The sequence below is a fragment of the Pipistrellus kuhlii genome, unplaced genomic scaffold, assembly GCF_014108245.1.
Source record: "Pipistrellus kuhlii isolate mPipKuh1 unplaced genomic scaffold, mPipKuh1.p scaffold_m20_p_3, whole genome shotgun sequence".
NCBI classification, from domain to species: Eukaryota; Metazoa; Chordata; class Mammalia; order Chiroptera; family Vespertilionidae; genus Pipistrellus; species Pipistrellus kuhlii.
Window position 1 is genome coordinate 147524277 of NW_023425529.1, and position 144179 is coordinate 147668455.

General features: G+C 39.1%; 2 protein-coding genes and 1 non-coding gene across 8 annotated transcripts; 1 reads left to right on the forward strand and 2 right to left on the reverse strand.

The window, feature by feature from the left end:
- Positions 1 to 9598: 9598 nt before the first annotated feature.
- TRNAF-GAA lies at positions 9599 to 9671 on the reverse strand. The gene has a single exon. It is a non-coding gene; the product is annotated as a tRNA-Phe (tRNA).
- Positions 9672 to 23674: 14003 nt separating this feature from the next.
- Positions 23675 to 41118, reverse strand: TGDS (TDP-glucose 4,6-dehydratase). 5 transcript variants are annotated; one of them, XM_036457647.2, is made up of 12 exons: positions 40962 to 41118; positions 38662 to 38728; positions 37399 to 37467; positions 35585 to 35675; positions 33783 to 33928; positions 32584 to 32682; positions 31060 to 31119; positions 28696 to 28739; positions 27861 to 28026; positions 26318 to 26376; positions 25153 to 25250; positions 23675 to 23776 (listed from the first exon to the last, which is right to left on the reverse strand). In XM_036457647.2, exons 1-12 carry the CDS (start codon positions 41108 to 41110, stop codon positions 23691 to 23693), a joined length of 1134 nt encoding a protein of 377 aa, XP_036313540.2. In that variant the 5' UTR covers positions 41111 to 41118; the 3' UTR covers positions 23675 to 23690. The 5 variants fall into 5 exon arrangements, with proteins under 5 accessions (XP_036313540.2, XP_036313541.1, XP_036313542.2 ...); XM_036457648.2 differs by lacking the exon at positions 40962 to 41118 and adding an exon at positions 38895 to 38929; XM_036457649.2 differs by lacking the exon at positions 32584 to 32682.
- Positions 41119 to 44979: 3861 nt separating this feature from the next.
- On the forward strand, positions 44980 to 76956 carry GPR180 (G protein-coupled receptor 180). Of its 2 annotated transcripts, XM_036457342.2 has the most exons (9): positions 44981 to 45223; positions 48304 to 48462; positions 58195 to 58395; positions 65745 to 65925; positions 66064 to 66113; positions 68820 to 68977; positions 72022 to 72213; positions 74508 to 74585; positions 75634 to 76956. In XM_036457342.2, exons 1-9 carry the CDS (start codon positions 45076 to 45078, stop codon positions 75790 to 75792), a joined length of 1326 nt encoding a protein of 441 aa, XP_036313235.1. In that variant the 5' UTR covers positions 44981 to 45075; the 3' UTR covers positions 75793 to 76956. The 2 variants fall into 2 exon arrangements, with proteins under 2 accessions (XP_045444691.1, XP_036313235.1); XM_045588735.1 differs by lacking the exon at positions 58195 to 58395 and having other exon boundaries at positions 44980 to 45223.
- The last annotated feature ends 67223 nt before the right edge of the window (positions 76957 to 144179 follow it).

A 144179-nucleotide genomic window follows, 5' to 3' on the forward strand; every position in this document is an offset into this window, starting at 1 on the left:
GCTGGGCATGTTGCATAGATCCTCTCATTTAATTCTCACAATAGCCCTGTACAATAGGTGTTTCTCCTTTTCTCTCTTTTACAGTGGGGAAAGAGAAACTGGGAAGGTTTAGAGAAATTAGGAACATTACCCAGCCAATAGGTAGAATCAGAGCTCAGCCCCAGCAGACTGTCTTCAGGGCTGTGCCTTTGGCCACTCCCCATGTGACTGCACAGGGCTGTGGCACCTTGGCTTCAGCCTTCTCTGCCTCCTGGGGGACTGCGTTTCATCCTCTGCATCCACTGCAGCCCAAAAAGCACATGGATTTGGTGCACCACCCATCTCTCCTCTTCCTTCACCCTCCCCTCCCCCCAATGTGAGAGTTCAAAGCTATAAGCTATTCTTCACCTCCTATTCTTCAGTCAGGCTGGCTGAGGGGGACAGGCTCTCCACTGCTTATCATAAATTTTTAAGCCTTTATTGTTGATAGTAACATTTCTCCCCCCATGTCCCCTCTGCACCCGGTTCCCACCCTGCCCCAAACCTTCACCACCCTATTGTCTATGTCCATAGGTCATGCATATATGCAAATAAGTTCTTTGGTTAATTTCTTCCTACCTCCCCCTCTCCCCTTCCCTCAGATCTTCTGTCTGTTCCATGTTTCCATGCCTCCGGTTCTATTTTATTCATCATTTTATTTTGATCATTAGATTCCTTGTTCATTTAGATTTTTAGATTAAATTCAATTGTTGATAGATGTGTATTTACTGACATTTTATTGTTCACTTTCCCCTCCTCCTCCTCCTCCTCCTCCTCCTCCTCCTCCTCCTCCTCCTTATTCTTCACTGCTTTTCTCTTGCTGCTTTTAAGATTCTACCATGATCAAGCCACAACCGAAGCATGTGCCCTGATTGGAATCGAACCAATACCTTTTAGTGCACAGGAAGATGGCCAACCAACTGAGCCACACTGGTCAGAGCAAGGAAGAGAATTTGACTGCCCCTATGCCTGCCTGCCTGGTTTCATTTACCTTACTGTATTTGCCTTTTTCTTTTGTTCTGAGAGCCCAAGCCCTACTCCTAGGGGTATTTAGCTCACACCCCTCCAGCTACTCCAGGTCACATGACCTCTTTCAGAGCACCTCTACTGGATAACACTGGCATTTCCTTGCTAGAACATGGAAACTCTGAAGTACCTCTTCCTAACGTCAAGGCCACCTTTTTTGAGGAGGTAGCATTTTGTCACAGGAAGTGAGCACCCATTCAAAAGTGAAAATGAAAGATGCCACAGAAATATATGTCCAATGTATAGCATTGAACTCTTTGGGAAGTCAAAACGGGGAGAGAGCAATATTAGCTTGAGCTATGGGAAAGATCATGAGGAGGCAAAACTTGAGAGAACCTGAAAAAACGGTTTGAACCGAGAAGACATTCAAGAATTAAGATGGGAAATGAATTGGTAACTGATTATTTTTATCTGAGCAACTTACCAACTTGACATGAGAAAATACTTAAAAGGGAAATGTTTTTATGCTGCTGTATATCTGTATCTCATTCTTATTTAATCAATAGCTGAAACTACTTAACAAATCAGGCCTTCATTATTTCAAAAGGAATAAAACCAAGCATTTGTTAGTAATTGTTCCTAGAATAAAAGATCAGACCATTCAAATTTAGATCCAGTTTATAGACTTAATATTAAAACCATTTACAATCATATCTTTAGAATCCAATTCAATTAAGGAATGTAATCATTGATATTGGGTGAGTTTATCTCTGAATACTTTATAGGATACTAAATATGGTTTAAAAGTTCAGCTCAGGTTTACAATCAGTTAAGAAGAAAAGAAAGAAAAAATGCAAGTATGGTGCTGTGTAAAAATAATGTACAATTTTAGGAAAAAAGCTTCAGAACAGTGTGCATAAAATGACACTATTTGTATAAAATGTCATATGTGCTTGCACATACAAAAACTCTTGAAACAAGGATAGCTTAGAAGTTACTAACAATGGTCCCTGCAGAGGAGAGCTAGGCACAGAGCTAAAATGGAAATGTGCTTTTCATTGTACATACCTTTCTATCTTTAAACTTCTCACTGTGTGTTTCAATGATCAATTCTAAAAGAAGAAATTAAAAAATTTAAAACATTTTCTCAAATTCCCAACTCTTAAATGGGAGACTAGACTCTGTGAGTTGAGAGAAGGGGGTTGAAAGAGAAGAGAGGATGGGAAGAAAGAAAGGAAGTAGATGTTAATTAGATGCTGTGCTCTGGGAACTAAGGGATGCGAACAGAGAGCAAACCTCTTTTCACATTGTCCGTGTGTTTAAGAGGCATTTCCCCTGGAGCTGGTCTTCAGTTAGGAGACCACTGGAAAAATCGAATCAGTAATAATCTGAACAATAAAGATTTATTTTTTTAAAAAATCGAATCAGCAACTGCACAGACTTTGTGAAGGTGAGAAAGACCATGGGCGGACTCAGATTTCAAAGGGAACCTCACTAATGTGGAAAGAAGGAGGCTCTGCTGTGATTCCACACACAGCCCATTGCACTGGAAGGTACTCCAGAGGCTCCACTCCAGATTTTAGGAAATAACCTGCCCCCACATTTGCCTTCACACAAGTAAATATATATAACTATATAGATATTCATTCCCTAGTTAACTAACTTTAGGGAGTACTGCTTTCCTGTTAAATTTTCCTTCAGATAATCATGAAACTTATATAAAACAGACTGGCAGGATGCATGCTTCCCCTGCAACAGGACACATCAATGTCATTTAAGTGTGTGCATTACTATTGAAAGCACGTTAGGGAGCATACGTGGGGAGGGGTTTGGGGTGAAATTGGGGGGATGAGGACAATTATGTGATACTATAATCAATAAAAAATAAAGAGAAAGCACTTTAAACATTAAGTTAGGTCTTCATACTGGCCAGGAACTCTTGGGTGTTCCATCTTTTCATGCTTATTCCCTTTTCCAAGGCCCTCAAGAATGGAATGGCCATTTTCTTTGCTGAATTCTCACCAGATACTGCTCTGTGCTTCAGGTGTTTCGTTTGCCTGAAACTCTACTGAAGAACCCACATTTTTCTTTTCCCAAAACTGAGTTCATCTTTAAGCAGACATTTGTTCTGAAAAAAGCACTTTGAAAAATAAAACAAATTACTTGCAAACAAACTAGCTTTAAAAACAAACAAACAAGAAACTCTGAAATAAACACCCCCCAAAAAAATCCAAAATACCTACTTCTATACACAAGATGACCAATGTTATCAAGTTTACAGTTACTCAGCTCATTCATGGGAAATTTCAACAATTCTGCCACAAGATTCTATCTACACACACATGTCACCACGCATCTTCAGACATCAACGTTGAAATTGTCATGATAAAATTATCTTTGATGCAGAGTCAATGACTTTCAGGAAAGGCTCAGACCTCATTTATTATTAGGACTCATATTAGAGACCTGGGATCTTCTGGGGGCTGCTTGGTTTCTCTTAGGACACTGGGTGCTTTTGAAATTTTTTTCTGACTAGAGTACATGATTGTGATATGCACACTATCTCATCATAGAGGAAAGATAGAACTATGGCTCCTAGACCTATTTAATGTTGAGATAATAGGATCCATTCCAGCTACCCCTTTTTAAAATATTTTTTTTTTTATTGATTTCAGAGAGAAGGGAGAGGGAAAGGAAAAGATAGATAGAAACATCAATGATGAGAGAGAATTATTGATTGGCTGTCTCCTGCATGTCCCCTACTGAGGACCAAGCTTGTAATCTGGGCATGTGCCCCAACCGGGAATCAAACCGTGACCTTCTGGTTCATAGGTTGATCCTCAACCACTGAGACACATTGGTGGAATATCAATTACCCTTTTTATGGTCTCTGCCAGCAATGCCCACACTCCATGCTACCCCATCCCCTTCCTTCCAGACTGTCAGCAGAACAACCACAAAGAAACCACAAATCGGTAGATTTTTTGGAGGTGTCTGAGGGTGGCAGAATAAGCCAACCCAAACATATCACTTTGGCATAAGGATTATTTTGAGCTGAATGCAATTGGGAACACACAAATATAAGAAAAGCTCACATCGTTTGTAAAGATGTCCCCTCTCTACCAGGAAGGACAGAAATTAATCACCAGAGATAACTCTAGACTAGGGGTGTCAAACTCAATCAGAGAAGGGGCCAAAATCTAAAATCCAGCCTAAATTGCGGGCCGAATGGTTTACTAAACAGTCATAAACTGTCATTGTGATGGAAACGCAGCAGAGTGCAGTGATGACAGCGTGGCGGGGGCCACATTGCAAGGCCTAGCGGGACGAATTTGGCCCGCGGGCCTTGTGTTTGACACATGTGCTCTAGACCCTAATCAGCTCAGAGGTGGCATCAGAGAATCAACATAACAAACTTTATATCTAACCCTCATTTTCTATTAGCTTCCCCATATATCTGCCTTTCCATAATTGGCCACCTTGTAAACTCCAAGTCCTTTTCCTTTGTCATGTCATTTCTCCATAAATGTAGTAGAGGCCCGTGCATGAAATTCATGCACTAGGAAAGGTCCCTCAGCCTGACCTGCATCCTCTTGCAGTCCACGACCCCTCCGGCGATTGAGCCTAAGCCGGCAGTCAGACAGCCCTCTCACAGTTTGGGAGGGTGCACAAATATTTGACTATTCACTAGGTAAATATGTTCTACAGTGCACTTTGAGCAATCCTTTCTCCTCCATACCTCATTGACTCTAGTATAAAGTATCAAGACTAACCAGAGTCACCATGTATGGGGTATTGTCTGTGTGCCAGGCAGTCTGAGACCCCTCACTCCTTACCGCCCGCCTGCTTGCTGCTCCTTACTGCTCAGCTCACTGCCCCTTAGCGCTGCTGCTTAGTCAGGCGAGGTTCCTGCCACCACTGCTATGCTCGCTGGCTCACTGGTCCTGCGCCTGGCTTCAGGCTGAGCAGTGCTCTCCCTGTGGGAGTGCACTGACCACCAGGGGGCAGCTCCTGCATTGAGTGTCTGCCCCCTGGTGCTCAGTGCACATCATAGCCAGTGGTTCCACAGGTTGTTCAGTAGGACATATTTGTATATTAGGATTTTGTTATATAGGATTTTTTTCGTTGTTGTTAATATTATATGCTATAAGCCCAAGTTCTAACAACCCCTTAGAGTTACTTATCACTGAATAGTACTCCCATGTGCAAGCATGCTGCACATAGTAACCATGTTTGTTTTTCTCTTGTCAGTCTACTGTAATTTACAAGGCCCTAGCCAAGAACCTCAGAGAGTAGTGGGGGAAAGTTTTCTTCTGCCCCTACATACCAAAGTTGGCTAAACACAGACAAATCTATTCAACGGCAATTCTCTGGATTACCCAATTAGTTCAGCTGCTTTTTTAAAAACAGAAATCTAGACCAAATATTTTATCATAATTTGTCTCTTTAACTAACAGAAATCTCTCACACCTTCATATAAACCCATTTTTTCTTGTAGCATTTTCCTAAAAATTACATAATCTTGAGAAACAATAATTTGAAGACAGTAATCAAGTTACCCTTGATTTTCTTTTATCTTAGCAAGTCTATTTCATATCATTTTTGTTATTTTATAAAATAATTCTCCTCTTCCTTAATCATGTTTTTTTCTTTGTTAACCCTTTCCTCTTAAGTTGAGTTAATTAAAGCTGAACAAAGTGTTCTGACATGGATCTCACCAACAACATATAAAAGAACTGCTACTTTATTGTTATGGCTAATGCTCCATTTTAATACATCTCAGAATTATGCTGGCTTTTTACAACAGCACACCTATGTAGCATTTTAAAATTTATATTCATCTATGCCTCCTACCTCAAAGGGTTATTAACAGGTTTGATGGGGAAAGTACTCATTAGGCTGCCTGGCACATGGACAACACCCCATACATGGTGACTCTGGTTAAGCTTGATACTTTATACTAGAGTTAATGAGGTACAGAGGAGGATGGGTTGCTCAAAGTGCACTGTAGAACATTTTAGCTATTGAATAGTCAAATATTTGTGCACCCTGCTTTAAAACAACTCATATTTGAAAATTTTAATTTATGGAGCTGGCATGTGACTCAGAAGTCTGTTATGAAGAACTCCTTGCCTTTGCTCCAACTGTCCTCTTTGCTTCCCTGGGTGTCTGCTGGCCCTCTCCCAAACATTACATCCAGCAGCTGGACTACAATCAATCCTTCACAATTTTCAGTTAGATATGTGAACTAAATTTAAACTAGGTAATCCACATGTGAAGGGTGATTGAGCAGGATCCATATATTTCTGGAATTGAAGGCAAATCTAAACAGGAGTTGTACTAGTATTTCTGACCAAGGTGCAACATCAGATAAACTGAAGATATCAATAATACAAATAATATAACATGAAACTGAGCAACTACAAATCACACACATTTAAAAGAGTAGAACTATGATCCAAGACTAATAAAATGGGCATTAATGTATGTACACATGATTACACAAGAGGCCCCAATGAGTTATTAAATGCTCATCTAGTTTTATTGTATATAACAATTATAAGAGCTTCACTGTATCATAAACTTGGCCTAACATGAAAATAGTATCCAGAATAAATAAGAAGTAAGCCTTCACTTAGCAGCATGCTTCCCAATCACCTTAGAAATTTGTCAGATGAGCCAGATGTCCCAGGTTTCTTTCTAAAATCACGTGGGGTTATTTCATCGGCCCCACATGGTAGTCAGCCCTCAGATTGTCTGAAATGACTCTCATTTCCAACATCTACACCATTCCCTTCCTGTTTAAACACATGGATAACTGGTTGTTCCTGTTTAGTCTTTCCCTGCTCAAGAAATCTCCCTCTGAAGGCCCAGTCAACACCTACTTCCCCATAGAGCCTTTTCAGATTAACCAACAAAAGCTTTTACTTTCCTCCAATTACCTCCACTTCCATGCACACATCTTAACCAAATATCCAACACAAACTGTATTCATACCGTGTTTGCACGAAAATAAGACATCCTCTGAAAATAAGACCTAGCGCATGGAAAGATAAGACATCCCCTGAAAATAAGACCTAGCGCAACTTTGGGAGAAAAAAATAATATAAGACATTGTCTTATTTTCGGGGAAACAGGGTATATACTGACATTTAGGAGGTGATAGATGTTAGATGGCTGACATATTTAGTCCTTGCAATCCTACAACTGTTATATGTTATGTACTTCATAAGGTACATATGAAGATCAAATAATACCTGACACATAGTGGGAGGTCTATTGATTAATGTACAATTGATGAATGAATTAATAATGGGAGAGCACATAGTACTTCACAAATTTGAGTTGCCTTCCCCTCTCAGACCAATAGAAGCAAAAGATACACCAGACCAAATGTGTAAATCCAACAGGTGACTCTTTCACCTGAAAGCCAGCAGCTCAGCACCCCACTTAACTGTGCATCTCATTTTCTGGTGATGCCAATAGATTAAGATTCCTTCCTCCTGAATTCAGATTTACATCCCTGAACCTTCAACCCTGAAGTTTTGGCTCAGCTAAAGGTGCCATACAAGCTATATAATCTATATAATCTATATAATAAAAGCCTAAGTGACCAGAATGACCAGAATGACTGGTGCCTATGATGCGCACTGACCACCAGGGGCAGACGCTCAGTGTAGGAGCTGCCCCATAGTGGTCAGTGCGTTCTCTCAGGTGGAGTGCTGCTCAGCCAGAAGCCGGGCTCACAGCTGGCGAGCACAGCAGCAGTGGCGGGAGCCTTTCCCGCCTCCACAGCAGCACTAAGGAGCAGCGAGCGAGCAGGCAGGCAGTAAGGAGCAAGGAGTCCTGGACTACAAGAGAGTGCAGGCGAGGCTAAAAGATGTCCCCTCACCAGTGCATGAATTTCTATTATAGAACTAGAGGCCTGGTGCACAAAATTCATTGGGGGGGAGGGCTTGTCCCTCAGCCCAGCCTGCACCCTCTCCAATCCGGGACATCCCTCTCACAATCTGGGACTGCTGGCTCCTAACCGCTTGCTTGCCAGGCTGATTGCCCTCTAGCTGCTCTCCTGCTGGCCTGATTGACACCTAATTGCTCCTCTGTGGGCCTGATGGTCCCTAACTGCCCTCCCTGCCGGCCATCTTGTGGTGGCCGTCTTTTGCGGTGGCCATCTTTTGCGGTGGGCATCTTGTGACTACGTGAGGGTGGCCAGCTTGTGGGGAGGTCATCTTATGGCGGCTATCTTGTGACGATGTTGCACAAGGATGTTGCACCACCTAGGCTTTTATTATATAGGATTAGGTGCCTGGGCCCTCTTCCTAACTTAGCCTTGGGGTGGACCCCCACATAGCGAGGAAAGGGGATGCCCCTGCACATTCCACCCCCAACACACATTCTCATTGCGAAAGCAAAATTTCTTTTAAAAAAAATGATTTCGAGCAAATGTCAACATTTTATTTCAGACTTGCAGAACAACAGACAGCAAACAGGAAACGTGTTTGGTAAAGGGCTCTTTCAGAAATAGAAAGGAACAGCTAGATAAATGGATGTCAGCTTTAGTTCCTTCAGAACCTCACTGGGAGGGCTTGTTAAAACGGTGTTGGGAACAAGAGTTTCTGATTCCTAAGGTGTGAGGCGGGGCCCCACATAGGCATTTCTAACCAGTTCCCAGGTGAACCTGCGGATGCTGGACCGGCGACCACACTTCGAGAACCCCTGGTCTAGATTCCAAATAAAACTGTGTAGCTGCAGGCCTGGCTCATGTCACAGAGCTGCAAGGCTGCCCCGCCTCTACCCATTGGGCCACGCGAGCCTCCCTGCCTGCGCCTCTAACCAGAGATACCGGCCCGCCCCGGTTCCATTCACCGGCAAGGCCAGACGGGAGAGCCATTTGACTCAACGGTTGCGTTTTGCCTTTCCAATTGGGACGCTTTGAGCAATGAACTTGGGGATGAAGTTTCCTCGCCCCCCGGAGACAGAACCCCTCCTTCCTCGCTGGACTCCCTACACTGCGCCCTAAACAAGGACAGCGCCGAGGACCGGGAGGAACCCGGGCAGCCGAGACCCCAGGCCCCGGGCTCCCACCGCGCACGCGCAACAGCGCCTCCCTCCGCATCGGAGGCCTGGGTCCCAGGCTCCCACCGCGCACGCGCAACAGCGCCTCCCTCCGCATCGGAGGCCTCTGCCCCAGGCCTCCACCGCGCACGCGCAACAGCGCCTCCCTCCGCATCGGAGGCCTCTGCCCCAGGCCTCCACCGCGCACGCGCAGCCGCGCCTCCCACAGCTTCGGATGCCTCTGTCCCAGGCCCCCACCGCGCACGCGCAACAGCGCCTCCCTCTGCATCGGAGGCCTCGGTCCCAGGCTCCCACTGCGCACGCGCAGCCGCGCCTCCCACTATCCCCCGGAATGGCCTCGCCGAGTGGCTGCTCCTCTAGGAGGGACTGGGGACGGACACTTTCACTCCTCCCTTAGCCTCCAAGTCCCAGTTCCTAGCTGCGCCGGCATTCCTGCGTCAGGTTACTCCTCGGAGAGGATCCTACGGAGTTTGAGGCCCTTCACGTTAAAAAAAAAAAAAAAAAAAGAAAAGAAAGAAAAGAAAACGGAAGGCGGTCCTGCCGAAACCCGGGATCGAACCAGGGACCTTTAGATCTTCAGTCTAACGCTCTCCCAACTGAGCTATTTCGGCTCCTGTCATGTTGGCCTTGCAGCGAGATATTACTGAATTCTTCGCGTCTTCCCCGCTACGTCTTCCACAATCGCAGCGTCTCTCCTTTGTCTCGTTAAATTGTCTTTACAATGAAATTGTCGGGATCCTTTTGTCTTGCTTTTTACAAGCCACGATGAGCTGCCCTGCGCACGTAACGAACTTTCTTTAACACGACCCGAATTTCTGACTTCATTTTCCGCAGGGATCGCGACCGAGCCCGTGGGCGGCTGTGGGCTTCGGCGGTCGATGGGCCCGGCGGCCGCCCCGGGTGGAGCGGGGCCGGGGACGGCGTTGGCCGCCGCGCCCCCTGGGGCCCCTCGGAGCTGGGCTGCTCCCCAGGACTCCGCTCGGCCAGCCCCCGGCCCTTCCCTCCAACCCTCCCCTGGGATCAGGGAGTGGACAGGGTCTTGGAGGAAGGGCTGGGTCCTCGAGGTGCCCCTTCCTCTTACCGGGCTTTGTGCGGAGGGGCCCGGCACGGTGCAGGCGGTCAGACAGCCCTGCGTGCTCTTTGGGGCGATTGTCCATCAGCAATCCTGCACCCTACGCCAGCAGATTGTGTTTCTGAAACATCCTCCACGTGCCAGGCAGACTTTCTGCAATGCCTCAACATCCTATTTCCTCCCCCCACTTTTCCAATTAAATTGTAATTCGCTGAAGGCAGGGATGATTATCGTACCGCACTTTTAGCCGGCTTCTTGGAGCATTGCATTAAAGCGGGGGCTTCACAGCCAACATTTAGGGCTGGAGGGATGGATGCATGCATTCCAATGGGGAGAGTGGAAGGAGGGGAATATTTGGAGTCTCTTGTGTCAAATCCAAATAAAAGAAGAGCTTGGGATTTAAAAGAAGGCAGCGTCCCACGGATGTACCCATGAAGCAGTGCAGCACTCCATGGCACCTGGGAATTATGACACCACGCCTGGATGGGAAGGAGACCAGAGAACCTGGAAAGGATAGTGATCTGTGAAGGCTTTGATGGGCTGCGAGTGAAAGATGGAGAAATTTGAAGCAGCTACCTTGTGCGCGTCATATATAAAAAAGGTGACAAGAAAAGATGACTTTTACAGGCCTTCTTGTGCGACATGAATGTAGCTACCCTTCCCATTCTCTTCAAAACAGTGCCTGAAAGACTTAACTTGGGTGGCTAGGCAAGTGCCCTGTACGTTTTGGGGGTGTGGGTTGGAGAGGGTAAGAAAAGGTCCAGGGTCTGAGGGGAAACGAAGGAAAAAGGATCGGGGAGGTAAGGAAAGGAAGAACACAACCAATAAACTTCATATTTTACACTTTAATGTGGTAGCATCCTTTGGCCAATGACAAGATAATAGAAACTAGATTGTAATGGTGATCACTTGTAAAGGTGGATTTCAGAATGTAAGTGTTGTGATGTATGTCATGGATTAGCTGGGTGGCCACACTACTGGTTTGCCCTGAACAGTCCTTGTTTGCATCTGTTGTCTCTGAATCTCGGCATGTACTCTTGACCATATTCTAGAATGACTGGAAAATAACGATGTGATCACCCAGTTTACAAACTGTGAAAAAGAGCCACCGCTTGTTCTACATAATGAACTCTACTGTGCCACCATTAATGAAAAGATTTTTAGCATCAGCACAATATTTGTTGCTGTTTTATAAAGGAGATTTTTCCCCCCAGGCCTGGTGTCATAATTCCCAGGTGCCATGGCGTGCTGCAGTGCTGCATGGGTACATTTTTTAGGGAAACACTGTGATATTGGACATCTGTGGGACGCTGCACAACCTACTAGGCTCATAGTTTCAGCCATAGATAACGCTGCATTTCTTTCAGTGACATTATCTCTTTGGGAAGCTAGGTTTCCAGCCGATATGATAAAAAGCAATTGCCTGTGAAAATAAATGTGTAAAAGAAATAAGAGTGGCAGTATCTACTCTGCTTCCATGGCTGGAGGAGTTGTGCACCAGCTACAGGGTGCACACATCCCATTGCTAAATCATGATGTTTATAAAGAAAATTAAAAATAGAGCACAAATAGAAATTATGTGTATCATTTTTTCCAAATAGTTACAAAATTGTTGAACATAAATACTTGAGTTGTTTGAGCCTGAGCACTTAATAAAAGGAACTGTTTTTGCCCTGGCCAATGTGACTCAGTAGATTGGAGTGTCTCCCCCCTACCTGGGTTAGGGGTTCAATCCCCGGTCAAGGCATGTATTGATGGATGTGGATGTATTTCCCTTCCCCTCTTTCTAAAATCAATAAGCATAAAAAATAAAATAAAATCAATAAGCATGTCCTGGAGTGAGGATTTTTAATTTTTTAAAATAAACATGAAAGGAAGTTTGGTATTTCTTTTGGCCTGGGGCATTGGAAAAGATTATTGAGACACTGAGCATTAGGAACAAAGAAAGTTTGAAAACCTCTAGCTTAGAGCCTTAGTATTGATAGTAAGAAAATTATTATTGACCCCCTAACCGGTTTGGCTCAGTGGATAGAGCGTAGGCCTGCAGACTGTAAGGGTCCCGGGTTTCTTGTCAAGGGCAAGTACTGTGGTTGCGGGTACATCCCGGTGGAGAGTGTGTAGGAGGCAGCTGATCAATGATTCTCTCATTGATGTTTCTAGCTCTCTGTCTCTCTCCCTTCCTCTCTAAAAATCAATAAAATATATTTGGGGGGGGGGGGGAATCATTACTGAGCTTGGGAGAAAATCTGGCTTTGCTCAGCAAGACTGCAGAGGCAAGAAGAGCCTTCAGAACCTCCACAGAGACCATGTGCGAAAGGCTCCAGTAGAGTGAAAACCTGCACGTACGTCACAGAGAGAGACAGATGAGAAAGAAGTTGGCACTCAGATGAGAAGGACGCTGAAGAAGACTCCATGTTGAAAGCAGTTTTACATAGGCCGCAAATTAGCCCCTGGCTTCCAGCCAACTCCAGTCCAATTACCTGTGATGACTATGAAAACTAATTATGGGAAGACCTGAGACTAAAACCACTAAAGAGAATATGTTGTATATAGTTATAACATCTAATACATTTTTTAGTTGCTGTCAACTGATAATTTGTCCTTAACTTTGCCTCCAGGACCCCACAGCACACAAAAATAGCACTTACTTTGATTTGCCTCTGATTTTAATCAGTATTTCTCAAGTGTTTAAAAATAATAAAACATTGGAATGTATAAAAATGCATAGGAGCCAGCTTGAAGGGAATCCCAGTGGCCAAATTTAGGACAATTTAAGCAACAAAATAAATAAGGCAAGTAATAGATTATTTACCTATTGAATAAAACAAATATTTATGAGCACAATAACAGAGGGAGAAGGACACTGAGAATTCTGGCTTATAGGTGAATGACTTGCATCTACTGATAAATGTGAAGGGTGTAGTGGGATTGGAAATCACCATTTTCCAAGCATCATAGTAAAGGCTGGTTCAGTCAAAAACCATCAATGGATGCAAAGTCTGAGGGGAAAGTTATATGATGAGCAGGATCATTGCATGGTCTCAAAGCATTTCTCCACATGTTGCTTCATACTTGCACGGGGAAATAGAACCTATACTGTGAAGAAACTGGGCAGTGCCTTCATTTGGTCATCAAGATTAACATCACCAATGAAGGACATTCAGATACCATGTGCCTCCTAATGTGATTGCTTGGAGAGGACACAATTTTGTCACTTATGTAACAGTCCAGTAAGGGATGTGTAACCTGAATTTAATCTAGAGGCAACACAAACAATCCAAAATAAGGGCATTTTGGTAAATGACTGGCTTGTATTGCTAAAGCTGTTAAATTCATAAAAGCAAAGAGCTGAGGAAAGCAAAGAACGGTTTTCAGATCAAAAGAGGCTAAAATACATAATCACTAAATGTAATATGTGATCCGGGGCTGGTTCCCATTGCAAGGAGATATAAATGCCTTAAAGAATATTATTGGGGCAATTGAAGAATTTGGAATATGGGCTGTAGATTACATAAAAGTTTCATGTCTGTGTTCAATTTCCTAAAACTGGCAACCATTGTTAGGTAAGAAAATATTCTTGTTTTTAGGAAATACATACTGAAGTATCTAGGAACAGAGATATCAAATCTGCCATCTACTCTCAACTGATTCAGAAAAATAAAATAGTATGCATACAAATACACAGAGAGAAAAAGAAAAGAAGAGAATATGAGAAAGTAAATGGAGGGAAATATTACCAGTTGCTGAATCTGGATAAAAGAAAGATGGAACTTCTTTGTACCATTTTGTAATTTTTATAAAAATTAGAAAGTCAGGATTTAAAAACAAAACAAAACAAAACACTTAACTGAGGTCCTTCTGGAGCCAGACAATTTCAGTCTAAAGCAAAGTAATGTTAGAGACAGAGAAGAACTTAGGGTTTATTTAGTCTGACCCACAACTTTTTAAAAAATTTCTTTATTGATTAAGGTGTTACATATGTGTCCTTATTCCCCCATTACTCCCCATCCCCTCCACTCATGCCCTTTCCCCCGTGTTGTCTGTGTCCATTCTGAACCACAACTTTTACATACCAGAAAACTGAGGCCCGGAGATGCTATGAACAACGTGATTGCGGTTATTGTCTTGCTTAAGATTGGCCTGGGCTGCCGTAGCAAACCACCATAGACATCTGGGAGAGAGGAGGACAGTGCTTAATGAACAGAAATTTGTTTTCTCACAGTCCGAGGTCTGGGAAGTCCAAGATCGAGGTGCCTGCCGATTAGGTTCCTTGTGAGAGACCTTTTCCTGCCTTGTGGGTGGCTATCTTCTCTCTGTGTGCTCACAGGCACCTTTCCCCTGATGCATGTGCAGAGAGAAAGAGATTAGAACCCTATCCTTATGAGCTCCTTAACCTTAATCACCTGCTAAAGGCCCTATCTCCAAATACAATCACTTTAGGGGTTAGGGCTTTGGCATTTGAATTGTGGGGAGGCGGTGTCACAATTCCAACCATAGTAGTTTCACAGTTTAGTGCAGAACTGACTGCTGACCTATAGAACATTCTTTAGCTTGCACCAAATGCTCCTAAAATGTTGTTGTTGTTGTTGTTGTTTGTGTGTATGTGTGTGTGTGTGTGTGTTAAAGAAAGACCTTATTTCAATTAAAAATTGGCTTGAGAGTCTAAATCCTCAACTGAAATCAGGTATTGAGGGCTCAGCTTTTATATGGGCATGTCCACACATTTGAAATTCTCTGTGTACAAAAAATAATACCTTTGTTTGATGGATATAAAGTGATTTCTTCAAAGTTATATGTTAATGTTGTAACTTAGGGGGAGAAGTATAAAAATGTTAATAGATTGCAAAATCATCAGTGTTCTGCATTGATCCAAAGGAAGTCCATTTATTTAAAGCCATTAAACCACAAGTCAACAAAGACCTTATTGTTTTTTGTTTTTGTTGAATTGCATACATCGATATAAAGCCTCTAGATATATTTACCAGAAACAATTAAGTAAATTACACTCAAGAACAAACTGCCGAGTTTTTCATATGTCCTAATCCAATCCTCCCACATCCATCAAGCAAACTCCTAACTAGTCACTTGGACCCCGCACAATGGCCTCAAGGCCCAAAAATTTGGATTCCAGAGCTTGGGTTTCAGCAGCTTGCACACTCTTTAAATACTCGTCAACTTAATTGCTTCTCTCTCTTTTTTAATGAAGTGGGCCAGCCTCCCAGCTGCATCCTTGCCCAATTCCCTTCCCCGCCCCTCTCCAGCAATGAAAGGATAAGGCCTGACTATTCACCCAAAGAAATAAGACAAAATAAATGTTATGCAGGAGCTTCCTAAAGCCTCAATAATTTTTTAAAAAAATATATATTTTATTGATTTTTTTACAGAGAGGAAGGGAAAAAGATAGAGTTAGAAACATCGATGAGAGAGAAACATCAATTAGCTGCCTCCTGCACACCCCCCATTGGGGATGTGCCTGCAACCAAGGTACATGCCCTTGACCGGAATCTAACCTGGGACCTTTCAGTACGCAGGCTGACTCTCCATCCACTAAGCCAAACCGGTTTCCGCTCGATAATTTTTTTAAATTCCAGAAACAAGAAAGATTTAGTTTCTTTTTTTTTTTTTTTCTTTTTTTTTTCCTTAGTGAAGATGCACAAGGTAGGGTTAAATGATCAGAGGCTCAGAAAAGGAAGCCAAGACAGAGAGGTGCCTGTGCTATTTGGCCCTGAGTCCCCTCCAAGCTCCCAGGAACCTCATAGTCTTGACTGTCACTGCCTTCAACCACTTCTCTAGTCCTGTTCTTTCATCCCTTCCCACACCTTCATGTCTCACCATTGGCCAATTCCTGATCCACGTTGCACTTACCCAGGAGTCTTCACAACAGTCAGCTCTTCTCCACCATCCTTCCCTGTCTTCCTAGCACAGCCCGGCCAGTTTTTCTGGAGGACTACAGTAAATGGGTGGGATGGGTGAGAGAAAAGAGTAGATCTTTGCTGCTTCCTGTGTTCAGGAAATGACTTCCAGCTTTCTTATGTATGAAAATGACATAATAATTATATAGGAAAATGTTATGGATTTTAGGCTATCTATGCTGAAGTGTCATGGTGTCTACAGCTTACTTTAAAATGTCTCAAACATAAACACACACACACACACATGAATAAAATTAATACAGCAAAATGTTAACAATTGTTCAATCTAGGTGGAGAAATGTATCTTTTAATTTTTGTTTTAATTTTTTATAATGACATTTGAGAAAAGATAAATAGGAGCCTTATGTTACAGATCCGAGGAATTTCTGAATTGTAATGTTATGTTCACTACATAGTGAAAACATGTTTCTTATTAGAATGTGAATAGGAATATATTTTGTGAGAATAGAGAGGTCTTCACCAAATCCACAATCAGTCCAAATAGCCCATTTGTCCATCTGTTGCTAAAGTTTGTACTGTCTGTACCAGGACCATATTTTTGGAATCACCAAATCAGGACATGGGGGTCTGACAAAGGATTTTTTCCCCTTACTTCTGTTCTTACTCACATGAAAGCCTTACAGAGGTATAACATCAAAATATGCATAAGTATGTTTTTTTTGTTTAATATATTGTGAAGCACCTTTACTGAAAAATAACACAATTAAATGAAACGATACTGTTTCAAAGACTGGGACACAATTTCCCAGAAAGTATGTTCAAGGAAGAAAGGATGTTTTATGTGGTCGGCGATGTGTGAAGTGGTTGTAGTCAACCCCAACGTGATTTACAGAAAAACCTTTCTTTAACTTAACAAGGTCAACTCAATCTATCATGACATATGTTTGGGATAAAAATGTCTTCCTTTGTCTGTTATTCTTAACTTTTAATTTCCTTCTTGAATCAGGCTTTCAGTTTTGACCTTCACAATTACTAAGGAAAATCAGACTGCAGTAATTAGAATATTGCAGAAACACCCTACAAAACTATGGTCTGATTAGTCCATTAACTTAAGCAACCACACTTTCAACTCCTGAGAATTTTAAACTGATTTGATCTTAGCTGTGCGGTACACTATTTTTTTTTTTTTTATGATAGCTGAAATATTTGCAGAGTAAGTCAGAGGTAGCATATTTCTTTAGAATGTTATGAGAGCAAAAGGATGGCCTGCAGGGTAGCAGATGAATTTTAGGGAAATTAGTGTTTTCTAAATATTAACACATGGAATTTGCATTTGATATGTAACATCCCAATAAGTTATAATGTACATTTCACTGTGGAGGCTTTTCCTGAGCAAAGAAAAATTGCTTTATATTTTCACCTAAGTTGATTCGATTAAAAAATGTGAAGAGCAGAACTGCAGAACCATTCATCAAAGTTTTTAAATTTGCTAGAAATAGATGTTTCTCAAGGGCTTATTTGGCCTATTTCATGTAACATTTCTCACCTCTGTGATTTTAATGCAGCATTTTAACCTGAAAATGTGCTTTCCCTCCTCTCTTACCCGTGTCTCTTACCACTGTGTCTCACCACAATCTTCATTAAGTGTTCCAAGTCAAGTCAGTATTAAGGGATTAAGCAAAGCACAGAACTGTTATTAGAACAGACTTTTCATTGCAAGATTTTTCGAGCAGTTTAAAGCCAAGAGAGGAAAACTGTGAATTATAATTGCTTTTTTACTTCTTAAAATTGACCTAATTAAGTCAAAATGATAAAAAGGGTCTTCCTACTTTCTGGTTTTTTTTTTTTATTATTGAATTACATTGGTTAATAAAATTATATAGGTTTCAGGTGAACAATTCTATAATACATCATCTGTATATTATATTGTGTTCACCACCCCATGTATCATTCCATCACCATTAAACCCCTTCCCCCACTTTACTTTCTCCTGCCTTCCCCCCACCCCTATTTACTTTCCCAATGTAGGATAGAAAGATTACATTGGTAAAACAGAATATTTTCCACCACTGGGTAAAGCTTGTCTAAGAGTGTGTCAATTAAAGCATGGTGAGTTTAGCTATAAACATAATATTAGAAACACTGACTATTAAAGTTAAGCCAAGATCAAAGAACAACTATTCAAAAAAGTTTCCACAAAAGAAACACCAAAGTGAGGATTAAAGATCAGTCCTTCTAAACAACGAAATGTAAGTGAAATCAACAACAAGTTTAAGACTTGTGAAACTGGTTTACCTTTTTCTTCAAGTGTGAAGTTCAAGGAAGAAAGTATGTTTTATGTGGTCAGTGGTGTGTGAAGAAGCATGGGGTTCTGCCTGGGGTGGGGTGGAAAGCAGATGTGTTTGTGTGAAAAGAGGGGCAGAGAGAAACTGAGAGAGACAAAGAGACAGTGACAGATAATCTGCTCCTTTAAAACCCCATGAGCGAATAGAGATGCTGAATGTCTGGGTCCTGGGATACAGAGATGAATATACTCCCAGGAGCAAAAGTCTAGTGGGGGCACACAAACCTAAACAGATGAATTTCTGAGTAAAATCTAATGGTAATATAAAGGGCAGAATGTTAACAGCTGCAGGTGAGGCCAACTTTGGTGAGTAGGTGACATTTGGGTTGGGTTTTGAAGATTGACCAGGAGTTATTCAGACAAAGAGGAAGGTGCGTTTCTGAATGGACAGATAATTGTGCAGAGGAATAGGGCCTTCAAAGGGCTTGGGAGATCCCAGCATCCTGAGGAGGCCAGGGTGCCCATGTGTGAGGGCAGCTGTGGATGGAGCTAGAAGGAAGCAGGGAGCCCAGGTTTGGTAACCCTTTAGAGTTTGAAGCATTAGACAAAAGGGATCCAAAATGTATTTTCTATGTCAGGGAGTGGTTTGATTTATAAAAATACAAGTCTAGGTGGGCTAGAAAAGGTCAATGGCAGGGAGGGGAGAAGGAAGAGGGACATATGTAATACTTTCAACAATAGAATATTAAAAAATTTTTAAATAAAGACAAGTCTGGGGAAGTATAAAGGAAAGGTCTGAGTGGAGAGGGTCTGGAGGCAGGGAACCAGTTGGAGGGTGTCACAGTTAAGTACTAAGGCAGTGGCAGTGATTGAGAGCTGAAGAGGAGACACCAGAATTCAGAGATGGTTAAGGAGGAATTGTAGGATTTGTAATTAAACATGAGCAGGAAAAGAAGAAAGAGTCAAGGATGGTCTCAGAGCTACTGACTTTGGAAAGGGGGAAAAGTTGCTCTGAGTGGAGAACACAGGAACAAAATGTAGGTGCTAGGAAAACGAAGTGTGGGCATCACAGTCATTAGGAGAATGAGGACTGAGGATATCCAGAGAGAGCATGTGAGTGAGGAGTTCAGAAAGGAATGCTGGGGACATCATCACACCAGGGCAATGATTCTTAACAAGGGAGGCAGCACAGAGGAAAGAAAGGGAGTTCCCCTGCCTGTCTCGGGGCTGGCTCTGCTTGGCTGCTTTTGTTGAGCTGGGGACAAGGTGGTTTTTGTGAAAGGGCATACTCTTTAGAAAAGGCAGGCTTGTGGAATTTTCCTTTTCCATCTGCATTGCCCGGTAACTATGTTTGGCCTTGGCTGTGGGGACAAGATGGCAGATGGGTCATTACTGCCACCCTAGCAAGGTGTTGCTGTCAAACCTTGATCAATTGTGCATGCAGGCCAGAAGGAGATAAAACCAGCTATCTCTGTGTTTCTGAGTAACATTCTTGAGTTCAGCCTATCTTGAGTAACATTCCTGAGTTCAGCATTACTTCTGGCCATGTGGTCTTAACTTGGCTTTCTGGTCACCTGGTGTTTTCTGTTCCCTGCCCCAAATTACTATGCTGTCTCAGAATCCCTACTCAATTTTTATTATCTAGATGCTCTCCTCTCCTACACTCCAGTAAACAGACTCTGGATATTTTGCCTGTGTTGCCAAAAGGAACACATGATTTTTGTCTTTACCTTACTAAACTTCAGCTAGCTATCTACTTGTTACTGAATGTCTATCCCTTTGGTTTCTGTGGTATTATTTCCTCCTGTTCTCTGCTGCTCCTCTATTATTATTTTTTTCTTTCTGGCTTCTCTGCCTGAAACTTATACCTTGGTGTTTCTCATGGTTTGTTTGTGAATCATGACACCCATAATCATTTGTGAGACCTCCTTGGTGAAATTTTAATCCTTTCTCAGGATTTTAATAGCCATTTAATTTCTAAATACAGTTGTTTGTGTGGAAAAGCTTGCAATTTATGATGATTATAATAGCTTTAACTCAAAAGAATGTCACAACTATAAACCTACTTTGGCCCACAGGGTTTGGATCTGTAGATCTTGAGACCTGCCCACCAATTGTTTGTTAGATGTCTGATTGTTAGATGTCTCCCACAGATCTCTAAAAATCTGCTAAATGTAATAGACCATTCTCCACTCTTAACAGTGCAACACTTAAAAATCTTAAAGTACCTCACAAGTGAAATTCACCTCCCACATATAATCAGTTAAGTTTTTTAACCTCATGTGTTCTCACATCTGTCCTCCATACTACCCCTTTCTTACAGTTCTGTGCTTTAGGCCTTCTCATTGCTAGCCTGATTTACTGCAGTGGCTTCATAAGTTGAATCTCTGCAGAAGCTCAATATTGCTTTCCTTAAACTCATCTTCCATATTGCTACCAGAATAAGCTATCAAAAATGTAATTCTGCCTGACCACTGTGGCTCAGTGGTTGAGTCGACCTGTGAACCAGGAGGTCATGGTTTGATTCTTGGTCAAGGCACATGCCCAGGTTGCAGGCTTGATCCCCAGTGGGGGACATGCAGGAGGCAGCCAATCAATGATTCTCTCTTATCATTGATGTTTCTATTCCTCTTTCCCTCTCCCTTCCTCTCTCTGAAATCAATATTATTTTTTTTTTAAGAAATGTAGTTCTGCTATCAATAAAAATGGCAAAAGATCTCATAACATGTAAAAACACTCATGATACATTCTAAGCTAAAAAAAAAAAAGGCAGACTCTAAAACAGTATATTCATAATAATACCATATTTGGTTTTTAGAAATATACATATACATATTTCTATTTTAATAAATGAAATAAAGACCATCCATCTAAACTAGGGGTGTCGAACTCAGAGAAGGGGCCAAAATCTAAAATCCAGCCTAAATCGCGGGCCAAATGGTTTACTGAACAGTCATAAACTGTCATTGTGATGGAAACTCAGCGGAGTGCAGTGATGACAGCGCGGTGCGGGCCACATTGCAAGGCCTGGCGGGACGGATTTGGCCCGCGGGCCTTGTGTTTGACACATGTGATCTAAACAATAACAGGGGTTATCTTCCAGTGGTAGATCATGGGTGATTTTCTTAGTTTTCTAAGCTTTCTGCAATGAACAAATATTCTTTTTGAAATCAGGAAATCCCACAAATCTAACAATTTCAATTTCTACGGTAAATGTTGCGTTAGCTCTCTACTGGCAGAATTAAGTCCAAGAATGTTTTCACTGCAGACAAGGCCCTCCATGAGCTGGCCACCACTCCTCTCCAGCCTGATGTCCCCACAGTGCAATGGTTCTCAAACATTAGGGTGCTTCAGGACCAGTAGGCCCCACCCACAGAGTTTCTGATTCCAATGAAGTTTGAGATGAGGCCCAGGAATTTGCATTTCTAATAACTGATTCCAATACAGTTGGTCTGGGGACACATATTTTTAAAATTATTGTGATAAAATATACATAACAAAAAATATATCTTAACTATTTTTAAGTGTGTAACTCAATGGCATTAGCAATTTACAATGTTGTGCAATTATCACCATAATCACCTTTAGAACTTTTTCATCTTCCCAAATAAACTCTGCATCCATTAAACACTAACTTCTTCCCCTCTCCACCTAGACCCCATCCCCTGGTTCACCTCTACTCTACCTTCTATGTCCCTGAATTTGCCTGCTCTATATTCCTCATATAGGTGGAATCATTTGTCAGCATCTGCTGGTGTCAGTGTTCCAGATTTTGGGTTAATAGGTGTGCAGTGGTATCTCACTGATATGTTAATTTGCATTTCCCTTGTGACATATGACATGGAGCATTAATTTTTTTTTTAACACTTTGTTACATGAAAAACAAACAAACTGGTTTTTCATGCTATGTTCCTGATGTCTGTCAAGGTCGTTTTCTGAGATTAGACAAACCATAAAGTGAGTCTATTAAAATTGAAAACAAAAGTATACACAAAAATATATGTAAGAACAAATGACAGAACAAATGATACAGCAAGTGTTTTATTTTGTCATCTGCCCTCAATGAGCAACTCCACCACAGACCATTGCTCAGTTGGTCCCATTTGTGCCTGTAACTTCCTCACCTCCCTGAACTTTCACCTCAGCCTCCCTTACACCTGGCTCCTGATCTCCATGTTCTACAGGCCACCTCCAAGAGGCATTTCTTCCCTACACAACTAAGACCTGTGGAGCATCATTTCAGTTAATCTCACTCCTTAGAACTTCCGCCCGACCTGATTCATACTATTCCCAATTCTGGCTCAATCTAACTATTTTTACATATCTCAAAATTTTGAAGTTACAAGTGTTCAACTTCAGTTTGTGTTTGATTTCTGTTTGGCAAATCTTCTTATTAATTTTGGATATGCTTACTCTTTCTCCAATCTCCACTTTCTCAAGGTCCTTACTCCATTTCTCTCCCCATCCCTCACCACCTCTGGGTTAATGAAACTTCATGGAGAAAACAACCATCAATCATGCACCAAAGCCAGAAAGCTGGGCACACTCTTGGACTCTTTTCTCTTTCTCAACACAATGTCCAATCAGTTACATTTTCAAATAATCTTAAAGTCTTTAGGGGAGAAAGGAATTAAAAATACATTATTAAGTATTTAAAAATTCTTCTATAGGAAAATAAAAACAATCATTACTAAAAAAAATGTTCTATATTAAATACATTAAAATATAGGTCATTTTATAAATAAAATCATTTTAAACATGATAAAATTTCTGATACAAGGTTACTTATACATAGTTCAATGACTTGACTTTGAAAATATAAAAACTATCAATATGTCATTTTAAAAAAAGGTTTAACTTCTTGTTACAAAATTATCAAAAGTTAAAAAGTGCTTCCATTTTGTTCCATTTTTAAAGCAATTGTAGCACAATATCATACTTTAAAAAAAAAAAAGAAAAAAAGAAAAAAGATGAGCTGGGGCAAAAGTCTCATCCTGCTTGCCTAAAAATGAGAACTTCAGAGACTTTCGAGGCAGGAAAAGCCTGGGAGGCTGGCTGAGTTCAGTGCCAGCAGGGCGTCATCGGCCGAGCCAATACTGTCCTTTTTCCCAGAACCGGGCAATGCCTCCTTGTGCCCCTTCCTATGAAGGACTCTTTCTGTGCCTAATGGTTCCTAATTCAGAAAAGTTCCCTGAAAGAATCTTGATATTTAAATCCTATGCCAATACTGAAACTCTTCTAAAGACTGAGGAATTTTGCATTTGGATTTTATACAAAAAGTCATGAATCTAATTCCAAATAAAAAATTTAAAAAAAATAAAAAAGACACTTCATTTGGTCGCTTGATTTCGTATCTTGTCGAGGTAGGATAACTTTCTTCTTCTCCCAAAAATTGTCCTGACTACACAAATGGTGGCTGTACTGGGAAGGGTTCTAATGCCTTCTCCGCATTCTTCCAGTTGTGAAAATTTTCTTTGTACCACTCAACTGATAGGAAAAAAAGAGAAAAAATAAAAATTAAAAAACTAAACATCAGTTAACCAAAATATACTGAGTTCTGCTAAGTAAGAAAAGTCTTGCACAACAGCTATGAGCAGGCAAGGACTGCCTAATGACAATTTGATTTTAAACTGACATTTATCAGAAGACATTTCATCAACAAAAATTCAGATTTAAAAAATCAACTATTTTTTTTTTCTTTTTAGCTTCAAAAGTGCTTCAATGTTTAATTTGCTGGTGAAAGTGTTTAAGACATTCTGATTTTAAGAAATTCAGGGGGAAATTAGATAAATCATTTGCATTAGTTTTAAAGTTACAGAAAAGAGGTATAGTATTTTATTCATGTAAATGTAGAATACTACATTACAGGCATAGAGAAATGATGTGAGTTTCCTTCTGTTACTATGTAAAATTATTTTATGTTGCTATACTATCAGTAAAGTTTTCTAATTAAAAAAAGATACATTATCTTTGAATATGCTTCTTAAAACTTAACACAAGTGTTTTGTATTTTAAGCTCTGAATCAAGAATTTATGTTTGGATATATTTTTTCTCATTAGTACATTTCTAAATAGAACTTTAACATATATACACAAACTTTATACAATATATACCTATTTTAATAGATATTTCTATACATATTCAATTTGCTTCCTATTTGTTTGTTTCAATACAAAAAGACACAAGACACTTGCCCTAACTGGTTTGACTCAGTGGATAGAGCAACAGCCTGAGGACCTAAGGGTCCCAGGTTCGATTCCAGTCAAGGGCACATGCTCAGGTTGTGGGTTCATTCCCCAATAGGGGGTATGCAAGAGACAGCCGATCAATGATTCTATCTCATCACTGATGTTTCTATCTCTCTTTCTCCCTCTCCCTTCCTCTCTGAAATCAATAAAAACATATTTATAAAAATAGAAAATAAAAACTTAAGACACTTGAAGACTGTAAGTATCTATATTTCATCAAATCTAAGATGATACTTAAGATGTACTGTTATTTTACATGCCACTGAGAAAGAAAAATGTTGCAATGATAATTTTAAGATGCTAGTGATTGTAAAAACACATACCTTTCAAGGTTATGAAAAAAAAGTAAAAAATTGTGTACCTGAGAAACAATGAAATAAGTAGCTGACAAATGCTAAAAAGATATAGGAAGATTGATCAGAAGCCAGTCTATGAAATTCAAGATGCTTAGGAAATACAGTACTATTGCTAGAAATATATTAACTGTAACAATTTGAAAAGTAAGAATGATTCATTGCAATATTCTACTCAATTTGTAGTGTTCTAAAAATAAACCATTTTTTCTTTAAATTTTTCTTAATCCTCATCCCTCAAATGACCAATTGATAACATACTTGTTTTCTTTATTCCTTCTTTCCAAGGCACTTTAGGTCTCCATCCTAAGCCATGTATTTTTTCTGATTTCATTGGATATCTCATGTCATTGATCGGTCTTGGAAAACAAAACAGATTTAAAATGACACTATGGAAATATATTTACAAATCTAAATACCAAGAGAAATAATGGGTGTCCATGCATCTTCATCATATTTCAAATTTTTTTCTTAAAAAAATTCTCCCTAGTGACATGACCATAGAAAATTTATAAAATAAAGAGTATTATTTTTAAACTCATCTATAATCCCAGATACCTAACACTCACTGTGGCTTATCTTCTCATTTCAACACAATCTAAGTATGCATGCAGTGGATCATACTTAAATGTTTGATGAATAAATAAATGCATATAAACTTATTAGGACTTTTGTGTTCCATATCCTGAGTTGGGTACTTTATATTATAATTGAAGCTAAAAATACTTTTAAAAAGGCAAGAAAAGCCCCAACTGGTTTGGCTCAGAGGATAGAGGATTATTCTGTGGACTGACGGGTTCTAGGTTCGATTCTGATCAAGGGTACATGCCTGGGTTGCAGGTTCAATCCCCAGCAGGGGGCATGCAGGAGACAGCCAATCAATGATTCTCTCTCATCACTGATGTTTCTATCTCCCTCTCCCTTCCTTTCTGAAATGAATAAAAACATTTTTTTAGCCGAAACCGGTTTGGCTCAGTGGATAGAGCGTTGCCCTGCGGACTAAAAGGTCCCAGGTTCGATTCCGGTCAAGGGCATTTACCTTGGTTGCAGGCACATCCCCAGTAGAGGGTGTTCAAGAGGCAGCTGATCGATGATTCTCTCTCATCGATGTTTCTAACTCTCTATCCCTCTCTCTTCCTCTCTGTAAAAAAAACAATAAAATATATAAAAAACAAACAAACATTTTTTCTCTTTTACACTCAAGGAAACCTCAGTCTTAGAAAAAGTCAGTAACTTTCTTTAAATCACACAGTTAGTCAATAATAATGCTACACTTTATTCTTATGACATTTACAATTAGAAAAAAAATATTTTGGTAGAAAACTCAAAATGGACAAACTAGTTTCTTGTTAATTCCATATATTTCATAATTTTATGAGTACCTAAGATGCCAAATCTTACCCCAACATTTTAACTTGTTACTCACCTATCATTAACATAATCAACCCAGTTTTCCATTTCGGACTCTGAATTGGTCTCTTTGATCTGTCAAAATGGAAAGGGCTTTTAGGTCAAATTATAAAATGAGACCAGAGAATAACAATGGTTTTCAACAGAGGATTAAAAAAATAAGGAAAACAACTTCCTCAAAGCAGGAGAGACAACTAAGATGCACAGCATTTTAGTAACTTTCTAACCCATACTCTACCTGAAGCTCAGGAAGGATACATATTGTATACTATGGCAAAAAATAAAAAAAAAATCGGCTTTTGGTTATTACTCATTGTGATATTGTGATTTATAAAAAGAAATATATGTTCCTATCCTGGAGCTCCTGAAACCCTTAGAATTTCCCAAATGATGAGAGATAAAGGTGTCTTTTGCTATTTATAATAAACCCCTTTCAATTGCACCAATTGTTCATGTTAATAATGATTTTGGGAAGCCCCTAAAGATGGGGGCTGGCTGCCAGGAGAACCAACCAGGTGATTAGAGGGATAGAACTCAGCCCCCGCTTCCATACATCTGAGAGAGGAAGGGGAAGAAGTGCTTGAGGTTGAATTAATCACCAATGGCCAACGTGTTAATCAATCATGCCTACTTAATGAAGCCTCCATAAAAATAAAAATTAAAAGTAAACTGCTTCCTGAGTTCTGTGAGCCACTCAGCAAATTACCTCCAACTTATAGCTAGTTGGTCAGAAGCACAGGTGACAGCCAGGTCTTACAAACGGCATCTGAACTGAGAGATCTGATACTATCTCCAAATAGGTAACATCAGAATTGAGTTAAACTGTAGAACATCCAGACCATAATGACAATTGTTTGGTAGGGGAAACCCACACGTAAGGAGTACAGAGAATTCTGAGAATAGTGCAGAGGAAAACAAGTTTTTCAATACACTCTGTCCTCCTTTCTACTGAATTCTGAGATTTATCATTGATGTTCACAAATACATACAAATACTCATAATCATAATTATTTACATATCATTGTTCCTTTATTCTAAGACTTACAGCTTTATGTCTCTAAAATTGAGGTATATCTTTTATTGGGCTTCCCCCCCCTGAAAAACTATTACTAAATGAATAATATAATTTCAAATTACATATCTTAGTGTATGGATAGTATACATTAGTAATTGCCAACCTTTTACATCTCATGGCACATAAACTAATTACTAAAATCTATTGCACACCAAAAAATATATTTGTGGCTGATCTAACAAAAAAATATATATATTATTCTTATTCATTCACATCAGATGGCCATTGTTATGTTGGCTGTTTTCTTTTTTTTTTTTTTACAATCTAATGCTCTGAAAAGAGGTCAGTGCCCCTGATTAAATACTACATGTTTTAAAAATTCTTGCAGCACTCTGGACAAAATTTGCTGGTATATATAATTATAAATTTTATTTATTATTTATTAACCTTTCAATTGAATAAACTGTAATTTGTTGATTTTGACTAAATTAGTCATTGTATCACTAAATTTTGAAAACACTACTCTTTCACAATATATACGTACCAGTTGTATTAGTTCTTTGGCAAGCTGGAGAACTGACATTTCAAAATTGGTTCCAATGTTATAAATTTCACCTGGTTTCCCCTTTTTGAGGACAGTGAGGAATGCTTCTACTACATCAGTAGCATAAAGAAAATTTCTTGTTTGGAGCCCTGATCCATGAATGCAGCTAAAATTAAATAAAAGGAAATCATAAAGTTTTAAAAAGTAAGCTATCCGAGCCAGAGTAAGGCAACAATTGGGCACAACTCCAGAAAAGCCGATTCCCAAAGCAATCTTAGAACTCTTACTGAAAACACAAAATTTCACAACTTTTCTAAATTTTATCCATAGTTCTTAAATGATCTTCAAACCTCTTGAGGGTACTCAGCAGGAAAGTGGCAAATATATGTGAGCTTCTGAGAAATATTTATTCATCAATTGTATACCATAAATTTATTTTGAAGAACTATCTACAGTTTAATGAATCCTTTCAAAAAGTAAAATTATATAAAGATAGATGTCAAATTTTATGCGATAACTGAAAGTCCAGGATAAATCATTTAAGAACTGAATTTTTTTCCTTCTGTCACCATTTATCCCCCTCCCCCTCTTTTTACCTCCTCACAACTCCCTTCTCCTCTAGTAACAACCATATTGTTGTGTCTATGAGTTCTTTTCTTGTTTTTGTATTTTGCTTAGTCCCTTCACTTAAAAACTGAAATGATTTTAGTAAATAAATTATAAAGATGAATTACAAATTATAGTTATTTTTTTTTTAAATCTATTGACTAAACTTAGAAGAAATCCCACAACATTTCAGAAAAACATATGGGTACAAAGGTAAATAATAACATACCATTTCCTGTTGTGTTGTAGTAAAGAAATAAATTTTGGAATAACCTAAAAAGAATATTTAAATATCACTTTAGACTTTGGAAATTTACTCATTAATATGAATTTAAGCTCATTATAAGATTAAAACATTATTACTGTTAAGAAATATATTGTACATACATCAGAGTTCAAGAAAAACCTATTACAATTTCGATAAGTAAAAGAGCTCTAAGACAGCTTCCTATTTCACAAAAACAAGTTATCTCTTAGAAAAATATAAAAATAAGATAACATTATAACGTGGAACTTTCCAGAAAGTCTTCATGAATAATTTGCTTTTTCATCACAAAACTCACTACTCTGTTGACTGTATAAGATACTCTAAAACTTAAGCAAAGTAGATATTAATACCAGCAGATCATGATAAGGGCCCTTTCCTTTGGACAAATGGATTAATGCAACCAGCTGGGAAGTGAAAAACTCACTCTAAATTTAAGTCTTGACCTTACATTCATTAGCTGGGAGGGAGCATAGTTGCTTAAAAGTGGGTTTAATGATACAGAACCAATTACACAGGCATTAACTATGTTTGACTACATTTCTTTTTTATTTTTATTTATTTAATTTTTAAAATATATTTCATTGATTTTTTACAGAGAGGAAGTGAGAGGGATAGAGAGTTAGAAACATCGATCAGCTGCCTCCTGCACACCCCCATTGGGGATGTGCCTGCAACCAAGGTACATGCCCTTGAACGGAATCGAATCTGGGACCCTTGAGTCCGCAGGCTGATGCTCTATCCACTGAGCCAAACCGGTTTCAGCTACATTTCTTTTTTAAACATCAACTTGTTGTTCCACTTAGTTATACATTCATTGGTTGACTCGTGTATGTGTCCTGACTGGGGATTGAACCTGAAACCCCTAATGTATCAGGATGATGCTCTAACCAATTTAGCTACCCAGCTAGGGTTGAATACATTTCCTTTTATATATATATATATATATATATATATATATATATATATATATATATATATATATATATATATTTTTTTTTTTTTTTTTTTTTTTTTTTTTTTCTTTACTGATTTCAGAGAGAAAGGAAGAGTGAGAGAGAGAAACATCAATGATGAGAGAAAATTGGCTACCTCCTACATGTGCCCTACCGGGGATCAAACCCACAACTGGATATGTGCCCTGTCTGAGATTTAAACCTTGATCTCCTGGTTCATAGGTCTATGCTCAGCCATTGAGCCACACCAGCAGGGTCTGAATACATTTCTTTATTCACTACTTGTACTACTTTCTGGAAGACATTCAGGCCTGCAATAATAAATAGGAGTTGGAGAACAGTTAACCAGACTATTAACTGTGATGTTAACAAGATAAATTTATTTTTCCCCTTTTGTTTATTTTTTAATCCAGTCTCTTCGCTCCCTCCAGCCCTTATCTCAGTTCACTCCAATTATTACTCTAAATGAAGACAAGGACTAAACCTTAGTTGTCCTATCCCCCAGCCATCCTCAGGGGCCACACACTGCACTCTCTAGAAGTGCTGTAGAGGGAACTGAGTCACAAGACAAAGACACTAATGTGACCTATCTGGGGATTTCATACAGTAGCAGGAAAAAAACAACGTTCTCCAAAGGCCTTAAGTGCACAGTCTCTCCAGGGCACATGTAAGCACAGAGAGGTTACCTAAAACTTGAATAAGTCATTTTAGGATCAAACAGATTTGCCAAAGCTCTACCACACACAAAGTACTCCCTCTTGCCTTTACTGAGCAAACATCAGTGTACAACACCATCTGTCTCTCTAAATCTCCCTGACTTTGGAGTCCTGCTTTCCAAAATGCAATTTGAAGTCAGTATTTCCAGTTCAGGATTCTTGGGACGAGCATGGCTGATTTCATAAGGCGTCTCTGCCCACTTGGAAATGCTTTTATTCCACGCCATAGTCCCATCACTGTGGAGTCTCAGATAAAATTTCTGTACCAGCTTCCCACATTCCTGCATAGCTGGACATACTGGTCTTACTGCAAACCAGGAGTCTAAACTGCAGCGTAGTAGCAGTGCTTGGGAATCCTGCAAAGTGCAAGGCATTTTCATGTGTATCATCTCACTGGATTCCTCAAAATCCTTTCTAATGTTATCCTTACTCCTCATTCTAAGAATGATGCTAAAAAGGGCCCGAGGTCATGCCAGCTGATGAATGTAAGGTCAAGATTTAAGCTTAAGTCTTGCAACTCTAAACCAGAGATCTGCATGTGACCTATATCGCATCTATAAATTACGTACAATTACAACATAAATGTTGAATAACTGAAGAGAGATTATTATAAGTTACAATCACTAAAACACTCTGAATTTAGAAATACAATGTACCTTTTCTGGATACTGATGTGGTCCATAAACGTTACTGCTTCTTGTGATGACAACTGGAAACTTAGAGTATTCGACAGTAAGATAATGGAAAGGTCCAAAATAATGATTATCTAAAGTTAAGCAGTTTTAAAATATGGCACTTTTGGCTAAATAATTCCACACACCTTAAGGACAGAGGGAAGGGATTTTTTTTTCTAATGTAAGACTCCTGAAAAGACAGGAGAGGATGGGATTCAGATAAAGGCGGAGGTTTCAAGAGGAATTTTTTCTTTATTGGGACAAGGGGAGGACAAGTATAGATGAAGGCAGATTTGTAAGTTTGATAGAAGAACACTAAGGAAATTTCCACCTGATTTTTTCAGAGACCATCTCTAGGACTCTAGGTTTGGTTAGATGTTACACTTCAAATTGGCTTTCTCTCTTGTACCAATGCTTACAAATAAAAAACCTACCAGGAGAAAGAAAAGGACCAATGCTACTGGAACACAAAAGGCAAGAGGACCTTAAGTCGTTCCTGGGCTTGCCTTTCTGACCCAGGCCCTAGTTACTCCCAAAGATCAGTTGGAAGCTAAATGTAGGGGATTCAAGCAGATAATTCATACGGGTAAGGCGCCCCACTGACACTGTCAGAGCCATCCGGGAACTCTGCCTCCTATTTACGAGAAGCTACGAGAGATGAATTGTGTAGAGAGGAGCACAGAGGAGGTCCTGGAACCTGCCCTCCCTCTGACTTCCTTCACTCCCAGGATTCCTGGGAGCAGGGCTTTTCACTTTATTTATTTATTTATTTAAAAAAAAAATAAATATATATATATCTATTTTTTTTTAATTGATTTTTTACAGAGAGGAAGGGAGAGAGATAGAGAGCTAGAAACATCAATGAGAGAGAAACATCGATTAGCTGCCTTCTGCACAACCTCCACTGGGGATGTGCCTGCAACCAAGGTACATGCCCTTGACAAATCGAACCTGGGACCTTTCAGTCCGCAGGCTGATGCTCTATCCACTGAGCCAAACAGGTTTCGGCAAGGCTTTTCACTTTAGCTGTAACACTCTACCTATTACTGAAGTAAGAAAAAAACACACATACAAATCATTCCTTTAAAATAGGGGTGTCGAACTCAATCAGAGAAGGGGCCAAAATCTAAAATCCAGCCTAAATCGCGGGCCGAATGGTTTACTGAACAGTCATAAACTGTCATTGTGATGGAAACACAGCGGAGTGCAGTGATGACAGCGCGGTGCGGGCCACATTGCAAGGCCTGGCAGGACGGATTTGGCCCGTGGGCCTTGTGTTTGACACATGTGCTTTAAAAGATGAACTAAACAAGAAGAAAGAAGTAGGTCCTGCTTTGTCTACACGCTATAGAAAATCAGTTTTTTTTTTAATTCCTTAATATGGAACTTTTCTCAATACGTATCTTCTACTCTAGAAATGAAATATTGCTAATGCTAACTTGACATTTTAACACCTAAGTCCAAAGAAAAATGATTCAAGAGTTTTAAATTAAAATAAGTTCTTACTTTGTACTGTTCCCAGTAAGACTGTACAAAACACTCAGCCTCTGCCTTAGATGATGCATATGGATTTGTTGGTTGTTTGGGTGAAGATTCATCAAATTCCTAATTTTAAAAAGATAAATTTCTTTTAAAAGGTACTATGTATACTTTCTAAGTAGAGAAATCAGAAAATATATTACAAACTTGAAATGTTAATCATGGCATTAAAAGACATTTATGAACCCCAACTATGTGCAAAGCATTTCTCTGTGCACTTTAATGCAGTAACCTATTTAAAGTTTATAACAGTCTAATGAGGCAAGAGGCAGAACAGCAAGTACAAAGCCCTGAGATAGAAGCGTGTTCAAGGGAACTGCAAGGAGCTTCATGAGAGGGGAGAGAAATGGGAAATGAGAGCTAGAGGGAGGCCAGACTATGTGGAACCTTGAAGGCCAACACTAACTGACCTTGAGCAGAGTAATGTTATGATCTTACATTTAAAAAATTATCTGGTTACTGTGTCACCTCAGCTGTAAGATGACAAGGTACAAGAAGGAAGAAATTCAGCTTATAAAAAATGCAAGGAGAAATGAAAATGGTTGCTTCTCAGAGGTGGGATTGTGGATTGAAAAGTGGTCAAGGTCTGCTTTTTCTCATTTTAAGTTTTTCCAAACTTCATGATTTTTTTCACTACACATGTGTTTTGGTAAAAACAAAACAAAACAAAGCAAAATGAGGTCATGAGTGATTATGAAAAATATAGACTGGAAAATGGAGTCATTTTTTGCATTAAAATTATGAATTTACAAATTATTAAAAAGAGAGAAAAAATTCCATTTTCTACAATAATTTCGCACTTACTCCTTGACATCCCAGGGTGCTTTCCTGAGCAAACAGACAGCAGGCTGCAGCCTAATTTGCACAATGGCTGATGCAAATCACATTCATCATGCATGTAAGACTGGACAAAAAGATGAAACCTGCTGTCTGTTCTCTTGTAAAATATTGTCAGTCGTATTACATTTAAATCTCTTCTGCGAGTATTGTTGTTGCCATTGGAGAGGCATTATTTGATCTGAACAGAGGCACCATGGAATGACAACTGAGAGTCCCATAAGTGATGTATAATCAGAGGATGAAAAAAGCCCAGAGAAGGTCTTAATGTTTAAGGTTTGTTGCAAGATCCATGGTAAGTAGATGAAACATATATTTTCTAAGCTTACCTTATCAAGACTCCCTCCATATACTTCATCTGTGCTGACATAAATAAATTTCTCCACTCCAGCTTCATGAGCGGCACTTACCAAGACGTGAGTGCCGTAAACATTAACATATGTAAACTCCTTTGAGTTACGTACAAATGAAAGATCTAAAGAAAAGAGAGAAAGCTAGAACAATTCCATCCAAGGGATAAAACAAATACCAAATGGTAGACTTAGGTTTAAGGAAAACTATTCACTTCTTTTCATTCACTACAAATGCAATAGTTTTAAGAATAACATAAAACACATGGCTATTATGATTTCTTTAAGCCTAAATTACATCATATGTGTACATTCTTAGAGCCTAGAAAACCATCAGTGCAAAATTTTCAGGAAACACTTTTAATTCCATAAGGAAAAAAAAATGATAAATTTAAATTTAAAATATTTTTAAATTTAAAAGTTTTTTGAAATTTCACGCTGAAGCTAGAGGGCTGGGCTTTTCAGTTCAACATGTTATTGCTGAAAACAACTATTGGACAAATTATTTTATAATATGTAAACTAGAGGTCCGGTGCATGAAATTTGTGCACTCGAAGGGAGGGGGCTCTCAACCTGGAATATAAGAGAGTGGATTTCGAAAGGGTACAGGCTAGGCCAAGGGACCCTAAATGGTGCATGATTGGGGCCAGGGAAGAATGTGGAGGGACCACGGGAGGGCTCCAGGGTGTGTATGGCCCATCTCGCTCAGTCCAGATCAGCCGGACCCTAGCAGCAAGCTAATCTATCAGTTGGAGCATCTGACCCCTGGTGGTCAGTGCACATCATTGCAAGCGGTGGAGCAGCCTTAGCCTATCATTAGCATATTACATTTTGATTGGCTGAAGATCCGACACTTAGCATATTAGGCTTTTATTATATTAGATTCACTTCTAAAGAATCGATTTTCTATAATCTGGGAATGAGGGGAGCTTTCCTAACTATGGTTCACAACACAGAAGCAAAAGAAAAGAAACTGATAAATTTGACTACATAAAAATTCTTGCATGGTTAAAAAAACAACAGAAAAATCTACAAATTAAAAAGATAAATGTCAAACTGGGAAAATATTTAAACTTATCAGAAATAAAAGGTTAATATACTCAATCTATAAAGAAGTTATAAAAAATAACAACCCTATGGTAAAATGGGGAAGAGACATAAATAGATAGGACAATATGAAGCTTAATATGCTCAACCTAATTACAAGAAAAATACAAATTAAAAACTCATAAAGCCCTGGCCAGTGTGGCTCAGTTGGCTGAGCACCGTCCTGTGCACCGAAAGGTCACCAGTTCAATTCCTGGGGAGGGCACAGACCCAGGTTTCAGGTTTGATCCCCAGTCGGGGTGTGTGCTAGAGGCAGCTAGTTGATGTTTCTATCTTATATCAGTATTTCTTTCTCTCTCTTTAAAAAAATCAATGCAAATATTTATTTATTTATTTATTCATTTATTTATTTATTTATTTTAAATACAGTTTAAATGTTCATCTCCCCAGAAGTAATCCCTATGCTGACTTTGGTTAAACTTGTATTTTTAAGGTAACATTCAAGGTTACATTTCTATCTACAATTTTAAAAAAGTGACTTGAAAAGCACCAATTACCTTGATAACATAGTGACTCCTGGTTTGTTTTTCTAGAAAAGCATGTCTTTATGCTTGCTCAAAGACACATACTAAATACCTACTCGCACAGCCCCATTACTGGACTTTGATTTAGGCTAAACAGCCACTGGAATAGATAATTTGCCCCTCATAAATGCAATATAAAATAATGCTTACCTACATGTGTTTGTGCAGCAAAATGTAGTACTATATCTATTTTCTCTGTTTCAAAAAGCAGCTTCACAAAGTGAGAATCACATATGTCACCCTATATAAAAGTGAACATGAAAAAATTAAGTTTCATTTAGCATTCTCATTTGTAAAAACCATTTTACTATATGAACAACAACAACAAAAAGATAAGAGAATCCATTCTCCCCTCCCCAATTTAATAGAGAGCAGCTTAAAATTAAACTGAGGGGTCAAGTAAGTACAGTAATGAATGATGTATTTTTTTCCCCAGCATCCTAGGATATAAAATATTCAATTCAAAACTATTTTTGCAAATAAATGTCTAAAATAATATTTTATTGAGTACCAACTACTACTGAGGGCTGTACTAGGTTTTTTCCATAACATTCTTGTCAACCTAAGGTTGCTGTGTTAACAGGACAAATTTTATACATATTTTCAAAAGTTCAAGATAACCATTATTGAAATATATTTAAAGTAATTATTACAATTGGAACGACATTTTGAAAAATGTATCTTATCACAACTAAGTAAACGTAAGAGTACTTCTGATGTGTAGTTAGTTCTAAAAATATGTATTCTTGCACTACCTGGTTTGGCTCAATAGATAAGCATGGGCCTGTGGACTGAAGGGTCTGGAGTTCGATTCCAGTCAAGGGCACATGCCCATGTTGTAGGCTGGATCTCATCATTGATGTTTCTATCTCTCTCTTCTCTTCCCTTTCTCTCTGAAATCAATCCTACACAGTAAAGGGCTAATATGCAAATCAACTGAACAGCAGAACAACTGGTTGCTATGACATGCACTGACCACCAGGGGACAGATGCTGCTCCCATAGGCAGATGCTGCTCCTCTGGTGGTCAATGAGCTCCCATAGGAGGAGCGCCACTCAGCCAGAGACCAGGCTCATGGCTGAAGAGCGCAGCAATGGTGGTGGGAGCCTCTCCCACCTTGCAGTAGCACTAAGGATGTCCAACTGATAGCTTAGCTTAGGCCCAGTTGGACATCCTACAAGGGCTTCCAGACTGCAAGAGGGTGCAGGCCGGGCTGAGGGACCCCTCTCCCACAAAGCGCATGAATTTCATGCACTGGGCCTCTGGTAAAAAGATTTTTTTTAAATAATAAAATAAAATAAAAATATGTATTCTCAATAATTCTTTGGTGACTAAAGAAAACACTTTCATACAGAAGAACAGAATAATGAAATGTGGTTAAAAATAGAGTTTTTAGAATCACAAAAAAAAAACAAACCCACATAAACCATAGGATAAAGAGTTGCATTTGACATTAAAATTTGCCTTTGCAAATTAATGACCTGGCTCTGTGGTTTATACTTTGGACTCCTTTAAAAGCAGCTAGTAAGAATCAGTCTTCCAGAGCCAATCAACCAACTTTCATGGGAGAAGACTATCCAACTGGCTATATGGTGGGCTTTTTGGCTATTGGCTGGCTAAAGTCTGGTAACACCCCACTTTATACCAATCTTCTTAAATCCCAGCAAGGCCTTATTAAGAAAGATAGTAAGGACCTAAAAGTCACAAACCATATAAGTTAAATCAGCTACTCACAGATGTACCAAAGTACCAAAAATCACATGTAACTTTATATATGGTGTCAGTCTAAAAGTAGTATTCTCTATAGCATGTGGTACTTCTGGAAACTAAAGGTCTTTAATTAGCATGCTTTCTAAGTCCATATTATACAAGTTTGTGAAGAAGGAAGATACAGTGTTTGAACAGGTAAATCTATAATAATAGGCAATATATAATAATTATATAATTATAAGAAACTTTCATACCTGAATAAATTTGTAGTTTTGTTTGTTAGAAATGGTTTCAAGATTCTTCAAACTTGCACAGTAATCCAGCTTATAATAAATAAGAGGAAAGAAGGGTAGAGAAATAATACAAAAAGTGATAATAGCTTTTCCTATAAAATATCAATTTATTTTAAAGACTATAGATGGTCTGACTGTAATACAAGAACATATCTTCTTAAAGTTTTTACTTTTTGTATTTTTTAAGTATCTAATTTCTTAAAAGTAAAAAAACAAAAACGTAATTTTGTTATCGTTTCAAAACACACATACAAAACACACACTTGTTATAAACCTCTCCTTTTAAAAATGTTCCTGCTCAGATTTGCTTCCAGCCGCTGATGGCTATAAAAGTTTATCATTCCTTACTGAAAAAAAATTAGTGATTGAGAACAATTACATCTGTACTACACATATTATAGCTCATTACATTTTTTCGGAGTTAACTGCTGGTAAATTGGTATAGAGATGGGGGGGAAATTACTATGAAAGGCAGGTAAAAATTCCTGGTTTGTTCTTTGACTATGTATTTTTCCTATTACATTTTGTGAAATGAAGGTAACTAACTGCATCTTGTGTTTAAAGTAAAAAATTCAGTAATCATGGTATCTCCTCTGCCCAGCTGGTGTGGCTCAGAGGTTGAATGTCGACCTATGAAAGGGGTGATCAGGGCTCGGTTCCCGGGTGGGGCAGGCAGGATGCTGCCAATCAGTGATTCTCTTTCATCACTGATGTTTCTCTCTCTCTCTCCCCCCCTTCCTCTCTGAAATCAATTTTTTTTTTAAATTAGCAATTACTAATCATGGTTTTCAGATTATCTAAGGAGAGTCCAACTATTATATAATATTCTCAAAATTAAATTAATCACATTTTAATTTTAAAAGTAAATATATCGTTTTCCATGAGATGACAGTTATAAAATCAAATTATACAATCAAATAATCAGAATATTTCAATTAAAAAAAAGATTAAAAATCACAATATTACACTAAATATTGAGTTTAGGGTGAAGATTTTTTTTTGGGTAAAAATACTGCTCTTAAAACCTTTACTTTATAGGGTATCATAATAAATGAGAAAGTTTCAAAGGACTTTATTACTAAGATTAAATATAGCATGAACACATAATACAGGCCCCTAAGTTACTAAAATGATTAAAAAAATGAAATTATTAGCATGACAAAATTCTAATATTTTAAAATATATATAAATTTCAGCACATGAACGCATTTTTATAAAACTCACCTTGTCTAGATTTATGATCATATAGTTTGGATAATCTTCCACTAAAGACACAATCACATGTGATGCACTGTAAGAAAAAAGTATATGCTATTAGCAGAAAATTTCACCTTTCCATAAATTCTTTAATGTTATTCTAAGCTATCAGGTATTAGGCAACGAATGAAAGATACCTTTAAATTTTTACAAGAAATATAACTACACTGAATATACACCCATCCACTCTTTTCACTAACCTTGTCAATAGTATCAACATATAAAGCCTTACATTTCCTTTATGCTATGGAGACAATTCACTGGTCCTAAGAAAAAATTATTGATAGTTTAACTAGTGATCTGTCCACGCATACTTTGAGTATGGGAGTAAAGCAGGATGGATGATAAATAAATGGTTGGTGGTCAGGGCAAATGGTCTATAATGAGCCTTTTCAGAGACTGTAGGTATAATTATGTAAAAATTAAGTTAGTGTGAGCAGAGGAGCTATCTATGCTCAATGTAATTCTACTGCAATTGCCATCTCTTAGCACAAGAATGTGATGGTCTAAATCAGGGGGTCCTAGACTAAACCTCTGTTTCCACGGCTAGCTGAAACCATCTGAGTTAGATATCCACAGTGGCTCCTGGGTTTCAGAGGACCCTGAAGTGGAACCAGAGGCACATCTCAGTGAGATGATCCTCCAGATTTTATCATATGCACCAAACACCGGTGGGAACAAGGGCAGCTTAACAGCCCTTTCACAGCATTTTCTAGAAATACCCTTCCTGGACCAGCACTCTCACACCAGTACCATCCTTTCATGTCCACCATGCTCCTGTTCTCATTAAGGGAACCCTGCCTGCGGGTACCCTTCTCCAAGCCACTTTCAGATCAGAAGAGGAGACTTAATGTGCTAATGAGCTTGGGAGAGAGAGTCCCAAGTTCCTTTTATTCCACTAGGCATTTGGAGTGTTTAAGTTTGTACTGATGCACTCATCCATTAAACAATGACTAAAGACCTTCATACAATGAGCATTCTTCCGGGTGCTAAGACAGCAGCACTTTCTGCCCTCATTCTGTTTACATTCTAAAGAGGGGATGCAAGCGATAAACAATACATAACAATAAACACAATATGGAACATTTCAGGCAATGGTAAGTGTGTTAGTAGGGAGTGGGTATTTTAGTTTGGGGGGAGGGAGGAGGTGTCAGGTAAGGCCTGAGGAGGTGGTGTCTGAGTAAACGCCTGAACTGAGTGATGCAAACAGCTTAAGCAAAGGGGAAGCAAGGGCGAGGCCTCAAGAAAGGAGGAAGGGGCCTGCTGTGTTCCAGGGAAGGCAAGAGGAGAGTGTGGTTGGCACAGAAAAGCTAGGGGGTGTAGACTGGCAGGAGATCAGATTGGCAAAGTCGCTTGGGCGTGCGAGAGTCTTCTAGACACGGTAGAGAGCCTGGCTTTTATTCTAAATACGACAGGAATCATTGGAGTAAACGTTATGCACGCTTGCTGAATCAACACTGACTTGTGAGAAACAGACTCGGAGGCATTATGAGCCACCAGGAGGCTATGGGCAGTCTAGGGCAAAAGAAGAAAGTACAATAGCATGGGCTAGGGTGGAAGGGGAAGGGGTGAGAAGAGGCCCTGAGGGTATACGTGCAAGCAGGGAGAGAGGACTTGATTGTGGGTGTGCGGGAAAGAGGCAGCAAACCGTTTGGTACCAACAGAGCGTTTTTTAAGTCAGTTGACTAAATACATGCCCTATCCCATTACAAAAATTTATTTTTGGGGTGACTGCACGTACAAGACCTGCGTCTTGGAGGGGAGGGGGCGGGTCACGAAGCAACGGTGAGAAGCTCATTGCCAATTACGGGCGCACCCAGGAGAGCGACAGGTGCACCGCAGGCGAGGGAGGAGGGCGGGGAGCACCCAGCACCTCCGCTTTGGACGGGAGGCGTTTGAAAGAAGTCGCAGTTTCCAAGGAGCCTGGTCCTCACAGGCCGGGCGAGGGAAGAAGAGAGGAAGATACCGGTCATGCATTAAGAGTAAGGTGAGCAAGCGTCCCGCTTTGGGCGGGACAGTCCCGATTTTTAACAATTTGTCCCCCGTCCCGCGGCTTTTTTTTAAAACGCCGCCGGACAAATTGTTAAAAATTGGGACTGTCCCGCCCAAAGCGGGACGCCTGGCCGGTCACCTTAATTAAGAGACTCTCTCCCCGGATCAGACAGACAACCCAAAGCTGGTCCCAAGCTGCCAAGAGCGAGCAGCGGCGCAGGGAAAGGCTGGGGTTTCGGGGAAGCCGCCCCTCGGCCGGCGGCGCCGTTACCTACATGAAGCCGGCGCCCCCGGTCACCAGCACCCGCTTCGCGAAGCTGCCGGGAGGGCCCGCGGGATCCACCCAGCCCGCAGCCGACATCTCCGGGGCCGCAGCGCCCGGCGCCGTAAAGTGCCAGGTCTCCAGCCTGGAGGGAAGTTCCATCGCGACCTTTTACGACTTGCCTCGTTTCTCTTCCCCCCCTTCCCCCCCATCACCCTTGGTTACTGGGGCGACTTCCGGAACAGAGCTGAGTCCCGGACCGTCGGTGGGCGGGGCGGAGCAGTCGGGTGCGCAGGCGGGCGCAGCTGGTCTGTACGGCCGCCTGGGTTGCTAGCGTCTAAGGGTCCGGTGTCTGGGGAGGTGGAATCTTTTCTTTTCCACTCTTTTTTTTAATTTTATTGATTAAGGTATCACATAATTGTCCTCCTACCCCCATTCCCATCCCCTCTTATGCCCCACCCCCCTATTGTCCATGGCCACTGGGCTAGGCCCATAGCATGCACACAGTCCTTTGATTGTTCTGTTCCCCTTACCCGCACCCTCCTCTATTTTCACTCTGAGGTTTGAGAGTCTGATCACTGCTTCTCTTTCTCTGGGTCCGTTTTTGTTCATCAGTTTATGTTTTCCTCTAGATGTGTGAGATCATGTGATCTAAGAAATACCCTTGTAAGAACCTAAACTGAGACAAGCCATAATGGTTATGCTGAGAGGCAAATGAATCATTCTGTAGTGAGTTTCTTTCTGGACTAACAGTTCTTTTGAGTCCCAATTTCAATGTCAAACAGTTCCTTACGTGTACCTGTCAGCCATGATATTTCAGATCTGGATGGTGGACAAATGGTGGTGATGCAGGTGCAACCATCTCTGGTTTGGTCCTGGGTATCCTTCAGCAACACGCAGCTGCTGTCTGCTGGTATAGCAAGGCATCGTCAGCGTCGTCCATCTCTGAACTGTTTCTCTTCTGTCTTCATGGCTGGAGCACTTCTGTCTATTCCTCTCTGTTATAGGAGTTTAGATGGTCACAGAGTTGTTTTCTGAAGCCTTGAAGGTTTCTGGGGAGTGTCTCCAGCATGCATTAGGCTTTGCTGAGATACACAGGTGGTCAGAGATATGAATGATTACCTTCTTTTCATTCTTGTGCAACAGCCATCTCCACAGATTAACACGCAGCTGAGTTGTGAACTCCCAGGCAGTATTTTACAAAGTATAGAGAATGAGAGGTTGGAATAGCAAAACGACCTTTTGCTGTTGTTGTTGATATTATTATTATTATAGACAGCGCAAGCTGCTTGCAATCAAGGTAAAAGTGTTTCCTAGATCCTACCCTAAGATCTTGTCCTACTCCTCCCTAGACTCTATCCTTGCTTTTCCTTGAATTCGCCTGGCATACTGTTTCCCATAGGCCTGGGTGCTGTTTCCCCAGATGTCTGCCTAGGATTGACCAGCCCAGATGGACCAATTGACTCTTTATTTTTCTGCATAGCAGTTATTAACATTTACGTTGAATTGATCATTGTCCCTGCTCCATGAGAACGGAGCTTTGTTTCTCCGTTCTGATGCAATGCCAAAGCCCTGGGACAGAACAAACTCAGTAAATATTGTTAAATAGGTGAATAAAAATCTATGTTTTTTTTTGTTTTTTTAAAAAAATGTATTGACAGAGCCTTAAAAAAGAATGGGAATACCCAGTATATGTAGAGGTATCATTTGTTACTACATTTTGGTGGGAAAAATTCAAATGTACATAGCCTATGGTCCCCAAATTCTATGATGTATAATACAGGTAATTGCAGGAAAACACAAGCATGTTCATTGCTATATTGCTCTTAGTAATGAAAAACTAGACATAATGTAAATGTTTAGTAACATTGTTGCACTTTTAAAATCCAATGGGCTGATATACAGCCCATTATTTAAAATATTGGGCTGTATATCAGTACATTATTTAAAATAATGTACCAACATGGAATGAGGGCCAAACTCATTGTGGATACTTATGGTTTTATATGACCAGGCTCCCCTACCCTATATCATCGCCCCAATTTGACTCCCTCCTTGCAGGCCCCAGAAAGGGCATCTGACTCACCCTAAGCCCATTGAAGTCTCTTCCTGGGATCTGGAATTGACTAAGGTTCTTGGATAGTCTGGTTAAACTCTAAGGACCTACAAATTTTAGACTTGCTCTTGGCCATATTTGTTCAAATGAACTGAGAAATCAAAAAGCCTGTCTTTAGTGGGAAGGAAAAAACAAAGTTGATAACAAGAGACAGAAAAAGAGGTCTCACAGCATTCAGGATCCATATTCTAGTTTTATTTTCGGGACCAGTTTGATTCATCTTCTTGATTTGCAAATACTACATATATTTACAAACGTATGTCTGAAAGGATCCACCTTAAACTATTAATTTGGATTATCTTTGGGTATTAGGTATAGTCAAGGAAAGGAGAAAATGAGGGCTTACATTTTTATTTCATGTAATTTTGACTATCTTTTCTAAGCTGCATGGGTGTCTTTCAAATTAAAATATAATGCAATTTTTTAAAATCTCATAATACCTCCAGTTTATTCCTGGTTTGCCAGAGATACCGGAAAATGCTGGTGATATGATAGGAAGTGTTCCCCAAGGTTTCTTTTCCAAAAATTGAGGTCTGTTGTGAGAACTTGCTTATATGTAATAAAGTTGGTTGTCGAGTGAAAATAATTTATATACATTTATTCATTAAATAATTTTACTATAAACATACTTTATGGTAAGTGCCTGGGCAGGGAAGTAGGGGATTCTTGTTCTAGGTGCACCTAACACAGAGCTGACATTTTTAGAAAGGTTTCAAAAAGAGCCTTGGGGAAGAAGAGTAAAGTAGAAAAAGGAAGGTGATGTGGAAGTTGAATAATAACCCAACCAGAAGGATCAGCAAATGCTCTAGGCCCAGAAGTGAGAATTTAAGAGTATTCGGCAAACTGACCATGGCTTGGTAAGGATGGAGATAAAAGAGACCAGAAATAGACATTTAAGAGACTCGAAAACCATATTCTAAACAGTGTGTTGTGTACCAAGAGCAATTTAGAACTGTTGAAGGAAAGTAATTGCATTTCCCAAAACTTCCTGTGGTTCTAGAGATGGCCGATGTGTAGCCACTTGGAGAAAATTACCAGCCAATCCAAGCAGGCTTTTTATGCATGCAAATTATACATGTTCTGTACCCAAAGCTACACTGTGTTCTAGTAAAAAGCCTGCTCAGATTGGCCAGAGTCAGACAGGCGGTCTATTAAAAAAGAACTGGTGTTGCCTCGGAAGTGGGGGGTAGTCTTATACAGCGAATATAGGCCTAAACCTATGTTTTAACTGTAAAAAATTAGGGAGTCGTCTTATACACTGGAAAATACAGTAATACTGGTGCAGCAGGTCAGTTGCCATAGGCCCAGTAAAAAGATATTATGATGGCTTGGAGAGGATAGAGACTGCTGCTTCCAACCATCACCACCGGGAAGACTCACTAGTACACAAACATCTGTTGAATTGAGTTGACTGGGTGGAGGGTCGAAGTAATTCCCAGCTGTCTGGCATGCTGGATGATGATGCAATTCAGGAAGACAGAAAACTTTGGAGGAAAAAAACAAAGTCGACTGGACTGTAAAGTTAAGTATCTTTGAGACATCCAAGTGGAAATGTCCCAATAAGCTGCACTGGCACCCAGGGCTTCGTGGGAGTTTCCCTCTCTTCCCCAGGAACGGTGCTACCTGGGTTTGCCCTCCCCCAGGTCTCTGCAAAAACCTCCAGCCCCAGCCCGCAGCCCCACGCATGCGCAGTGGACAGCCGGGGCAATCATTTTTCCGTAACCTGAAGCGACGGCCTCCTCACTCTCCATAGAAAAAGGCGGGAACTAGCCCACAGGCTGGGAAGTGATGGGGCGCCCTCCTCCGCACGTCCCGCCCACCACAGCCTCTGATTGGTGGATGTCCCCGGCTCGTGGCGGAGGCGCCCTCCTCATTGGCTGTCAGTCTCCTGGGCTGGTCGGCAGCGCCTGTCCGGCTCTCGATCCTCCTCCTTCCCCCGCTGCCGACGTGGGACCGGGAGCCGCGGGTGGTTAGCGGCCGCGGGTGGGTGGGCGTCGGGCAGCGGGCCGGGATGCGGGTGCTGCGGCTGCTGGCGGTGGCCCTCGCCTGCTGTGGCTGGTGGCCGCCCGGCAGCCAGGGCAAGACGCTGCGGGGCAGCTTCAGCAGCGCCGCGGCCCGAGACGCTCAGGGCCAGAGCATCGGCCGCTTCGAGTTCCACGGTAGGTGCGGGGGCGGGGAGCGGGATGGAGGCGGCGGACGGACGGACATCCCGCGGGCCGCGCCCCCGGCTGGCCGGGAACTTCCCCCAGCTCTCACCTGCACTCGCAGCGGCGCTCCCAGCCCTCCTCCTCCTACCGCAGCTCAGCGGCCTCGGGGGTGGCATCTGTTGCGGCCCCTGCTATTCATGCTCCCTATGCCCCCGTGAGCATTCTCTCCCCGCTCGGTGATTGCATTCTGCACCTAAAAGATCAGTTCTCCGACCTTCCCACTCAAACGTAGTAAGATGACACTCCTGCTGCAGTTTTTTCGAGATCCCTTCCTTCCAAGAAGCATCAGTTGCTCACTTCTGGCTCAACTTGATGGTAGACACGAAGGCAATGTAATTGCGTGTGAGTGTAAGCCCCAGAACGTAGATGTCTTGGGTTTGTTACTAAGATCAATTCGATAAAAAATAAAAATAAAAAAAAGCTACTTAACAACAAAGAAGTTTTGGAAACCAAATGAAACACCTGGTCATCTAGTTGTCACTCTTGCTAGAACAGTTTAGTTACTCTTCTGCTAAAGGAGTAGGTTAGTTATGAATCGCTAAGGCCTAGAATTATAATACGTTGACAGAAATGCATGTGAGTGTGTCCTGGGAGCTTCATAATTTGTATCCTTTGTGGCCCTTCTGAAATCGGAACTGCATTCGATTCCTATCCTCTGGTCTCCTTCAAAACCCAGTAAGTCAACAATGAATGAATTTATAATTTACGCTAATTTTTACCCTATTCATTTGTACCCACAGGTTTTTTTTCTTGGTACGCGCTCTTGGTACTCTTAATTTGGCTGCTACTATGTTTTAAATAATTATTTGCCTTGATGGGGCTAGCACCCTTGGTTTACATAATCTGTAGAGTTAAAAATAAGAATATTATCCTAGCGATGATTCTCAAGAAAAGATAATAGAAATGAGAAGCTATTTTGTGTGGGAGAGCAATTTAAAGTATTGAAAAGTTGCAGAATTGCTAGTTAAAAGGAGGGAATTTTTTTTTTAACCCAAAGTTTTCAAAATAGCTGAGAAAAGGAGATGCAACCCAGTTTTCCAAAATCCAATGTGGAATAGATCTTGGGTGAATAAAATAGAAACTCTAGAAACAGAGTTTTATTTTATTTATTTATTTTTGTTGTTAATCCTCACCTGAGGATATTTTTCCATTGATTTTTAGGGAAAGTGGAAGAGAGGGGTAAAAACAGAGAAACATCGATGTGAGGGAAGCACATTGATTGGTTGCCTCCTGCATGAGCCCTGACCAGGGCCCCTGCAGGGGAGGAGCCTGCAACCAAGGTATGTGCCTTTATCCAGAATCGAACCCAGGACTCTTTCCTTCACAGACTGACACCCTATCCACTGAGCCAAACTTGCTAAGGCCAGAATTTTACTTTTTAGATAACATTTTAAGTTTCTTATTAAACTTTGAGTTTGACAATGATAGCAATATCACTACAATAAATGGCACAATCTGGGCAGTGCTGGAAGGTGTAGAATGTATGGAAGCTATATCATGGATTATTACCTATGTCTAGAAGCAAGACAGTCATGATGATTACCTGGTAAACAGGAGAAACATATGTAGTAAGTCTAGATTTCTCAAGAAAGCTTGCAGAATAGAATGGTCTAAGTATTTTAACACTCTCCTCTCCTTCTGCCTCTCTTTCTGTGTGTGTGTAATTACAATTTTCATTTAATGGGAGTTTAATAAAAGAATACCACAACTATACTGAAATAATAAACTCTGATTCAGAATGCAATTTAAAGTGTTAATAGGACCTTAAAGTCATTTGTAACTTTGTATAATTTGTAATGTAACCTAATTTATATAGACTTACACATTCTTTGATACATACTATATATTGAAATTTACTTAAAATGTTTAATCAAAATTATAATTAAAAAAGTAAAAACAATAAGATAATTTTAAAATGAAAAATCACTTTCCTGCTTTACTTTTCACCTAGAGTCCATTTCCATAGGAGCATCTATTTTTTTTTATTTTTTTTTTTACATTTATTTTTGGGCTTTAAATGTAGCTGATGTGTGCAACCAGACTCATTCTATAGTAGTTTTACAACATATTCTAAAAGTTCAATTGTAAAAGTCACATGTCAAATTTTGTCAAGTATAAAATGTCTACCCAAATCTCATTTATTTAAACTTTCTTGCTATTAGTTATGCTTACTTTTTTACATTAAAAGTATAATTCAATTGCCTGTCCAGCACAGCTCAGTGGTTGAGTATTGACTAGGAGGTCAGGGTTCAATTCCTCACCAGGGCACATGCCCAGGTTGATGGTGTGATCCCAAATAGGGGGTGTGCAGGAGGCAGCCGATCAGTGATTCTCATCATTGATGTTTCTATAGTATATCTTACTCACTGGGGGGGGAAAAACTTTTTTAAGTGTAATTCAATGTTACACAGCCATGTTATATTGAAAAACAAAAGAAACAAGAAATTTCTCTAGATAATTTATGAACAAATGTTAAAGATGTGGAGTGGTTGTAAAATGAGACACAAACTATTATATTACAGTGAAGATTCACATACAGCAAATGTTTATTCAATGAAATGTCATCAGTGACCAAAACCGGTTTGGCTCAGTGGATAGAGCGTCAGCCTGCGGACTGAAAGGTCCCGGGTTTGATTCCGGTCAAGGGCATGTACCTTGGTTGCTGGCACATCCCCAGTAGGGAGTGTGCAAGAGGCAGCTGATTGATGATTCTATCTCATCGATGTTTCTAACTCTCTATCCCTCTGTCTTCCTCTCTGTAAAAAAATCAATAAAATATATTAAAAAAAGAAAAAAAGAAATGTAATCAATTAGCTGAAGTATAAGAAAAGGCCACAAATTGGTTTGGATAATTAATGTGCATAAACTCTTGACTTGAATCTGAATGGGATGTTCATTCTAATGGTATCTATCTAGTTAAGTGAGGTTTAAGAAAAATTGTGTTCTTTAAATTCCCACTTTGATAAGTAGAAGTGAGTTGTCCTACTTTTGTCAAGACCAAACTAGTTGATAACTTTTGTTTCAATGTCCAGGTGATCATGCACTTCTGTGTGTCAGAGTCAGCAATATAGCAGTAGCTGTTGGAAAAGAAGCTAAACTCCACCTGTTCCAAGCCCAGGAATGGCTAAAGCTGCAGGAAAACAGTGATGGTTATAGTTGTAGTGAAAAATTATCCAAAGCTCAGTTGACAAGTGAGTATATCCTTTTTTATTTGATTATTGGGTTTGTTGTTTTCCTCCTTAATGTTAAACGTAGTGTTTGCATACCAGGATGTTTCATGATACAGCACACATTGCATTGTGGTGATACTTTGGTAAGTTTCAAACTGAAGTTTAAGGAAACTGACCTTTTCCTTGATTAAAAGATAGAATGCCTTTCCCCCCTTTATCATTCAACATTTTTGAAAATATATCAAAATAACTTATAAGGACATACTTTTTCCTTCATTCAGACTTCTTTTTTTAAAAAAATATATTTTATTGATATTTTAGAGAAAGGAGGAAGGGAGAGAGATAGAGAGCTAGAAACATCGATGAGAGGAAAAACATCGACCAGTTGCCTGTTGCACATCCCCTACTGGGGATTTGTCCGCAACCAATGTACATGCCCTTGACCGGAATCGGACCTGGGACCTTTCAGTCCACAGACCGATGCTCTACCACTGAGCCAAACCGGTTCGGCCATTCAGACTTCTTACAGGTCACATTATTCATACTAATGTTGCAGATATATTTTCTTTTTTTAATCATTTTTTTAATTGTTTGAAGGATTACAAATAATAGTGCATATGTCTCCTGTTTTTCTCCCTTGACCTCCCCCCAGCCGCCCCTACCCCGCCCCACTATATGCCTTCACCTTACCCCCCCCCCCCGTGTCTTGTATCCATTGGTTATTTTTTATATGCATGCATACAAGTCCTTCGGTTGATCTCAACCCCCCCCCCCCCCACACACACACACAATCTCCCTTGCCTTCCTGCTATAGCTTGATAGTCTTTTCAATAGTTCTTTATAACTGTTTTTTCCCCATTTCTCTTCTTTGAAAAATCTTGCAACTGCGGACTAGAAAAAAATATATAATAACAAAAAACGTTTGAGTCCCAATTTTAGTGTCCAACAGTTCTGAGACCCAGTTTCATTGTCAAATAGTAATGATGTCTGGATGATGGACAGATGGTGGCAATGTGGGTCCGACCCTCTCTGGTTTGGTCCTGGGCAACCTGCAGCAACACACAGCTGCTGACTGTCAGCGTGGCCAGGCGTCTTCCATCTCTGGGCTGTTTCTCCTCTTGTCTTCGTGCTCGGAGCAGACCTGACAACTCTTCTCTGTTGCAGGAATCCCCCTGGTCTTGGAGTAGTTTTCTGGAAATATACAAGCATATTCTCGATCAAAAGTTAATGAAGGAATCTTTTCTATAAAATTGACTTGGGATACTTTTTATTTTTGCCCAAACGATTTTCCTTTGGCTTATTTTGACACCATATGTGATTTTCATGGGTGTCTTGCTGTTAGCATTACAAATGAAAATTAATTTTCTACAGTAAAAAATTTCTAGATATAATTTACAGGGTATTTTCCCTTACATGATATTATCCTACTCTTCCTCCCCCCCCCCCTTTTTTTTAATAGATGCTTTTGTAAATTTTGTAATGCAGTCTTGATAACTTTAAATTTTAACTTTTTGCACAAAAATAAGACTGCTTTATATTCATTTCATGTTAAGCAATTTTACTGTGAGATGCACTACCAACAGAAATTTTAGTTAATACTTTAGGAATAGCTTTCTGTCCAGTACACTTACATTTTCTTGGATGTTCACTTATTTCTATTAACCAATTTAAATTAACATGAAAACTTGATTACTATTTTACTGTCAAATTTAATACTCTCACAACAATCTTAGTTTACCCTGTAAGTATTAGTGGAAAGGATTATTTTCATTCTTGAGTAGGCCCTGAATATTCCTGGTGCTATGCCGGATTTAGATATAGGGCAGCTGCTGTTGGAAAGTCTCCGTCTGTTACCTGGGTCTCTATCTGAGCTGGGCCAAGTCTCTGTCTGTTACCTGAGTCTCGATCTGAGTTGAGCGTGGGAAACAAAGCAGCCATGGAAGCAGGAGACCTCCCTCCGAAGGAGTGAGGGTTCGGGTCCCTGCAAGATTGGTGGGGGGGCGGGGGTGGTAAGGATCTGTGCCCCACCTCTGTTGATCTCCACGTTCTCTCCTGATGGCCCCTCTGCGACTGTGCTTTTCTTTTTTTTTCTTTTTTTCTTTTTTTAATATATTTTTTTAATTGATTTTTTACAGAGAGGAAGGGAGAGAGCTAGAGAGCTAGAAACGTCGATGAGAGAGAAACATCGACCAGCTGCCTTTTGCACACCCCCTACTAGGGATGTGCCCGCAACCAATGTACATGCCCTTGACCGGAATCGAACCTGGGACCTTTCAGTCCGCAGACCGACGCTCTACTGCTGAACCAAACCGGCTTCGGCGCGACTGTGCCTTTCTTAGGTTGTTCCTTCCCTGAGGAATCTTACCCGTCTCTGGCTAACCAGTCAACCTCTGGGGCCAAGCAGGGTAATTTGAGGTTCAGTTCTGTTTCCTTGGTAGCCTATGCCCCCATGGCCTCCTCGCCCAGCTCCTGTCTTGGGATCCCCTCGCCTGTTGGCGGGCCCCAGCACTGATCACATATCTTGGAGGACTCAGGTTTCTTCTCCAGGGAGGGCCCAGCTCACGCCATTGGGCGAGAGACAGATCCATGGTACCAGTCACCATGAGGTTTCACCGTCAGCATGAATAGAAAGCTCAGGCAACAAGTGTGGACAGTTGGATTGTAAAAGGAGGGTCCCTCTTAGCCAAAAGGGCAAGAGGAGACAATATAGAATGCTCTAGTGCCTTGCCAGTACCTTAATTCCTTCTAAAAGGGATTAAATCCTTTCATATCCTTTTTAAAATTGCTGCCAAACATTCAGAGAATTAGTTTGTAAGGTTTTTTTTTGGGGGGGGGGGGGTAATAATAACTTGGCCAACAGCTGTTGTGAAATATCAAAAATTATAATGACATTGTAGGATAATATCATGTAAGGAAATTCTTTGCTCTGGGCCCTGGCAATTCAATTTCAAACTGGCTGTCAGTTTCTTTTTGTAACTTTATATAAACTGCAGATATATTTTCATCCAGTAGCAGCACAGAGTGAATTATAAGATTTGTTGAATACTTATTATATGCCAGCACTTGAGCTAAGCACTAAACGGGTATTATCTCACTTAATTGTATTAATTTGGCCCAAGTGATGCTGTTTTGCAACATGTTATTGGAACATAGGACCTCGTCATGTGGTGACACAGTATGTCATTTTAGGATGTACCAGCACCACATCATTTGTAAACCTTTATATTTGCCTCTAGAAGGGTACTGCGTTTATTCTAGTTATCTGTATCCTTGAGCTCTTTCATTCTCATCAACACTATCTCATGCATCATCTAGAGTGCGTACAGACTTTTTAATTTAGAAATGACAAACACGTCTTATTCTACCCATTTCATTAGGAATATGAAGCATCCATGAGAAAAAATGGAAATTATCTCTCTTCCCTTTTCTCCCCTATGTTTTCTCTATCTCTTCTCCATATTGATGGATCTCTGAATCTTCTTTTATTCTAGTTAAGTAAAAACACTGCCATTTCTAAACACCCAGTCTTCCTAGCCTTAGCAGCTCTCCGGTTCCCTCACAAGGCAGTGAGCCAGAATAGGGATAAGAGTAGAAATCTCTAGTCCTTGACACTCATTGTGGGGATCTTTTATTTAGATTTGTCAGATGACATTGACAGTATGCTGAAGAAGTCTGAATGACTTAAGGAGAGATAGTTATATAAAGTTAGATACCTCAACCCTGAATTTTAGGACTTACCTGAGAAATTCGTGCAAATGCTCATTATCAGTTGTCTTTTTTTTATTTTTTAATATACACCAGTTTGCTCACCTGAATGTTCCACATTTGTATAAATAGTCCTTGCCCATCCAAACCGGGTCCTCTTCCAGTATTCCCAGTTGTAGGAAGTGGCACCACCATCCATCTCAGACACAAGCTGGAAACCAAGGAGTTTTCCAATACTCCTCTCTCCGAATATCTCTTGAATTCATCTAATTTCCTTCATCTCCACCTCTACCATATTATTCCAGATTGTCATAATCTCTTGCCTATACTGTTGCAGTAGCCTCCTGCCTGGTCATTGCAGCCATGCTGATCCTTCTCTGTCTGGCCATTGCTTACCTGCCCCTCCATCATAGTCTGGCCATTGCTTACCAGCCTCTCCCCACCAGCTTCCTTTCACAGTAATGCCGCCTCCTGCCTCATTTTATTTATAGTGCCTGTTTAATTTTAGTGCTATTCTGGACTTTTGTACAGGCTTTCCTCTTATTAGTCCCTCCTTTCTTTGGCTCCTCCCTCCTCTAAGTTAACACTTGAGTTTTTATACCCTCTTGTTTTCCCTATGGCACTTAATATAGTTACCACCTTTCATTTTATTTATTTGTTATAAAAGCACTCACTAAGAGTACCTGTGCTCTTTTGGTCTATTCATTCATTCACTGAGCACTTCTACTGTTTCATGTATTATGCTAGGCACTAGTGATAAATCATGGACCAAAATACTGACACACTTGAGTCCATAAGGCTAGGAGGTGACAGGAAAGAATCACATCACTGTAAATGTGATACTGCAACTGTGCTAAGTATTATGGATGTTAGTTATGTGGTACTGTGAGAATGAGAATTCAGGATTCTCTAGTGCTGAGTTAATAAGCATTTACTAAATATTTGTAGGGTGAATTATCATAGAGCTTAGTGCTTGAGGGTTGTTGTTTTTTGGTTGGCAGGTGGTTTACTTTGTATTGGATACCTCAAAGTCTTTTTCTTTCTCCAATAAAAATTTACTAGGTACTTTAAAGTTTTGAGCTGTAGGAAGGAGTTGTTTCTTTATATCATTTGGCCAGTATTATACCAAATACTATACACACTTGCAAAAGCATAATTTTTGTATCAGTCATAATATGCCTTCAGTCACAGAACTTAGGTATACAGGAAGACAGCATGGTACAATGGAAAGACTGCTAAACTGAGAATCACTGCTAGTGACTTGCACTCTTACTTTGAGCCACACTTATCTGTTCAACAAGGAAGCTGGACTAATTTTTTCTAAGGTTTCTGAAACTCCTAAAATGCTGTGATTCTAATTATAATTCTTTACGATGGAGTTATATATACATAGGGCTGTAACGTATAAAACCTCTTGCTGTTGTTTCTTTTTTTTATTTTCCTTTTCAATTTCCCACTTTCTTGAGTACAAGAGTATTCTTTGGAATTATTGGAACAGAAGATCTCAAGAAACAGGAATTTTTGTGGAAGAACATTTGTTTTGTTAAATTTTGGGTCCTGAAATAAATTAAGTACTAGTGAGACATAAATCACTTTCTACTTATTTCATCAGTTCTTTTTTCAATAGCAAAAGCCAAGTTTTAAGAAAATGTATATTCCCTAACATATGTGTGTGTGTGTGTGTGTGTGTGTGTGTGTGTGTGTGTTATTGTTTAGGAGCACTGGTGCACTGAAACAAAAAGTATATCCTTAAATTCATGTCAGTGTAATAGTACTACATTTTTAAATAATTTATTGTAGAATTAATTCTTATTTTTTGGACATTAATGAGATTTTAAGAATTAATAGTCTTTCACCTACTTAGTAATGAGTTCATTAACTATTCCTAATGCCTGTGTAAAACCTTACTGCTGTTATGAACAATGAAAAGACTAGCAGATTTGAAAAATCCCCTATTGTCAAATGTGGCTTGTCAGTTGAGTATTCATACATTTGCCCAAATGAATGTTTGAAAAATTAGTTTTTAGTTGTCCTTTGTTCTCTTTTAGTAATGTCATAAAGCATCAGCTTTAAAAATGATAAAATATTTTGAAGGTCTTAAAGCAAGCACTGAAAATAAGTTTATGTAAAAAAATTTAGCAAGGAGATTAAGAATAATTTACTGTCAGATTAGAAGAGCTAAATATAATTTTGCATATAAAACATTCAATAATGTCTTTGTACATCATGTGCATATATTTTCTTTTGTACATTTGTCATGTTTATAATTCCTTTAAAAGTTTTAGTATGTTCTGTGTATTTCTGTTAGCAGTATTAATTTCCTTTTATGATATCCATGCATTCAGTGGCTGAGGGGTCCCTCAGCCTGGCCTGTGCCCTCTCGCAGTCCGTGCTGCCACAGAGGCGGGAGAGGCTCCCGCCACTGCTGCTGCAAGTGGTGAGCCAGCTTCTGGCTGAGTGGTGCTTGCTCTGTGGGAGCCCACTGACCACCAGGGGGCAGCTCCTGCATTGAGCGTCTGCCCCCTGGTGGTCACTGCACATCATAGCAACCAGGCGTTCCTCCATTCGGTCAATTTGTGTATTAGCCTTTTATTATAATTAGCCATGTAACATTATTCTCTGCAATTCAAGGTTGTTTTTTTTTGTTTGTTTGTTTGTTTTAATATTTGAGGTACTGATTACATCAGCATAGAACATGTGTGCTGTGCTGTAGTCTTTTGTCTCAAAAACAGTGAATATACAGTTTTGTCAAAAGGCTTGTTTCCCAGGCTTGCTGGAAAAGGCAGCAAGACAAAAAATTGAGGCTAGCTGAGACCGGTTTGGCTCAGTGGATAGAGTGTCGGCCTATGGACTGAAAGGTCCCGGGTTCGATTCCGGTCAAGGGCATGTACTTGGGTTGAGGGCACATCCCCAATAGGGGGTATGCAAGAGGCAGCTGATTGATGATCCTCTCTCATCGATGTTTCTAACTCTCTATCCCTTTCTCTTCCTCTCTGTACAAAATCAATAAAATATATATTTTTTTAAAAAGTTGAGGCTGTAACACTTTCTGAAGCACACTCTTATTTTAACATGATGTAAGTCTGCATAACTGAAAATGATACATTAAAAAGTGTATTGGTTAAAATAATAATGGCTAGTTTTTATATTGTTTTATCTAAGAGGAAATTACAAAAAGGTAAGCTACTCACGTTGTTTTGAACACAAATTAACCTAAAGGTAGTGTGTAAGACACTACTTTCCTTTTTATAAAATGATAAATAGAACAGCAACATTGCAGAGCTGGTTTATAATGAGGTCCAAATTATGTAACTGCAAGCTGTATATTTCTAAAACCTTATTTCTGAGTCATGTATATATGTATGTATGTATGTATGCATGTATTTTTTAATGTGTTTTTGTTGATTTCAGAGAGGAAGGAAGAGGGAGAGAGATATAGAAACATCAGTGATGAGAGAGAATCATTAATCAGCTGCCTGCTGCATGCCCCACATTGGAGATGTGCCCTGACCAGAATTGAACTGTGACCTCTTTGTTCATAGATCAATGCTCAACCACTGAGCCACATGGGCTGGCGAGCCATGTATTGATTATATATTGAATTCTTACTAAAGGTCTTTAAATGTTTAACAGAAATCACAGTCTTTGTTACATTTTCCAGCAGCTATACAGTCAAAAAACAATACTATAAATGTCAGCTAAATTTAGATAGTCAGAAAAATAATGCTGTAGTATTGTTGATAAAATCATTTTATCCATTTTAACTGCTGTTAATGAAATTCCCAGTTAAAAAGTCCAAGTCTTCAAAATTTGAATCCTGACTAGATGCATCAGTATTTCACTTATAAAGACAACCTTATATGAATAATGTTTTTCCAATTTTTTATTAGGAACATTTTCAGTCATACAGAAAAGTTGAAAGTAAGTACAACCACCACTTGTACATCCTTTGCTTAGATTCAGTAATTGTTAATACTTTGTTACATTTGCTTTGTAGTTGGCATGCTGTGCAGGAAGTCTAGAGTTAGGAATCAGGCCTATAATAATTCTAAATTTTAAGAATACTTGACTTCGTACAGAATCAGACTCTTTACATAGCATTTTCATATACTGTCTCATTTGTTCTTCTCAAGAATCTGTGCTAGCTAGGGCAGGTATCTTAATTGTACTACTGAAAAACAAATTTAGAGAGATTAAGTAATTTATTTGTTGAGTCATATGTTGTTAAGTATTAGGGCTAAGACTTGCTCTTTACATAGTGTGTTAGACACTACTCTCCTTTAACTTGGTGATGGTGTTAGTAAGTACATCTTAGGTCAGAATCATAGATTTGAATTGAGAAGGTATCTTAAACATCATTTAGTGTTTCTCAAAGGAAATTCTATTGGTATTTTGGGAGGAACCGGTCTTTTTTTGTGAGACTTTACTTTGGATTGCATGAGGCTTAGCATAGCCCCCTCCAAGTATCTTCTCAACTATTATGACAATAAAACTGTCCCTACACATTTTCAGATTCCCTGGAAGGAAACAGGATTACCCTGGATTGAGAAATAAAATATTTTTTTTAGTGTAACCATCCTGTTTTAAAGAAAGGAACAATCATATGACAGATACCATGCCAAGTGACATATAATTTGGTCCTCATCAGCTCTTTGCTCTAAGTATTACCTTCATTTTACAGCTGAGGAAAGTGAGGCATTGCTTATGTAAGTTGCCCAAGGTCACATGGAAGGTAAGTATTGGAGCCAGGATCAAGTACAGCTTTGTGTGATGCCAACATTCATGAGTCCCCTCTCTCCCACCACTATATAGACCTGACCCAGTGTAATAACTCTGAAACACTGCTAGTGACTTATAATTCTTATAATTTCTCCTCCTCCTCCTCCTCCTCCTTTTTTTTCCTTCTTTTTTTGTATTGTTTTGTATTTTTTTTTCTTTTAATGTCTTTTTAAAGCACATGTGTCAAACACAAGGCCCGCGGGCCAAATCCGTCCCGCCAGGCCTTGCAATGTGGCCCGCACCCGCGCTGTCATCACTGCACTCCGCTGCGTTTCCATCACAATGACAGTTTATGACTGTTCATTAAACCATTCGGCCCGCAATTTAGGCTGGATTTTAGATTTTGGCCCCTTCTCTGATTGAGTTCGACACCCCTATTTTAAAGAATTGACAATTAGAAAAAGATTTTGAAAAATCTTTTGAAGGTATTTGTCAGTCATAGTTATTAGATATGATTTTCTAAGTTGAATGTTTCCTTTTAAATTTAACTCAAATCAGTAGTTTTCAAAAATGTCATTGTGTTGGTTCTACAGCATTTTGAATGCATTTAATGCCACATAATTGAACACTTAAAAATCATTCAAATGGTAACTTGCTTTTTGTATATTTTACCACAATGCAATATACAGATCATGTATCATAGAAAACTATATAATCTTATTAATCAATGTTAAGATCGTGTGCACGTGAAACCTATGTAATCTTATTAACTGATGTCACTCCAGTAAATTTAATTTAAAAATTTTAATGTCACTAACCAACTTGAAAATTTTGAAACATTTAAAATTAAAAATCAGAGTTTCAGCAAAACCATTCTACTCATTTGTGGTGTTATATAGTACTATCATAGTGCTTCCTTTGGTTAAGATACATTATTTCATTATTTTTCTCTGTTTCATAGTATATAGACCATATACCAATACTGCAACAAGGTTTGAATTTCTAAGGCTATAAGAATTAAACAAGAGGTCTGGCTGGTGTGGCTCAGTGACTGAGCTTCAACCTATGAACTGGGAGATTGTGGTTCAATTCCAGATCAGGGCGCATGCCCAGATTTGGGGCTTGATCCCTAGGAGGGGGCATGCAAGAGGCAGTTGATCAGTGATTCTCTCTCATCATTGATATTTCTATCTCTTTCTATTTCTCCCATCCTCTTTGAATTCAAATCAATAAAAATAAAAACCTTTAAAGAAAAAGAGAAAGTTTTAACTTCAATCAAATACATGTGAGAGTTTTGCTTTGAAAGTGCTATCTTCTTTCTCTTTAAAGTGACCATGAATCAGACTGAACATAATCTGACAATATCCCAGATTCCGTATCCACAAACATGGCACGTATTTTACGCAGACAAGTATACATGCAAAGATGACAATGAGAATTCTCAAGTGGAAGATATACCATTTGAAATGATGTTACTAAACCCAGATGCTGAAGGGAATCCACTTGATCATTTTAGTGCTGGAGAATCTGGTAAGAATATACATTTAAATATATATTCTAAATAAAGAAAAAGATTAGTAGTATGCACAAATTTCTTTAATGGTTTTATATATTAAAAATTAAAAACTTATGTGTCTAATAGAAAAAATGATTAAATGAATCTTATAGCATTTTAATAGCTACATTATTAAGTTAAAAAAGCAAAACACTAAATTTTATATGACTTGAAATATGTTAGGAAATGTAGAAAAGAAGTACATCATATTAGCAGATTGTTAACATATGTTAAGTGGTAGAAATTTAGAATTTTATTTTATACTATATATTCTAAATCTTTTAAAAGTGATGACCAGCATTATTTTTTTGATGTTGCAAATATTTTATTATTATTTATTTAATCTATATTGTTCAGATTATTACAGTTGTTTCTCTTCTATCCCTCCATAGCTCCCCTCCACCTGGTTCTGACCCCATCCCATACCCTTAACCTCACATCCCCCTCCACTGTCCTCATCCTTAGGAGTATGATTTTTGTCCAATCTCTTCCTGCATTCCCCACACCCCTTTCTGCAGATTGTCAGTCCACTCCCTTTCTATGCCCCTGATTCTATTATATTAACCAGTTTATTCTGTTCATCAGATTTTTTATTCACTTGATTTTTAGATTCACCTGTTGATAGATATGTATTTGTTGTTCATAATTTTTATCATTAACTTTTTCTTCTTCCTCTTCTTAAAGAATACCTTTCATCCCTGGACGGTTTGGCTCAGTAGATAGAGTGTCAGCCTGTGGACTTAAGTGCCCCAAGTTCGATTCCAGTCAAGGGCATGTACCTTGGTTGTGGGTACATATCCAGTAAGGGGTGTGCAGGAGGCAGCTGATCAGTGTTTCTCTTTGATGTTTCTATCCCTCTCCTTTCCTATCTGTAAAAAAATCAATAAAATATACTTTTAAAAAAAGAAATACTATTCAGCATTTCATATAATATTGGTTTGTCAGTGATGAACTCCTTTAGTTGTTTCTTACCTGTGAAGCTCTTTATCTGACCTTCAATTCTGAATGATAGCTTTGCTGGGTAGAGTAATCTTGGTTGTAGGTTCTTGCTATTCATCACTTTGAATATTTCTTTACATTCCCGTCTGGCCTGCAAAGTTTCTGTTGAGAAATCAGCTGACAATCGTATGGGTGCTCCCTTGTAGGTAACTGTTTTTCTCTTGCTGCTTTTAATATTCTCTTTTTGTCTTTTGCTCTTGGCATTTTAATTATGATGTGTCTTGGTATGGTCCTCTTTGGATTCCTTTTGTTTGGGGTTCTTTGTGCTTCCTGGACTTGTAAGTCTATTTCTTTCACCAGGTGGGAGAAGTTTTCAGTCATTATTTCCTCAAATAGGTTTTCAATATCAAATAGGTTTTCAGTATCTTGCTCTCTCTTTTCTTGGCACTCCCATAATTTGTTTGTTAGTACCTTTGAAGTTGTCCCAGAGGCTTCTTACACTACCTTCAACTTTTTGGATTCTTTTTACTTTTTTCTATCTGGGTTGAGTGTTTTTTCTTCTTTGTATTTCAAATCTTTGACTTGATTCTTACGATCGTTTAGTCTGCTATTGGATCTCTGTATATTATTCTTTATTTATTTCAGTCAGTGTATGCTTAATTTCTAGTTGATCCTTTTTAATATCCTCGAGGGTCTGACTAAATTTATCGGCAGTTTCTAGAAAATTCTTGAAAAACCTATAACCATGGTTTTGAACTCTAAATTCTCCATTTCTTTCATATGTGACCTGCTTCTTTGTCCTCAATTTGGCTGCTTCTCTGTGTAGATAGTGGTTTTGTGTGCTAGGTGTCCTGTAGGACCCAGTGGGTCAGCTTCCCCAGTTATCTGAGGTGGATACTCTTGGTTGAACCCCTTTGTGGGCTGTGTGCACAGTTTTGTTGTAGTTAAGCAAGCCTTGATTGTTGTTGGTATCACTGGGAGGAATTGACCTCCAGGACAACTGGCTGTGAAGATCAGCTGTATCTACGAAGGGAGAACTGTGCTGGGGACACCCTTATGAGGCAAGACTTGCTTTAGTGGGGCTTTGGTGCTCATTGAGTCTACCACCTTAGCATGTCCCTTATGGATCTGAGGAGTTGTAATCTGGATTGTCCCACTCTGGCCACTAGGTACACTGGGTCTTGGATCTCTAAGTAGGTGCTAATTTAGCCTCTGCCTGAGGCCACCCAGTAGGAGGTACAGAGAGATCTGCAGATTTCTCTTCTTTGTATTTTGGAGGTGCCCAGATGAGGCCCTGCTGTGAAGCAATGCAAGCTGCTGTGGGGCCTTGGGCCTTCTTTTGGATGTTCTGGGTCTCTCTGACTCAGCTGTAGTTTGTTAGGTAACTTTAGATTTCAAAGGACCAGGCCATTCATATGAAAAACCTCTGCACACAGCTTGAGTGGGGCGTGATCTCAGGGCAGAGCAAACAGCAATGGCTTCCTGTCAGCCCTGCCTTAAGAGGCCCTCCAGTTTCTCTCAGTATGAGTCTGGGTGCCCAGAGTCTCGCCCAGAACTGGAGTTGGAGCTTATTTCTTCCTCCTGATTAAAAAAGACATCTGTGTACTCAATTGCCAGCCCTTTCCACATGTGCACACCTCCATACCTCTGCACTTTACTTCCGCAGCTCCTCTGAGTCTCAGTATGCTTTTCTCTTTCCTTCTAGTTGTAGAATTTCCACTCAGCCAGCCTTCCTTTGGTTTTGAATGATGTCAACTTTGTCTTTTAGTTGTAGTTTTGAAGTTGTTGTACGAGGTGACAAGTTCAGGTTTTTACCTATGCCATCATCTTGGTTTCTCAGCCTTATTTTTATAAACGGAAAAATATTAGTAAGTTAAGTAACTGAAATTGGAAACTTATGACTACTTTATATGACTATCCTTTTAATAGGTTGCTTGAGCAGATTTAAGGATTTTATTTAGTGGAGCTTTCAACTATTTTAAGAATGATCAAAGTTTATAATGCTTTCCAAAATTAGGTGTACTCCCATGAAGTTTTTCATAAAATTTTTAGGTTGATTGTATGGCACTACTGAAGTGAGATACTTAGCGCAAACAGAAATGAATGATTTCTTGTGATTCATGTTAGACATGCCAGAATGTATCCTAATATATTTGCAAATTAACATGTCAGAATGAAAACTAAGACCTGTAGGCCATCTGTGAAAGAAAATAAGATTCATGAGTTCATTAGCCATTTAGAACCGTAAGTCTGCTTCGAGAAAAATTTAATCCCGCTACATCTCATTGGCCATCAAGGTGGATGGGTGGAGGTAGAACAGGAGTTGAGGCAACATTATACAAAATTGATTGTTTAGTTCAAAATATAAATGCCACAGAAAAGCAACTCAAGGAGCATGTGTGAAGAACAACAGGTTACAAGTAAATGTATGAAGAGACCAATTTTAAAAAAATATCTTTTGGTCTGAAAAATATATATCTATACAGTGACAAAATGAAATGCTAAATGTTTTAAAATAGTTAAGTCCGAAAGTTTTTTGTGTAAAGGAAATTATACAAGGGTAAGCTACTCAAGTACTTTTTAACGCAAATTAACCTAAAGGTTAAACTTTACTTAATGGTAGTTTGGATCATTGTGTTGCCAGTAGAAATAAGAAAAGCTTTTTTATGGATCCACCCATGGGAGTTTGAGGTGGTGTTGTAAGATTTATTGGGGTTGAAATGAAAAGCACCCCCCCAGGTTCCTGGAGTATCATCTCTACCTGACCCACTGTGGAATATGACCAGCCTTGTTTCCATCAAGCCCAGAACAAAGGCCAGTGTCCAGAAATTTTGCCATGCTGCAGCTTATTCAAGTTCAGCCTCTGACCTTATCCAGCTAGCTTAGTCTGTTCCTGGCTGCACTTGGGCTGGTGCAGTGGCAGGCCATTGTTTGGAGTTCCACAACTTCAGGCTTCTGGCTGCTAGGGCCGCCTGACTGCTATAGAGACTCATGTGTGAGAGAAACCATAGGGCAAGAGTGTGTGTGTGTGTGTGTGTGTGTGTGTGTGTGTGTGTGTGAGAGAGAGAGAGAGAGAGAGAGAGAGAGAGAGAGAGAGAGAGAGAGAGAGAGAGAGATATTATCTTTTTGGATGTTAGACTGAAAGTGGAGGGACCTCTCTCTGTGTGCCATCTTGGCTTCTACTGCACATGTGCCCAGTAGAGGTATTTCTCCTGCTATTTTATCTCTTCCTCAGTAATCTGACTAAAAGATCCTTCCTGCCTGTTAGGTCCTGAGGACAGAGGAAGCAGTGGATCCCTGGAGAGTGTATGAAGCTGTAGCTCCCTAATGAAGCAGGTTTATTGTCTGATTCAGCTCTCTAGTTTACTAGAGTTTATGTCTGATTCCCTTTACTTCCTTTATTAGTATCTAGCTATCTACACTAACAATTGTAGAGTACTATTAAGTCAATGCTACCATTTCTTTTATCTTTCTAAAAGATGTTGTCATTTATTTTTCACTAGAGGACCAGTGCACTAATTTGTGCACCAGTGCTTCTTCCTATTAAGCTTGTCTTAAAATCTATACATTTCCTAATAACATAAGAATTTGTCACTTGTTGCATGCTCATTTAAGTGCATTTTTCTTCTTTTGTGTATAGGTAAAATTTAATACCTAGCACCCATCTGTTTTAAAATTAGATTTTAATTTCAAAGTGAACATAGATTGCTTTCTTGTGAAGGATGGTAGCAGAACAAAAGTTAAAATTGATGGCTGAAGAGAAAAAAAGATTTTTTTTTTCTAAAGGTGATTTATTTAAAAGAACACTGAGGGCAGAATTCATGTTTTATCTTTAAAGTGTCTTGTGGACAGGATCATGGTAAAAATAATTTATGCAAGATTCAATGAAATAAGTATAGGACAAATGACCTAGTTCAAGGTATTTAATATATTACCTCAATGAAGTAATTTGTTGGTTATAATTATTAGCTTTTTCAAAGGATACATTTAATCTTGAATAATCCTAAAACACTTTTTAGCTAGTGACATGTCTTATTTTCAAAATTTCCTCCCTCTAGGAAATTTTGAAAATAAGACATTATTTTATTCTGATTACTCAGTAAATCATCTGAGGATTTTCTTTTCATACTGGATTTGTAACCTAATGAAGTCTAAAACTTTACCTTGTAATGGATATTCTGTACAGAATTATAAGTAAGTAAAATTTTAAATAGAATGCCACGTTTAATTCTTTATACAAAGAAGGAAATATAAAAACCAGGATTTAAAATACACGCTAGCAAAAAGAATTTTACTGAGTAATAATATAATCAGCATATTTTCCATCTTGTTCCATTACTGTTACAATCCCAGGTTTATTGTCCCATTATTTCTAAAGCTGAATACTTTTTCTATGTAGGGAATTTTATAATTAAATATGCCTTTTCTGTTATTTGATTTTCTCTTCCTGAAGACTAAATATAAACATGCCTTTTCACCTGGACTAGAGAGTGGACTATTGCCATTTGTATACATAGAGCAGGAGAGACACCCAGTGGTTGAAATACTCCTTATCTCTGTTTTTTTTTTTTTTCCCCTCCTAACCCTGCCAAAAACATGATTGAGATTAAACTGTTTATTGACTACTTTTCCTATTAGTATCTGGATTGCTTTTCTAAAATTATTTGTCATATAGTGGAAATATTCCCTTCTCTGCCTTTTGGCTGGAGTTTGCCACAAATGAGAATTGGAGTAGGTTCGGTATTCACATTTGGAATGGAAGTGATTGCAATTCGAACTGTTCCTCCACAGGGTCAATAGAGACAGGTCTATCCATATCTACTGTCACTAGACTCTCGTGTTATTTACAGAGGACATAAATGCCCTAATATTGAAGACTAACTTTAGATGTAACCAAGTAAATCTAATTCATTAAACTCAAAGCTAGCCTTCTGGTTTATTATAAAATTTTTCTGAAATTTCTGAAAAATTAAGACAGTCAAAATATTCCAGGTAATTCAGGAAAGGGGTGGGAGGGATTTATCATGGAGATGCAGGAAGTCTGAACTGAAAGCTGCTGGTAGGAAGGAGCGAGAGGCCACTTGATGACTGGCACCATTTATTTTTTTAAAGATATTTTTATTCATTCCTTACAGAGAGGAAGGGAGAGAGATAAAGAGTCAGAAACATCGATGAGAGAGAAACATCGATCAGCTGCCTCCTGCACATTCCCTACTGGGGATGTGCTTGCAATCAAGGTACATGCCCTAGACTGGAATCGAACCTGGGACCTTGAGTCTGCAGGCTGATGCTCTATCCACTGAGCTGAACCAGTCAGGGTGACTGGCACCATTTTTAATATGAAGTCTGCACATTTACTTTGTTTTTGTCTTTACTCACCAGCTTCCTTTGATCATTCAAAATTTCAGTGTACTCAAAATTTTTATTTTATCATGGTCTGGATTGACTCCTTTGGCCTATCCCAAAATTAGCCCTTTTTAGCTTCAATTTCTGTTGCCTAATCCTTTATATGTTTTGTGGTTTGACTTCCCAAGAGAATATGATTAGCCTAATTTATTTTTGAGAACTAAGTTATGCTGGTTTTTGGCCAATGGCCATTCTTTGGACTGGTGGCCATTTAGTCAGGTGGTATAGTATAAGTTAACTGAAGTGGAGTCACATGGTACCACAGGGTTTCCTCGTTGACCAGAGATGAAGACAGTTAACTTCAGAAGGGGGCTCTGGTCAGGACAGGTATTTTGAGGCTTTGTCCAAATGGAAATTTAAGGTAATGATACATTCCAGAGCTGTGGCTCTGGCACTTAGCTGCAATCAGAGTCACCTGAAGGGTTTATTAAAGCACAGATTGCTGGGCCCTGCACCCAGAGTTTTTGATTCAGTAGGTCTGGGGTGAGACTTGGGAATTTTCATTTCTAACAAGTTCCCTAGTAATACTGCTGATACGGACCCTTGGATCTCACTTGAGACTTGTTGTCAGGGTATATTTTACTATTGTTGATTAACTAAACCTGTTTCTAAAAGTCTTACAAAAGAAATCCACTTTGAAGTTAAAAAGTATACCTAACAATGCTGAAATCATTTTTTTAATTTACTATTTTTGAATGAAATTTTTACCTTATGGGTAGTCTTTGGGCTTATGCCTTGACCACTATGCTTTTTAATAGATTAACTAGTTTAATCTGTCTTCCTATAGTTAGAACTGTCCAAAAGTATAAAATTTTTAAATTTCAATGATCTCCTTTTCCCCCCCACTTACAAAAGTGAATTCTATGACTTCAGTTAAAAAACAAGTTCTAGAAATATATATTGACAGAAAGATTTGAAAGCAACCCAATACTATAACTGGCTTGTTTTACTGAAGCAAACTCCTTTCTTCTCTTTACAGGGTTACATGAGTTTTTTTTCCTCCTAGTCCTAGTGTACTTTGTGATTGCTTGCATTTATGCTCAATCATTGTGGCAGGCTATTAATAAAGGAGGACCCATGCACATGATTTTAAAGGTTCTGACAACTGCATTGCTGTTACAAGCTGGTTCAGCTTTAGCTAATTACATTCATTTCTCCAGGTAACTTACAACCACTAAAACTGTGTTCATCATTATGTCTAATTCTAATTAGTCCACCAAAATTATGCTTGATTTGATTATAAACAATTTTTTTCACACTTGTAATTTATACTGATACTCTCCTCTTCAATTCCTCAGTTACTCCAAAGATGGAATAGGGTTACCTTTTATGGGAAGTTTGGCAGAATGTGAGTATCTTTCTGAGCCTTTTATTTATTTATTCTTTTAATGTAAACTTGCTATCTGCTGCTTCTTGTTTGTTTTTCTTCTTTGTAAATTATTTCTGTCCTAATACAAGTTTTTCTATTCAAGGTTGATCCCCAGTTGGGGGCATGTGGGAAGCAGCCAATCAATGATTCCCTCTCATCATTGATTTTCAATCTCTCTCCCTCTCCCTTCCTCTCTGAAATCAATGAAAATATATTTAAAAATAAGTAAATAAATCAACACTTAACTGCTGAGCCATGTTGGCCAGGCAAAGCAAAAGCCTTTTTTTAAATGAAATTACAGTAAGTCAATATTATTCGTTTTGGTAGTTTTTGACAACAGGTTTGGATAGTTAAATGGTTAAAATTTTAAGATTTTTAATCAAATCCCACAAAATAGAATTTTGGTGTAGTCTGTGTATTTTACCTACAATTAATTATTTTTTAACAAATAAACATTGTTCTACCTATCCTCAAAGTTACAGTATTATATCTAGAAGCCCAGCACACCCATGTGTCCCTTGCCGTGCTCACAGCCCCGCCCACCCATGCAGGTCTTCGGTTGTTACGGTGTTAGGGCCTCTGGGTTTTTATAATATAGATGGCCAGTGCATGTTATGGCAGCCCCTGCGTTGAGCATTGGTCAGTGCACATCATAGCTACCTGTTGGAGGGACAGACATTTAGCCTTTTATATATATAGACTAGAGGCCCGATGCACAAAATTCATGCAAGAGTAGTCCTTTCTTCCCCTGGCTGCCAGCAGCAGCTTCCCTCTGGCACCCGGGACCCAGGCTTCCCTCACAGTCCTGGCTTCATCCAGAATGTTGTCCAGAAGGACATTCAGTCTAATTAGCATATTATGCTTTTATTTTTATAAATGTGTTTAACTTAGTATATAAAGAAATGAACCAGCCGGGACTGGTTTGGCTCAGTGGATAGTGTGGGCCTGCACTAAAAGGTCCCAGGTTCGATTCCGGTCAAGGGCATGTACTGTGGTTGCAGGCACATCTCCAGAGGGGGGTGTGCAAGAGGCAGCTGGTCGATGTTTCTCATCGACGTTTCTAACTCTGTCCCTCTCAATTCCTCTCTGTGTAAAATCAATAAAATATATTAAAAAGAAAAGAAAAGAAATAAACCAGAAAAGTCGGATGTTTCCACGCCCTCCCCCCTGCCCCATGTATTTGTTTTTGCAGATTAGCAACTTATGTAGGAATATTTCTTTGGCTATGAGACTTTTTTAAGTAACTGAATATGTACTTGTGAATGCTTAATAAAAATAATTAGCATTAGAGTCATTTAAAATTTTTGAAAGAAAACTGTGCTTGATCTGAAAGGCTATGATATTTTATCTCATTCAAATGTAGTGACATTTATTATCAGAATTCATTATTACAAATATATAAGCCAATGTAGAGTATCTAGTTTTAATTTGGATGGCAGAGCAGGGGGAAAACATGTCAAAATGTATCTGAAAAAATATACTAATAGGTTTTTTGCTTGTAACTTTAAATATAAGTATTAGACTATAATTAGTTTTATCTGTTTCTCCAAGAATTTCTTTATGTAAAAGAAGTTAAAAGTTGTAGACTTAAACGTTATGGATGGCAATTAGAAAAAAGTTTTATTTTGTTAAATTGTGATCACATGTTCATTCTAAAATCCAGAGTAAAGTACACTATGAAAAGTGATAATCTCTTTAAAATCAGTAAATACTCTCTTCTTAAATTAATAGGCCTTGAAGTATTTATAGGTTATCTTTTTCTTGTGGCCCTGAACAGGGTGCATGCAGGTGCTTTTGTTGCATCCTCTTTAACGTAGCAGGCTTTCCCTGCAGTGTAGATGATGGCCACCTGGTGGCACATCACACTAAAGTGTGGAGTATTTTCTTTCTTGGGACTCTGACACTTGAAGCCAACATAATTGGATGTTACTGCAGCTATGTGTTTTATTGTCGTACTATTTCTTATGAATAGTTTTAGAAAATACTCTTCAAATTGTAGTTAAGACATAAAAAAAAAAATTAGCAACTGAGAAATGAAGGCACCAGTATTCTTTACATGGCAAAAATCATATTTAAAATGTGTTCCTTTTCATAAGCAGTGAGATATAAACAGGATTATGTACTTTAAAAAAGCTAAGAAAAATGGGAAACTGAGATTTAAAGTTTATCTCTTTTTAAAAAATGTATTTTTATTGATTTCAGAGAGGAAGGAGAGGGAAAGAGAGCCAGAAACATCAATGATGAGAGAGAATCATTGATTGGCTGCCTCCTGCACACCCCCAACTGGGTATTGAGCCCGCAACCCAGGCATGTGCCCTTAACCAGAATTTAATCTGGGACCCTTCAGTCTGAAGGCCAATACTCCATCCACTGAGCCAAACTATCTAGGGCTAAAGTTTATCTTAATAAAGTGGGTTATTGGCATATGCATGTTCCATGTACTAAAACAGGAGCATTGCACTTGTTTTAACTATTCTCATAAATGTTTACAAATTTAATGGCAACATTTTGCTTTTTTAAGAATTGTAACACATGAATACATCTTATTATTGAATTTCACCAGTTCTCTTTGAAAATGCCTATCTTTTTGTAGTTTAAAAATTAATTATATTCTCATCTCAAAAGGGACCGCATTCTTTGTATTATGAAAACTTGGTTGTCCTTGGTTTTTTATTTTCCCATTAGTTTTTGACATCACTTCCCAAATTCACATGTTATTCCTACTTCTGAGTCTATGCATGGGCTGGACAATAGTCAGAATGAAGAAGTCTCAAAGCAGACCTCTGCAGTGGGATTCTACTCCTGCATCCACTGGCATTGCTGTGTTCATTGTCATAACACAGGTGAGTATTGGCATTCAGTGTTTCTGCTTTTCAATATTCAGAAATGCAAATCTAGACCTATCTCATATCAAAATTGGGATCCATAAGTAATTTGCATTCTTTTAAAGTGTGAATTTAAAGAGTGATAGATCAAATAACCTGTTAATCTTCTTAGTACTGAATTTAATTGTAATTTACCTGAATTTGTGCTTCCTATTGCTTATTCAAATACAATATGTTTAATACTAGATTAGATTCTTATTTCCTACTTAATAGTTTTCTTTTCGTATTTTCTAGCACATAGTAAGTATTCAATATTGAAGGAGTGAATCAGTGAATTTGAGATTCATTCACTGGCAAGGATCTTTAGGTTCAGTTTTTCTATATATGAAATAATTCAAATTAATATCAGATCAATGGAAAAGCAAAATGTAGTATAAAAATAGAATGGGATCTTGTTTTTAATAACAATTACAAAAACAAATATGGGATTTTAGAAAGGTCCTCTGTGCCTTTCCCCCCTCTATAGTGATAGTATAGATGTTATTTTACAGTCTCCATATGCCTGTGTGCAATGGCTTTATAAAAATTAAGGAGAAAGGTACAAACATAAAAATTTGTACTGAGTTTGTAACCATCATTGACTATAGATAAAAATGAAATATACATCTGGGGTCTGACAGTGACATTATAATCTAAATTTTAATGCATTAAATAGTTGCAAAATTCATTAAGGAACGATAAGGTCTGTGTTTCATTCTTCCCTGTACTTCTAGTATTTAGTAAGTACAGTAGGTGCCGAATTAAATAGATGTCTTGAATTTACATGATTGAATTTAGAAAGAGACTATCACAGATAGTGGTATTTAGAAAGAATATAATGCCAGGAAGGGAAGGCTAATGAGAAAGAAGGTGGGATGGGTGGGTGGGAAGAGATTAGCCCAAGAATTTGTATGCATATATGCATAATCCATGAACACATTCAATTGTGTGGTGAAGGGTGGAGGGTGGGGGACTAGAAGCGGTCAGTGGGGAGAAAATGGAAACATACGGTATGTAACACTTTCAACAATAAAGATTAAAAGTTGAATTAAAAGTAATTAAAACAAAGACAAGATTCTATAATTGAATGTGTTTGACTCAGGATTTGTGGAGTGTAGTGTTAATATCAGGTTAAATTCTCATTTCTCAATGAATAACTTTTTTTAAATTTATATATATTTTTTATTGATTTTTTACAGAGAGGAAGGGAGAGAGATAGAGAGCTAGAAACATAGATGAGAGAGAAACATGGACCAGCTGCCTCCTGCACACCCCCTACTGAGGATGTGCCCACAACCCAGGTACATGCCCTTGATTAGAATCGAACCTGGGACCTTTCAGTACGCAGACCGACGCTCTACCACTGAGCCAAACTGGTTTCGGCTAAAAATTTAAATTTTATTATTTTATTGTGATTTAACTTGACTATCCTGGACAAATACAAATTAAGAATTGAGATTATAACACTACCTTAGATTGTATGTGAGCATTTGTGAAGAATACATTAGAGCTAACCCTGGTACTCAACAACTCAGACAAGGTGAATGATACAGGCAACCAGAGACTATATGAATACTTATGTATATTCCATAAGTCATGTATTCATATGCATATATGAAAATATGAGAGTTTGAATTATAAACATGTTAATCATGGGAATTGGTAGGTTTTTTTTTCTGCTTTATTGCAGTATAATTGACGAGTAGAAATTATATATAAGATGCACAACTTGATGTTTTGCTATATATATATATACACACACACACACATTGTGAGACGATTATAAACATATTCATTACCTCACATAGATAGCAGAATATGGTAATTCTATAATAGCACTTTTTGTTGTAAAAGTTAATTTTAGAAATGGAGGATGAGAGGATAAGGAGTGAGTGGGTTGCAGTATATCGTGACAGATGATTTGACTTTGGATGGTTGGCACATAGCGCAATATACAGATCTTATAACAGAAACCCACACCTGAAACCTATTTGATCCTATTAACCAATGTCACCCCAATAAATGTAATAATAATAAAAAGAAATGTGAGTAAGAAATCAGATGGGTACAATTGGGTGGAGTGGAGGAGTAACATTTTTTAGTAATACAGAGCAAATATTTAGTCCAAGAAGGAAATTCGTGTGTGCCAGATAACAAAGGAGATCACCTATCAAGAACAGTAGCAAGATTTGAGAATGAGAAAAAGAAGAGGTTGCTGGTTAATAAAGTCTAAGAATTGGAATTAATACTTGAGTTTTGATATGAATATTTTGGAAATCACAGAAGACGCGATTCTGAGATCTGGATTGGCAAGTGAGGAAGCACAGAGGCTTACTGATTATAGTAATTTGTTTAAGTAATTGATGTTTGGTAAAGATGGAAGAAATATGAACACAGATTTCTACTGAGTAGCAATAAATAGAACAGCTTGATAAGAAACTTGCTGAGCTTTTTACTTTCACAGTAACAATCTGGGAGAAAAAGAAGGATAAGTAACTGTGCTCTTGGTGGCTTATATTGAATATTAAAAATATATTCTCCTTTACCCAGGAAGGTTACCATGGAAAAAGAGTAAAATCTTAATCAGCAATTCTAACTTGTTTATTTCTGGATTACAAAAAATCCTGAGATATTTGAAAGTTATTTTGAGATAGTCTTGAATGCAAGACAGTTTGATTTCAAATATGGTGTTGAAGAAAAAGATGGATTTGGAAAAAAGTTTATATTTATTCTCTTAATCATTTCAACTTATTTTTATCCTTACAGATATCTTACTTGAGTCATGATAGCAGTAGCATTTTTTATTTTTTGTATGTGGTCTCATTTGGTAATCCATTTTCTCTAGCTTAGGGTATCAGTAAGGAAAAGACTGCTTTTGCTTTATTAACTGACAACTTTATAGTCTGATAAATCTTAGAACCCCTTAGGAATGTTGGTGTGTTTAAATGGATGTTTAAAATTGTTGAAAAGTACTTTATTGTAAGCAGATATGATTTTTTTTTCAAAATTATTTTTTTTTCCAGAGTATTTTGCTACTTTGGGAACAGTTTGAAGAGACCAGTCCTCACAGCTATTATTCACACCACAACTTAGCAGGGATCCTGCTAATCATTTTAAGAATTTGCCTGGCATTGTCATTAGGCTGTGGACTCTACCAAATCATCACAGTGGAGAGAAGTACCCTGAAAAGAGAGTTCTACATCACTTTCGCCAAAGTATGGGTTTGGTTAGAAAATGGCTTCTAATTATAAGCTTTGTTCTGCTTACTTTTTCTTTTTTTAAAAAATGTATTTTATTGATTTTTTACAGAGAGGAAGGGAGAGGGATAGAGAAAAGCATCGATGAGAGAGAAACATCGATCAGCTGCCTCCTGCCCACAACCAGGTACATGCCCTTGACCGGAATCGAACCTGGGACCTTTCAGTCCAGGCCGACACTCTATCCATTGAGCCAAACAGGTTAGGGCTGTTCTGATTTCTTTTAGAAAGTATATAGGCAACTACATGCCAACACTCCTTAAACTTTTATTATGTGCCAGGTACTCCTGTAAGCCCTTCATATGCTTCAACTCATTTAATCTTCACAACCTATGACATGTGGATGATACTATCCTCATTTTATAGAACCCGTAGAACAGTGGTTTCCATGTAATTTTTGACAGGTCATTTTTGTCTGGTTCATGATTTATTTACCAGTAGGGAGTTGACATTTTCTGTAGTATCAGAATTTAAGATTTTTTAAAAATTAGAATACAGTTTACATTTCTCAAAAAACACTAATTGACTATTACTAGATACTGTTACTCAGAATTGTGCAGTGATTTAAAACAAAGTGTGAGGAGCTATCCATTGGCATAAGCAGATGGAACAGGAAGCTGAGTCCATATTATGTTTTAGCCATTTCACTACCTCCATATGAGATGCTCACTTTATTCCCCCCACACTGCCCTTCATATGATAGTGAGATCTAAAAGCTAAGTTAATTTTTTTTTTCTATACGCATCTAATAAAAGGGAAGACCAGGAGAGAGGTTGGGCAGTGACTCTGCAAGCCTTCCTCCGTAGAAGGTTATGTTTTCCTGTCGGATTGAAAGAATCCATTTTCCTTCATTTTGGCAACTTTAATAGCACTCTGATGAGTTGTTCCTCAGCCCACCCTGCTCCATAGAAACCTCTGAGGAGTCAGAGGCCGCGGGGGAAGAAGGGCCAGACTCCTTTATTTTATTTTTCTGGTGCACAGTTTAAAGTGGCTGCAGCCCAAAAACACCTTCAGGCTCTGAGCACCAAACAAGCAAGGAAGGGCCATTTCCCTTCCAGATTTTTACAAGGAAAGCAGTGCTTATTGTTTGAAAAGTGGTTACGTATTTAAGATGTTTAAAAACCAAATTTCTTCTTTGTTTTATGTTTAAAACAATATCAAAGTCTTTCATTGAACTTAAACATTTATTTTTATATATTATAATTTAACTTTTTGAATGGGTTCAAACGTTCAAAAGTATTTAAAGAGTAGCAAAACATGTTTCTTCGCTGTCTTTCATCCACTCAATTATCACCTCATGTAATCACTGCTGTTTTAATTTATCCTCCCAGAGAATTTTTAAATATATAATTGTATGTTTTTCCCTCCATTTTATATAAATGGTAGCATAGTAATCACATTTTTCTACATCTTTATTTTTCTTACTTTTAATATACTAAGCATCTCAACAATTATTATTTATTAACTTATTATTTTATTTCAAATTTAATTTTGGAAAAGAGAATATGTTGCCGAGGTTTTGAGAAAAATAGAAAAAAGATCTTTGAAAAGTATAATGTTAAAAAGCTTTCCATTCTTATCTGCCAAGTTCGACTCTCTTTTGTACTAACACCCTCAAACAGGTAACCACCATCAGTCACTTTTTTGTGTATTCTTTCACAATTTCTTTTTTGTGTGTGTGTGTGTGTGTGTTTATATCACACACAAATATGACTGTACTGCCTGGCCGGTGTGGCTCAGTATTTGAGCATCAATCTATAAACCTGGAGGTCACAGTTCAATTTCTGGTCAAGGCACATGCCTGGGTTGCGAGCTCGATCCCTCAGTGTGGGAAATGTAAGAGGCAGACAATCAGTGATTCTCTCGCATTGTTGATGTTTCTATCTCTCTCTCCTCCCTTACTCTCTGAAATCAATAGAAATATATTTTTAAAAATATGAATATACATTCTTTTTTTTTATAGAAATATACATTTGTACATTGGTTTTTCTCAATTACTAATTTGTTACTTAATGTATTCATAGTGTATCAGAATGTCCAAATGTAGATTTAAGATTTTAAATACTGTAGAAAATTTGATTAGGAACAAAGTAGCAACAGCAAATTTATTTCTACCTTTTTATTGCAAATTCTCTAAAGTCTAGTTGATTTCAATTAAGACCTCTTAAATATGCGAACTGTGTTTTATCTGGTACATTCTGAAAATAAAGACATAGCTTCACTTAACTTGACTTACTTTTCTTTTGTTTCAGGGCTGTGTCTTGTGGTTTTTATGCCACCCAGTTCTTGCATGCATATCTTTCATGTTTAATGACTACCAAAGAGATAAGGTAAGTAGTATATATGAGCAAAATATTTTTGGTAATTGTTATTGGGTCTGTTTATCCTTTCAGAGGCTTCTTGAGCTCTTCAAAATAAAACTATGAAACAAAATGCCGAACAGGGGAGGGTATAATTTAGAAGTTTAAAATATAAAAGACAAATTTTTAAATTTGGTTTATAAGCAAAATGATGGAAAATAGCTTTGTTATGCATATTGTAACCTATTTCATAGTGCCATGCATAAATTAGAGGATTCATAACACATCTTTGTTAAGAAATATGACAAACTTTTTTGCTGTGTAATAGTAAAAATCAAGATAGATTTATAAAAATCATGCTAGTTGCTTTAACAGACTGGACTGGAGTGTCACTTTCGGGTATGCCACATTTTGATTGTGTTGATACCTACCTTGTTGGTGAACAGCTCTATCATTTCAAAGTGGAGTTCTGCCAAAAGCCCTTCAAAGCAATGCACTATTTGCTTGAACTCACAAATGTGTCTTGAGCCTAAGGTATTTACAAAGAGTAAGTAGACAGGAAGGGGGTCTGCAAAAATAGAGAAGCAACTTGAGGATTTTTTAAAGGACTCCGGGGCATGTTTTATTCCCATTGCTAAATTAGCCAGGAGCCTGGTTTTTCTCATTACTTTCCGTAGTGTATGCACCGTAAGGAGAGAATGGCATAGCATATTATTCTTTTCTGTCTTATTTTAGTGTCTATAAAATGTTAAAGGAATTTAACCTTTGAACAATCACAGGTCTGAACATTAGTCATATTTTCCTATTGAAAATGAATTTGATAAAATATACCCATGGCGAGATGGAGGATAGTGTGTGTACATATACAGGGTGGGGCAAAGTAGGTTTACAGTTGTAAGTACACAAAGCCCAGGGTTTATTATATTATTTATTAATGATGATGCTATTTTCCATATGAACAACTGTAAGCCTATTTTGGCAATATCTTATATGTATGTATAAAGTACATACAGGTTTGTGATTAATTGAATTCTCTGTTTTGCATGCAATAAAAACATTCTCTTTCTGTTTTTTTCAGATTATTACAATAGGTGTTATCCTTTGCCAGTCTATTTCCATGGTTATTCTCTACAGACTCTTTCTGTCCCACAGTCTGTACTGGGAAGTTTCTTCACTCTCCTCAGTAACACTACCACTGACCATATCCTCTGGACACAAAAGTCGGCCTCACTTCTGATACTTGATTTTCTTAAAGGAAAAGTGAATTGATTAAACAGAGTGCAATAAGGATCCAAATACACTGACTTTTTTTTTTTCATACTTTTGGTATGAAAAATTGAACATAGAAAACAGAGCATGTTATTTATACAACTGCATTTAAGCAGTACCAAAACTGAAAAAGGAAATAAATGAAATGTTTTGAAAAATACTTAAACTTTGAAGAGTATTGTTATAAGGTGATTTATGTGATTTCCACATGGAAATAAAGATGGAAAAGAATTATATTTTGGTAAGAGATTCACTGCTTATAATGCCTTGTTTTATGTCGATAGTTAACTCAGGTTTGATAGTCTTATAAAAAGTAATCAGTTAAATGATTACTTTCTTATGCATATCTGAACTAAGTCCAGTTATGAAATCAGTTTAGTATACTGATTAAAAACTGCTTTTTTATGCTTTAAAGAAAATGCATTTCATATTGGAGTTTAAAGGAATTGAAAGTAAAATTCAGGAAATAAATATAATATATATTCATAGTTAAATGAATAAGCTTTTGTTTATTTGTGGGTGGGGTTTTCTCCATTTTCTTCTAACATTTTGCTCTAATTACAGTTTTAGTTTGATTAGCAAAGAGTTTTGGACAGTTTATGAAAAATAAAATTAGATACATTTCATGTGTTTTAAGGATAAAGGGTTTTAAAACCTGAGCATTTAGGTAAAGGGACAAGTAGTTTTACAAGTTAAAAAAGAAAGAAGGAAAAAATACTGTGCCATATGGTACTAATTTTAATCCTGATATAATTCATTTCTTTTACATTGAATCCCCAATCATAATTAAGCCATATACACAGATTAAATTAATAGAAACATTTCACATAAATGTTGGTTTCAGTCATCAACTACCTATGAATTCCTGCCCAAGGATACTTAATCAGGATTAAATTTTCTATGAATAATTGAAAAACAAAATACTCACTGGATTTGTTATAATCCATATTGGCAATGGAATCTAAGTACCGGTAGTTGCCATCTTGAATCCTTAATAATAAAGTAATACTTTTTGTGTCTGTGATGCCTCTCTATTGAATATGATAGCTAAAAAGTACTCTATCAAGTGCCTGTTTAAAGAATTGTTAAATGAATGTTAAAACCTGCTATATTAAATGAGTATGCCCATTAATGGTCACTGATTGGAAATTATTCCATTTCTGTCAAGCTGTTCAGGTCTATTCATTTTTACCTCTGGCTTATTTTTTAAGATTATTTTAATCTACTTTCAAAGGTATTACATGGTTAAGCAAGAACTGGTGCACTTGCCATGGCCAGGCGGCTCAGCTGGTTGGAGTGTCGTCCAGTATTGCCAAAAAGATTTTGGTTTTGATCCCCAGTTGATGTTTCTCTCTCTCCGCCCCCTCTCACTTCCTCTCTCTCTAAAACATAAACAAACAAACACATCCTCCAGTGAGGATAAAAAAAAAAAAAAAATGGTGCACTGATCTGGTAATTAAACTTTTTTTTTTTAAATATATTTTATTGATTTTTTACAGAGAGAAAGGGAGAGAGATAGAGAGCTAGAAACATCGATGAGAGAGAAACATCGACCAGTTGCCTCTTGCACACCCCCTACTGGGGATGTGCCCACAACCAAGGTACATGCCCTTGACCGGAATCGAACCCGGGACCTTCCAAACCGGTTTCGGCTGGTACCGTATTTTTCGGACCATAAGACGCTCCGGACCATAAGACGCACCAGTTTTTAGAGAAGGGAAATGAAGAAAAAAAGATTCTGAAACAAATAGTGTCCTAAAATATTTTATGTGCATTAAAACCCAACATCACAGTCATAAACACATGTAATCAACCCTGTAAAGTAAACAGCAGCATTTAGAACCATTTTAGAGCCGGGCAAGCACACAGAGACCACACAGAGCTGGGCAAGTAAAAAAACTTTTTTTTTAAAGTATATGTGTAGGCTATATTTGGACCATAAGACGCAGGGACTTTTCCCCCTGACTTCTGGGGGGAAAAAAGTGCGTCTTATGGTCCGAAAAATACGGTAATTAATCTTTTTAGTTAAATAGTTAAAATAATATAGCGCAACTTAAAAATATTCATGGCTTGCTCTAGCTGGTTTGGCCCAGTGGATAGAGCATGAGACTATGGACTGAAGGGTCTCAGGTTCAATTCCAGTTAAGGGCATGTACCTCGGTTGTAGGCTTAATCCCTGGCCCTGGTCAGAGTGCATGTAGGAGGCAATCAATTAATGTGTCTCTCTCACATCAATGTTTCTATCTCTTCTTCCTTCCACTCTAAAAAAATCAGTGGAAAAAAATACCCTCATGTGAGGATTAACAACAACAACAAAATCCATGGCTTTATTTTTGTTTTTCCCTTTTTATTTATTTATTTATTTATTTTTTCTTTTTAAAGGCAAAAATATATGCATTTGTGACTGGCAAAGTGGCAAAGTTCAGCCTGCTCATGAAGTCATCTCTAATAGTTCTTTCTAAATTATTTAATAATGAGATCTATAGGTTGAGACTGGAAGGTCTGGGGCATATTTTAGGTTTACATGATCTGATGAGTGGTCATGACCATTTATTTTACCACAGCTCACTAATAATACCATTATTGTCTGTTGTGTTCAACTGAAGTGCACATTAATTAAGCTGGGGAAAATAGTAAAACCTTTCGTAAAGTTTACAAACTTGCAACAATGGCAAGGGAATAATCTTATTTTACCTTACACAAAGAACATACACTGTAATCAGTATATATATATACAAATATATTACTACGCTTGCGTTTATGAAACTTCAAGAGTATTTTTCACTTAATTTTTTAATTTATGGTTGAATTTGCTGACAATTTATTTTGTTATTCAAGAGCTATTGTTAAAGGAAGTAAGATAGCCGAAACCGGTTTGGCTCAGTGGTAGAGCGTCGGTCTGTGGACTGAAAGGTCCCAGGTTTGATTCTGGTCAAGAGCATGTGCATTGGTCGTGGGCACATCCCCGGTAGGGGGTGTGCAGGAGGCGGTTGGTCGATGTTTCTCTCTCATCGGCGTTTTTGGCTCTCTATCTCTCTCCCTTCCTCTCTGTAAAAAATCAATAAAATATATTAAAAAAAATTTTTTTTTAAATGAAGATAATTGTTAACTAATGTATAAAAGAGTTGTAAATAAAATTCAGTAACCAGAGCCCAAATTTATTATTTCATAAGTCATGACAAAGCATTCCCCTTTTCCTGAATGTTTACATGGAGTTATGTCACTACAGATTACCGAAAGATGAGTATATACTATAAACTATTTAAAGATCAAAACTTTTCTATTTTCTTTCTCTGTTAATAATGATTTTTTTTTAATTTTTTTTATTTTATTTCTTAATGATGGTTTGTCCAGAGCCATCCTTGGGGGGGGGGGGGGAAGATTTTGATTTTTCTTCCTTTAGAAATATATAAAAGATGTTTATTTGTATTGATATGTATAATAATGTTAATTCCTACTTAATTAAGTGGGCACCTCGGCACACTTCAATATTTGAACCTTGGCTTTCAGCAAGAAAGCATTGCTAACAGGGAGAGAGAATCCAGGCAGAAGAGCTTGCTTTAGGGAAGTTTTTCATGATCTCAAGTAAAGTAAGCTAAGTCTGATGAAAATAGAAGATATGCAAGTCTAAGGCCAATTTGAACTAATGAGAGTAGGATTTACACGTTAGCATGAACATTGCACCCTTCAATATGTTTCCCTTAGAAGTCTGTGCATTTACCTGGAAATTCTTAGAAAACCTGAAATTATTATTATTATTATTTTAGATCTTTATTGTTGAAAGTATTACATAGGTCTTCCTATTCCTCCATTAACCTCTTCCATCTCTCTCCCCACTCCCACCCCAGGCCCTCAACACCCCACTGACTGTGTCCACAGGTTATGCATATATGCATACAAGTTCCTTGGTTGATCTCTTCCCACCCACTCTCCCCTACCTTCCCTCTGAGGTTCAACAGTCTATTCATGCTTCTAAGTTTCTGAAAAACACAAAATGATTTGTGAAACATTCTCTGGATAATTTAGTGGTAACAAGTCTGAGGTGTTTTTTTTTTGTTGTTTGGAGAAATTTCGATAATCAATTTGAGACCAAATCTACAGTAATAACTACAAAACAAAACAAAATATGCAAATGTTTTGTAAGAAATACAATAGGAAAATTAAAGTGAAGTACAAAAATATGTTCAAATAGCCCAAAAGAAAAAAGGAAGGAAAAACAGGGATTAAAAACCGACAAAAACAAGCAGAAGACAAAAAAAGATAGACCTAAATTCAAACACAACAATAATTTCAATAAGTGTAAATGTTTTAAATACCCAAATTAAAAGACAGATATAGTCAGAACATTTTTAAAAAATATATTTTATTGATTTTTTACAGAGAGGAAGGGAGAGGGATAGAGAGCTAGAAACATTGATGAGAGAGAAACATCGACCAGCTGCCTCCTGCACACGCCCCACTGAGGATGTGCCCACAACCAATGTACATGCCCTTGTCCTGAATCGAACCTGGGACCTTTCAGTCCGCAGGCCGACTATCCACTGAGCCAAACTGGTTTCAGCCAGAACATATTTTTTAAACATGCTCTCTACAAGAAACTCACTTCAAATATAATGACATATTCAATAGGTAAATTAAAATAAAATGATGGGTCTAAAAGTATATATATACCCGTGCAAATAATAACCAAACAAAAGCTGGAATGACTATATTAATATCAAAGTAGACTTTAAAGTTATGAAAATTACTAGGGATAAAGAAAGCATGGAAACAGAAAAGGTTCAATTTACTAAGAACACATGCAATCCTAAATATACACACCAAGCTGCAGATAAAAAAAACCAAAAAAAAAAAACAGGGAAAACAAAACCAAAAGGAGAAATAGACAAACCCCTAATTATAGTTATAGATTTCAACATTCTTCTCTCAGTAATCAATGGAACTAGTAGAAAATCAGCTAATATAGAACAACTGAACAACAGCTTTAAAGTAGTGGGCATTTTTAGATCACTTGACCCAGCAGCAGAATATACACTCTTTCAAGTTGCACGTACACCATCAAGATAGAGCGTATCCTGGGTCAAAAACCATAACAAATCACAAAGAATTGAAATTATACAAAGTATGCTCTCTAATCATAACCAGCAATGGAAAAATAACTGGAAAGAATCTATAAGCACATGAAAATCAATTTCAAACTAACCATAACTTACCAAATATTTTGAATTGACTATAAATAAAAATATAAGCATACCAAAATTTGTGAGAGGAAACAGAAGTATTTCTTAGGAGGAAAGTTACAGCATTAAATGTTTATACAGAAGAGAAGTCTTGAATCAATAATTTAAGCTTCCAACTTAAGAATTTTTTTAAAAGTGAAAAATAACCCCAAAGCAGCAGGAGGAAGGAAATAATAATGATGAACTTGATCACACAAAAAACCATAAATAGCCGAAACTGGTTTGGCTCAATTGTAGAGCGTCGGTCTGTGGACTGAAAGGTCCCAGGTTCGATTCCGGTCAAGGGCATGTACCTTGGTTGCGGGCACATCCCCGGTAGGGGGTGTGCAAGAGGCAGCTGGTCGATGTTTCTCTCTCATCGGCGTTTCTAGCTCTCTATCCCTCTTTCCTCCTCTCTGTAAAAAATCAATAAAATATATTTTAAAAAAACACCCATAAATAAAAGTCAATGAAACCAAAACTTTTCTCTGAAAAGATTATTAACATTGGATAATTCTCTAGCAAAATTAAAGGGCAAAATGGACAACACAAATTAACATCAGAAATGAAAAAAGAGATACCAGACTCTGCAGACATTAGCAGGACAACAGTAAGGAAATACTATGTAGGGGGTTGAGGGGATGACTACTAATATAAATATGACAATTTGTCAATTAAATAACCAATTTCCTGCGAACAATATTGTGGGGAAGCATGAGACTTGGTTGGAAAGTTTGTAAGGAGGACATTCTGATAAAAGGGAAGTGTTCGAAGGCCATCTGCCCTGTTTATCGGAATTCTGGTTTAGGGGAGTGACCTTTCCAAACAAGTCTGTGCATAGCAGACCCACAGGTGTCTACTGGAATCCTTATGCTTAAATCTTTGGGTGTCTTTGCTTAAAAGACACTACAAACACTTGTGTCCTCCCAGATTACTTACCCTACTGATTGTAACTAAAAGATAAACTTTATCTCATACTGCTGCTATAATAAAAGGCTAAAGAGTCAGGCAATCGAGGCTGTCTGGTTGCTATAGCCAGGCAGTCCCTTAGCCTCCCTTTCACAACAAACACTGTGTCAGAGTAATCCATTCATCTGTCAATCGGGGTCTGCTGGTCAGTCTTGGCACTGTATGTCAAGAACTATGAAGGGTCTGAGATTTTACCCTACTTACAAGCTAACTAGTTAACCTATTATTGCTTGATGGAGGCTGCAGAGGACACAAGACTCCTAGGTCAGAGATGAAGGAGTTTATTATTCACAGCACAGCAAGCATCATTTGTTTTATGTTGATTTGCATGGCTTGTACATAACTCCTAAGGCCATAGGGGCAATAGAGCTAAGACTAGATGGATGTTACACATGTAATGTATTTGTATAGCCCCAAAGAGCACTGAATTCAGGGAATTTATCTCTTTTAAAACTGGCTCTGTATTGAGAGGGAGATGTTAGCTCAGTGATGCTCACAGCAAAACAGTCCTGAGAAAGGGCCCAGATAAAGAATCAACAGAGCTTTACATTTTGGGCATACCTAGAGCATGCAGGAGTGCATAGAGCTCATGATGGGTTTCCTATCCCAACACCCCAAACTACCAAAACCCCCTCAAGGTGATCTAAGTGTCCAAATAGTACTCTAACAACTAAAGAATTCTTGTTTAAAAGCCTTCTGAAGTAGAAATCGCCACGGTTTCACTGGTGAATTCTACCAAACATTTAAAGAAGAAATAATACCAATTCTACACAATCTCTTTCAGAAAAATGTAAGAGAAGCAAGAGAAAATTCCAAAGGCAATTCAGTGGAGAAATGAAACTATTGGACTTTGATATGCAAAATAAATGAACCTCAATCTAAGCCTCACATCTTATACAAAATTAATTTAAAATGAATCATTGATGTAAATGTAAAACATAAAACTATAAAGTCTTTAGAACACATAAAATGAAGTTTTTGTGACTTAAGGTTAGGCACCGATGATTTTTTCTCTTTTGTTTTATTAATATGATGAGTAGTAGTAATAGACTTTCTGATGTAGAATGAATATGCACTACATTTTTGAAAGTTTTATCTTCTCAAACTGATGAGATTTTTTTTTAATCTGGAATATTTAATAGGATATAAACCTTAGTAGGTTAGAGAATGAAAATATTCAAATTCTCTCATTTCTTGAGGATATCTTAGAAAGACAAGACCCATCGGTTCTGAAAAAAAATTTATTTTAATCCTTACCCAAGGACATGTGTATTGATTTTTAGACGAGAGAGAGAGAGAGAGAGAGAGAGAGAGAGAGAGAGAGAGAGAGAGAGAGAGAGAGAGAGAGTCAATCAGCAGCCTCCTGAACACCCTGAACAGGAAGAGAGAGAGAGAGAGAGAGAGAGAGAGAGAGAGAGAGAGAGAGAGAGAGTGTGTGTGTGTCAATCAGCAGCCTCCTGAACACCCTGAACAGGGATCCAACCCACAACTTAGGTATATGCCCTGATCAGGAATCAAACCCACAACCTTTTGGTATAAGGCCCCGGCATTCCAGCCAGGGCCTTAAAAGATGTATGTAAAATAAGTTGTATTAAAGGAGGCAAGAGCCGAGACTGATTTGGCTCAGTGGTAGAGCATCGGTCTGTGGACTGAAAGGTCCCAGGTTCGATTCCGGTCAGGGACATGTACATTGGTTGCGGGCACATCCCCGGTAGGGGGTGTGCAAGAGGTAGCTGGTCGATGTTTCTCTCTCATCAATGTTTCTAGCTCTCTATCTCTCTCCCTTCCTCTCTGTAAAAAATCAATAAAATATATTTTAAAAATAAAAAATAAATAAAGGAGGCAAGAGTAGACAATGGAATCAAGATAGTCTCTTCAATAAATGGTATTGGGAAATTGGACAGCTACATGCAAAAATAATGAAACTAGACCACCAACTTACACTATACACAAGAATAAACTTAAAATAGATAAAATACTTAAATGTAAGTTGTGAAACCATAAAAATACTAGAAGAAACCATAGACAGCAAAATCTCAGACATCCCTCATAGCAATATATTTGCAGATACATCTCCTAGGGCAAAGGAAACTAAGGGCAAAGGAAACAAATGAGACTATGTCAAAATAAAAAGCTTCTGTACAACAAGGAAACCATCAACACAATGAAAAGGGAGCCCACTGTATAGGAGAACATATTTGGCAATGAAACATCTGATAAAGAGTTAATATCCGAAATATATAAGGAATTCATACAACTTAACAGAAGGAAGACAAACAATCCAATTAAGAAATAGGCAAAGGACCTGAATAGACATTTCTCCAAAGTGGACATACAGATGGCCAAGAGACACATGAAAAAAAAAATGCTCAGTCACTAATCATCAGAGAAATGCAAATTAAAACCACAATGAAATATCACCTCACAACTGTCAGAATGGCTATCATCAAAAAATGAACAAACAAGTGCTGGTGAGGATGTGGAGAAAAGTGAACTCTAGTGCCCTGCTGGTGGGAATGCAGATTGGAAAACAGTATGGAGTTTCCTCAAAAAATTAAAAGTGGAACTTCCACTTGATCGAGTGATTCCATTTTGAGGAATATATCCCAACCCCCTCCCATCCCCACAGAAAGAAACAATCAGAAGAATATATGCACCCCTATGTTCACACAGCATTATTTACAATAGCTAAGATTTGGAAATAGCCCAAGTGTCCATCAGTAGATGAGTGGATAAAAAAGCTGTGGGACATTTATATTATGGAATACTATGCAGCTATAAAACCAAGGGATCTCTAACCCTTTGGGACAGCATTGGTGGAGCTGAAAAATAGTATACTAAGTGAAATAATCCAAACTAAGAAAGACAAATATCACATGATCTTATTTATTTGTGAAATCTAATGAACAAAATGAGTTGACCAACAAAATAAGACCTGAAGCAGGGAGGCATGGGACAGATTGACATACCTCAATGTGGGGTTGGAGGGACAAGAAAAGATAAACCAAAGAATTTATATACTTACTAGAGGCCCAGTGCACAAATTCATACACAGGTGGAGTCCAGCCAGCTGGGTCCCAATTGGCGGATTGGGGCTGGGCCTGTCAGGAGGAGGAGATGGTGGGAGATTGGCTCCATCAGAACCAGGCCAGCTTGGGGAAGGAGCTACAAACAATTGGTTAGCAGGCCCTGGCCCTGATTGGGGTGGGGGGGCAAGTGGGGGAGGGGACATGGGTGGTTGACTGGCAGGCCCTGCCCCTAATCAGAGTGTGTGTGTGGGGGGGAGCTAATCGAGGGTGGAGCTGGCTGGGGGAGGGGCTGGGGGACAATTGGGGTGATGGGAACCCATCAGGAATTGGGCTGGCTGGGAGAAGGGGTTGCAGGCAGTTGGCCAGCTGGCCCTGACCCCTATTGGGATGAGGGGTGGCAATCAAGGCTGAGGCCATTTAGAGAGAGGGGCTGCAGGCTGATGGAGTGGGGGGGCCAATCAGGGGTGGGGCTGGCTGGGGGGAGGGTCCTCAAGAGTTTGGCTGGCTGGCTCCACCCCCAAATTGGGCCAGTTTGCTCGCCACAATGGGCGTCATAGCCTCTGGTTGTTCTGGTTTCTGGTTGTTACGACATTCTGGTCCCTGGCTATATATATATATATATATATATATATATATATATATATATATATATATATATATATATATACACTAGAGGCCTAGTGCACAAAATTTGGGCATGGGAGGGGGTGTCTCTCAGCCATACCTGCATCCTCTGCAATCTGAGACCCCTTGGGGGATGTCCAATTGCCAATCCCCTGTGGGACCAGGCCTACACCAGCAGTCAGACATCTCACAATCTGGGGCTGCTGGCTCCTAACCACTTCTTCCTGCCAACCTAATCACCCCCTAACTGCTCCCCTGCCAGCCTGATTGACACCTAACTGCTCCCCTGCCAGCCTGATCACTCCCAACTGCCCTCCCCTGCCAGCCTGATTGCCCCCAACTGCCTTTCCCTGCCAACCTGATGGTCTGCCCTTTTCTGCCAGCCTGGTCACCCCCAACTTTCATTCCCTGCCTCCCTGTCACCCCCAACTGCCCTCCCCTGCTAGCCATCTTGTGACTGCCATCTTGTGATGATGTCACACAAGGGCATGACACCACCTAGGCTTTTATTATATAGAATACGCATAGCCCATGGACATGGGCAATAGAGTAGTGGGGAGTGGGCAAGGGCTGGGAGAGAAGGAGGGAGGGAAAGAGGGAGAAAGGAAGGAAGGGAGAGAGGGAGGGAGGGAGGAAGGTGGGGGGGAGGGAGGGAAGGGGAGAAATGGGAAATGTCTGTAATTCTATCAACAATAAAAAATATATTTTAAAAAAAATGACAATGAGGTATCACACCTGTCAGAATGGCTACCATCAACAAATGAACAAATCAACAATTGACAAGTGCTGGTGAGGATGAGGAGAAAAGGGAACCCTAGTATAATCCTGGTGAGAATGTAGATGGGTGCAGCCATTATGGAAAACATAATGGAATTTCCTCAAAAAATTAAATATGAAACTGCCATTTGGCCCAGTGATTCCATTTCTAGGAATAGATCCTAAGAAATCAGAAATACCAATCAGAAAGAATGTATGCACCCCTATGCTCATAGCAGTGCAATTTATAATAGCTAAGAATTGGAAAGAGCCCAGGTGCCCATTAGTAGATGAAAGGATAAAAAAAAAAAAAAAAAAGCTGTGGCTGAGACCGGTTTGGCTTAGTGGATAGAGCGTCGGCCTGTGGACGGAAGGGTCCCAGGTTCGATCCTGGTCAAGGGCATGTACCTTGGTGGCAGGCACATCCCCAGTAGGGGGTGTGCAAGAGGCAGCTGATCGATGTTTCTCTCTCATTGATGTTTTTAGCTCTCTATCCCTTTCTCTTCCTCTCTGTAAAAAATCAATAAATATATTTTTAAAAAATAAAATAAAAAAGCTGTGGTACACATGGAATACTATGCAGCAGTAAAAAAAGAGGGATCTCTTATTCTTTGAATCAGCATGAAGGGACCTGGAGAGTATTATGCTAAGAGTAAAATAAGCCAGTCAGAGAAAGACAAGTATCATATGATCTCACACATATGTAGAATTTAATGAACAAAATAAACTGATGAACAAAATAGATCCAGAGACATAGACGCCTGGAACAGACTGTGGAATCTCAGAGATAAGGCAGGGGTGGGTGATCGATGGAAAGAGATCAACCAAAGAACTTGTATGCATATATGCATAACCTATGGACACAAACTATAGGGTGGAGAAAGCATGGGGTAGGGGGTAGGAGAGGGCCAGAAGGGATCAGTTGTGGGGGGAAGGGAACATATGTAATACTTATATGTTCTTAAATAAGTTGAATTATTTTGAAATTTTGCTTTATGCATCACTCATATTTCAGGTTTATTATCACCAGATGCTTTAGAGTTCAGCTGGTTAGGTATAAAGATACCCAAATCTTCCATATAAAGAAGGCATTATATTTTGCAGGAAACAGCATGGACTTTTTGGCAAGATAGATCAATTTCAAATTCTGCCCTGCCACTTTCCAGTGATTTTCTCATGGAGCAAACGGTGATTCTTTTAGCACAGAGAAGGGTTCTTACTCAAACGAGTGAGGAGTGGCCAGATGTAAGAGATGACCTCTAATATTACTAAGTCATGCAAATGTTTTAAAGATTATGCATAACGCTTGTGCCTAATCAACACAATCAGACCTTTATTTATAGATCTGAAGGTTGTGTGCAACTTTCAGTGAACCCGAGTTTCTTCCTAATCTTTCATTTCTAAAGATAATATTTAAATCGCAACGAGAGGAAAGTGTTTGCTTTAAAAGATCATACATATGTGGTTAGAGCAGAAAGTAGGTGTGATTGGAATATCTTCAAGATCCTATCTAATCCACACACGACTACATTCCAACTTACACCCACACAAAATAAGCTTTTAAATCTCTTGCCTAGCCTGTGAGCCTTACAGATCTTTCAGATTAGTTTTTAAGACATACCCAGAAGTTAGTGTTTGTAAAAGATTGTTGTTTGTTTGTTTTGTGTGGTGTGTTGTGTTTTTTTATTTGTTTTTTTTGAGGGGGGGGTGGATTTTTTTTAACTGGAAATTGTTTTTTCCCCCTCAGATCCACCCATTGTTTATAACTGAAGTTCTTTGTCAAATTAGTAAACTATAATATCCTTTGTTACCTTTTGCAAAGAAATCTGGTTTTGTAAAAATAAAGGATATTTGGTAATTGTTAAAATTTAATAGTTCTAAACTAGCACTCTTTTTAAAGGCCCTGGTGATTCCAGCTTTGCCTGCTCCCCAAAGCATATAGAGTATGTTGTAAAGTTAACCTGAGAACTCAAGATGGAAAGCATTCCTGACATAAGAAGGCCTAATTTCAAACACACAGCAAAAATGTCAAGTGACAGCTCCTATCTGGATTTCAAAGTCAGAGATTTCCCTGTAGAGATCAACGTCTCACTGGCCACTCACATTTCTCACATCTGGCCACTGCTCACTTTACCCAGGGGCCCTTCACTGTTTTTCTCTGAGCCAGATGTTTTCTCCCAGAGCTATGCTTGAAGTGGGGAAGGCAATATATTTTGCCCTTTGCCTTCTTATTTTTCATACTTCGACGCTTTATCATGCTGTTGTTTTGGTGTTTCTAGTTCTCGATGATACACCACTGTCAGTTCAAGCTCATGCTATGAGTTTCAACAGCTATGGCATGTCTAAACTGCATTATCTTGAAAGTGTTGGCACCAGTGGAAAAAAAAGCAAGGAGCCAAATAAAAAAAATAAAAAAAGCATTTCAAAGGGTTCCTATGGATACATCCTGAAACCAGGAAGTAGACACTGGGTTGAGTTGACTCCATCTGTCTCTAATAGCCTCTGAATCATTTGTGTACACACCACACCATACGTGCCTGGGGAGAATGAGAACGTCTGATGACTGTGATCACATCACTGACACTGTGCCCTTTGCCTATAGAATCTATTCTTAAACTGATTGCTGCATTTGAAGTGAGTTATCACAATCATCAAGGATAAAATAGGAGTACTGTCCAAGGGGCGTGGAAACCAAGGTACAAAATGGTGTGTTTTATGTGGAGAAGTAATCAGAAAATAATGAGTATGCATCCTAATGAGACTGAAAAGACTTCCTTTTTATTGCAAGTGGAACCTGTGCAGATCTGGGCTCCAGCAGCAATCAAGTGGTGTTATGTTCTTGTGCATCTGATTTTATGAGACCTTTATGTGTCAGTGTGACTCTCCTCTTTATGTATTCATATTTTAGTTTTAATATATTTGCCTAGAGTTTGATTTTTAATGAGATAAAGCTTTCATGGTATAAATGTAAATGCTACTGGATAGCCCCTGAGTTTAAGGGGCGGAGGAAGACTCATAAAAAGAGGAATATATTCTGAAGTGAAGATCAGCTTATTTTTCATATAAAAAGAAAATACTTTTTATCTCTATATATTTAGTGAGTTTTTTCTGGGTAATTTTTCTATGCCTACCCTTTTCTATTTAGTCCTAAGTGGTTTTCTTAATAATTTCTTAAGATCTTTGCCTATAATGTATATTGGAAATACTTTTCCTAGTTTGTGATTTGTTTTTTAGTTTTGTTTGTGGTTATTGTTGTTGTTATTTGACATTTGGAAAACGAAAGTTCTCATGTAATTAAATATATGAATATTTTCCTTTGTGTTTCTGTCTATAGTATTCTTTAATACCCTAAAATTACATATAAAGTTATATTTTTATTCAGTAATTCCACAGTTTCTTTTTTTAACAATCAATTTTTAAATCTATTTGGAATTTATCTTAATGTCAAACAACAGTTCTCATCCAGGGCAATGTATTAGAATTACTGAGTGAAAAAATTGTGCCACTGTATTTTTAAATTTTTTCTGCAGTTGATTTGTGCTGTGCAACCAGAATCAGAAACTACTATGTAAAGAGTCAAGCATAGATCCAATGTTTTCTTTTTCCAAAATATTTCGATCCACCTTGCAAAGGTTTTTTGAAGAATGCTTTCTGTATGAAAATGATCCTGATATGATACTGCTCCTAGGGCAATGGAAGCTAAAGATAAAATAAACAAATGGGACTACATCAAAATAAAAAGCTTTTTTATAGCAAAAGAAACCATCAACAAAACAACAAGAAAGCCCACTGTATGGGAGAACATATTTGCAATTGTTATCACTGATAAAGGTTTAATCTCCAACATCTACAGACAGCTTATACAACTAAATAAAAAGGAAGATAGCCGGGTCCGGTTTGGCTCAATGGATAGAGCATCGGCTTGGGGACTGAAAGGTCCCGGGTTCGATTCCAGTCAAGGGCATGTACCTTGGTTGCCGGCATATTCCCAGTGGGGGGTGTGCAAGAGGCAGCTGATCAATGACTCTCTCTCATCGATGTTTCTAACTCTCTATCTCTCTCCCTTCCTCTCTGTATAAAGTCAATAAAATATATTTAAAAAAATAAAAGGAAGATAAATGATCCAATTGAAAAATGGGCAATGGACCTAAACAGAATCTTTTCAAAAGAAGACAGAAGGAAGGCCAAGAGACACATAAAAACATGCTCAAAGTCACTAATTTTCCAAAAGATGCAAATCAAAATGACAATGCGGTACCATCTCACACCTGTCAGAATGGCCAACATCAACAAATCAACAAATGACAAGTGTTGGCAAGGTTGCGGAGAAAAAGGAACCCTCGTGCACTGCTGGTGGGAATGCAGACTGGTGCAACCATTGTGGAGAACAGTATGGAGTTTCCTCAAAAAACTGAAAATGGAACTCCCATTTGACCCAGTAATCCCACTCCTAGGAATATATTCTAAGAAACTAGAAACACCAATCAAAAAGGATATGTGCTCCCCTATGTTCATAGCAGCACAATTTACAATAGCTAAGATTTGAAAACAGCCTAGGTGCCCATGAGCAGATGATTGGATCAAAAAACGTTGGTACATTTACACAATGGAATACTATGCTGCCGTAAAAAAGAAGGAAGTCTTATCATTTGCAGCAACCTGGATGGAACTGGAGAACATTATGCTGAGTGAAATAAGCCAGTCAATGAAAGAAAAACACCACATGATCTCACTCATTTATGGATAATAAAGAATATTATAAACTGATGAACAATAAGATAGATACAGAGAAAACAGACTAAAGCAACAAACAGACTGTCAAATTAAGGGGAGGGTAAGGAGATATGGGGGAGATAAGAGGTCAACTGAAGGTCTTGTATGCATGCATATAAGAATAACCAATGGACGCAAAGCTCTGGGGAGGAAGGGCATGTATGGGGGGACAATGATAAGATATGTACACATATAATACCTTAATAAAAAAAAGAAAAAGAAAATTATCCTGATAAAATGAGTATAAGTAAAACATATTGATATAAACTACATATATATATATATATATATATATATATATATATATGGCAGTAGTCTCTGATTCCAACTTTACATGCATGTATACAGTGCTATATAAAAGACTGGAAAAATACATCCAAATATTACAAATAGCACTAAGGGTTATTTCAGAGTGGTGAAATTTTAAATTCTTATTATATTTGCATTTCCAAGATTCTCTACAAGAAGCATGTGTTACCCTTTATAATAAAAAATATTAATTGCAAAAGAACATTAATTTTATTAAAAGATTAATTTCTAGTCACAATTTCCTAAATAGTGATTAGAAGAGTGTCAGAAATATTTCAACAGTGATAATATCATTAGATTAATTCTACAGCTTATCAAAGTGGCTTATTAAATGATGACTTGCTTATATAAGTTTCAATTTATTAGCGGCTTGTATTTTTATAAACAAATACTTATTTTATATACATATAGTTATTTAAATTATAACTGCTCATAAGCTTATTAATTTTTTTGCTTTTTAATATTGCCCTGGCTGGTGTGGGTCAGTTGGTTGAGCATCATCCCATGCACTGAAGGGTCGCAGGTTCAATTCCTGGTAAGTTCACATGTCCAGGTTGTGAGTTTGATCCCCAGTGGGGAGAGTATAGGAAGCAACCAATCAATGTCACTCTCTCTCTCTCTCTCTCTCTCTCTCTCTCTCTCTCTCTCTCTCTCTTTCTCTCTCTCTTACTCTCTCTCTCACTCTCCCCCTCCTCTTTCTCTCACTGTAAAAAAATCAATAAAAATATATATTATCTGAGAATAAAATACAGTTTTTGGTTTTTTTAATTTTTATTTTGTTTTTTTTAAATTTTTTTTAATGTGGTTTTTTAAATTTTTATTTTTTAATATATTTTATTGATTTTTTACAGAGAGAAAGAGAGGGATAGAGAGTTAGAAACATTGATAAGAGAGAATCATCGATCAGTTGCCTCTTGCATACCCCATACTGGGGATGTGCCTGCAACTAAGGTACATGCCCTTGACCAGAATCGAACCCGGGACCTTTTCATTCCGCAGGCCAACGCTCTATCCACTGAGCCAAACCGGTTTCGGTGCAGCCAATATGGTTTTATCTTAGCTTGTGTTAGCACATTTCCTCACTTTGCAGAGAGAAAGCAATTTCATAAGATTTTGCATTCATATAGAATTTCTAAAGACATTAGAGACCAAAACTTTAGACAACATTCAGTCCATTCTCCTGTTTACAATTGATAAGACTTTTTGAAGACCATTTATTTCTCAAACATTTCTGTATTGAATTGGCAGAATTTTACTCTATTTAACTGAATTTAAAATTCCATTGCTTTTAAGAGTCATCGTTAATTTTATGAAGAAAGAAAAAGAATTGCTAATCAAACTATGACACAATGCTTTTCAAACTCATACACTATTAGATGCATTCAATTTCAAGGTCTTGAAATATAAGCATTACTCTCTTCAGTTGAGAATTTTGAAAGATAAGGAAACTTTCTTGTCCAATATCCAAGATTTGAACTAATATCCGGATTGCTGTACACCATCCAAACAATTAAGTTATAGATGTTATAACTGAGCTTAGTGAAGAGAGGTGTCATGTGATAATTTGTTAGGAGACATAGTTCAAGTGACAAAGGTGTTACACTGGGAGGTCGACCTGAGAAGTACCAGAGGCCACCATCTTCCTACCAACCCAAGTGACACTCAGGTTACCTATTTGGAGACATTTCTGCCATATTAAGTGTAATGTCTTACGGATTAGTAAGTGTTTGCTAAAGCTTTCTGATCAATTGGTTAAGTGACTCAGGCACCCACTTTGCCACAGTTTTGGCACCTTCCCTAAGTGCTAGAGTCGAGTGAGGGGATGTGACACATTTTATCCTAAATATTTGCCTCCTTCAATCTGAGCATTGGCACAGTTACTGTATATTACTTAGTCAAATCTGAAAATCATAGATTTGAAAAGGAGTCTTGGAATTTCTCTTAAAGCAATCCTGCATCTTATGGATAAAGGATCTAGAGCCTCTGGGAGTAAACAATTTGCTGCAGACCCCATGTCACACAGAGACAGAGCCAAGACTAGAATCCAAGCCCACAGTGAAATATGCCCTTTCTACTGTTTCATACTCTTGGCATTCAGGGATCCAATGAAGATTATGGTTATTAAGTAATTTTAAATGCACTCAATTTGAAAACCACGAGCTTACTTTCGCATATTTGTTTTGTGTTTGCTTCACCTACCTTGGGGAAAATCCAAAAAAAGAAACTAGCAGTGACAACTTGTTACTTACAGAGTTCAAGGCAGTGGCCAAGTACACATTATTTAATGTAATCCTCTCAACAACTTTGGGAGGAAATGAGTTGAAATAGATTAATTAATTTACCCACTGTTACACAGTTAAGTGACAGTACTGAGCCTGTCAGGCTCTAAAGCTAATTAGCTGTTACACTCTTCTCCCTTCTTTTCATTAAAACTATGCAGTATTTTATACTGTATAGAAGACGGACATCCTGGGCCTCTCTCGCGTTTGCAAAAAAGACTTTGACAGACTTCCAGAACATTCATAGCCCCTTTGGAAGAAGAGTAGGAGGGAAAACACTTTTTGGAAAGAATCCTGCACTGTTTCTGCTTGCACTGTGTTTCTAAAGCTGGGAAGAAAAAGGCATTCAATTTTTTCTAGGTCACTATACAGCCTTTTTTTTTTAATTTTTTATTGGTAGCATAGCCTCTTTCTCATCAACCAGATTATCGTTCATTTTTATTAAATATTATACGTTGTGCCTGGCCATTGTAGCTCAGTGGTTGAGCGTAGGACCATGAATCAGGAGGTCACAGTTTGATTCCCGGTCAGGGCACATGCCCGGATTGCGGGTTCAATCCCCAGTGGTGGGTGTGCAGGAGGCAGCTGATCAACAATTCTCTCTCATCATTGAAGTTTCTATCTCTCTATCCTTCTCCCTTCCTCTCTGAAATCAATAAAAATGTATATATTTTTGAAAGTATACTTTTCTTGAGGTGTGGAAACTAAGATTCATTGCTTACATTTTGTTATATGATTTTAGTTGTATATTTATTCATTCCATTATTAACAAGTGTACTTTTTCAGCATTTTTGGTCCCTTTACAAATATTTAGCCTTGTGTTTTGTAAAACATGTTAACAATGACCTTCAATAGAGGTGTGTCATTGGTAAGAGTCATAAAATGCTCTCTTCAGGAATAGTGTATAGTATTAACTTACAGCTCTCTTGTTACAATTTTTTTTTCTTTACAATTTTAAAAAATGAAATTCTAATATTTGAATCAATGTTTGTTATGTTCCACATATACCTAATGGTTTTATATACAAATGTAATATAAGACGCTAATTCATATACAAACTGGGCAGACCTTCATGACAAAGAAGGATTGCATTGGTTATTGTTTTGTTGGCCCAACGAACCATCATGAAATTATTCGTTTAATAAAATTGACTTTATTTTTCAAATATTACATTAGTATTGAACAGTGTATGATTTAAAAATATATATATACTTTTCATTGATTTCTGAGAGGAAGGGAGAGGGATAGAGAAATAGAAACATCAATGATGAAAGAAAAACATTAATCAGTTGCCTCCTACATGCCCCCTACTGGAGATAGAGCCCATAACCCAGGCATGTGCCCTGACTGGTAATCAAACCATGACTTCCTGGTTCATAGGTCTGCATTCACCCACTAAGCCACACCAGCCAGGCTAACTGTGTATGATTTTAAAGATGCAGCCAAAATAATATTAAAAGAGAAAAAAATTAGACTCATATGACTTGATTTTAAGACTTACTGTGTGTGTGTGTGTGTGTGTGTGTGTGTGTGTGTGTTTTATTAGAAATGGAACTGCCATTTGACCCAGTGATCCCACTTCTAGAAATAGATCCTAAGAAACCAGATATAGCATTCAGAAAGAATATATGCACTCCTATGCTCAGAGCAGTGCAATTTACAATAGCTAAGAATTGGAAACAGCTCAAGTGCTCGTTGGTAGATGAGTGGATTAGAAAACTATGGTACATCTACACAATGGAATACTATGCTGTTATAAAAAAGAAGGAAGTTTTACCATTTGCAGCAGCATGGATGGAACTGGAGAGTATTATGCTAAGTGAAATAAAACAGTCAGTGAAAGAAAAATACCACATGATCTCATTCATTTATGGATAATAATGAACATTATCACCCCATGAACAAAAAGATAGATACAGAGGCAGAGAAGCATTGAATAGATTGTCAAATTACAGCAAGGAGGCTGGGAAGGGTTGTGGGAGGGAGGTAAGAGATCACATGAAGGACTTGTATGCATGCATATAAGCATAACCAATGGACACAAGACACTGCGGGGGGAAGAGAGGGTAGTGGAGGCTGGGGGAAGGTCAATGGGGGGAGGGGAGGAGACATATGTACTACTATTTGTAATACTTTAAACAAAAATAAACATTGCCTTTATAACTAAAAAATAATAATAATAAAGAGTATGGGTCATTGTAGGATTCTGCCTACCACAGAGAATGTATCGTGAATCAAACTAGAAAATAAATGGAAACAATTTTGTTGGGGTTAAATATTGAGTTTAATTTTCAAGGTATTGGATTTGAAATTCCTCTGTGTCATCTGGGTGTAGAGTGCTGTATTTGATTACTTTCTACACAATACCTATGTGCTGTGCACACATTCCACTTTTCCATTTCAGCACAAATACTGAAAACTCATCTTCTAAAAAAAAGTAACTATTCTCGTCCAACTAATCAAAAGTAATTGCATGAATAGTAAGAGCATCTTAAAATTTATTTGCATTATTACATTACAATCTTAATGTAAAACTTCAATTTTATGTACTCTTATTTTACTTATGGTTTGTGTATATGTGTGCTTACACACACACACACACACACACACACACACACACACACACCTTGAAATAATGCAAAGTGCTTTCCTAAGATATATTTGCTTCTAAGTAGTATGGGATAGTCCTATGAAAGATGCAACCCTAACTACTTGTTTTACATATTTCATCAACAGTATACACTTTCCCCCCAATATTTTCTGTGCTCTCTGGCTTCAGGACAGAAATGAAAACACATTTTTTTCTTATGCTTTGAATTCTAAGAAGAATTATCACTCTAATGACATGTTATCATGTCTTTCTACAGAGTGTAATCTCATGCAGTAAAATGCAATGCCCAATCTTATATAGTTGGTGTCCATGAAAATGTTTGCGTTTTACATTCACAGTGGGTGGGTTGGCATTTTATAGGAAGAGTGTGTTATAGTTACACAACTGCCACCAAGTTTAAAACAGTGGCTGGATGGCAGTAGACACCGCCTGAAACCTGTTAGAACACTCTTTGCAGGAACATCAAACAAGGTGGTGGATTTCTTCCATTCAAATGCCTGTTTGAATAGCATTTTCTCCCTTTGAGATAAAAATGTTCTAAGAGTTTGTTTAGGTCTACTAATGAATATTCCACCCCAGTTGGGGAAAGCACACGGGGGCATGCTACACAAAAAAGCCTTGCAGAAACTCACCACCCTGCGTGCTAAGTGGTGGATCAGGCTGGAGAGGATGCAGCTGCATATTCTGAGAGCACTGACTCTTTCCAACGTGGTTTCCTTGGTTTTGTTTGGTTTTGTTTGCTGGGTGAGACACCTGAATTCTCACTGCCCGCCTGAGTTCCATACATGTGAGAAATTAAATTAGATCAGTATTTATTTAGTAAACAACTATCTTTTTTTTTTTTTTAATAAGTTTTTATTGTTCATATTATTACAAATGTTCCTTTTTTTCCCCCCCACCATTGCTCTCCTCCACCTGGTTCCCACCCCACCCTCTGCCCTTTCCCCTCTCCCCATTGTCCTCATCCATAGGTGCATGGTTTATGTTCAGTCTCTTCCCACGCCCCCCTCTCCCCTTTTCCCCAAGAATCGTCAGTTCACTCCCCTTCCATACCTCTGATTCTATTATATTCAATAGTTAATATTGTTCATCAGATTTTTTTAATTTCCTTGGTTTTTAGATTCACTTGTTGATAGTTGCATATTTGTTGTTCATAATTTTTATCTTTGTTTACTTTCTGTTCTGAAAGAACCCCCTTCAGCAATTCATATAATTCTGGTTTGGCGGTGATGAACTCCTTTAGCTTTTTTTTATTAGTGAAGCTCTTTATCTGGCCTTCGATTCTGAGTGATAGCTTTGCTGGGTAGATTATTTTTGGCTGTAGGTTCTTGCTATTCATCACCTTGAATATTTCTTGCCATTCTCTTCTGGCCTGCATGGTTTCTGTTGAGAAGTCAGCTGACAATCGTATAGGTGCTCCTTTATAGATTACTACCTTCTTTGCTCTTGCTTCTTTTAATATTCTCTCTTTGTCTTTTGCTCTTGGAATTTTAATTATGATGTGTCGTGGTGTGGTCCTCTTTGGATTCCTTTTGTTTGGAGTTCTGTGCGCTTCCTGGACTTGAAAGTCTAATTCTTTCACCAGGTGGGGGAAGTTTTCTGTCACTATTTCTTTCAGTATGTTTTCGATATCTTGCTCTCTCTCATCTTCTGGGACCCCAATAATTCTGATCTTGGTTCTCTTGAAGTTGTCCCAGAGGTTTCTTACATTATCTTCAATTTTCTGGATTCTCTTGCCTTCTAGCTTCTGTGGAGGAGTGTCTTCTGGCTCTTTATGTTCCAAATCTTTGACTTGATTCTTGTGATCTTCCCTTCTGTTTTTAGGACTCTGTAAAATATTTTTTATTTCAGACAATGTATTCTTTATTTCTTGTTGATCCCTTATCATTTCTCGATGACTCCTTATTAATTCTAGTTGATCTCTTTTCATATCCTCATAGGCCTTATCCATCTTTTCTAGGAAATTCTTGAAAAACCTTATAAGCGTAGATTTGAACTCTATATCCAGACGCTTTTTGTCCTCCATTTCTTTCGTTTGTGGTTTATTTTGTTGTCGCATTTCGCAGTTACAGATGGGACGGGGTTTCAGGGTGGAGCCTGCAGCTTTGGCTTCCGTCAGCCCCGCCCTATGCGGGTCCCTCAGTGCTGGCTGCTGGTGCCTCTGAGAGAAAGGTGCCCTTGATTTTCGCCTGCTGCCAAACAGTCTATGCTCTCCCACAATGAGCCAGTATTGGGGTTCAGTTCAGTTGGAAGTGGAGTTGGAGGTGGCGTTCAGAGCAGTCTGGAGCCCCAGTCTCCTTCCCGTCAGGGCAATCCCGCGGCACAGCCGACTGTCCCTTCTCTGTGCGCAGTGTGCGCACCGCCGGGACCTCCTTTCGCCACTTCCCCGGGGTTTCGCCTTACAGCCCGGCTCCCTATGGCTGAGCCTGAGTCCCAGGGGTCTGGCTTAAAACTGGGGATCAGAGCAGTCGGGGGGCCCAGCACAGTCGGAGTTTTATCTCCTTTCCGCTAGGGAACGCCCGCCAGGCACTCGGCCTCCCTCCTCTCCGGCTCCGTCCTCTCCGCGTGCCGCGTCTCCGTACCTTGGCTTTTCCAGCTCCTCCGCGCCTCCTTCTGGTTTTCTCCTTGCTTCTCACTGTAGGATTTCCAGTCAGTCAACCTTCCTGTAGTTCTGGGCAAGTCCGTTTTATATTTTAGTTGTATTTTATTGAAATTGTTGTGTGCGGCTGCGGCTAGGTGTTCACCTGGGCGCAGCCATCTTGGATCCTCTAGTAAACAACTATCTTAAGTGTTGTCAAACCCTCCCTCCTAAAAACTTTTATGATGCTGAAACTTTATATGGAATAAAAAATTAAAAAGTTTACATATAAGTATGTTTTGCTGTGTCGTACAATGATTTTAGTTTATGAGCTTTTTTTTAAAAAAAAAATCTTTGAAGTGAATCAGCCCTTACAAATTCACAAGATCTGGAGGATTAGGTCCTTCATTTGCATTTTTGTTTTTCCCCTTAGCTCAAAATAGATTTGATTAAAAAACAAAACTTGGCACAAGATTAATCCATAATAGTATTTTATTGCTTTAAAAACACCAACCAACCAACAATGATATGCTTCAAGGTATGATTAGCATGTAAGTATACAACAGCTACATTTCATAAATGTCTCATTTCATTTTATTCTATATTCACCCATGGGGTTCCACATTTATGGACTAGTGTGTTGAAATTTACAGTTTCTCCTTGCATTTACCAAAAAAAAAACCCAAAAAACATAAATTTACTTTTGGTGTTGGGTTTTTGTTTGTTTGTTTGTTTTTTTAGCCAGATTGCAACAAATGAGTTCTTTTTTTCCTTTTTTTTTAAATTAAATTATTATTTGTGTACATATCTTACCATTACCCACCCCCTCCACTCCTAAACATTATTATTTGTGTACATACCTTACCATCACCCCTCCCCAGAGTTTTGTGTCCATTTGTTATACTTTTATGCCTGTATACAAGTCCTTCGGTTGATCTTTTATCTCCCCCAGATCTCTTTACCCTCCCCACTGTAATTTGACAGTCTACTTGTTGCTTTACTGTCTCTATATCTGTCTTTTGGTGCATCAGTTTATAATGTTCTTTATTACCCATAAATGAGTGAGGTCAGGTGGTGTTTCTCTTTCATTGACTGGCTAATTTCACTCAGCATGATGTTCTCCAATTCCATCCAGGATAAGAATTCCTTCTTTTTCATGGCAGCATAGTATTCCATTGTGTAAATGTACCAACGTTTTTTGATCCAATCATCTGCTGATAGGCACCTAGAATGTTTCCAAATCCTAGCTATTGTAGATTGTGCTGCTATGAACATAGGGGTGCATATATCCTCTCTGATTGGTGTTTCTAGTTTCTTGGGATATAATCCTAGGAATGGGATTACTGGGTCAAATGGAAGTTCCATTTTCAGTTTTTTGAGGAAACTCCATACTGTTCTCCACAGTGGTTGCACCAGTCTGCATTCCCACCAGCAGTGCATGAGGGTTCCTTTTTCTCCACAACCTCGCTAGCACTTGTCATTTGTTGATTTGTTGATGATAGCCATTCTGACAGGTGTGAGATGGTACCGCATTGTCGTTTTGATTTGCATCTCTCTGATAATTAGTGACTTTGAGCATGTTTTTATGTGCCTCTTGGCCTTCCTTCTGTCTTCTTTTGAAAAGTTTCTATTTAGGTCCACTGCCCATTTTTCAATTGGATCATTTATCTTCCTTTTATTAAGTTGTATAAGCCAGTGTTTCCCAACCTTCTCTCATGACGAGAATCACCTGGCGGAGTTGTTAAAACACAGATTCCTGAATCCCAACTAAGAAGTGCTAAACTAGAATTTTGGGGAACATATAGGTAAAATTGTATACTTAACTAGTGCTCTAAGACAGATTTTATATACAGAGCACTAAGTTAGGTATGCAATTTTACCTATATGTTCTCAAAAATTCTAGTTTAGCACTTCTTAGTTGGGATTCAGGAATCTGTGTTTTAACAACTCCACCAGGTGATTCTCATCATGAGAGAAGGTTGGGAAACACTGGTATAAGCTGTCTATAGATGTTGGAGATTAAACCTTTAACAGTGATAACATTTGCAAATATGTTCTCCCATACAGTGGGCTTTCTTATTGTTTTGTTGATGGTTTCTTTTGCTGTAAAAAAGCCTTTTATTTTAAAGTAGTCCCATTTGTTTATTTCTCTTTAGATTCCATTGCCCTAGGGGAAGTATCAGTGAAGAAGTTTTTTTAACATATGTCAGAGATTTTGCTGCCTGTGGATGCCTCTAGTATTTTTATGGTTTCCCATCTTATGTTTAAGTCCTGTATCCATTTTGAATTTATTTTTGTGTATGGTGTAAATTGGTGATCTAGTTTCATTCTTTTGCATGTATCTGTCCTATTTTCCCAACACCATTTATTGAAGAGACTGTCTTGACTCCATTATATGTTCGTGTCTCCTTAGTCAAATATTAATTGAGCATAGTGATTTGGGTTGATATCTGGAGTCTCTATTCTATTCCATTGATCTATATATGTCTGTTCTTGTGCCAATACCAGGCTGTTTTGAGAACAGTGGCTTTGTAATACAGTTTGAAATCTGGTATTGAGAACCCTCCTACTTTATTCTTCTTTCTCAGGATTGCTGTGGCTATTCAGGGTCTTTTTTTGTTGCAGATGAATTTTTGGAGAGTTCTTTCTAGGTCAATGAAATATGCTGTTGGTATTTTAATGGGGAGTTCATTGAACCTATAAATTGCTTTGGGAAGTATGGACATTTTGATGATGTTGATTCTACCAATCCATGAACATGGTATATTCTTCCATCTGTTTACATCTTCCTCTATCTCTTTTTTCAGTGTCGTGTAGTTTTCCCCGTATAGGTCTTTTACCTCCTTAGTTAAGTTTATTCCTAGGTATCTTAATTTTTTTGGTGCAATGGTAAATGGGATTGCTTTTTTAGTCTCTGTTTCTGTAAGTTCACTATTGGTATATAGAAATGCCATAGATTTCTTAGTGTTAATTTTGTATCCTGCTACATTGCCAAATTCATTTATTAAATAATTTTTAATGGAGTCTTTAGGGTTTTCTATGTACAGTATCATGTCATCTGCGAATAAGGACAATTTCACTTCTACTTTTCCAATTTGGATGCCTTTTGTTTCTTCTTCTTGTCTAACCGCAATGGCTAGTACTTCCAGTACTATGTCAAACAGGAGTGGTGAGAGTGGGCATTCCTGTCTTATTCCTATTCTTAGGGCAAGTGGTTTTAGTTTTTGCCAATTTAGTATGATGTTGACTGTGAGTTTGTCATATATGGCTTTTCTTATGTAGAGGTATGATCCTTCTATTCCCACCTTGCTGAGAGTTTTTTTTTTTTTTATTAAGGAAGAGTGTTCAATTTTGTCAAATGCTTTTTCTGCATCAATTGATACGGCTATGTAATTGTTATCTCTCAATTTGTTTATGTGATGTATCACGTTTATTGATTTGTGGATATTGTATCATCCTTGCATTCCCAGGATAAATTCTACTTGGTCATGGTATATCTTTCTGATGTACTGCTGGATCCAATTTGCTAGAATTTTGTTGAGAATTTTAAAAAGAAAGGAAGGAAGGAAGGAAGGAAGGAAGGAAGGAAGGAAGGAAGGAAGGAAGAATGAGTATGGAGAATTAGCCATGTGTATAGTTCAGATATTTTAAATCACAAGTTTACCTTAGTAGAAAGAACATGTATGAACATTGGCCTCATATCATTCAAAGATCCCCTGCAGGATCTTTACATAAAGATGTAAATTCAGACATGTTATTTTAATTCCTACACTTTTGTGAAGAGCCTGGTTGGGAATACCCCTTAGGCATTTAATCTTAGACTGGGTCTAACACTAGGTAGGGTTGATAAAGTCTATATCTTACTGATGAGGACCTGCAAAGCTGGGCCTATCTTTTTTTTTTTTAGGTTGATGCCATTGTAAGCCATTCCCAGGCTCTCTCACAAAACATTCTTTCATGCAAGACTAAATAATCATTGCTCTGACTTAGCATCATGTGTTTTATATGGACAAAAATGTGAAATGTGTGAAAGAATATTTGTCTGACTAAATTTGACTGTCCAAAAGTCAAAAGTCATGTTTTTTAGACTTTATACGTCAAACTGTAAAATAGTAGCATTGCCAAAATTACACATTACTTGAAGAGGAATGGAATATCCCAATAATGTTTTAAACTAATTAAATATAAAATACTTCAACTTAAAATTTTCTTTAGTATATTTTTAAGATAATTTTTAATTAGCTTAACTGTATAAACAATAAAAGTTATTGCCAGTTTAATGATCAATTAATAAAAAATGATCAACTATTAAAAGCAATTTTTAAAATCAAATATTAAGTGCTTTGAGAACACAGCATTCTCAATGTGAGAAAAGAGAGATACAATGTGATCCAAAAGTTTAAGAAAAACCCTGTCACCCTGAATTTAAATTAGATATATCACTATGAATCCTCAATGTAGTTTATCTTTAATAAGATAAACTTTCCTAGTACTGTCCACTGGAAAAAACAAGAAACAATGGTGAGCTCAGTAACAACGAGCACCTCTAGTACCATCCCCATCTATTATTTTTCACTCAAAGGAACTAGGGATCCTTGAAGAAATTGCTGCCTCAGAGTTGGAGCAGAGAATGTATAAGGATAATAGAGCAGAAAGAATGGAAACTATCGAAGATTACTAGGCTCTAGTCTAATGGATTTAGAAGCTAACTTGAAAAGGTTATTACTAGCCAAAGATGGAACAGGTTGAGCAGCAATTAGAATAGTAATGTACTGAAATGTATCAAAAGTGTTTAAACACATGAGTTCATGCAGATACCAAATAATTGGTTACCATAGAAGGAAACCAAATCATGATTTTAAAAATTGAAAGCCATAGAAATAAACTTAACTAAGGAGGTAAAAGACCTATACGCAGAAAACTATTGGACACTGAAAAAAGAGATAGAGGAAGATGTAAACAGATGGAAGAACATACCATGTTTGTGGATTGGTAGAATCAACATCATTAAAATGTCCATACTTCCCAAAGCAATCTATAGGTTCAATGCACTCCCCATTAAAATACCAACATATTAGGAAATAGGCATATTTCACAGACCTAGAAAAAACTGTCCAAAAATTCATCTGGAACAAAAAAAGAATAGCCACAGCAATCCTGAGAAAGAAGAATAAAGTAGGAGGGTTCTCAATATCAGATTTCAAGCTGTATTACAAAACCACTATTCTCAAAACAGCCTGGTATTGGCACAAGAACAGACATATAGATGTAATAGAATAGAGAAACTGGATATCGACCCAAACCTCTATACTCAATTAATATTTGACAAAGGAGGCATGAATATACAATGGAGTCAAGACAGTCTCTTCAATAAATGGTGTTGGAAAAATTGGACAGCTACATGCAAAAAAATGAAACTAGACCACCAATTTACACCATACACAAAAACAAACTCAAAATGGATAAAGAACTTAAACATAAGATGGGAAACCATAAAAATACTAGAGGCATCCACAGGCAGCAAAAATCTCAGACAAATGCCTAAAGAACTTCTTCACTGATACTGCCCCTAGGGCAATGGAAGCTAAAGAGAAAATAAACAAATGGAACTACATCAAAATAAAAAGCTTTTTTACAGCAAAAAAAAACCATCAACAAAACAACAAGAAAGCCCACTATATGGGAGAACATATTTGCAAATGTTATCACTGTTAAAGGTTTAATCTCCAACATCTATAGACAGCTTATACAACTTAATAAAAGGAAGATGAATGATCCAATTGAAAAATGGGCAGTGGACCTAAATAGAATCTTTTCAAAAGAAGACAGAAGGAAGGCCAAGAGGCACATAAAAACATGCTCAAAGTCACTAATTATCAGAGAGATGCAAATCAAAACGACAATGCGGTATCATCTCACACCTGTCAGAATGGCCAACATCAACAAATCAACAAAGTGTTGATGAAGTTGTGGAGAAAAAGGAACCCTCATGCACTGCTGGTGGGAATGCAGACTGGTGCAACCACTGTGGAGAACAGTATGGAGTTTCCTCAAAAAACTGAAAATGGAACTCCCATTTGACCCAGTATTCCCACTCCTAGGAATATATCCTAAGAAACTAGAAGCACCAATCAAAAAGGATATATGCACCCCTATGTTCATAGCATAATAATTTACAATAGCTAAGATTTGGAAACATTCTAGGTGCCCATGAGCAGATGATTGGATCAAAAAACATTGGTACAGCTACACAATGGAAAACTATGCTGCTGTAAAAAAGAAAGGATTCTTATCATTTGCAGCAACCTGAATGGAATTGGAGAACATTATGCTGAGTGAAATAAGCCAGTCAATGAAAGAAAAACACCACATGATCTCACTCATTTATGGATAAAAAAGAACATTAAAAACTGATGAACAAAAAGATAGATACAGAGACAGTAAAGAAACAAACAAACTGTCAAATTACAGTGGGGAGGGTAGGGATATATGAGGGAAATAAGAGATCAACCGAAGGACTTGTATGCATGCATATAAGCATAACCAATGGACCCAAAACTCTGGGGAGGGGGGGCATGTATGGGAGTGGGGGAGCAATGGTAAGATATGTACACATATAATAACTTAATTTAAAAATGGAAAAAAAGTTGAAAGCTAAATATTTACCCTGACTTTCCTATATCTACTGTATTAGTAAATGAGGGGATCTTTCTCTTTATACAAGTATCCCAGCTCATACATGAAGAAAGGTTTGGATGATAGACTATCACCACTTGTTACTCCAAATAACTAATAGATAATCTGAATAAGTAGCCATGCACATCTCTGTGCGTGTGTGAAAGCATTTCTGTGGGACACACTCAAGGAGTGAGACTGCCGGTTACAGACAACACAAATGTTCAACTTCACAAGATGATCTCAACCTATCTGTTACTGTAGGTCTACCGAATTATACTCCAACCAGCAGTTTATAAAGATTTCCTTTGGTCTGTACTTATTCTTTACATTTTCTATGAAGAAATGGAAGTGGCCTTCTCAATTTTCTATGAGAAAACCACCTCCTACTGTGTTCCCAATCCACATGGTTTCAGTTGGGTTAGCCTATTCCCCAAATGTACCGCCCATCCCAGCTCTGGCCCATTTCCCAGGTCAAGAGGGAAAGGAGATTCAGATTGTGCCTCCAGTTGGCCAAATGAGACTTGATTTCATAATTTTTGTTGCATAATTTGAGGAAAGGGGACTTAATTTTTTTTTTTATTATTATTTATTTTTTTTTAGATTTTATTTATTTATTTATTTATTTTTTTAATAAGTTTTTATTGTTCATATTATTACAAATGTTCCTTTCCCCCCACCCACCATTGCTCTCCTCCACCAGGTTCCCATCCCACCCTCTGCCCTTTCCCCTCTCCCCATTGTCCTCATCCATAGGTGCACAGTTTATGTTCAGTCTCTTCCCATGCCCCCCTCTCCCCTTTACCCCAAGAATCGTCAGTTCACTCCCCTTCCATACCTCTGATTCTATTATATTCAACAGTTAATATTGTTCATCAGATTTTTTTAATTTCCTTGTTTTTTAGATTCACTTGTTGATAGTTATGTATTTGTTGTTCATAATTTTTATCTTTGTTTACTTTCTGTTCTGAAAGAACCCCCTTCAGCAATTCATATAATTCTGGTTTGGTGGTGATGAACTCCTTTAGGTTTTTTTTATTAGTGAAGCTCTTTATCTGGCCTTCGATTCTGAGTGATAGCTTTGCTGGGTAGATTATTTTTGGCTGTAGGTTCTTGCTATTCATCACCTTGAATATTTCTTGCCATTCCCTTCTGGCCTGCATGGTTTCTGTTGAGAAGTCAGCTGACAATCGTATAGGTGCTCCTTTGTAGGTTACTACCTTCTTTGCTCTTGCTTCTTTTAATATTCTCTCTTTGTCTTTTGCTCTTGGAATTTTAATAATGATGTGTCTCGGTGTGGTCCTCTTTGGATTCCTTTGGTTTGGAGTTCTGTGCGCTTCCTGGACTTGTAAGTCTAATTCTTTCACCAGGTAGGGGAAGTTTTCTGTCACTATTTCTTTCAGTATGTTTTCCATATCTTGCTCTCTCTCATCTTCTGGGACCCCCATAATTCTGATGTTGGTTCGCTTGAAGTTGTCCCAGAGGTTTCTTACATTATCTTCAATTTTCTGGATTCTCTTGCCTTCTAGCTTCTGTGGAGGAGTGTCTTCTGGCTCTTTATGTTCCAAATCTTTGACTTGATTCTTGCGATCTTCCCTTCTGTTTTTAGGACTCAGTAAAATATTTTTTATTTCAGACAATGTATTCTTTATTTCTTGTTGATCCCTTATCATTTCTTGTTGACTCCTTATTAATTCTAGTTGATCTCTTTTCATATCCTCGTAGCCCTTATCCATCTTTTCTAAGAAATTCTTGAAAAAACTTATAAGCGTAGATTTGAACTCTATATCCAGACGCTTTTTGTCCTCCATTTCTTTCGTTTGTGATCTATTTTGTTGTCGCATTTCGCAGTTACAGATGGGACGGGGTTTCAGGGTGGAGCCTGCAGCTTTGGCTTCTGTCAGCCCCGCCCTATGCGGGTCCTTCAGTGCTCGCTGCTGCCAGCGCCTCTGAGAGAAAGGTGCCCTCGATTTTCGCCTGCTGCCAAACAGTCTATGCTCTCCCACAATGAGCCCGGTATTGGGGTTCAGTTCAGTTGGAAATGGAGTTGGAGGTGGCGTTCAGAGCAGTCTGGAGCCCCAGTCTCCTTCCCGTCAGGGCAATCCCGCGGCACAGCCGACTGTCCCTTCTCTGCGCGCAATGTGCGCGCCTCCGGGACCTCCTTTCGCCTCTCCCCGGGGTTCCGCCTTACAGCCCGGCTCCCTATGGCTGAGCCTGAGTCCCCGGGGTCTGGCCCAGAACCGGGGTTCAGAGCAGTTGGGGGCCCAGCACAGTCGGAGCTTTTCTCTCCTTTCCGCTCAGGAACGCCCGCCAGGCACTCGGCCTCCCTCCTCTCCGGCTCCGTCCTCTCCGCGCACGTCTCCGTACCTTGGGCTTTTCCAGCTCCTCCGCGCCTCCTTCTGGTTTTCTCCTTGCTTCTCGCTGTAGAATTTCCAGTCAGTCAACCTTCCTGTAGTTCTGGGCAATGTCCGTTTTATATTTTAGTTGTATTTTATTGAAATTGTTGTGTGCGGCTGCGGCTAGGTGTTCACCTGGGCGCAGCCATCTTGGATCCCTTTTTTTATTTTTATTTTTTACTTTGGGGCTTCTGAGCTAATAGAATGAATGCTTAGAGGTGCTGATGGCCATGCGAATGAATGGATCAGAGCTGCCTGAAAGTAAATCCAATACAGGGAAAAGTAGAACCAAATGAGAGAGAGATTGGTTTCTGGATCTAGCCCATCTCAGAAGCCAGTTAATGTTCCCTGGTTTCTTCAGGGAGACAAGTCAGGAAGCACCACTCCCCACTCTGCACTACTAGTCCTAACTCACCTATGATTTACTCTACAAGTATTTATTACCCACACATGCTGGGTTTAAATGCACAACAATGATCATGCTTCATAAATGTTCACTTATTTTGATTTTTATTCAAATGATCTTGGTGTTGGAAAATCATGGCTTTATCCTATATAATAAAGAGGAAATATGCAAATTGACCATCACTCCACCACAAAGATGGCGGTGCCCACAGCAGAGACTGAGTTTCCCTAATTAGCCTTAATAAGCAATCAGCAGGGACCTGAGGCCGCAACACCCCCACCCCACCCCTGCCCCCGTGGGACTTGACAGTGGACTTCAGGCCGTGCCTCCCACCCTGGCTCCAGGCTGGGGATTCTCAGATTGCTCCCCGCCACCCCAGCAAGAGGCCAGGGAACCTCAGGCTGCTCCCCGCCACCACCACCACCACCACCCCCCTTCCCCCCCCCCACCCCCCAGCTTCCTTCCTGGTGCCAGGCTGGGGGACCTCAGGCTGTATGCCCCGCCCCACAGGGCTTGACAGGGACCTCAAGGTACACTCCCCTCCTGCTCCAGTGCTGTGCTGGGGTACCTCAGGCAACTCCCCTTGCCCCGAGTGGGGAGATCTCAGGCCATGCCCCCCGCCAATCAGGACTTGACGGGGGACCTGAGGAGGTGACCTGAGGCTGTATGCCCCACCCCACAGGGTTTGACAGGGACCTCAAGGTACACCCCCCTCCCGCCCCAGTGCTGTGCTGGGGTACCTCAGGCAACTCCCCTTGCCCCGAGTGGAGAGATCTCAGGCCATGCCCCCGCCCCCCCCAATCAGGACTTGACGGGGGACCTGAGCTTGACAATTGTGTGACTGGCTGGGTCTTGATCTAGCCCAATCAGGGAGGGGGCGGCAGGGTCTGGGTCTTGCACAATTTTGAGGTGCATGTGGGCGGGGTTTTGACTCTAGGTCCTGTGGTGTGCCCCAGACTGACAGGAGGAAGATTTTCATATACATTTTACTCATTTTCTTTCATCTCTGGCACTTCTATTATACAGAAAGGACAAATAGCGCTATTAAAATATTTTCTCTAATTAATCCCCTTTTAATGTGCTTTAATTTCATGCACTGGGCCACTAGTTCTTTAATGTAGACACTTATAAACAAACCAACAGTTTCAAACTTCCCTAAAAGCAGTTGATCACATTGTTTGTTCAGTACATTAAAAATATTAAACCAAAACTTATATATTCTGGTACAAAATGTAAAAAAGAGATAATGCTTATTGTGGAGTCATTTATTATATTACCTAATGAAAAAGATAATACAATTGCAGAGGGGACACCTTTGAGCTCCTAAAACTAACAATACACACAAGTACAACACGTAAGAGAGAGCAAGCAGGCATGTGCGCAAGTCCTAAGAGGAGATGCCCACATGTAGGAGAAATAATAAAGGGTGAAGCCTGGGGCAGGTCCTGATTATGTGGGGGTTGAAGCTTATGCAATTTGGAGAGCCCTATGCAAGCAATGGCCCTTCATACTAAGCTTCATTAGCTTTATTATGAATATGCCTTTATAGGCAAGGTACGTGTAGGTGTAAAAACCCAAGTTGTGGTTCAAGGCACAGCAAGAAGTTTTTGTGTTTTTTTTGTTTTTTGTTTTTTTTTAAACATCTAGAACTTGGTTTGTTTGTTTATTTATTTATTTATTTATTTGTTTGTTTGTTTGTTTATTTTTACAGAGAATGACAGAAAGTTAGAAACGTCAATGAGAGAGAATCATCGATCAGCTGCCTCTTGCAACACCCACTACTGGGGATGTGCCCGCAACCAAGGTACATGCCCTTGACCGGAATCGAACCCGGGACCTTTCAGTCTGCAGACAGACGCTCTATCCACTGAGCCAAACCGGTTTCAGTACAGCAAGAAGTTTTAACTAACTACAGTCTATTGTAGTTAACTAAATCGTTGACTGAAAAGACCAGTCCTGTTAGGGGGCCTCCAAACTAAGGAGATAAAGTTTCATGGTGATGTAGTTGGGAACCTGAGCACGTTTTTGAGAAGGAAAGTTGCATTATATATATATATATATATTTGCCACTGGAGTTAGGATGAATTAATTAATAAATAAAAGGAGGCACTGGGGCTCCTAGAAATATTCCTAGCAAGAAATGATAATTTCATGGACCAAGAGGGAGACTACAGAAACTGAAAGGAAGGAAATGAAGCAAGCTTAAATGTTATTGAAGGAAATAGTCTAAATACTTGGGAGAAAACTGGACGTAAAGTTCTGCAGGCTGAAGGCCAAGGAAATTTGCAATGGATTTATGTCCAGATGTTACTCTTTCCTAAAGTTGTAAGCTTCTTGTAGGTCAGGGCTTAAGGACTTAGAATAATTTTGCACATTTTTTTTTGGCAGATGCACATTTAGTGAATATCTAATATTATTCTCCTCCCGTATTCTAGTGCTGTAGTCTGAACGTTTGTATCTCCCCCCAATGTTCATGGTGAATTCCCAACCCCAATGGGATGGTATTAGGAGTGGGGTCTTTGGGATGTGATTAGAGCCCTCATGAATGGGAATAGTGTTCTTATAAAAGAAACCTCAGAGGGAATCCCTTGCTCCTCCTACCACGTGAGGAAGGGTACATGGAGAAATCAGCAGTCTCAAGAGGCTCTTCACCAGCGCCTGGCCATGCCCGAACCTGGACTTCCATCTCCAGAACTGTGAGCAATGAGTTTCCGCTGTTTGTAAGCCACCAGATCAGTGGTGTTCTGTTCTAGGAGTTCAAACAGACTAAGATGTCCAGGAATATAGGGAATCTTGGTACTGTCCCCCACTGAACTATTAAGGGGTAACACTGGGTAGCATCTACCATGATAAGTAGATGAGATGGGTTCCACAGCTACATAGTCCAGAAAAGGAGCAAGACGACTGCGAACATGGCCAAGGGAAACGAATGAAGCCAGCTTTCAGGTGCGGGATATCTCCTTGTCTCCATGTCCAAAGCTTGAAAGATGTAGGTGGCCTCAATTCAGTGATAGCCCGCCCGTGAGGAAGTGGCAGCCTGGAAGAAGCAGAGGAGATGGGTAGGCAGTTCATCTCACCTGCATCCGTGAAAGAAATGAGACTGCCCACCTTTGTGTGCAGAGTAAAGAAAAGAATTGGACACTGGATGGCAAGGATGGCCAGGCATGTTCTCCATGGCTATTCTTTCTTTCTTTTTCTTTTTTTTAATTAATTTATTTGTTGTTGTCGTTAATCCTCACCTGAAGGGTATTTTTCCCATTGATTTTTAGAGAGAATGGAAGAAAAGGGGAGAGATAGAGAGAGGGAAACATCGACGTGAAAGAGACACATCAGTTGGTTGCCTAACACCAGAGCCTGCAACCAAGGTATGTGCCCTTGACTGGAATCGAACCTGGGACCCTTAAGTCCGCAGGCCCAATGCTCTATCCCCTAACCCAAACCGGCTAGGGCTCCATGGCTATTTTTGAAAAACATATAGGATTTTAAAACTCATTTAAAGGATTGAAATAATCTAGTTTAGGCCAAGCCTTCCTTAAAAAAAAAAAAAAAAAAAAAGGCTCAGACCATTTCTATGATTTATTCTTTTCCTTTCAGAAACCCAAATCCACCCTTGGAAATATTAAAAAGACTGAGTATGTCCTACGCTAGTCTAGTCTCTGATTTCAGTGGTGGAAATGTGAGCACAGAAATCTGAGGTTACTGAACAGTTTTGAGAAAACCCTTGAGATATAAAGCTGCTTCCTGGTAGGATTTAGTCCAGTCACTATGAGAGATCGGGCACCGTCTAGGAATAGGGCAGCAGGAAATCAATGAAAACTCATTTCAACTCTCGATAGTCTGATTTTGGGCTTTTGTTTTGTTGTGTTGTGTTTTTGCCATTTCTCAGCTCTGAACCTGTACACTAGCCAAGCAGGCAGTTTCATAAAGCAGACTGTACATAAATCTTGGTAACAGGAAACAGACCACTAGGGGGGATTGTTAAGCCATTTGTGCAAAAAAGAATGACTCTTAACTTTGGGAAATGACTGCAGTTTCATTCCCTTAAATTGTCATTAGTCAACGTTAAGCAGGCGCAAGCACACCAGACCTGGAATTCAATCTTTGTAAGTGAACTCCTATCTCCACCAGAAGCTATCAAATGCCCGTAAACATCCCCTTTCTTGTTTTAATTGTGAAAGGATTAATGCAGGCTTTGAAGAAATAGCTGGTCCCACTCACTACCTGCTTCCAGAGGCATCTGTTCCCACAGCCTCTGGCAGGTGCAGCCCAGAAGCTGGGCCCTGCCCTGACTAGGGAGCAGGCGGTGAATTTGCAGAGTCCAATGTGTGCTCAGCCCTGAATTAGTCAACGTGGTTATCTAAATTCTCCTAAACCCAAAGCCTAACAAGAAAACAGCAGAGTAATTCCCCCACAATGATTACAGAGGGACGGAGATCAGAAGGGAATGCAAGAGGCCAGACTGAATGAAGCATTTTTTCAGACAAAGAGGCAGAACTCTAGGGGGGGGGGGGGGGGAGAGAGAGAGAGAGAGAGAGAGAGAGAGAGAGAGAGAGAGAGAGAGAGAGAGAGAGAGAGAGAGAGAGAGAGAGAGAGAGAGAGAGAGAGAGAGAGAGAGAGAGAGAGAGAGGAGAGAAGAGAGAGAGAGGAGAGAAGAGAGAGAGAGAGAGAGAGAAGAGAGAGAGGAGAGAGAGAGAGAGAGAGAGAGAGAGAAGAGAGAGAGAGGAGAGAGAGGAGACTAGAACGAGAAGCTATAGCGATATATAGAACGCTATCAGAGGAGGCTCAATGGACCCTGTTGGAGATTGTTTTAATTTAAACAAAATGCCAGTATTTTTTTTTTTTAATTGCTTCTCCAGTGGTGAAGATATCTTGAATGTCAATAATCATTTTCAAATCAATGACTAGAATTCTCTCCCACCACACCCCAGGCTTGGTATCTTGAAGGGTGTGTTTGGGAAACTCAAGAGAAGAGGGGGCTGGGGGGAGGGTGGGGTGGGGTGGGAGGGAGGGAATAGGACAGTACATCCAAAAGGCTCTCAATTGTTTCAGTCATTAAACACCGATATTTAATTTGAGTTTAGTCATCCCGGGTATAATTATGTGGGCCAAAGCAAAAAAGAGAAATTATATAAGTATAATAAAAGAGTGAGGAGGAGCCAAGCTGCTTTGGGCAAAGAAGAGCAATAATGGAGTGTTTATAACCGCTGGATGGTGGAATATACTTCCCACCCCACACCTCCCGTGGAGCAGAATGTCAAATTCTGTCCCCCTTTTTTCCTCCTAAAAGCATGCTAAAAGGAAAATTCTTCACAGAATCTTAAAGAACTTTCTTTTTTGACACAACAGCTGCAAAATCTATTTTCTAAACAAAGATTTATACATATTTATATGAGCTTAATCCAGATTTTTTTTTTAATAAATCATCCTCAGAACTGCAGAGGTAAACTATATGTAAATACCTCAAGTAATAGGCTTGTAGTGCAAATCACATCATTTTATCTTCAATTTTGCATTCGTTTTTCTGGCTTAAAGGTGCATCAGAGATATGCATTTTAGCATATTCAGAACACGGGGCGTGAAATTAAATGTTTGACAGAGTGAGAAAAATATACAGACTTTGGAGATGCCTTAAAAATAGTAATTTATGCAGATCTAGAGGAGTGAAATCATTTGCAATGGAGTGACCCTCTCTCCAGGAATTTTGTGCTCAGTGTTCTTCCCTAATCTCCTGCTGTATCTTCATTTTTCATTGAACTAGCCAGTTTTCTGCGGAGCCGTCTTGTAGATAAGGGGGAGTGCTGAAGAAGAAGAAAGAGGACGCTCGGTGGGTCCGTTTCCATTGCACTTTTACCCAAGGCAATGGGCAGAATTTAACGGATTCCTTCCAACATATGTTTTTGCCAGATAAGTAAACAGTGTGTGTCGGAAATGAAAAAGCATTTGCAATTTAATGACATTACAGCTCTCAGCTTAGGCTGGCGTGCTGCGAGGCGAAAAGCAGAAAGAGAGAGGAGAGTAGAAAGAGAAAAAGAACAAAGTTCATCTTCCCTTTTGTGCATTTTTATCAGGGGAAAATATTACTTCTTCTCCCCCCCAACCCCCTCTTGTTCTCTTTTTTCTTTCTCGTCTTTTGGCTTTTTTTTTGTCTCACTCATTTACATTTTTCTTCTTCTCTGCCTCTCTGTCCTCTGTTCCCTTTCGGCTTCTTCTTATATTGCCACCGACTCATTTCTTTTTTTTTTCTCTCTCTCCCCATTGTGTGTCCTTATTCATCTATGGGGGCCATTCAGTTTTACCTTAGAAGAAGCTGTTTATCCCACAATGTATCCTTTTTCCTACGTTGTACTCCTAGTGCTATAGCTCATAGTCAACAGGATTGTCGGGGTGGGATTATAACGTTTCATTTCAAAGCACCACAAATCTGCTCTCTTGCCTTCGGTCCCCGCTCCTGTTTCATCTGATACTTGTCGTTTTATTTCACATCCATTGCAGCTTTTGGTTTCACACCCAGACTTCACAGCACCCGGATGTCTAACCATTGACACTCCCTGTCTTTGCATTGCATGCTGTTTCCTTCCGCAAGGCTCTGGAAACTTAACCTTGAGACGACAGCGCCATTCTCTCACGCCCTTGGTCAGGCTCGGACGGGCATGAACAGTGACCATGTGGTCAGACTCGATTCTTCCAATGCCTGATGGCCAGGGCAAGGTGTCCTGTCATGGTGGCTTACAACGGGCCATCTTGCAATAGAAAATGAGACCCACTCACGGCAGCTGCATTTGCTGCTATTTTCCCTTTGTGTCAAGGGAATGCACGTATATTTGACTCGGTGATTGTGCGACTGAGGGTGCATGTGGGCATGAACTGGACTACGTGACAGGTGTGCACAGGAGGTCACGTGGGGTAGTTCAGGGCGGCGTTACAATAGGTCTCTGAACACAGGTGTATAGGAAGACATGGCTGTCTTTCAGCTTTGATTCTACCTTCGATTCCAGGAGGAAAAGTTGAATGAAAAACTGTTCTTTTCCTCCCCACTGAGGTCCAGAGCACTTAGATGTCTAGGATTATTTTGACTGTAGCTTTTATAAGTAAGAGTAAGATTTTCCACCCTGTCTCTCTTTTGTGACAGACTAGTTATAGGACCACGACCATGGGGCCCCATTTAGGAGTAAGGAATGTCCCTGAGTCATTTTTGCTGCCTTCCGTTGTCAGTCTGTCGATCTAAGCAGTTCCTGAAAGAAACAACTTTTAACAGGAAGATTAGGATTCATCTTTGCCTTTTTACTTCTGCAAAGCCGGCTCCCATTACTCTTGATCCTGTTATCATGAACATTTGAATATTAGTGCTCCCGATGTTTGACATAAATTCCATTCCAAGAATACTCTTGAAAGTTACTTGTTAACCTGCAGGTTGAGCATAATTGAGAGGCCCAGCAATCAAACTGCGAGTCCTATCGCAGACATTCTGCACAGACCTTAAAAAGATGCTTAAAGAAAATGCTCCTGTCTAAAGACATGTGCATGTTTTTACCATAAAATTACATCTTCCCAATCTTCCAGATCCGGCACTTGGTAAGTAAGAAGAAAATCTATTTGGACATAAGGATGTAAAGTAGCTGGAGGTGGTAATTTAATCAACCGAGGATATATTTCAATGTTTTCCTGCTCTTCTAGGCATTAGCACTTTAAATTCATTATGTCGGATTGACAGATATATGCAGCCTTAAGGATCTAAAAATGAAATCCTAGAAGTATAGCCTGCTAGAGGATATATATTGAACTTAAGAGATTAAAATGGTATAACCATTGCAACAGAATGGAACATATCACTTTTCTCATTTCTCCCCCCACTAAGCATGAGTATTTTGCAGATGTAAAATACAGTCTTGTCTAATTATGAAACCCGGCTCAAGAGCCAGAGCTTCCTAAATTTTATACTGATAAAGTGGATATTAGAAAGAAAATGTCGGCTTCACAGACAGCCTGAAGATAGAGAAATCTTCCATTTGTGATTTTCTATATCAATACAAATTAAGGAAAATGACACAAGTAGTTACATGAAGCCTACCGTTAGCAGGCAAGCATCATGCATGCTTTTCCTTATTTAAGGCAAATAACAAAAGAGCCAAATTATAAAGCAGGTCTTAACACAACTGGGACGTTCAATCTACTATATCATTATGCCAATTTAGTAGCGTTAATGATCTGTCGTATTAATTCATCATCCTGGAAAATGGGGAAGAGTTGCCATAATTAACTACATTAAGCCACAATTAAAAAGTCATCCAAGCTGTTGTAAAGATTCTGATGATGATTAAAGCGTTCGTTATATTACAAACCTTCCTAGCCACATGAATTTTGTCTGTAAGACTTGGTTACAAACAGCCCCTCACTCCAAATCCAGATATGTCAAAGGAGCAGCCACCCACGGAGGCGGTGGCACTGAGTCGACGACTTATCGCCATTTCCATCGCGGACTGCCGTTAAACACGTTCTTACAGGGGGAATCAGCTTGGAAAGAGGTACAACCTTTTAGCATATCTACTTTCGTTCCTTATGGGGAAGCTAAGACAGGCTGTCTCGTGAAATCCACATATGTCAGGCAGACTATCGACTCCCCTGGGATGAGGGTCACCGCGGAAAGTCACATTTCAAACTGCACAAAATGATCGTTTTGATGTTTTAAAATGGAGATCCTATAATGTCTAAGCCTAAAGCCTGTCTATCACCAGATGTCTCTAAGCTCTTAATGCTCTCCCCCACCTATTTGATATCTCTGTTGTGGATGGGAATCTTTAAGGCACAGACAATCTCAGGTGGAAAGATAAACGGGACCGCGAAAGGGTGAGATGCCGATTAGATGACGGCTGACTTAACCATCCGGTCCAAAGGACGCCCTTGATCTTCGATGGGGAAAACCAGCTGGTGATAAAGGACTGTTTCCTCTTTCCCTCAATTTCTTTTTACACCCCTGCCATTAATGATCATGAGGTCTTCCTTCCCAAAGCAACGTTTAGTAGGCTGCTATCTCTCTGAATTAAGCACCCCCTAAGTGCATTTATAAACCAGGGACTGCCAGGGCTGTAGTAAGCTGAATGAGTGGGGAAGAGTAGGTGGTAGCTTGCATACACGTGTAACAAAGTAATTTCTGACAACTAAAAAAGAAAGCACATCACCCAATTGTTCTGAATAAGGGGCTAGGGATTTATAGTTTCAGATTCATAAAGGACTACTATATGTATTGCCGTGGCTGTGTTTCTTGCCTATTATTTCAAGCCCCACTGCAAATCCAAAATTCTACCCGACAATATTGTTCAGCATTTGACCAATAATTTCAGTGAGAAGTAATTGTAGTGGTTTTTCCTCAGCAGACTTTCCCCCCATGTCAAATGCCTTACTATCAACATTATGGTGTGTTTTTATTTTTAAAATATATTTTTATTCTCTATGATTAGAAAACAATTTTTATGTAGTTAATATATGTGCTCTTGTTTATAAATGCCTGATTTAAAAAGACACACACACTATAGGCAAAGCATGGTGCACGAAATTCGTGCATGAGGCAGGGGGGTGGGGGGGAGGGGTGGTCCCTCAGCCAATCTGGGACCACTTGAGGGATGTCCGACTGCCCTATCATAATCCAGGACTGCTGGCTCCCAATTGCTCACCTGCCTGCCTTCCTGATTGCCCCTAACCGCTTCTGCCTGCCAGCCTGATCACCCCCTAACCACTCCCATGCCAGCCTGATTGATGTCTAACTGCTCCTCTGCCAGCCTGTTTGTCCCCAACTTCTTTCCTCTGCCAGCCTGATCACCCCTAACTGCCCTCCCCTGTTGGCCATCTTGTGTCCACATGGGGGCAGCCATATTGTGTGTTGGAGTGATGGTCAATCTGCATATTACTCTTTTATTAGATAGGATAGAGGCCTGATGCATGGGTAGAGGCTGGCTGGTTTGCCCTGAAGGGTGTCCCAGATCAGGGTGGAGGTTCTTTTGGGGCGTGGGGCAGCCTGGGAGAGGGGCCTGTGGTGGTTTGCAGGCCAGCCACACCCCCTGGCAACCCAAGCAGAGGCCCTGGTATCTGGAATTTATTTACCTTCCACAATTGAAACTTTGTAGCCTGGAGCGGAGCCAAGCCTCCTGCTCACTCAGTGGCTGCCGCCATTTCTGTTTGGATTTGTTTACCTTCTATAATTGAAACTTTGTAGCCTTAACTGGAGGGTGTGTGGAAAGCTTGGCTTCCTCCGTTGCAGGGAAACCCAAGCCTCCCTCCTGGTAGCCATCTTGGTTGAGTTTATTTGCATACTCGCTCTGATTGGCTGGTAGGAGTGGCTTGTGGGCATGGTGTGTGGGTATAGCAGAATGATGGTTAATTTGCATATTACTCTTTTATTAGGTAGGAGATATATATATAACTTATTTCAGAGAGGAAGGGAGAGGGGGAGAGAGAGATAGAAACATAAGAATATTTATTTGAATATTTCTTGCCACTCCCTTCTGGCCTGCATAGTTTCTGTTGAGAAATCAGCTGACATTCCTATGGGTACTCCCTTGTAGGTAACTAACTGTTTTTCTCTTGCTGCTTTTAATATTGAGAATCATTGATTGGCTGCCTCCTGCATACCCTTCACTGGGGATGAAGCCCACAACCTGGGCATGTGTCCTGACTGGGAATTGAACCGTGACCTCCTGATTTATAGGTCAATGCTCAACCACTGAGCCATGCTGGCTGGGAGGTATGTGTCTTTTAAAATTGCATGTATATGCAGTACTCTGATTTTGGCAGTGTGCCCACTTGTGGGAAAAGTCTTGACTGCAGCATCAATGGAAATCGTTGATGATCTTAGCCTTCCTGATTTGATGATACTCAATTCCAACCTTGCCCCTCGAAAGGACCCAACAACAACTTGTCCTCAGAGAGAAAGCTCTGTTCCGTTCTTGTACCCAAGCAGCCAGTCTAAATATCCATCAAAAGATGAATCATTTCCTTTCATGGATTGCTGGAGGCTTTTTGATGGCCAGAAAGAAACCCCATGGAAAGAGGGGCCTGGTTAGGAAAATAGCAGTTACTCCATCTGATAGGAGGAGGCTCCCCAGGAGCCTTTCTTCCCATAAACAGCATCAGGAGGAAGGCATATCTCTCATATAACCCATCTGGAAATGTGGGCACACCTACCAAACCAAACCCACCTCCATGCTGCCTCTCCAGCAAGTCCCACCAGGAAGCCTGATTGACCCTCCTTAGCAAATGACATGTGAGTTAGAGATGGAAAGACACAGTTTTGTAGACAAGTTTGCAAAAATCCTAGCATGCACCTGGCCAAGATCTTGGGAAGGAAAGGGTCTTCCCAAGTTTTTATCCGTATATGTACATGGGCCCATTTCTGTGCTGTGTATTTTGAGGATGTATTTAAGGATTCAAAAGGATGCCTGAATTGGGGTACTTTTTCTGAGGCCCTCAAAATACTTTCCACTCTATATGAGTTGGGATCCTTGTGAAAACCTGCTAAAACAGTACTTCAGCTAATGACTGCTATTAGTGTGTATACACAGACACACAAACACACACACACACACAGAAACGAAGGCATTTTTTTTTACTAATACAATAAATCTTTATTGTTTAGATTATTACAGTTGTCTCTTTTTTCCCCCCATAGCTTCCCTACATCTGGTTCCCACCCCACCCTCTCCCCCTTCCCTACCTTATTGTCCTCATCCATAGGTGTATGATTTTTGTTCAGTCTCATCTCATACTCCACACACCTTTATAACTTTACTGTTATTTCTAAACATAATTTTAATAAGTATCCCAACAATTTGTTTTTGCACTTGATTCTTAACCCTCAATGAATGAGTTATTTGGTGAATTTTATAAGACTGTATTTGACCTTTTGTTTGAAAGTGCTGAAAAATACTCTCTGAAGCACATAGTAGGAGATTTATCAATATTTAGTTGAATTAACAGAAGGGGCACATATGCGCATATAGACAAGCCAAGAGACTTTGTAGTATTATTTAATTGTACATTAATCAAAAGCTACTAGCTAAGTGTTAATGATTTTGGAATATATGGTCAACAAAATTTTTGACACTTTTACTCATGTTTTTTTGAGGCATGTAGTGGGGATATGTGTACAATGATTGATTAAAAAAAATTTTATTGTCTTAAGTTTTACATATGTCTCCTTTCCCTCCAATGTATACCCCCACCCAACCATTCCCACCCCAGGCAAGTCCCCACCACCCAGTGTCTGTGTCCATTGGTTATGCTAATATGCATGTACACAAGTCCTTTGGTTGCTCTCTAACTCCCACTCCTCTCCCTCCCCTGCCATTAGTCTCTGGATCTATTTTTGTTCATTACAATCATATGATTTTTAACACCAAGTCAAAAATTGTAAAATAGAATCTAGTGTCTTTATTTGACTACAAGGTCTGCAAAGGCTAAATTATATGTTCTACTCAGAGAGGTTTATGTGAGAATACCTATTGGGGCTGAAATGTACAACTTTTAATAGGTGAGAGCTGAGTCACACCCTTCTGCAGGGCACCTCAGCTTGCAGGACAATATGTTCCTCCAGACAACAGGCGTCTTTCAGGCCCCTGCACATACCGTGACAGATTCGGCCCATTCAGGATGAAATAGACAAATGGAAAGCAGAGATTGAACATATACATGCTTTATCCACTAAAGCTTTCTTTAAGCTTGTCTTTCAAGAAAATAAGCACATCTTTCTGGAGTTTGCTGTCCATACGCTGGCTGAGAATGTTTCTCAGATTTTTATATTAATTGAAAACTTATCATATTAAATTGAAACTAGCCTCTGACTGGTATGCTGTAAAGCTTCACTTTAGGCAAAATCAAAGATATGAAATAATGATACCTACAAATCATGAAGAAATCTTGGGCTTATGGCTGTCCATTCTCAACTCACCCATGCTCCCTTCCATTACCTCAGGACAGCCACCTCACCTTCTCCATAGTGGCCACACCTTCTCACCTGTTTTGGGCTCAGGTACCCACCAGGGATTGCTGGATAAAATGCAGGATGCCTAGTTAAATTCAAATTTCAGAGAAACAACAGAACTCCTATGTGCAGAAACCACATAAGTAGTTGCCAGAGGCAATAGGTGGCAATTGGGAGAAATGGGTGAAGTTGGTTAAAGGGTATAGGCTTCCAGTTATAAAATAAGTAACTCCTGGGAGTGTACTGTACAGCATGGTGGCTATAGTTCATAATACTCTGTTGCATATTCAAAAGTTGCTAAGGGATTATATCCCAAGAGGAGAAAAAATTTTAAATATGTCCAATGGCCGAAACCAGTTTGGCTCAGTGGTAGAGCGTCGGTCTGCAGACTGAAAGGTCCCAGGTTCGATTCCGGTCAAGGGCATGTACACTGGTTGCGGGCACATCCCCGGTGGGGGGTGTGCAAGAGGCAACTGGTCGATGTTTCTCTCTCATTGACGTTTCTAGCTCTCTATCTCTCTCCCTTCCTCTCTGTAAAAAATCAATAAAATATAATAAATAAATAAATAAATAAATAAATAAATAAATATGTCCATTGATGGTTGTGAGCTAGACTTGGTGTGGTGATCATTTTGCAATTCTACAAATATCGAATCTTTACGTTGTATATATGAAACTAATATAATGTTATATGCCAAGTATACCTCAATTAAAAATTTTTAAGAGAAAAAACAAATACTTCTTTAGTGGGAGCTTGTTCCAAAAGTTGTAAACTTATACTAAAAAATTATTCATTGTTTAACTGCCACTCCTCCCCCACCTTATTCATCACCTGGCCGCCTCAGGTTCAGTCTGCAGGTGACTTACGTGTCACTTCCTCCAAGATGCCTCCTGAAGGCCCAATCTAAACTAGGCTATTATTATTCTCCTTCAGACCACCTCAACTCATCCACATTAACTTGAAACTATTTTTATATTTGATTCAAGGCTATCTTCCCTATGAAGGCAAGGGCCATGTCTCTTTTGGTTGCTGTTATATTACCCAGTGTCTGGCACTTATTAGACACTCAATAAATATTAGTTTATTGAATGGATGAATGGGGATTGGAAAGTCTTTTTCTTTTTAAAATAAAAAAATGTATATTTTTTATAATTTGTAAAGTGAAAGTATATTTTTATTTGGTAGAACATTTGATTATGTAAGCAAGCTTACCAAGAAAATGAGGTTCCTTAGGAAGTTAATGAAATGTTCACAGAATAGTTGGGAGCGGTATTAAAGTACTTGAGATCATGTAATATGTAGTTACATGTTATAAAGTAGATGATCAAAGAATTATATCTCAACCATAGCTTACTGTAATTCAAATGCTTTTGCTGATAGAGTTGCTGTTTTCTTTTCCTAAGGTGGAATTCTGAATAGAAAGGTTATTATCTCCAAGTTAGTTATTAAAATGGTCAAATTAAAATAATTGGCATTCCTAGCCATTAACTCAGCTGGACATTTAAACCCATCTAGTACATAGTAAAATATCTTCTAACACACAGGAATTTTAGAGGAAAAAGTAATTGTAATATTTCATGGAGGATGTTAGTTCTCCTCAACTATTGTATAAAGAACTAAGTGGCCAAATGGATTATACTTTTAGAAAAACAATAACTTTATAAATACCAAAGATTTTTACATACTGCTTATAGCTCTGACAAGATGAATATTTTCTAATTGAGAATCAAATATCAAATTCTGACTGACTGATGCGTGGGGGTTTTCTCCTATTTAATGATCCATTGCTAAATGTCGGATCACAGCTGTCACTCTAAGAACAATTTCAGCACAGACAGGTTAGGGTTGGATCAACTCAGGTGAAATGAAGAGAATGGTTGGACCAACAGTTTAGATGGGATATAGGCATGAGTTTAATTTACTGGAGGATGATTCAATTTCACTTCTTTTTAGCTTTGTAGCCATGTGACTAGACTTATAAATTGGATATCATTCAACAGTTGAAATTGTACGTATTTTTCTTTTTTAAATAATGCCCAAACCAACTGCCAGATAAATTAAAACCTCTTATTTTTATCGGATAATGGCCTCATCATTGATTCTACCATATTTTATAGGGGATTTTTGTTAAAATCATAAGCTCATACAGAAAAAGATAGGAATATATGTATTTAAAATTTTCAAACACGCTCACTTAAACTTTTTCATTTTAGCTGTCAGCCTCTATCCAATGTAATACTTTAATGAAATATAAGTAAGAAAAATTGTGAACATACATCATATAGTAATTGTTGGCTATTTAATATTTTCTGTAGAATACATATAAAATAAAAGATAATATTTGGCTTGAAGTATGCTAATACATGCTATTAAAGATCAGATTTGTTTTACCATAATCTGAGAGTAGGCAAAAGTAAACCTACAGTTGTAAGTACATGAAACAAAGTTTATTCTTGTAACATTATTAACTAGAGTCCCAATGCACAAAATTCATGCAAGAGTAAGCCTTTGTGGCCCCAGCTGCCTTGCTGCCCCCGCTGCCTCATGGCCCCGGCTCTCACCCAGTGGTCATTCTGGAAGGTTGTTCTGCCATCCAGTCTAATTAACACATTAACTATTATATAGGATTATTGTATTATTTCCATGCCAACAACTACAAACCTACTTTCTAACATATGCAAAATTCTAAATCTGTACTTTTAGATTTCTGTTATTATGCTTCCATGGCACAAATGCATTTCCCCCAAATATTCATGCAAAATGCAACACAGTAAAATATGGTGGTGGGGCAGTTCTTATTCACTGAGGATCTGTTTCAAAATTCCAAGGTGAACTTGAAAAAATTTGCATCCACTTGTTGAGCCAAAGCTGTCTCATTTGTTTGTATATTGCTTTGTTTCAATGGTGGGGAGATAATTGTGAAGTCTCCAGGGTCTGTTACCATCATAAAGAGGTCTGTGGACAGAAAAAATTCAACCACAAATAAAGGCTAAAAAATATTTAAGACTACATGATATTTTTCACATTTTTTTTAAGCAAGCAGTTTTGCTGTTTTATAAAATAACATCACAGCCAATGACCACACTTGTTAGGTGTGATGGTCTTCTCAGCCTGGTCACATCAGTGAGTGGCCTGGTCCCACAGGATCATTGGGAAGGCCAGCATGACTATTTTGGGTCTGCATCTTTGTCAGGACAGTAAGCTGCATTTGGTGCAAGACTCCATGAGTCTTTCTTTCCAAGTTGCAAAAGATAAACTGAAGTATTCTTTCAGCAGTTGCCACAACCTGAAGGATATCCTATAAGCTTTGCTTTGTAACTTTTAACATCCATTTGCTTTTTTTGTTGTTGTTAATCCTCACCTGAGGATATTTTTTCCATTTATTTATTTATTTATTTATTTATTTATTTATTTATTTTTTCTGTTAGAATGAAAAAGGGAGAGAGGGAAAGAGGAGCATGGATGTGAGAGAGACACATCCATTGGTTGCCTCTCACATAAGCCTGGATTGGGGCTGGGGACCCTGCAATCCAGGTACCTTGCTCTTGATTAGGAATTGGACCTGCCACCCTTTGGTGTGGGAGGCCAATGCTCTAACCATGAGTCATACCAGCCTTCCAGAACAACCAGTGGGTGGGGGGTGGGGCCAAGAGGCAGCCAGGGCAGAAAGGCAGCCGGGGCCACAAAGGCCTACTCTTGCACGAATTTCGTACATTGGGCCTCTAGTTAATAAATAATGTCACAAGAATAAACTTTGTTTCATGTAATTATAACTGTAAATCTACTTTTGCCCACTCTCTATGAACTTCAGATTATGGTAAAACATTATATATTGATTATTAAGTTCAAGGGTCAAATTAGGTAAAATAGTAGAGTTTGTTCAAGGAAGTTAAATAGCAATTTGATGAGTGCGCACGTGTGTGTGTGTGTGTGTGTGTGTCTGTGTGTCTGTGTGTGTGTGTGTGTGTGTCTGTGTGTTTCAAATGAAGTTCATATGTGTACCAGGTTACATGTATCAAGTACTTTACTTGTAAAACATTCTTTAACCTCATAAGAGGAGGCATGTTTTTCTTTGCAAATTAGCAAATAAGTTTAATGTGACTGGTGATGTTGTTTTTGCTGAAACTAAATGGCTATTTGCAACACAAACATGTGCTCACTGCTCTGTTTTTAATATAATTTTTGATTAGCAATACATTTACATGGTTCAAAAATAAGCAATAGAATAGAGTATAAAGTGAACAGTCTTGTTTCTGTCTCCTTGCACAGCAGCACAGCATTTCCCAATCTTTCATCCATACCTCTCTTGTTTTATTCCAGAATTTTGAACATGTTCTTTACATTTGAATCATAACACATCAGCATCACTGAAAACATACATAGGTGAAAAGAAATCAAATTGTGATTAAAAAGTAGTGGTTGAGCCCTAGCCAGTTTGGCTCAGTGGATAGAGCAGTTGGCCTGTAGACTGAAGAGTCCCAGGTTAGATTCTGGTCAAGGGCACATGCCTGGGTTGTGGGTTTGATGTGCAGGAGGCAGCCAATCAATGATTTTCTCTCATCATTGATGTTTCTATCGCTCCCTCTCCCTTCCTCTCTGAAATCAATAAAAATATATTTATTTTTTAAAAAGTAGCAGTTGAGCCGGGACCGGTTTAGCTCAATGAATAGAGCGTCGGCTTGGGGACTGAAGGGACCCGGGTTCGATTCCGGTCAAGGGCATGTACCTTGGTTGCGGGCATATCCCCAGTAGGGGGTGTGCAAGAGGCAACTGATCGATGACTCTCTCTCATGGATGTTTCTAACTCTCTATCTCTCCCCCTTCCTCTCTGTACAAAATCAATAAAATATATTTAAAAAAAAGAGAGAGAAATATTAAAAATAAAAAAAAAGTAGCAGTTGAATCTTTGAATTTCCTGAGTCAGTTCACTTGACTAGTTCTAGTCTTTTGACTCCTAAGTTAGGATTCTCTGTTAAAATATTTAAAATTATATGTGTGTCTATATGAATTTTTATCATTTTTAGGGGAAAATTAAATGAACAGTTAGGGCTGTTTTTAGAAAGTTTTGAGGTGGGATTTTTCTCACTAGGTGGCGCTCGTGTGCTTGGAGGTCTTGGAGGGAGTTGCAGGCTTTCTGCAGAAGCACAGTTCACCAATTAGCACAAAGTTGCCATGGAGACCTGCAAGGTCACTAGGAGGGAAAGACATCCATATTTTCTCTCCTCTAAAAAAAAAAACAATTGTTCTACTCATAATTCTCTCCTGTGCTGTATATGTCCTTCCAAGTGAAGTAACTTGTAGTTTCCTCTTTAGACTGGGCGCTATGTTAGTTTTGTACCCAGGGAAGAAAAAGTCACAGCAACTTTGACTTTGACTTGGGAGGGATGGGGCAAGGGACAAGGAACACTGGGAAAATTCAGCAGAATTTATTATAGAAAAGTACCCATTAGCATATAGGGATTTGGAAGATGTTCTCCCAATTTCTCTGAGGACCTTAATGTCCACCCAGCAACAGAGCTTTTAAACATGCTTTGTCAGTATTATCTTCCTTAGACATTGACATGTCCTCTCTAATATAAGGGGCCAAAGTGCTTTATCCTGTCTGATTCTTACCCCCACTCTCCCATGAGACAAAGAGAACAATAAAAATGTGCATAGCATATTAACCTGCGTGTTTGCATTTACCACTCAACCTTGTCAGAAAGGCAAGAAGAACAGCAGGCAATAGGGGAAGAGAAAAAAATGTAACTAAGATAGAGCAAAGTTAGAAATATGCTAGTTCATTTTTTATTTAATATATTTGATTCTGCAAGGATTAATTTTTTTTAATATATTTTATTGATTTTTTTTATTTTTATTTTTTTACAGAGAGGAAGGGAGAAGGATAGAGTTAGAAACATCGATGAGAGAGAAACATTAGTCAGCTGCCTCTTGCACACCCCCTACTGGGGGTGTGCCCGCAACCAGTGTACATGCCCTTGACCAGAATCGAACCTGGGACCTTTCAGTTCACAGGCCGATGCTCTATCCACTGAGCCAAACCGGTTTCAGCAAGAATTAATTTTTTATACGCTAATTCACCAGGCATTTTTTCACACTACTATGTGCCAGGTACTATGCTGTTTGCCCTAGATGCAAAAGTGGATTAGACTACATCTGTGTTTCAAAACTGATGAGAAAATGAACTCTCATCTAGAATTCTGTCTTAATCAAGTTTCCACCATCCTCATGGGAATTACTCTGACTCAGCTCCATATCATACACAACTCTCTTCCACATAAAAATCTCTCTCAAAATTACCTCTTGTAGAAGACCATTTAGTTCGGATTACTTCTTTAAGCCATGTACTCTGTTGGATTATAAATGTGTAATTTGTAAATGTTTACATGTCGCATTAACCTGGGGACAATTTCAAGTCACATGCATGTTGGTTCACTTCCCTGAATAATTTTGAGCTCTGAGAACAATGTCTCCTGGATCTTTTGTACACAAATTGTGACTTCGGGTCGCATTGACAGAAATACTATTTTTAATGTTTTATTGGGGACAACAAAGAAAAACCTATTGTCCTAGCTGGTTTGGCTCAGTGGATAGAGTGTTGGCTTATGGACTGAAGGATCCTGGGATCGATTCCAGTCAAGGGGGCATGCAGGAAACGCCTATCAATGATTCTCACTCATCATTGTTGTTTTTCTCTCCTTCTCCCTTCCTCTCTAAAATATACTGAGTAGCCAGGTTATTATGATCTCTGAAAGCATAATAATCTAGCCAATCAATGTGTGTGTGTGTGTGTGTGTGTGTGTGTGTGTGTGTGTGTGTGTATTAGAGGCCTGGTGCATGAAATTCGTGCATGGGGGTCCCCTCAGCCCAGCCTGCAGCCTCTCCAATTTGGGACCCTTCAGGAGATGTTTAACTGTAGTTTTAGGCCCCTAACTGCCCCACACCCCCTGCCAACCTGATCACCCCCAACTGCATCCCCTCTTAGCCTGGTTGCCCCACACAGCCTGCTGTTTGGTTGTTTGTGTTGTCCCTCACTAACCCCCCTGCTGGCCTAGTTGCCCCATGCAGCCTGCTGTTCAGTTGTTACTGTGATGGCATTCTGGACAATTTGCATATTCCTCTGTTAAATATATATATATATATATTTTAAAGTCTATTGCAGAAGACACTTTGGGGAAACAGGGTACAAGCAGTTCAATGGGCATCTTCTAATTTGGGAAGGGAGACTCCTTCAAGTGTCAGCTGTCCAGGAGGGGCACAGGTAACATGGGAAAGCCTCAGGCTTATGCCCAGGGTCATGCCAACTATTGTGATGATTGCACCTGTCACCTCCAGAAATAACGTTAATACACAAGTTGTGTTCCCCAGTAAATATTTTCTTAAAGAAGAAAAGAGGGGGGAAAAATACAGAAATGACATTATCCTCAACTATCTGGTATAGTTTACCTTATGAAGATTTTTTTTTCCCCCTTGGTTTTTCCCCCAAAGTGGAAAGAAAATGGGGGAGGGAGGAGCCGAGAAAGGAAGAAAGCATTCTCTACTCATGACCATAAGGAAGATTTTCATTCCTGTGATGATGGCATGTGAGATTATGGTGTGCCTGATCTGGGGACTCCACAGTGACAAGAAGAAGGAGTACTTACCTTCTTCAAGGATGCAGTGAATTGAGGTGAAGTATAAGAGTGAAAGGCCCTGGAGATGCAATGCCCTCCTGACTAGCGTAGAGCAGGGAGGACACTACCTCTTCAGGACAAGTTACGTTCATTCTAATTGGAACTAAGATCTAAAATTGAGTCGGGAGAATCACCTGATGCTTCTCCATGACCTGTGTGCTGTGCCTTACTCCTATGTGAGTCTAGCATAAATGCAAAGAAGGGCAGAGCTGCACGTTTCCAAACACTTAGGTGGAAATTACTGTATTATTCCGTGTGTAAGATGTCCAATGTATAAGACACCCCTAGTTTTCCAACCCAAAATTAAGAAATAAATATTTTAAATATAAAACAGAACACATTTTTATTTAGTAATTACCTCAGGTAATGTTTACATACCAGTACTATGATATTATGCAGCATACTACTTTATTTAGCCTCTGTTGCATCTCTTCTTTTTTTTTAATATATTTTATTGATTTTTCACAGAGAGAAAGAAAGAGGGATAGAGAGTTAGAAATATCAATGAGAGAGAATTATTGATTAGCTGCCTCTTGCATACCCCTTACTGGGGATGTGCCCGCAACCAAGGTACATGCCCTTGACCAGAATTGAACCTGGGACCTTTCAGTCCGCAGACCGATGCTCTATCCACTGAGCCAAACCGGTTTCGGCTATTGCATCTCTTCTTCATCACTGCTCTCTTCTTCATCACTATTAGTTCCAGACATATCAATTTCTTCAACTTCTATTATACCACTGCTGTCTTCTGAATCACAATCTATATATGTGAGATCATCCTTATAAACTGGTGGCATTTTCTGAGTGAACTTTGTTCGTGTTCTCATGGCTTTTTCTCCTCATGAAATTGAAGCACCATTTTGCCTTTCCTGTAAAATCAACAATGTTCATTTCACTTGCAAACATTCTTGCCTGACATTGAATAAGCTTGGCTGACACACAAAAGCCACTCCGGTGCTGCTCCACAATCCAAGTCGTGCTCCAAGTTTGTCCATTTTGCTGGTTTTCCTCTTAAGGTCTTCTTCCTTTTTGGCATCTTAAGGAGTTGTTCTTTCTGTTTTCTCCACTGTCTGATCCTACACTCATGGGAGGAGTCAAAATAATCTTTCTGCAGCTCTATTTCCATGTTCTTTTGCATAGTTGATCACATTCAGTTTGAATTTTGCAGAGTAAGACAATCGCTTACCATATTTATCTTCTTATTTATTTATTTTTTTTACATCTTTATGGGCTGAAAACGCTCAGGTCCCTGTTGGGTTTGCTCACTCTCCACCTTCATCTCCAATTATGGAATCAGCTGATGTCAGTAACAAAAAGGCTCATGATTGGAGGAAATCTGTTTGACAAGGTATAGCAGTAATGTACCCTCCTCAGCTGAGCTGACTTCCGTATATAAGATGCCCCTCAATTTTCAGTCTAACAATTTTAGAAAAAAAAATAGCATCTTATACACGGAAAACTAAAGTATAATTAGACAATAACACAGTTGTGCCTGCTTTCCCTTCAGCCTATTCACCATTCCATAGCTGTCCACAAAGAGTTCCTCCATTGTATCTTTTAAGTCCTTAGGGATGGAGAATAATAGTTTTTCCCTACAAATGATTTCCCCCAGCATTTTTTTTTAACTTTTACTTTTTAGGATGGTTGACTTTGAGCACTCAGTCACACCAAATACATCTCCTTTATAATCTGGCATGCCAATCACACATATGAGTTGTCCCAAATTAAAAAAAAAAAAAATACCACAATGGACACACTGCAGCAGTTATTTCCAATGGCCATCAAACTGCAAATATCTTATAATCAAATCATATCATAGTTGGTATTTATTTATTGAGAATGGCAGGCAGCGAGCAGGGATGATTATAACAAGAGAAAGATGTATCTGGAACAATTTTTTTTTTTTTTATCTTAAGACATATAGTTGAGGTAGAAAGCACAAGCACTTCAAAACTAAATGCAAAGAAGGGCAGAGCTACTAGTAAGTAATGTTAGGCCATGATGTGGGGCATTTAATGTTCTAGGAGCTCTGAGGAGGTACAATTGTCCTGGGAAGAAGGCTCACAAGAGGCAGAAGATGTTGACATGGGTCTCCAAGAATGAACACAACTCTCAGTGAGAGGCTGGAAAAACAAACAAACAAACATTTCTGATGGATGAATGGTGTGATGTGACTGGTTTGAGTGGAGTCTACGAAAACTGTGGGGAAGATGTGGGCAATTACCAGAAATGTGGATTGAAGCCAGATAGTAGAAGGAAACTAAGGCACTTGGATTTTATCCTGGTGGTAATGAAGAGATAATGAAGATTTTTAATTAAGGGTTTGGCGTGATTACATGGTGTTTTAGGGAGATTACGGTGGCAGCAGTGAATTGGAGAGGGAGAAAGAAGTAAGCGATTAGTTAGGAGGCTATTATAATCTGCCAGGCTGGAAGCAGCAGGGGGTCTGGGAGCAATGGGAATTGAAAGGAAGGGTGGAGTGTGAGAGATAATGCAAGGAACACCCAGCAAGCCTTTGGGACTGGAGGAAATGTGGGACAACGAAAAGAAAGGTGTTAGTGAGCATTGGAATCACAGATGGTGATAGGAACCACTTGGAAACAAAAAAAAGGAGATTGGAGCATTGATTAGAGTAATCACAAAGCATCCAAGTCCAAATGTCCAGAAAGGTGGTGATGGGAAGCTGAGGCTCTGGAGGGCAGTCAGGCTAGGGAAGTGGACTTCTGTCTTTTACTAGTATAAGTCCACCTGGATTCTTCCTCCAGAAAGAACAGAAATTCAATGACTAAGTCATTATGATAGAATGTGCATAATTTGGGGATGTGTCCCTATGTATCAATAGAAAGGAAGAATCCAGGTCATTCTTTGAATATTTTAAACTTCTGTACAAGTACTTTTTAAATCAATCACCCAAATATTGTATTTTAAATGAATATATTTTTTAAAAAAACCTACATTTCCCAGATAATATTCCCAAATGTTCAAATTTCTTCCTTCGGGGAGGCTCAGGCTTAGTGTCTAATAGAGTTCAATTACAGAGTAATTTCCATGTTGAATGTGGTGGTGATTGTGCTATCTACATGGAGCTCTGTAACTGCTGTGTGACTTCAGATGAATGGTACCAGGGCCCTCCTAATCCTTGTAGGCCCTTTGCCTAATTCTCTCATGCAAATTAGAGGGAAGAGAGGCTTCCAGAATTCAGTTATCAGGGAAGTGCATCCTTCTAGCAAAAGGAATCGGCAAGAAGAGCCACACGTGTCCCGTACTGTGTGCCGCTTAACCGGTGGCACATGGCCACTTGGAATTCCACCAGACCAAATGCCAACTGGCCCTTCAGAAAGTAGAATGGTATAGATCAAAATGTGGGCACAGTGGAAATAAAACAGCTTTGTCCTTCGCAGTCAGCGGCGTGGACTCAGCTGCCAGAATCAATCCTCCCCACAGGATGCAGATCTAGTGGTCATTGTCTGGGACTCGCAATGAAATTCAAGGGACCAAACGCATCACGGAAGTCAGCCATTATTTGAAAATCAAGGGGGAACATTTTTAAACCTGAAAACCAAGTACTTTGTAACCATTGGCTTCCAAATCTAGCAGAGCGATTCCGCTTCATTCACAGACGTACTTGAGGAGTGCTTTCCCTCGCATGAGACTTACAATGGGGAATTTGGAGGCTCTACAGTCATGTGTGAATTTAGAAGCTCTGCCGCCGTGTTTTTAATGCAGGGAGTCTCAAGAGCAGGGTCCCTGGCTGTCAGGAGAGTTATAACCACCATGGCTGGTTATCATCTGGCCACAAAGAACTTACAATCCTACCCGCTGATTCCATCAGCAGAACTCGTACTTGCCCTCCTCCAAAGGTGACCTCCACTAACTGCCCTAGGAGACTTTACCAGCACCTTGAGTCATTTCTTTTTTTAAAATATATTTTATTGATTTTTTACAGAGAGGAAGAGAAAGGGATAGAGAGTTAGAAACATCAATGAGAGAGAATCATTGATCAACTGCCTCTTGCACACCCCCTACTGGGGATGTGCCCACAACCAAGGTACATGCCCTTGACCGGAATCGAACCCTGGACCTTTCAGTCTGCAGACCGATGCTCTATCCACTGAGCCAAACCGGTTTCGATACCTTGAGTTATTTCTAATTGGACTGGGGAAGTGGGGATGTGAGATTCTCCCCCACAGAAAAAGAGCTTTTACCCAAAGCTGAACTCAACTCTCCACGATCCCCAGGAAACTTGGAAGGGGAAATTGAGATCTCTCAGGCCTCACCATCTCCCCACCTCCAATCCTCCCTTATCCAAGAAGCATCTGAATTTAGCAAATTTTTCAATTTTTCAATCCTATGCATGAAATTACAGCAATGAACAAAGAATCCCATCTAGGAATTCTGCTTTATTTATGGCCAAACATTTCTCGTGGTAAATAGTAGATAATATTAAGTAATCAAGAAGTTACCCAGACTGACCGGATCAGGTTAGGGAGGAACTCTGTCCTCCTCCAGGCCTCATAAGATAAGTTATCAGTAGAGCCTTTTCTCTGAATACAAGGTGATGGCATTAGATGACTTTTAAGGGCACTCCCAACTCTGTGATACAATGTCTTTTGATTAAGATGAATGTACTTGCACACTGTGCTCTGTTCCATTGGTCTCTATGCAACTGAAACACTGCCTGCCTTTGACCTCCTGGCAATGGCCTCTGCCCTTGATTTTGGGAATGTCTGCTAGATGCTCCAAGCTTCCAAAAAATAGGGGAAAACACATGTGCGCACAGACATTTATTTTAAATATTGACTGAGTTGACCCCCACTTTTCTGATGTACTTAGGATTTAACTTTTTTCCTATAAAAAATAACTTTTAATTCCTGGTGTTAAAGTGCATATACCCTTTTGCTTGCTAAAAATAATTCCAAAGCAACACATAAGAGGACGTTATATAAAGAAATTTAATCTTGGCTAATTCAAGATAGCCAAGGTCGATAGTTTGGTCCTAGTTCTCCTTCAGCAAAGAAAGACAAAAGGTCAAAAATAATCTTTTTTCAGTTGTTCTCAGTTGAAAATAAATTCTGAATTTCTCTTTTATTAATATGTTGCCCTTTATTATGTGTCAGAAGTAGAAAGGGTAGAGGGCTGGAATGTGATCTTGATATATGACTTCACTGCTCTTTCTACTAACTGCTGAATTATTATCATTTCACAGAAATTATATCTGAAAGGAAGAAATGTGTTTTTAAATCGCAAGTTTTCAACTGAATAACCTTTGCTAAAGGTATTAGTAATTTCTACGTGATGAGCTTGAAAATGCTCGATTCCAGGAATCTATATAACCCTTTCATTCTTCCTCTTCAATTGTGACCCACTGAACAGAAAACACAAGGAGAATGTCTACAACACAGGGAAAGCATTCTACTTTATAGATATCAAGAAAAAGAAGATATGAACAATAAAGATTGATTTTTTAAATAAAAAAAGCTCGTTTGTACAATTTTTAAACAATAAATTCCTATTTTGAAAATAAATAAATTAATTAATTAAAAGGAAGAAAGCAAAAAAAGAAAAAAGAAAAAAAAAAAAAAGCAAGAAAGAAAGAAAAAGAAGAAGAAAAACCCCATAAAACCAGCAAGTTACTCTGGGGGAAAACAGTAGGGGTTGGGGTGGGATGAAAATACTGTTAAATATTGTACTTAAATTAACAAAAGTTAACTTCCTAGTGGTGCCTCTATACATTAATTGTATGAGACTGCCACTCAATGGGCAAACTTAACCTCAGGAAGTGACTTAGACACTGGGAAGAATAGGCCACAATATGTCATCAAATTCAGCAAAACAAATTACCTCAGACCCAGGAACCCGGAGACAACTTGCTAAAAGCATATACTGAGAGAAGGGGAAGAAAATTACTTTCTCAGGAATGATGGTATCAGGGAGAGGGCACTGGTTTCCCAGCCCAGCTACACTTACCTTGTGAGGGGACCTAATAAATACCAAATTGACAGCCTCTAGGTACACCCTACTTGCTCCTAAAGGTGGACTTTCATTTGCTTGGTAAGTCTGCTCAGAATCCCTGGGAAGGCTTTAGGAGCAGGATTGTCAAAGTCAGCTGCAGACTTGACTTGCAGATAGTTGACGGTTCCAGTAGAACCTGAGTGAATTTCAAATGGTTCTGGAAATCGGATGTGAGGGCTTTCTGGCTGCGACATCTGTCACCCCATTGATCGCCAGAGTTGATTAGGCTGATTTGGCTGGCTAGGCGGATTTCCCACTCCTCCCTTACCCATCCATGTGTGCTGCACTCTGAGTCAAAGAGGATGACCTTCCCCCCTAGAAGAGAGGATAGGTCTTTGGTCAAAGGTATATGAGTAGCTGCACTCCCCTGCTAGAACCTTCAAATGGTTTGGGAAATCCATTTATATTCGACCTTCTAGTATTTAAAAATAGACCTGCCCCCCCTCCCCCCGGTTGTTGTATCTCCTCCTGTTCCAAGGAGGCTCTCCTTTGGATCCAAGATGGAAGAACTTTCTAGTCTTTCTCTTGCCCTTCTGGTCTTTAATTATAGCCAGGTCTGTTTCTATTGGGTGGAGAAAGCAGAATGTTATAGTGGTTAAGGTGATGGTCACTGAAGACTGACTGCCTGGCTTCAAACCCTGACTTTACCATCTATGACTCCACTTCGTTCTAGGTTCTTATCTTTATGCGCTTCGGTTCTGCCATCTGTAAAACAGGGATTCACTCATTCACTTTGACAAGTGTTTATTGAGTACTGTAGGCAAAGAGATGAAAAAGAGAGTTGCTGTTCTTATGGAGTTTTCATTATGTAGGAAAAAAAAAGTCAATAAAATAAAGTTGAATCAGATAGTAATACATGCAATGAAGAGAATTGAAATAGGTTTATGTGGTAGAGTGACAAGCTGGCTTTTGAGCCCTAGCTGGTTTGGCTCAGTGGATAGAGCATTGGCCTGTGGATTGCAAGGTCCCAGGTTCGAGTCTGGTCAAGGACACATGCCTGAGTTTCGAGCTTGATCCCCAATGTGGAGAGTGCAGGAGGCAGCTATGAATTATTCTCCCTGATCATTGGTGTTACCATATCTTTTTCCCTCTCCCTTTCTCTCTGAAATTAAATATATATATATATTTTAAAGATCACAGGCTCTGAATACTGACTGTGGATTCTGAAGTCTCTTGGGGGTTGTCTTCAAGAAATATAAACACAGAATTAACACAAAATTATGTGTACAAATAAATGTCTACTTAGAATGATAAATCATAAAATAAATTATGAAGTTAAAATGTCTGACAAATCCCATACACAACAAAATATAGAAAAAGTTTTTATTAACTAACAGCAAGTTGCACCTCTATAGTATTTTTTAAAAAATATATTTTATTGATTTTGTACAGAGAGGAAGGGAGAGAGATAGAGAGTTAGAAACATCGATGAGAGAGTCATCGATCAGCTGCCTCTTGCACACCCCCTACTGGGGATATGCCTGCAACCAAGGTACATGCCCTTGACCGGAATCGAACCCGGGACCCTTTAGTCCCCAAGCCGACGCTCTATCCATTGAGCCAAACCGGTTTCGGCTATAGTATTTTTTTTCTTTTCTTTTTTTTTTTCTTTTTCTAGGTAACCTTTGTATAACAATGATTTTTATCTATCATACACATACATATACCTAAGTCAACCTCCTCACTTACCCTCTGGAGTCTAAAAATATTTATTTTATACATGGTTGGACTGCAGTCACAAGTGGGGTTTTCTTTTATTTTACTCATGGAATATTGAGTATTATTTTTTAATAAAAGTAGAGAAATCTGAACTACTCTCCACTATCATCTAGAGTCAGCTGAAGAGGTTGAAACAAACAGGTGTAAATAAAGCCTATGAAATACACTGAAAATTAAAGATATGAAAAGTCCTCCTTGATGTTTTATTATATTGTATCATGGTTTCTCAACCTTATGCTGTTGACATCTGTGGCCAGATGGTACTTTATTGTCGGAAGCTATCTTGTGCATTGTAGAAAGTTTAGCAGCATCCCTGTCCTCTACCCACTAGATGCCAGTAGACAACCAAAAATGTCTCCAGATATTGTCAAATGCTGGGGATGTAGGGGGTGGGGAGTGGGGGTGGCACACAAAATGCTCCCAGTTGAAAGCCACTGTGTTATACTGTTTGTGTAGTCCTTGGTTGACCTTTTCCTGCTGTGAATTTGTGGTCCAGGATTATTTATATTTATCCCAAAGTTCTTTTCAGTTTTTGGCCTTTGACCAAGGCTTGACTTTTATCTCTCTGAGAAACTATACAGGGATAAAAATGTGTAGGCACCTCTTGGCCCTCCTCACATCCCACTTCTGACTTAGAATTGCCACATGCAGTCAGAGCCTGCAGCAGGCTGAAAAACTAAAACTATCAGAAAACTAGCCCTGGCAGGTGCATTATGACCACAAATCTGGAAGAGTGAGGAGGGGTTGAGTATGAAAGCTCTCTACTAATAGATGATTAGGACTAAGAAGTAATTTGTGAAATTTGAGTGAATTTTTTTAATGACAAAGGCAAGCATTTTATTAGGCAAAGAGTACATTTACCAAAGTTTTGCTCTAAGAAGTGGTTCAAGTTGAAAATATGCATCAATTTTAAGAATTCTTTAACAAATATAAGACCAACATCAAGACCAAAAGGATGATATGAATGTTTGGAGGAACCATCTTTCAACTTTTTTAAAAAAATATTTTTTATTAAATTATTATCTGTGGACATATTTTACCATTGTCCCCCCTCCCATACATACCCACCCTCCCCAGAGTTTTGTGTCCATTGGTTGTACTTACATGCATGTATACAAGTCCTTCAATTGATCTCTTATCTCCCCCAGATCTCCCTCCCCTCCCCGCTGTAATTTGACAGTCTGCTTGTTGCTTTACTGTCTCTATATCTATCTTCTGGTTCATCAGTTTATAATGTTCTTTATTATCCATAAATAAGTGAGGTCATGTGGTGTTTCTCTTTCATTGGCTTATTTCACTCAGCATGATGTTCTCCAATTCCATCCAGGATAAGAATTCCTTCTTTTTCATGGCAGCATAGTATTCCATTGTATAGCTGTACCAACTTTTTTTGATCCACTCATCTGCTGATGGGCACCTAGGCTTCCAAATCCTAGCTATTGTAGATTGTGCTGCTATGAACATAGGGGTGCATATATCCTTTCTGATTGGTGTTTCTAGTTTCTTGGGATATAATCCTAGGAGTGGGATTACTGGGTCAAATGGGAGTTCCATTTTCAGTTTTTTGAGGAAACTCCATACTGTTCTCCACAGTGGTTGCACCAGTCTGCATTCCCACCAGCAGTGCATGAGGGTTCCTTTTTCTTCGCATATCGCCAACACTTGTCGTTTGTTGATTTGTTGATGTTGGCCATTCTGACAGGTGTGAGATGGTACTGCATTGTTGTTTTGATTTGCATCTCTCCCATCTTTCAACTTTTTAACATAAAAGACAAGCAAATACAAACCAAATAACACAGTGAGATACTAATTCATACTCACTAGGGATGACTAGAATTAAAAAAAACAAAACTGAAAATAACAAGTGTTGACAAGGATGTGGAGAAATTGGAACCTTCGGGTATTGCTGGATGGTATAGCCACTCTGACAAAGCCTGGCAGTTCTTCAAAAAATTAAACATAGAGTTACCCTATCTCTCAACAATTCCATTCTTAGGTATAGACCCAAGACAACTGAAAATATATAACCACAAAAACACTTGTACACAAATATTCAATAAAAGTATTATTCAAGTATTATTCATAACAGCCCAAAAGTATAAACAACCCAAATATCTATAACAGATAAATGGATAAATAAAATATTGTTTATCCTTACAATGAAATTATTTAGCAATAAAAAGGAATGCATGCTATATACATGGATGAACCTTAAAAGCATTATGCTAAGCCAGACACAAAAGGCCATACATTGTATGATTTCATTAACATATAATGGACACAATAAGCATATCCATAGAAACAAAGTAGATGAATGGTTGCCATGACACAATAACACAGACTGGGTGGCTTAAACAATAGAAATTTATTTTCTTATCATTCTGGAGGCTAGAAGTCTGAGGTCAGGGTGCTAGCAGGGTCAGTTTCTGGGGCAAGCTCTCTCTCTTATAGATGGGCATTTTCTCTCTGTATCACTGCATGGCAGGAGAGAGAGAGGAGAGAGAGAGAGAGAGAAAGAGAGAGAGAGAGAGAGAGAGAGAGAGAGAGAGAGAGAGAGAGAGAGAGAGAGAGAGAACGCTCTGGCATCTATTATAAGTGTACCAATTCCATCATGAGGGCCTCTCCCACTGGGTTTAGGGTTTCAAGATATAAATTGGGGGTGAAGGGACAGATATAAACATTTAACTTATAACAGTTACTAATCAGTTGACTTTGAGTTAATTTGAATCAAATGGGCCTGACCTAATCCCATGACTCCTTAGAATCTTGATTGAGATGGAGAAGAGAGAAATCTGAAGCAAGATTGACAGCATGCATAAGAAATTCTCCGTTGCTACCTTGCTAGCTTCAAAAGTTGGAGGCTGGGGCCATGTGGCAAGGAATATGGGCAGCCTCTATGAGTGAGACCAGCTTCCAGCTGACAGGTAGCAAGAAAATGGGGACCTCAGTCCTACAACCTCATGAAAGTGAATTCAGCCAACAACCTAACTGACCTTGGAAGCAGATTGTTTTCCAGAGCCTTCAAGTGATAACTCATCCAAGATATTCTTTAACTTCATTTTTGAGACCCTGAGTAGAGGACCCAACGACACCATTCCTGAACTTCTGTCCTACAGAACTGTGAGCTGAAAATAGGTGTCATGATAAGCCATTTAGTTGGTGGTATCCATTTTATTTGTAGAAAATCAGTACAATCACCAAGGGGGTGAATGTAAATAAAGACAGAAGATTCCCAAGGGCTAAACCCTGGGCATCCTAATCTTTAAAGCTAGCAAAAAGAGGAGAAACCAGAAAAAAGAAGCTAGGAAAGAGTGAGCAGGAAGATAGGAGTAAAGTCAAGAGTGAGCGGAGTCCTCGAGGCCAACTGAAGAAGGTGCTTCTAGGAGAAGAGAGCATTCCAAACATTGGCAATAGGTCAGGATGTTGGCATTTTATATAGATAAAGAAACAAAAACTTTAAGAGGGCAAGTGACTTATTTAAGGTAACGTAATTGAAAAATTTGCAGAACCCCATCTTCTGGCTTCTAGTTTTATTTTTTCACTCACACCATATTGTGTTCACCAACACAGTTTTTTACAAAATTGAATTGAGAGACAAAATATTTTTACTTTTGGCTTTTTATTTACCTGACCAAGACAAATTTATAAAAGTTTACTATAGCCGGGACCGGTTTGGCTCAATGGATAGAGCGTCGGCTTGGGGACTGAAGGGTCCCGGGTTCGATTCCGGTCAGGGGCATGTGCCTTGGTTGCGGGCATATCTCCAGTGGGGGGTGTGCAAGAGGCAACTGATCGATGACTCTATCTCATCGATGTTTCTAACTCTCTATCTCTCTCCCTTCCTCTCTGTATAAAATCAATAAAATATATTTTTTTTAAAAAAAGTTTACTATAGCATAAAACATGGCCATTATCTGACTACTGGGGCCCAGTGCATGAATTCGTGCACCTTGAAAGGAGCTGTGGGATGCAAGGCTGCTATGGACACAGGGGTAGGTGTAGGTACATCCTCCGCACCCCTGCCCAGCCCCTCCTGCCATGGCTCCTGGTCCCCTGTTTGCTGGCAGCCCTGCTCCTGCTGCTGTTTATATCCATTGATGGCATTGAGCAATTGGGCCGGTGCTGGGTGCTGGCACAGATATGAGTGGCAGCTCTGGCAGCAGATGTGAATGCCAGGTGGGACCACACTGTGTGGAAGCAAAGAATTTTTAGTAACTTGTAGAGGCCAGATGCAGCCGGGGCAAGATATGCCAGGGATCTTTCTTTTCCATGAACAGCATGGAGAGATGAATGAACCAATTCTAAGTGGAGGCAGCCAGGAATTGAAAAATAATAGAAAGAAAAAAAGAAAGAAAAAAGAAAGAAAGAAAGAAAGAAAGAAAGAAAGAAAGAAAGAAAGAAAGAAAGGAAGGAAGAAGGAAGGAAGGAAGGAAGGAAGGAAGGAAGGAAGGAAGGAAGAAAGGAAAAAAAAAAAGCCGAAATAGATTTAAAAGCTGGGAGCCAGGTGGGACGCCATTCTCTCTGATGGAGAGACAGGAAGATGACTCTGAGCCATGCAGCACATTTATTTTATATCCCCAAATACCAGGAAGTAACACCAAAACTTAGGATCAGAGGAGCTTATTTGCATTCTTAATAGGACCTAGTATGCCTGGATTTACATATCTAGTTTCACCCCTGCCAACACCTGGGCTGATATGAAGGCCAAGCTGATTACACTGTCCACCATCTTGGGGAAATGTGTATCTAAGATGCATCTCTGCCAGTTGTCTCGGACTCAGCTGACAATTTAAAGAAATGCTTATGTGCCTTCCCAGGAAGCCCTCTATAGTAACCACCAGAGGCTCACTCCAATGACAGCAACCCACACCCTGCTTTGGTCTGCCCCCCCCCGCCCCCGCCCCTCACCTGTTCCACCATCCCACTTTGGGTGGCCAACGCCTGCCATGTTCTTTGCTCTGCCACCTGCTGCAGGTGCCTGCCATGTTAACCACACCCTCTAGTGGTCAGCGCAGGTCATAGCGACTGGTTGTTCAGTCTATTTGCATATTAGCCTTTTATTATATAGGATGGGTCTACTGGACACTTCTTTCACAGGTCTGAACAACCTCTTTCAATCAATGCTGGGTGTGCACCAAAATTATCAGGAAAAAATTTTAGAAGGGGATGCCTGAGTTCTAGTCCTAGAAAATTCTACCTAAGTACATCTTCATAGTGGTTTGAGTACCTTTAGGTTCCAAAACTCACCTCGATCCCCATGTCCTGCTATGGTTGAGCAACACTTGGAACATTTCCTGTAACCTTGGTTCAGGGAGAGAAGAGCAGTATCTGATGGAAGAAGCTCACTATTTAGTTCTTGATTTTTGTCTTTGAGAATGAGTGACTTTTAGGTTTTATAAAATACTAGAGGCCTGGTGCACAAAATATATGCACTGGGTGGGGGGGCTGTTCCCTAAGCCCGGCCTGTGCCCTCTCAAAGTTCAGGACCATCCAGCCTGGGTTCCACCATTGATCCCCCCACACAGGGAGGCCCTGCCCACCCTGCTGGGGCTCTGGGATTAATCACAAAGCAGAGGGAGGTCCTTCCCACCCAGCCTGGCCTTTGCCATTCATCGAGGCCCACAGCGAGGCCCTGCCCACCCTGCCCATCCTGCCAGAGTGCTGTGATCAATGCTGAGCAGAGGGACGTCCTGCCACTCAGTCAGGGCTCTGGGATGGGCCTTCCCAGCCATGGCAGCTTTGTTCAGAAGGATGTCTGGAAGACGTCTGGTCTATCCTGTTTAATTAGCATATTGCCCTTTTATTAATATAGATAGAGGGGAGGAGGAACTAATTGTTGTTATGGGGGAACTCCCATGCTCCCTTTATAAGGATTTGATCTCACTGTTCAGTGAAGTGCTGGAGCACTGTTCTCAGTATTATAAAGTGACAAAGTAACTTCTTTAGTCCATTGGAAGAAACAAGTTAGATGTTCACCAATTCTCTTTTCTTTGTCTTGCCACACCAGTAAATTAAATTTCCCAACATTTCTTGTAATCAGGTTGGCATGTTTGTCAGGGGAATATGGGCTGAAGTAATGCCCATTGTTCTCAGGCAAGGCCATAAAACCCTGTAAATGCCACGGGCTGTCTTTGATTGTCAATCGGCTGAATGCAGAGAATCCAGAAGGCCCTTACTTGATGGCCTGGGAACAAAATGGAAGAAGTCTGGGTCTTGAGTCACTTCTGAGAGAAAAGCCACATGTCCTGCCTTGGATTGTGATATGCATGAACAAGAAACTACCCCTGTTTCCCCGAAAATAAGACAGTGTCTTATATTAATTTTCACTCCCAAAGATGCGCTAGGTCTTATTTTCAGGGGATGTCTTATTTTTCCGTGAAGAAGAATATGGTACACATTTATTGTTAAATGAAAATAAAGGAAATTTATTACCTGTATACGGTAGTACGGTAGTTGTCAACACAAACCAGACAAACTGTGAATCCTACAGTATCAAGAATTTACTCATTTATTCAATGACAATCATGCCATCATCTTCTGGAACATCATCATAACAATCCAATTCCTGAATTTCCTGGTGAATTTCCTGTGCTCCATTTCTTTCAGAATCAGTGGACCAAATCTCTCATGTTTAGCCTAGGGGGGCCTTATTTTCGGGGGATGCCTTATATTTCACTCAGAAGGAAACCTGTAAGTAGGTCTTATTTTCAGAGGATGTCTTTCAGGGAAACACGGTATTGTGTTGTGCCACTGAAATTCTAAGGTTGTTTGTTAAAGCTGCACACGTTAATCACCTCAATTTATACAGATTCATCTTCTGTATTCAGTGATCTCCTTTCTTCAGCTCCTTATACCTGTTATGGCACAAATCAGCTCAGCAGGAAATGACAAACCATACGCACTTGGAGATTCAGAAAAGGACTGTTTATTCCAATCCTGCCGGCAGTATGAGAGAGCAGCAGGTCGTCCACAAAAATCTGCTCTGCTGCCCTCCATCAGCCAGCTGCTTATACAGGGTAGATCAAAGATTACACAAGGAAATTGGATTATAGATATGGGGAAGTGGGGATTACAGGCATAGGGAAGTTGAGGCTGGAGTGGGACTCCATTGTTTGGGCAACAAGGGTGTTAATCTTTCCATGAGAATGGACCACATTCCAAAGTTGACTTCCAGGTCCCTAGGGTGTACACCTCCAGGCCAAGTCAGAATGTCCTTTCTTTAACCACCACAAGGCAATCATGGTTAACAGAGCATGATCAATATTTCCCTCAACCAGAGCCAGTCCCCAATATTCCTTTCTGACCTCTAATTTCTATCTGCAGACAGGAAAGAAATGATATGAGCCCAGAGGATTT

What these genes read in the sequence shown, in the direction of transcription:
- GPR180 (XM_036457342.2), top strand. Translation starts at nt 45,076, where the DNA reads ATGCGGGTGCTGCGGCTGCTGGCGGTGGCCCTCGCCTGCTGTGGCTGG. An exon ending in ATCCAAAGCTCAGTTGACAA is followed by an intron (nt 48,463 to 58,194) that starts GTGAGTATATCC and finishes TTCTCTTTAAAG; the next exon opens with TGACCATGAATCAGACTGAA. An exon ending in TTTTAGTGCTGGAGAATCTG is followed by an intron (nt 58,396 to 65,744) that starts GTAAGAATATAC and finishes TTCTCTTTACAG; the next exon opens with GGTTACATGAGTTTTTTTTC.
- TGDS (XM_036457647.2), bottom strand. Translation starts at nt 41,110, where the DNA reads ATGGAACTTCCCTCCAGGCTGGAGACCTGGCACTTTACGGCGCCGGGC. An exon ending in AAAACTACAAATTTATTCAG is followed by an intron (nt 35,676 to 37,398) that starts GTATGAAAGTTT and finishes ACTTTTATATAG; the next exon opens with GGTGACATATGTGATTCTCA. An exon ending in CTTACTGGGAACAGTACAAA is followed by an intron (nt 31,120 to 32,583) that starts GTAAGAACTTAT and finishes GAATACTCTAAG; the next exon opens with TTTCCAGTTGTCATCACAAG.